The 144,179-nt window shown below is 40.9% G+C and overlaps 3 protein-coding genes across 4 annotated transcripts; 2 read left to right on the plus strand and 1 right to left on the minus strand.

Moving 5' to 3' along the window:
- Window positions 1–4,003: 4,003 nt before the first annotated feature.
- On the minus strand, window positions 4,004–39,711 carry clpb (ClpB family mitochondrial disaggregase). The gene is made up of 16 exons (XM_073484842.1): window positions 39,035–39,711; window positions 38,773–38,824; window positions 35,441–35,527; window positions 27,119–27,222; window positions 25,440–25,568; window positions 19,555–19,652; window positions 17,139–17,253; window positions 11,538–11,615; window positions 9,151–9,206; window positions 8,900–8,944; window positions 8,334–8,495; window positions 8,091–8,247; window positions 7,865–7,938; window positions 7,604–7,723; window positions 5,742–5,846; window positions 4,004–4,356 (listed from the first exon to the last, which is right to left on the minus strand). The coding sequence occupies exons 1-16, from the start codon at window positions 39,489–39,491 to the stop codon at window positions 4,159–4,161; spliced, it is 2,037 nt and encodes a 678-aa protein (XP_073340943.1). The 5' UTR covers window positions 39,492–39,711; the 3' UTR covers window positions 4,004–4,158.
- A 5,091-nt stretch (window positions 39,712–44,802) lies between these two features.
- stard10 (StAR related lipid transfer domain containing 10) lies at window positions 44,803–60,933 on the plus strand. Its single transcript, XM_073482506.1, has 6 exons — window positions 44,803–45,626; window positions 54,367–54,514; window positions 54,629–54,732; window positions 58,442–58,559; window positions 59,028–59,080; window positions 59,914–60,933. Exons 1-6 carry the CDS (start codon window positions 45,468–45,470, stop codon window positions 60,121–60,123), a joined length of 792 nt encoding a protein of 263 aa, XP_073338607.1. The 5' UTR covers window positions 44,803–45,467; the 3' UTR covers window positions 60,124–60,933.
- A 3,400-nt stretch (window positions 60,934–64,333) lies between these two features.
- Window positions 64,334–119,101, plus strand: LOC141009718 (arf-GAP with Rho-GAP domain, ANK repeat and PH domain-containing protein 1). 2 transcript variants are annotated; one of them, XM_073482412.1, is made up of 34 exons: window positions 64,334–64,424; window positions 75,331–76,485; window positions 82,065–82,225; window positions 84,826–84,914; window positions 84,993–85,075; window positions 86,681–86,833; window positions 87,235–87,304; window positions 87,666–87,786; window positions 87,916–88,100; window positions 88,487–88,593; window positions 89,382–89,581; window positions 89,827–89,912; window positions 90,195–90,377; window positions 98,302–98,476; window positions 98,894–99,028; window positions 99,105–99,240; window positions 99,344–99,446; window positions 100,198–100,390; window positions 100,592–100,637; window positions 100,866–101,029; window positions 102,498–102,710; window positions 103,999–104,104; window positions 104,198–104,345; window positions 104,976–105,059; window positions 106,066–106,143; window positions 106,281–106,398; window positions 107,301–107,414; window positions 107,516–107,661; window positions 107,750–107,832; window positions 108,702–108,761; window positions 111,779–111,842; window positions 112,086–112,244; window positions 113,846–113,883; window positions 116,242–119,101. In XM_073482412.1, exons 2-33 carry the CDS (start codon window positions 75,419–75,421, stop codon window positions 113,864–113,866), a joined length of 4,851 nt encoding a protein of 1,616 aa, XP_073338513.1. In that variant the 5' UTR covers window positions 64,334–64,424; window positions 75,331–75,418; the 3' UTR covers window positions 113,867–113,883; window positions 116,242–119,101. The 2 variants fall into 2 exon arrangements, with proteins under 2 accessions (XP_073338513.1, XP_073338522.1); XM_073482421.1 differs by lacking the exons at window positions 64,334–64,424; window positions 75,331–76,485 and adding an exon at window positions 78,595–78,674.
- Window positions 119,102–144,179: the final 25,078 nt, after the last annotated feature.

Genomic DNA, 144,179 nt, shown 5'->3' on the forward strand with positions numbered 1-144,179 from the left:
ACAGAAAATCTTGGGGCAAGATGGCATCACCCCAATTACTGAGTTCTGGTTGGTGTCTGGGTCTGTGGATCAGTATAATGAAGCTGCTGTGTGCAGTCTGCTGTAAGAACTGTACTTTAATGGCAGAACCCAGCGTGGGAACGTATTAACACTGAAATTAGGAAACGATATTTGTCATCCAAATGCATCTCCCACTTTTCTCGTTTCCCATCTCCGTCCTCCTCCTTCCATGTTTCCTTTAACCCTCGTGCTCACTTCTCAGTTTCGCTTCTCTCCTGCGCCTCGACCCTCGCCTCCATTTGCAGCAGAAGGTGGAGGAGACAAACCAGGACAGGGAGGGACAGACAGACAGACAGACAGATGGACAGCAGAGGAAGAGGCGGAGGGGAGTGAGTGAGCGAAATCTAGCGAGATAGAGTGAGAGGGAGGTTAGGACGATGGAGGGCCAGGTTTCTGTTTCTCCATAATCTAATCAGAGAAATGGCAGCAGTCAGAAATAGCCTGACGGACAGACTAAGAGCCTCTTCTCTTTTCTCCTCCTCCTCTTATTCTTGTCTTCCTCCTCTGGGAGGGTAAATGGATACACACATGTGCGCACACACACACACACACGCGCCAGCTCGACTTCCTAAAACCATAAAGTGTAGATGCGTTTGAGGCTTAGAAGAGATGGGAAAAGCCTTGAGGTATCACAGCAAAACCTGATCCAGTGTCCAAATGCAGCAGACACTTTTTAAAAAGCTCTGCTGGTCTGGGGCTCCTTTCTCTGTGTTTACAACATGCAGATGACATTTCAAGTGAGCAATTTGTTAATAATACAACCACAGAACAAGTTAAGATTCACGAGTAGTTAGCAGACAAATATTCCCCTCTCTAGACCGATGATTAAAAGGGAAGTGGGTGGTAAACAAAAGAGGACGAGTTGAAAAAATCTCTGCTTTTTAGTTCCTTGAAGCCCAACTCATGACCAGACAACCTTTTGTGGATGTACTGAATATAAAAAAAACAGACAGTGGTCGAATACACAAATGACTTCCATAATTATAGGTGCGATATGTAAGAATTTTAGTGTAGAAAATTCAAAAGTTAATTAAAAATATCAACAGAATGTGAAGAAACATCAGTTTCTACTTACTTTACTAACCCTACCACGCCACAGTCTGGACCGCTTACTGCATGGCTAACTGAGCTAACCAGCTAACGGCAGCTACAGTTAGAAGCAGTCAGTGGTTACTCTGTTGATATGCTGCCCTTATTTTTAAAGATTTTTTACTGAGACTGAAAAGTGTTAGTGGAAGAAAATTGGGGACATAACTAAGAATTATTTTCATCTTATCTTTAAGTTTAATCTAAACGATCATTTTGGGCTCTGGTTACTTGGCAATTATTTCAATTTTCTCACAGTTTAGGTGACAAAACACGTGGAAAAAATTTAATAGTCCAAAATGACGTCTACTTTGACTGACTTTTCTTTATGCTTAAACAAACCAAATAAACAAACTCTCTCAATTTTAATGACTGAATGAACTGAATAAACAAACTGACCTTGAAGGACAACACAGTTTCATACTGTTTAACTTTGTTTATATGTGGCGGACCCTGCCACCTTTGTAGCTTCAAACAGTGTTCTGACCTTATTTTCCTCTGAGAACAGCTTGTTTATTCAGTTATGGAAAAAAATAATTATTTCTGAGTTTGTATTATTACCTCAATAATATTGTAAATATTAAAATTCTGAGTTTGAGTTTCTTCTCCCAAACTACATAGTGCCCCTATGCGTCATATAAAACAGAATAAAGCATCAAATCATCGCATTAAAGCTGGAAGCAGAAATCTTTAGCTATTTTGCTTGAGAAATTACTTTTTAATCTACTAATCAACTGACTTATCATTTCAGGCCTGCAAAAAAATGTCTGCGGTGTTTTACTGTAAATCTGCTGTGACAAAACAGTGCAGTGACAGCTGCGACTACGTAGATGTGAGTGAAACAGGCTGCATGTGTGTGTGGTTGTTGGGGGGTCCAGGCGGAGCACAGTAAGAGTGAATGCGTCTTTTTTCCTGCATGCTAATTCCTCCCTATAGGGAAGACATTCCTGCAGGGTGTGTGTATGACGTCCTCTACATTCCCTCCCAGCGTCTGACACAGACCCCCACACAGAGCAGAATTCCAAGGAAATTCCTCTGTCATGTTGTCTCACAAGGTGGACAAGCGTTATTGTTGCAGAATTCCCACCCAGGCACTGGTCTCACACACACACACACACACACACACACACACACACACACACACACACACACACACACACACACACACACACACACACACACACACACACACACACACACACACACACACACACACACATCCATCCATCCATCCATCCATCCATCCATCAGGAGTGTCGGTGCAACACAAACAGAACAAAACACAGAGGAATTCCCCTTTTTGTCGTGATGACTTTATTTACACGGTGGAGGTTGGGATACAAGAATGAAAAATGTGGCTGGAGCACATTTGCCGCCTTTCTGAAACATTTATGAAACAACACTTTGAATATTATTTCTTTATGACTCTAAATTCCTCTTAATGTCACACAGAAACACACTGTGCAGCAGCAGAGCACTGCGCCGTGACAGACGAGACTTCTCCACATTAACATGCATCAACAGACACAATTCACAAGGCAGTTATATTACCCATCATTCAAATGGGCTGCAAGACATTTCTGCTCCACTAAAACATTCTTTACTAAAATGAAATGAAGAAGCAGGTTGTGTTTATTTATCAGTGAAGCTCTGCTGGTGAGGATTTCTCCTGAAGTGGAGTTAAAGTGAACACAAGCAAACTCTCTTTGGTCATTAACACTTCCTCTTCCTTCAGTGGCTGTCATTCATCCAAGTTTGGCAAAACAATTGTCATTTTTAAAAGGTGCAATACGTAAGAATTGGCCACGTCTAATTCATACTCCGAACAGACAGGGGGCAGCACATCACCGGAGTAACTGCTGACTGTAGCTGTTGTTAGCTAGTTAGCTCAATTATGCACATTGCCGCCTTTTAGCTGACTCGGGGGAGTCTTGCTTACTATCCGACTACCACTTCTTGAGGTACAAAGTAGCTTGGGCTAGCTGGTTAGCATGCTAACCTCAATAGATATCTCTGCAACACAAAACATTGTCTTTGACATTTGGTCAGAACTGTTCATCACATTCTGCTAATAATTTATTCTTTGAAAGCTTAAAATTAAAATTCTTACATATCACACCTTTAAATCAGATTACCTGGTATATAAGAGATGAGTTTTGATGCTAGTTGCTATGCTATGTTAAAATTGTAGGTATAATAAGCTAAAGCTTAAGGCTAAACCTTTTCGTTCAATATTTTAATTTATTTTTAGTTTCCTTTTAATCTATTGCCTTATTGTTATTTATTTCAATGTTCATTGATTTTGGATAATTATTAATAAACCAATAAAACAAATGACTTCTACTAGTTGACATTTTCCAATTGTCCATTTAGATTTTTTTCCATTTGACATCCCCCATGACTACAAAATCGTTCAATATACCACTATTAACTACTATTAACTTAACGTACATATATCTTTAATACATATTAAATATTTTGGCTGTTTTCAGTGTTCTACAACATAAATTGGACGTTAATGTATCACTACATCACAGCTAAGTTGCTTCTACTACAAAATAATGCAGCAAAGCTTTTCATCAGCTAATAAGATGGCTTCAATTGACTGATGATGAGATGTTTGATGATGATGATGATGATGAAGCTGTTCAGGCACGCTGAAGCCTCTATGCTACTCATACAACCACTATCTGACGCTTTTAGTCCTTTCCCTTCTGATATGAAAGTCTGTTGTAAGATTCATTTTATGGTCTAGTAGTTCTAATTTTACAGCACGCTGTTGGCAGATTGTGTACTGCATGTTGTGTAAAAGTTGGCATGTTTTTACTGCATGTGTGTACTGAAACAGAGACAGTGATGTGTTAGACAGAGGTATTTTTATTGGTAACATCCATCTAGAAACCATCCATCTTCCTGACGCTGATGATGATGATGATGACGAAGATGATGATATTGTGAGTTTAAAGTGTACATGTGTGCATAAATATCTGATATATCCTCTGTGTTTCTGTGTCAGTGTTCAGGGCTAAGCGGTGGACGGATGTCCAGTGTTCTCGATGAGCTGTCCTCTCCGACCACCTCCAGGCGCAGACTGGGCGCACTCCGCTCCTCCTGGTCCTCTGATTGGACAGACAGGCGCAGGGTGCAGCCTTTGGGCAGAAGCTCCTGCTCGTACGCTGCGGCTAACTGGTTGACGACCCGCCGCTCAACCTGAGGGATCAGTGACGAGGTTGGTTAGTTAGGCAGAGTGTAGACACTGGTTTTTAATGCAGTATGATGGTTTTCATACGGTGATGTAGAAGTTGTTTGGCCCATTGTCTCAGATTATTCACTGTAGTTTTCCTATTTTGCACTTTGAATATTTCAGTCATGAATTAATTGACTATTATTGCTTTCTACAGCTTTGCTGCTAGCTTCCTTTAACATGTGCGCTGATATTGAAGATTTTCTAATTTCTCATTACTGGTCATTGTTCTCTGCTGATAGGACTGAAATATTTATGACAGAAAGGAGGCGCGATACTGGACTTTTGGCAGGTATCCAATATTTTCAAACTATTTTTTTCCACATAATTGCTGAGAACATTACATTTCTCTGGTAGTGGAATTAAGGTGGTATCATTTACACCTATAACTGGCAGATGCAGACATACAGTGCTTTTTTTTAAAAAATGTGCACATTTACTGGGCAAAATAAGAAAACCACGTGGTTGGTTGGTTTGCGCTGTGTGTGCATAAGGGCAGCGTAAACATATCGACAAAAATGTTGATATTTTTAAGCCTTTATCGGTCCATACTGACGATGTGCCGATATTAATCTGCAAACCCTCATGATTGATCAAATATCTACAGACTGAAAGGCTATTTTTTGAACAAACATCAGACTAAAATTAAAATTCCCCCAAAACATGACAGGGCAGCACATCTCGAAGTTCCAAGTCAGGGAGGACGAAATACTAACATTTCACTAGATTATTTGGCTTATATCACAATTATTATCACTGTGATGTGAGTATTTTGTCCTCCCCAACTTGGGAATTTGAGATGCGTGGCCCTTTCTTGATTTTTGGGAATTTGCTCACTGGACTTTTTGCGTCCAGCACTTCACAAAGAATCTCATTGTTGAAGCTCAACCTCCTTTTTCTATTCAGTTACACTATAAAATGTGAGAAATAGGTGAATAATCCCCAAAAACCCAACGTGATGTCTTAGCCAATACATTTTAGCCAACACTGCTGTCAGTTTTACATTTTACTCACCAACACCATTGTGAAATCAATGGTTGTGTTGACATGGCTTTTTCAACATTAATTTAATTACGCAAACTATAAGTCTGTAAATGTAGACATGAGAACATTCAGAGGCACTTCCTGGTTGCTGGTTCCTGGTCTGCAGCAAAGCTCATCTAGCAGACTTGTTGTGTCTCCAGATGTCAGTACTGAAACTGGTCAGTAAAATCTTATAATAACTGATCAAAAAGATGTTTGACACGACTAAAGCAAGACTTCCAGACTTCTAGAAAAAAAAGACTGTATTATAGTATAGTTAATATAATTAAAGCCTTGTGACACCCTGGTGTGGCAGTCTGGGTGTTACCTCATGTTTGATGGAGCGTGCTCCGTAATGCATGTTATACCCGCCCGCCAACAGGTCCAGAACTGGGCGGTCCCACTGAAGAGTGATGTCATGGCGTTGCTTGGCCTAATGAGAAAGAGGGGAAAAAAGGGAAAATAGTGAGAAAGAAAAGAAGAGGTTAACTGGGTGTGTCGGTGACAAGAGCATCATCAACAGTCCAATCAGAAAGAGAGGATGGTGGCGGAGACGTATCGAGGAGAATAATGAGTAACGAGATTGCAAGGAGGAGACAAATGCCAAAGCAGAGAGGAGATACTGTCACGCAGCATGTCTGCCAGCGCTAATCAACAGGCCCTTAATGCGCTTTAATCAAACTCCAGTCAATAGAGCTGCTCATTTAGCTCCTGATGTAAACACTCCCTTCAATAAATACAATGCCATGTTTTACTCCAGAGACATAAACTCTAATATTACAACACTACTAATACTGATAATGATAGCTAAACATTTAATTGATTTAATATAAGTGAGTGACAAACAAATGGCTCATGAGGGTTCTGTAATAATGAGATTTCAAATACAGACATGCACACTGAAACACAACAGAGACACTAACAAACAGATAAACACACAAATACACACTACACACAGCAACGTACACAAGACAAAAGACGGATGCACTGAGTGAGAGTCATGAGTCAGGACCCTATCAGTTGCCTGCAGGGCCGATGTCGGCCATCAGGACAGCAGCTGTAATATTAATAATTAAATATTGATGAAGGCTCCACATGTTAAACACTGTAATCACATTATAGTGAGTAGTAGTGGCACATAATATTGATCTGTGTGTGTGTTCCTGCACAGCTCAGCGGCTGCAGGACGAAGTGGGGCCTTCTAGTCCCAGCGGAGGACACCCGTGATATAAATGCAGGGTGCTGAGAAGAATCCTTCCCGCAGATACACACAGAGAGGCTTTGTTTAGCATGCTGTTGTGCTCGTCTCTTATCTGAAACAGCACAGAATTAAACAATAATGTGACTCGTTTGTTTGGATTGTAACTCTAAAAACAATAGGGCTGGGTTTTTAAATATGATTCCTGATTTATACAATCCTGAGATCAATCTTTTAACAATTACCAGTAGATGCTGGTCTGAAATCAACACCAGCCAATTGCAAATGTGGTGGATATTCTGTTTGGTGAATAAATCTCTGAATGCTATCCGCCACACTGGTGGGTACAATCATGTAAATAAAATATTTACGAAACATGAGTTTCACAAAGCACAGAGACAAGGGCTTCATGATGCATTCAGATGCACCTATAATCTCAGAAACCTATACTCTAATGGCCATGAAGATTGTTTAAAACAGGAATGTTTTTTTTTGTTTTTTTACATTATTTTCATGCAGCATGTTCAATAATTACATGCAAAAATTACCCTAACCCAGAGTCAGATTATAACCAAGACCAGTTAATTCATTACTTAATTTAAATATTGCTATTTTCTATAATGCATCAGATTAATGGGTTCCTTGTAATGGTTTTACAGCATTAGTTTTCTCAGAATCTCTTTTATATCCAAGCATAATTGGTATTATGACCGAAATATCTCTAAATCGAAGCAGGAAATCAGTGGCGATACCAGCTCCATCAAACACTACAAATACTATAAAACATGGTCAGGGGTTTGTTTCATTAATGAACAGCACAGAGGCTGGTAGAGTGAATAGTGCAGATTTTGTATAAATTCACAAACAGCAGTTAACAAAAAAAATATTGTTCATATCGGCCATAATCCACTAGGCATTCTGGATCGCCAGTTAACAGTTTTTTAAAGGATAACATAATGTGTACATTGTGATATACACACAGTGCTGCGTACCTTCTTGGCCCAGAAGTTGAGCTCTTTGCTGACCAGCTGTAGCAGCTCTGAGTGACAGAACGGCAGGAAGTATACAATTTCATTGATCCGGCCTAGAAACTCGTCCCTCCGGAAATGAGCCTGCGCAGGAACCAAAGAATTAACAAACAAAGCCACTCAGGCCAGTTACAGTGAAACAGTGCAGAACAGCAAACAGTTAAACTACAAGATTCAAGGTTTGTTTGTTTTTTTTTATAATCGGTGTGTATTTTTTTTTTTTACCTTCAGGATCGGTCGAATAACAGATTCTTTAAACTGTCGGGAGATTTTGATGTCGTCACTTTTCTGTACATCCTCTGGAGAAAAGCACATCATTGATATTAATGTCACTTTTGATTTTATTTACTTGACCTTTGGCTACGTGATGGCTGGCAAAGTTATTTCCATGTGCATCATCTAGTTTGTGTTTACATGTATTAGTATGTACGTGTTGGTGTGTTTCTCTCACTGAGGTTGTCGGCCAGCTTTCTGCGGCTGACCTCTTCTGCTTCCTGTCGAAGCTGCAGCGCGTGCTGAGCGATGTCATCACTTGCTACATTAGACGTCATGATGAAGATGGCGTCTTTACATTCGATAGTCTTCCCCTTACCGTCTGTGAGGCGACCCTGAGAGAGAGATCAATTCATTAAAGTTACAACACCAGAAGAATAGAACTTCAAGAAGTTGTTTGTGTTTGTGTCTGTATACACACCTCGTCAAAGAGCTGCAGCATGATCGTTAGAACATCAGGATGGGCCTTGTCTACTTCATCAAACAGGACAACAGCGTTGGGACACGCCTTCAGCAGCTTGGTCAGCTGACCTCCTTCCTCATGTCCCACGTATCCCGGCGGGGAGCCGATGAATTTGGCCACCTGAGAGACAAGAGAGGGGGCGAACAATCAAAAAAGTTAACACTTAATTAAAATACTGAGGTGGGGAGACTTGATGTGGTTCTCGAATGTAACATAACACAACTCTGATTCACTGATTAAATCTATTCATCACCAAAGTTTGACAAAGAAGAGCAGAAAAGGGTAAAAAAACAACATTAATTTTGGTTTATGCTTCCATTATGACTTCCATTAGTACATAAACAGAATGAATCCAATGCGTCATTGCAGCAGAGTGATGCAACTATAACAGACACTCTCACTTGAAATGAATGAATCTCTGTTAGAGCGACACATTCAACACAGTGTGTGTGACTCTATCAAAACACTCTGGCTGCTTCCTGACTTCACACTCCCGTATTTGGAACAGGTGAAAGGCGTCTTACCTCGTGTTTTTCCTGGAACTCGGACATGTCCATACGGATGAAACCCTGCAATCACAAGACAGGTTAACCTCCCCAAGGGTCACGACACACTACTGTCTCAGTGTGTATTATTGAGTTGAAAGTGTGGTACTGATAGTTACCATGGAAACCGACACAAATTGAATTCTCTGTCATTTCTTCACTAAATTAAATGTCTGTTTTATATCTGTGAGAAGACCCTTTTTCCACGTGTGTGTGTGTGTGTGTCATACCTTTTTGATGTCCTTGTGCATGTAGCGAGCCACCTGTTTTGCCAACTCTGTCTTTCCTGCGACAGACACATCATTTAATTATTCAATTTCAAACAGGAGCTTCCTCCATTTAATTATTTGCCTTTTTAAAAATACATGGGAATGCAAAGATTTTAGTAACTCTGGAAAACAAACAGACTCATTTCAGACAGAAACACACTCTGTCCTTCTTTACGCGCTGGTCTAAACCCCCGGTGCCTCGCCCTCTGCAAAGCCTTCAATCATCTCCTGCTCTCCAGAAGCAGCTCACATTATGTTTGTCAGTAAAATATTCTGCATATAAATGCTCATATATGATATTGATGTCTTGTGTTTGGTATGCATATGATGTGTGTGTGTGAGAGCGAGAGAGAGTCTGTGTGTGCGCCTGTGTCTTGTTGCTGTGTTTAATATTGATGTCTCATGGCCACTGCTTGTCGCTAAAGGCAACAGAGAATATGAACACCGTCTCTCCTTCATCTATCTCTCTGGCCTGTCATTTCACCATCTTCCTCTTTTTTAGCCGTCTATCTGGCCCTCAATATCCCTCCACTCTAACACACAGACACGCACACTCACACTTCTTCATCTTGCTGCTGTTTGAGAACATTTGAGCTTTTCTCTTAACTCAAGATGCCCTTTAATATTGAACATCTGCTGATAGAGTTGATCTAAAACGCTGTGGTACACAGTCGCTCTAAAGAACAATTCACATTCAATGTTTTACTAAAAAAAACACCCTGTATTTTATTCGGACATGTTGTACAGTGTCCTACAGTGTATGAAACGCATGTGTAGAGGCGTGTCTGTGTGGCTCTGTCGTAGCACAAAGGTCCAGACTGAGTTTCGACAGTCTCAATTCATCCCCAGTGGATATCATTAATTGAAACTGCTGGCTGTTGTTGTATTGTTAGTGTTGCTGTGAGATCTGTTCACTCTCTGCTGTGTCGGGTCACAAAGAGTTTGTGTGCAATCAGCTGTTTTTGACAGCTGGTGTACCTGGAGCTGACATGGATGGAGCTTTACAGAGCAAATACTGATCAATATAAAAATGTTTTGATTGATCCTAAAATCAAGTTTCCCACTTTTACTTCTGAACCATTAACTGCTTTTATAAATGTGCTTTTGCTTTTTTTGGACTTTGTATTGACTTCAGTTGACTTGACATGCTGTACACTCACTCACTACCTTTCCATGCACACTTAAGTCGAGTTTAGTCGGTCATAGCTCGATTAGGCCATTTAATTGGACTACTGCCATTGTCCCACCAAACAAGCACCAGGGGAGAATCGATTTATTGACGGAAGTATGTCCGACTCCACCACGGTAGGTGGCGATATGTACCGTTTTAGCTAGGTGCTACTGGACCTTCATCTGGTTGACCTATTACGTAACATACCAAACAAGTTAAGAAGCGGCAAACGGGCTGCACAACAAAACGTAAAAACACGGATGACTTTTCACCGCTGTACATTTTGTACGTACTCTACGCTTTACTTTTAGTACAAAGTTCCCGGCTTCCTGCTATGGATTTATGCAATGGCCGTCTTCTGGGTCAATGCCCGGTGCGGGGACTGTAGTGTATGCGCAGAACGCCAAGACCAGTTCAGGTCCGACTAAGGCTTATACATGAAAGAGAAAATCAACTTCCAACCGCATAAACACTAACATGTTTACACAGACTTTAAAAGTCCGGTTTAAGTCGGACTAACACAATAGTCCAACTTTTTCTATCATCATGTAAACGTAGTGACTGTTTATGTCTGTGAACATCTTTGTAGATTACTAGTTGATTGAGAAACCAATGAGCCAATCAGAGTCGTTGTGGGTGGGGCAAAATTTGGGGTGCGATTTCCGGGGTGTTCTGTCATTTAACCGGAACCTGCGTTTTCCATGGTTACATGACGCTAATATGTACGTTCACTGATTCATGAAGATCTAGCAAAAACTAATTTCTTACAATGTATCAATTCAATTGATACAATTTGGAATCACATCGCAAGCTTAATATCCAATCCAATATCCAAAAATAATCGCAATATAATATTCTTAGCCTTACTACACAGTAAATTAAGATACCTTGGAGACAAACTCATTAACAGAATACTATCTGGAGTTTCTCTAATTTGTGATTTACAATGTAACACGTGCTTTTGTAGTCTTGTGTATTCGGTTTCTTTTGAAATCAGCAGACTGGCAGGTGGAAAAGACGCCCCATTCAACAAATTTCAGGAACTTCACTTACTCAAGTGTTCTGTTTATTTTGGCAGCTACTTTTAAAGGAAACTGAAGAGGTTTGTTTTGCCATCACTTGATGAGATCAAACTAGTGGGGAGGTGCTGGGTGTGAAAGATTTGAGAGTAATTTACCAATTCCTGATGAGCCGAGGAAGAGGAACACGAGAGGATGCTCTTCATCGTACCAACCGTTCTCCTTCCTCCTGATGGCTACAGAGGGACAGAGAAAAGGAGGACTATTATTTCACTCATTTGCATTTGTTGACTTTTCTTTGCTCGCTAAGTTTCACCCAACTGAACCGAGTTGACCTGAGGGTGACGGGTATCCCAGAAACTATGATAAAAGAGTGAGAGAGCAGGGATGAGAAAAGGGTCAGAGACATTTGGTGGAAAAAAAAGCAGAAAGAAGAGAGAAAACAGAGCAAGAGAGCAAGATGAGAGACCTCCAGAAAAGCTACCCACGATGCCTCTCTTCCCCCCTCAGTCAGTGGGGCCATTAGCCAGCAGTAATTGTGTTAGCCTCCCTGGCGCGGCCATGGCGAAATCAGTTTAGCATGGATCGCAGCCTCACACACACACACAGACACACACGCTTGCTTAAAGAGGAGTGCCTACCCAACCCTGCCATCACCCCAGCAACCACACTCACACACATACACAAAGACAAGATGATGAGGTGGGTCGGAGGGGAGGAAAGAGTGTATTTGGCCGTGGTTTCAGCCACTCGACGAAGAAGCAGACACCAGCACAAACTCTGTTGAGAGGCCAAAAACCAGAGCGATAGGTGAGCAGGGGTTTGCCAACAGAATCAAAACGAGCACAGTGGCTCAGTAGATTATTGGTTAGCATGGCTGCCTTGAGCAGAAAGGCCCTGGGTTTGACTCCAATCCACTTCTATGTGTTGTCTTCATGTTCTTTCTGGCTGTTTTCCATTTTTCTGGTCTCAGTGTTGGCCTCGAGATTGACTGGAAACCTGTTCACACTGTTCTGTATCTCGAGGAGCTGCTGGCTCCAGCCCTCACATTGATAAGTGGGTATAAAAAACAGATGGATGTATTCTGATTGGATCATTAATGAAAGTTAGCATTTAAATCTTGATGACAGTTCCCTTTACGAGCTGTGCATCCACCACCATACCTTGCAGTACAACGGATAGTGGCCTTAGGGCTCAGCAACATAGCAATATTATATCATTATTGCCATATGAGACTATATAATGTCTTAGATTTTGGATATCGTGTTGTCTTTTCCTGGTTTTAAAGGCTGCATTACAGTAAAGTGATGTATTTTCTGAACCTACCAGACTGCTCTACTTTTTTTATTACTTGCCTTTACCCACTTAGTCATTATATCCACATTACTGCTGCAGAGCTTTTATAACATTTCTTTACAACCTTTACATGGTATCATTTTCTTACAGTACTGTACATCCAGCACAATAATACATGTAACATTTTGTTGGGTCATTTTTAGGTAATAAATGACAAATGTTCGCTCTCACCATTTCTATTTGTCCATCTGAGGGACTTGTATCATCTCCACTGTAAACACAACATACTGTAATTCTGTGTTTTTGTTTCAGAGATTTGAATATTTTAAACACAAAATATTCAATCCCTCCAAAGTTCATGACACTACTCAACAAAAAAACAGGTTAACTTTAATATAGTTTATAGGCTAGGATGGTCTTACAGTTTTTATGATTACTACCTCATTTAAAAAAAAAAAAAACGTTCTCACCTCACAGGGCTTGTGCAATAGTTTACATCTGTTTATTTTAGTGTATATAACTTATTGTGTTTTGGGTACCACTGTCTACGCTGTATTGTCAATCACATATTGTTGTAGCTGTATGAAGCAATAAAAATGTCCTCATGGGGACAATAAAGCGTGTCTTATATCTTATAAAGAATTGTTTGTGTTTTTGTTAGGAGCTATGACAAGAACATCCAAACGATTAGTAAAATTATGAGTATAATATGGTCGTTTTATCGACATAAAAGTGTCCAATTTTTAATTACAATTTTCATCGTTGGCCATGTTGATACTGCCACTACAGGCCAATTTTTCTTAGCCTGACAGAGCCACAACACATAAACCTTGCCCTCCTCTCTCTCACACTAGGCCTGTCTTTCGCTTTTTTTTTGGACAACTTAACCTCTGGATTGTAAATTAAAAAACTTAAAACATGGGTCCTAAAAGTCTTTGACATCTTGAAATCCTGTTCATTCAGTCTTTGGCTTTACAACTTCTGGCCAATTGTTCCTCAGGATACACAAGTTCTCAGCATAAATGTCGTACAGTTAGCAACACTGTTTGATATAATGAGCTTAAAAAATGCCTCTCAGGGGTGTCAATTTCTTGGCACAACATCGAGTCCAGCTGGAACAAGAAAACAGGCAGGAGAACAGCAGGATTCAACTTTCTGCAACAGCAAAAGTGTGTCCAACAACAAAGCATCTTTTACCAACCTGCTGCAGCTTTGAGGCTCCGTGTGTGATGCAGTGAAGCTAAAAGACTTCACGACAGACATGAGATCTGAGTGCTAAACTAGCTACTAATAGCTGATAATCATAAAGAACAGATGCTTGGCAAGAGAAGCAGAACGAGGAAGGCAGAGAGATGGTGAGATGGTGCAGCAGAGAGGGAAGCAGCAGGAGGAGCAGAGATAAGGAGAGGAAAGAGGAGTAAGGATGTAGAGGGAGATAAAGAGGGGAAAGAGAGAGGAGTGATGGAGATAAGGAGACGGAGGACGAGGTAGAGAAACAAACGAGCGTGTCAGAGATGGACACGGAGATGAATAGTGACAAGAGGGGCTCCAAAGCTCCGTCTGCTTTATCAACGGCTGTGTGAATGACAGCGTAACCTTCTGTGTGTTTGTGTGTGTTTTAGCTGATTGAGAGCGACTTTGACAGAAGGGCACATTGACATTTCTCAGAGGACCCTGACAACAACGAGGAAAGGAAGGAGGAACAAAACAAATGAAAGCTTACTCTCACTCTCTCCCACATGCATACACACACACACACACACACACACACACACACACACACACACACACACACACACACACAGAGTCATAGCATTGTGTATTGGGCAGGTCTGGTTGGCTCTAACATGATTACAGAGGGATGATTCTCTTCAATAACTCTTAGCCCTGAGAGCTAAACCTGGATCAATCTAACCTCCTTCCTGTGTGTGTGTGTGTGTGTGTGTGTGTGTGTGTGTGTGTGTGTGTGTGTGTGTGTGTGTGTGTGTGTGTGTGTGGTTGTGTATCTTGCTGCTGGCCCACTGTTCATCATGAGGAGTTCAGGTGGAAACAGCCTTTTTGGAGACATGACAGCACACCAAATGTAACAAATAACAACAAACAAACAAACAAACGAATAAACAAACAAATGAAGAAATAAGTAGGTAAGTAAATAAATAAATAAATAAATAAATAACAACAATCAGAACATCCAGCATGACATATTGAATTATAAACTAGAATAGCACTCGATAGAGAGCATAACTCTGCCATAACCTAGAAGAAAAAAAGGCGAAATATTTGCCACTACCTGCTTCTCAAATGTGAAGATTTACTTTCTTTTGTCTCATTTTTAAAAAATGTATATCACTGTTATTGGTGAATATCTAATTTTGGACAGCTAGTCAACAAAAAAAAGCAATTTCAAGGCATCCATCATCTTGGGTTTTGGGAAATATTTGCTTTAAAAAAAACAAACAAGGATAACAGTAAAGCCAGACAGGAAACAGGGAGAAAGAATGACATGTGACAAAGGTCTCTGACTACAATTGAGGGGACGCCCCTGTCACTATTTTCTGACATTTTACAGACAAAATGATTAATAGAAATAAGGAACAAATTAATGGAAATGGAAACATTTTCACTCACAGACTTTTTTTTACTACTGTATGACTGTGTGTTGCTTCTGCGATGACATAACCTGGTCATGTTCAGCTCTTTATCTCTACATCCCTTTCTCATTTGTTGCCTCCTTATCTGCAGCGTATCCCTTCCTCTCTTCCCATCTCCTCATCTCTAAATCTCGACTTCCCCTCTCTGGCTCTTTGGCTGATTCCTGCTCGGCTCACCTTTGATAAAAATAGCAAACAACATAAGTATGAATATACAGTAGACAATGTGTGTTTTTGTAAATATCTTTGCAGATGTCTGCCTCCATGTGTTCTCCTGCTTGCTTTCAGAGTGTGTGTGTGTATGTGTGAGAGAGAGAGAGAGAGAGAGAGAGAGTGATATATTCACTGTAATACTTCTCAAAGATCAATAAGCTGCTCCTTTATCACTGTGCCAATGTCTTCTATGGCTTTCAGGACAATTTGCCATGATAACAACAATCATTCATCACCTTGCCAAAGACTACAAGTCCCACGATTCTCTCCTCCTTCATTGACTCCCAACAAAGCTACACTGACACTTGTAAACGCAGCTCAATCTATAGTTTGTCTTTATGGAAATGTTATTATCTCAAGTTTTTTTGATGAAGTCTTGAACCAAAAATCCAAGTTGTTCTCCTGTTGGTTATAAACTCTGCAGTCTTTGCTCTCATGAAAACAGCTTACAATATCTGCTTCTAGCTTTGGGAGTGAGTTGATTATTTTCACAAATCTGTCCAAGATCATAAAAATAATACACAACAGCCTCTTTCTTCACTGCAAAACCCTTTCTGAACACACACACACACACACACACACACACACACACACACACACACACACACACACACACACACACACACACACACACACACACACACACACACACACACATCTGCGGATCAATACATGGCCTCCATGGATGCCTGGTGTAATATCAGCTCTTTACTGTCTGCTGTGTTATTGTGCTCTAACTCATCCTCCCTCCTCTTCTCCATGCATTACACTCGCTCTCTTCGTCTTTCTGTCAATGCTCAGAGCTTTCTGCTTCTCAGCTACTTCTCTGCTATCTTCTCCCATCAGTGTTCCTGTCTCTTTTTTGTCTCCCATTGCCCCCATCTGTTTTACCCTTGTCTCATCCATTTTTCTCTTCCTGTCCCCGTCACTTTGCCTTTTGCCTGCCCATTCCCGTCTCTGTGCATGTCGAGGAGCGGAGCACGGAGGAACGATGATGGAAAGATGCAGAAAGTGGAGGCCGACGAAGTGAAAGTAGGAACGGACAGAAGGGCGAAGGAGAAAGAGTGGGTGTGATGAGCATCGAGGGGGTAAAGGGAGAGAGAGAGAGAGAGAGAGAGAGAGAGAGAGAGAGAGAGAGAGAGAGAGAGAGAGAGAGAGAGAGAGAGAGATGGAGAAGAGAGAGAAGAGAGACCGAGAGGGGGAAAGCAGAAAGAGGAGGTGGGGGGTCTGTAGTATGTCTCCTCTCTCTGTAATCGTGTTAACTGGCGGCTCCAAGCCTGGCCTCTTCAGCTGTCACACACAAACACACACTCACATGCACACAGCACCTGTGTATGCCTGACTGACAGCTCATTCATCACAATTAACCAATTACAGCCTCCGCCGGTCTGTCTGAACCCGCCTACTGCAGGAGGGAAGGGAGGAGAGCAGGAGAGAGGAAAACAGAAACACACTGAAAAGAAAGAAAAACAGAAGAAGAGGAGGACGAGGCTGTGGCTTCAATCATTTCATTACGTGCACTTGTTTGTTGGGGTGTGAGCATCCCTTTCGCTAAATGTGTGTCTACCTTTTCACCTGAGTGTGTGTGTGTGTGTTTACCTGAGGCCACAGTATTGATGGCCCCCTCCTGTCCAATGATATGCTCCTTCAGCCTCCTCTCCAGGGGGAACCTCCTCCTCTCCTCCGCCTCACGCCGAGCCTGCGCCTCCTGGAACTAGATGGGAGGAAGAAAAAAAAAAAAAGACAAACATACAAAGAAAACAGATAAGACAGCGAATGAATCAGGAAGAGAAGCGAGATATTTCAGGGGGGAAAGCAGCAGAGTAAGAAAAATACTCTCAAGGAAAAAAAACATGGAGGACATATTGAAGAGTTACTCCTCTATCTTTTTATTGTCACCTTTTCCACTTCATCCCCACCACACATGCACTAAAACCAGGAAGGAGTGAGTGGCCAAACACACTCTTGAACTGTTGTGCATAGATGTGTCTGAAAGCGTCTAACTCAGAATCCCTTCTTGACGTAATTATACAGCTGTTCCTCGTTTTTTTTTTTTTTTAACCTTAACCGAATCAGCGTTCTGAGGATAGACAGTGTGGCATGTTATACAGATTGTAAAACCCTTTGAGGGATATTTGTGATTTGTGGCTATATCAACAAAATTGACCTGACTGGACCCTTAAGATCCAGGAAATTGTCGTTCAAAGCAGTTGGAACCATTCATCTTAATATCTTAATTTGTCCAAACAGGAAATGCTTTAGCTATGTCATAAAAAAACCCATGATGTTTGCACGCGCCTCGTAGACAAACAAACAAAAATATCCTGTACCCTGTAAAACATTTCAGTTATGTGACTTTCTTCTAGCATTTTGCTTAAAAGAAACATGTCTGTTCAATAATTTTACAGCAACCTCTGTTGGGCTTTAAACAAATGTGAATATTGTTAAAAATGTAGTCTATCAATACATTATTCGTTTTAAGTTTTGATGCAGTGATTTTGCAGATGATTTTTATTACTTGAAATGATTTCATTTTCCATAATCAATCAACAATCGTTTTGTTAAATTAGGTATCACATTTTTTAAACCCTTGGAGTGAAACTTTTAAAATGATCTAACATATTTTCTATTCTCTACTTCTCCCTACACTCTCTTCCTCCAACTTCATCCAAAAATTTCCCTCCCATTTCCCAGCAGTTATCCACTTTACACCTTCTTCTACCTCCATCAGCCTTCTCTCCTCTAACCCCATCTCCTCTTTTCTGCTGACTTGATCTCTCTTCTCCGAAATCTTTTCGCCCCCCTCATTTTTACACTCACTCCCCCTCTATTTCTTTCTTTAGCCACCCCATGACTCATTCATCCTCTTCTCTTTGTCTCCTCAGACTCCAGCTTTTCACCCTGCAGTGGAGGCAGGCTGTTTATTCTCTCTCTCCATCTTGCTTAGCTCTGGCCTGCTGTCAAGCTGGTGGATAACTACGGATAACTCAAGTTTTATTTAAGAAAACAGCAGACCCCTCTTCTAGTACTTAACCCCTGTGAAATACCAAAAGCTCAGCAGAGAGGAGTCCCTTTGCTCAGCTGATTGTGTAACATTTATAAACCTGACTAAGCCTCAATCAGACTTCCCAATTTAAATCATATTTAAACAACCAGAAAAACAAAAACTATAAAAAAAGAAATAGTATTTTGCAGTTTACCTACAGCATTCTTAGTGTATTTTTTGGTGTTTGTGGTGATGTACATGCCCTTATTTGTGCAGAATGTGCATGCCGATTCATCTGACCAACCTGACATGAATTTTAGGGGATGTCAATAGGAAATACATTATTTTATCACTGCATTTTAGACCAAATACCTTGATATTAATAATGTGACAATATTTTGGAGACAACTGGAAACATTAATTGAGAAAGTGAATGATGACTATTGCATCAATGTATGTTGAGTAAAGGTCTCTTCTTGAAAAAACCTGTGTATTAATAAATATTACAACTTCAGCACCGTCTGTCTTGGCTGCGTGCACTGACTATTGTAATTTCAATGTAAAATGATGATAAAATCAAGGTAAAAAAATAAACATTTAAACTTAATCACAAAATTACAAAGACAAGTCCGGATTATATCTCGTCCCATAAGACAAAAATCTATATAAAGTTGATAGATAATCCAACTTCAGCACGTGTTTTTAACCCCAGTTAACCTCTACCATCTTTCACATCTCTCATCCTCAATAGCACCTGTCACTCAGTCACCAGACACACACAGACCTCCTGAGGAGTGTGTGTTTGTGTGCATGAAGGCAACTAAATGACACAGATGTCTGCAGAGTGAATTGTGCCGAGTCATTCAGACCAGGCTGCAGGAAACAGCTACAGTATCAAAACATTGTGTGTGTGTGTGTGTGTGCATGGAAACTGATGCTGTTTTAATTGCAAAACATTCTGCACAGCTTGTATGGAAGAACAATGAAATTAGTGTTTGTGTCTGTATGAGTGTGATGAGTGTGTCGTACCTTGCCCTCCCACTCCTGCAGCACTGTGCTCACGTCTCCCTCCTTAGCGTAGGCCCGTGCTGTGTGTCCCAAACCATTGGTCTGCAGGGGGTTGGCACCTGTATGATAAACACAAACGAATCAACAGTTTTAACATTAGAAAAATAGTGTTTGTAGACACTTGTAAAATCATCTTAAATAATCTTCATCTTTTACAATAAGAATGTGCACACAGCACCTCAGCAGGAGGGTCAACGCGTCGATCCAGAGAGTAGGGGTTCGGGGTGAGAGGTCACATGGTTCAGGGGTCACTGAGACTAACTGCAGTGAAGCAGGAGGGCCCCGCAATGACCCTGTAGGGGGTTCCATATCTGCAACGCGTGCCAATAACACACTCTTTGACCCCTACACCCTCACAGCAACATCCGGGACTATTATACAATCTATACACACTGCAGGTTGTTTCAGGTTGGGGGCCTTTTTGAGACATAAGAACACACACTTCCACACAGCAGGAGGGGTCAAATGGAGGAAATCTTTGTTAAACGGATCATCTTTAAAAAAACATAATGTCACAGCACGGGTGAAGTGTGCCAGGACTGGACAGTGGCCGGCTTGTCAGTGGAGCAGTTAGCAGTGCCTTCTGCCCTGACCTGTGCCATCGCTCTCAGGCCAGAGTCACCAACACACACGTGCCTCCACATGAACAATTGAAGATTTCCATCATTTAGCCTACAACGAAAATGCAGTACATATACTTGAAAGGATTTTTTTTTTTAGGATGGAAAGCACTCCTTCTGTAAGGACACAACATGACAGCCATCACACCACATACAAATACAAATATGCAGCTTAGGTCTACAGTAGATTCAGCCAACACATGCCCACCTCCAGGTCCAGAACACCAAGTAACAAACACTCCCTTGTCCTGAAACTCGGTCCAAAGGACAGAACTGGAGTCTTTTTTTAAAATGTCACACTCCATGAGTATGGAGTCTAGCAGCTTAACGAATGTCAACAAGAAGGGAAAATCCGTGGCACTCTGATTCCAGTATAGTAAAAATAATACATATAATATTTAATAATATCCTTTACTATTTTATTGACAAGACATTTGGCACCAACTTGGCACCAACTTAGCACCAGTATAGAGAAATGTTGAACTCCCATACTAACCAATAAAGGCCACAAACACTCAAGCTTTTTGCTCTGAATTCATAAAAAGTGATTGTTTCAGTTGGGGCCGTCACAATATCAGATTTTCACTACACGATTATCGCAGAAAAACAAATTCACCATAACTATATAATCACAATCTCTATGGAAAATTAGAAATAAAATGCTATCAGTCACATTCATCTTTAACTTTGTTTACTGTGTGTTTTGTGTCTTGGTGGAGAGAGAGTCTGAAACCGTAAGTGTAAAAAAATAACCAAAAAAACAAACAATTACACTGAATGAATAGTGAAAACGCAAATGGATGAACTGATAAACGAAAGATCCACAAAGCCTAAAATCTGTGCTGGATCATTCACACGATAATATGATATGAGCATTAGTGACACGATATCAGTATTTCACTTTTCAATATCGATATATTGCGACACCCCTAGTTTCAGTAGAATCAGCGCTTTGTCACAGTGATAAACACAATGCAACACTTCTGTTCTTCATGGATTTACTGAAGCCTTATTTCAAGTGGGTTTTGTGACTAGACTCACTGTGCAACAAGCTTTAGCGAGCCAGTCTGAGGACGTAATGCAATTCAAGAAACGAGTGACACTCCTGAGAGGAAGCGTTAAATCATAGAGCAAACTCATTGGAGACATAAAATGTGTAATTCTAATGATGCGTCAGCAGTGAATACATGGAAATCTCTGTTAAATGATTAAAATGAATCACTAGCAAAACTCCTAACTCCTAAGAATATATTCAAACCAGGTCTATCGATGGAGGTTTCCCCTGTACCCTTTCAGCTGACGAGGGCAGATATTTGCACCAAAAATGAACATGACGTGGACAACCATATTAGTGACCACCGCGCTGTACGACAGGATGTTGAAAGGTACATTAAGAACCAGAGGACCCATCTGAAGTTTTTCTGAGTGAGCTTCACTCAGAATACTGTAACAGTGTATGTAATCAATACAGGTGCTAGTCGTTCCTATTGCTCCGAGCACTGACCACAGAGACTAATAATCACTGTGATGATTATCGATAAACCCTTAAATTTTGTGACCTGCTCACGAAGCTATCGATCCTGACAACAAAACACCGCTAACCCCCTCCATCCACCCACCAAAAACATGAGGGAGGAAAGCAATAAAACACACACACACACACACACACACACACACACACACACACACACACAGAGGACATAATAAATAGCATCATTTAGGGCTTTAATATCAGGCCAACCCTCTGGGCCATAGCACTTTATAACAGGATCAACTCTAACGACACTCACACAGACACACACACACACACACCACAGCTGAACATTCACACACACACACACACACACACACACACACACACACACACACACACACACACACACACACACACACACACACACACACACACACACACACAGGATCCCTTCATTAGGAGTGCTTTAGTTATGCCTATTAGGAGTCCCCTCCTCTTTCCTATTTCCTCCTCCCTCTCTTTCACTGCAGCTGGTGGGAGAGAGCCCCTGCTGCTCTTTGTGCGTGTGTGAGTGTGTCCTTGTATCTGTATTGTGTGCGTCTGTGAGCATGTGTGTCTCCTCTGGCCTCCTACCACCTACGGAGCCGTCCATTACCGAGTGCCCCTGGCCACGGGCCTGATGTGGAGCCTGGGGAGGAGCTAGAGAGCTTCGGCAGGTAGTGCGAGGGACTGTGGGCCAAGGAGAGGCCCGAGGGTGGGCCTGGAGACTGTGATGGATGGAGATGTGAGACGAGGGCCGGCGAAGGCCAAAAGAGCAAATCCACGGCTAGTAGAGTAACACGGACGCACACAAACACAGGGGAAATAACAAGGTAGAGGAGACGATGCACACATACATGAGGGGAAGATGCACAATCACACCCAAATCCTCATAGATGTCCTGAAGCTGTCGCAGTTTATAAGATATTTTTGTGATGATGTTAAAAAAAAGGTGGATAGGAGGCTACAAAAAGGAAATGAAATAAGATTTGTCAAGAATAATCAAACCTATATTAAAAATGTGCATAAAAGTCTGTAATTAAGCAACCATTCACACAGAATCACACATGCACATGGACAGTAATGTGTTTGTGATTCAAAGCCTATGATGCCATGATTGCTATTGGCCGTGATGGTGGCGCCAACCCCGACGTGGAACAACCCCACCCAGTCTTTAATGCAATTGTCTTAAAACAAATGTCTCTGCTTTGTGAATTTTCTTACCTTTTTAATTCAAAAATGCGTCTGCAGAACATTTGATCGAGTTAGACGAAGTGATTTGTTTAAGCGTACACAGACGCAGGGGTGAGACGGGCAGACAGAGCTTTGAATGCACCATCCATCATAAACATAAACAAGACATTAATACTAGCTTGTGTGTGTGTGTATTGTGATGGTGGTCAGGGTGTTTGATCCAAAAAATTGAGTGTTTTTAGATCAAAAAGGTATCAGCATAAAAGCTACAAATGTCCACCAAGTTAAAACTCAAACAGATGTGAACAAATTTAAACAAAAGGATAAAAGCACACATGAATATATGAATATTTTAATTCATGAAATGGAGGCTTGAGTGCACAAACACACATGCTCTCACACACACACACACACACATACATACTGACAAAGACACACACATCCTGTGATGGTGGAGTTACCCCAAGGGCATGTTCTGTGCGGAGGTCACAGTTCAACTAGGCCGAGCTTGTTTAAGAGCTGCTCGCCTGGAAACTGAGGGGGATACTCTGCCCCGAGGGTCTGAGAGTGTGTGTGTGTGTGTGTCGGTGGAGCTGAGTCAACGACAGGTGCGAGTGTAATGGGGGTGAATGGAGAGGGGGTATGAACAAGTGATCAATTTCAAATGAGCTTTGTAATACTGTTTATATTACTCGGGGGTGGAAGCGTTAAGATGATGATACATGGAGAGCTTTTTAAAGCTGATGGAGACGATTATGCCTGCAGCTCCGAAGGCTGAATGAGACCATTTAGTTTGGATAGCAGAGATTAAGGTAAGGAGGTCGGCATGTGCCGTGATAAAACTGGTAGCCTTGAGTTAGTCATTTGTTTCCTCAAATTAATAAATCGAACAATAGAATTAGTAATTCTCTCACATGAATTAACAATACAGAAACAATCTTAGTCCATAAATGAACACAAATTTGTGTTTATCCATGTAACTCTATATGCAAAATCAAACCATATGAAATCAAGTGGCTCATTTAGTTTCAAATAAAATGTGTTAAAAAAGGAGCAAAAAAGTCTTGTGAAAAGTGCCAGAAATCAAAAATGGCAAAAATCTGTTTAGGAGGATATGAGCAGAACTGAAACTTATTTTGGACAGCAGTCTTATTTCTAGTCAGGAAGTCGAAATAGTTTATATTATACAGTCACCTAGAAATAACATTTGAACAAAATAAATGGGAGTTTTAATGTGTTTTACAGGCAGTTTTTTTTATTATTTACTTAGACTGGAGGCTTTTTAAAAAAAGTCACACTCCATGAGTGAGGAGTCTAGCAGCTTATAAAATGTCGGCAAAAAGGGAAAATCCATGGCACTCTGATTCCAGTATAGTAAAAATAAAACATGTAATATTTAATAATATCCTTTACTATTTTATTGACAAGACAAAACATTGTGGCTTAAAGTCTTTGTCTATTAAAAGCAAGACACGCCTAATTTATTTTTGAATTTTTTTCCAGTGTAATTTTACTCCTCCTACATTATTTTTCCTCTTCAGATATGATTATCAATATGTTGGCGCCAAATATTGATATTTGTATTTAAAACATGCTGTACACTGGAATGGTGGCACATGTCAACATGGACATGTTGACGTCAGTGTGTGATAAGGAGGTACTAAGCTATGACACTGTGCACTTTCTGTACACTTTCATCTCAGTTTGTGTCAAATTCTGTGAAACTGACAGCACAATGCAGTGAATAAATACATAATTCCGGCCTTTAGTATTCTTCAGTCAGACAGATATAGTAATCAATCATTAGATGATTGTCTTGCAATGTATCTATTATCTCAAAATCTCTGTATCATGATACTATTATTATCGGCAGCAGCGTATCGTGAATCATATCACATCGAATCATGTGACTGTTATTCCCACTTCGACACCAAATATCACTGAAAACTGACCACTAACAAACACATAAACACACAGGAATATAATGAGCAAAGCAGCTGTCAAATATAGACTGACCATTACACGGCCTAACAACAGATAAAGACATTGTGTTAAACCAGGGAGACTTTTCCCTTTTGGTGGACGATATAATTGAGTTCTGTCTGTTTGTTTTAGCTGAGACTGACTGAGTTCAAGTGACAGCTGCATCTTTTTTTTTTTGCAGTTATTCGTCATGGACTTCTAAGCAAGGGGGGGTGAAAAATCCTCCGAACTCTTCCTTGCTTTCTCTGTATTATAAGTGATCAGGATGGAGCATGTCAATCAAATCAAATCAAATCAAATCAAATGAGGAATAAAAACATGAGCCACAGCGAAGGCAAGACTACTACTACTCACAATTTAGGTGCATGTTAGAGAATCAGCTCACACCACCATGATGTAGAACTGCAGAGTTGTTACGCAAACTGCTCACAGAAACATCTTATTCTCTGTGTGTGGATATCTAGACCTCCAGAGGTCTGTTGTGGATTCTACAGTGAGATTAGGGATGAGGTTGGGCTGGGTGGGGTATTACATACCAGCTTCTAGCAGCATGCTAACAGTGCGGGGGTCATCAGCGAGCGTAGCGTAGTGAAGTGCTGTGCAGCCACGGAAGCCGGCCCTGCTGCTGAGCCTGCTGCTGAATTCATCCTCTCTGGACACGAGTACTGCAGGATTAGGGTTAGGGGACAGAGAGCAAAACATAGAGAGAGAAGAAAGATTAGAACTAAAGACAAACAGAAATCAAACACACAAAAAAGCCTGATGGGAACATGATTCATTTAAGATTTTTTACTGAATTTCATGTTAATTTTTGATACAACATAAACTAAAAAAGGGCATGTTCTTTTAATGACTTTCTACTCAAAATTGATTTGTCAAAAGGAGTGCAGACACGGCTCCAATTTGAGAAGCAACCAGTGTAACTCTGATGATGAATTAACACACAACTTTAACTGGAATGTTTGAGTTTCTAAATCTGGAAGAACTTTCTTTAATCTATTTACAGTCAATGTTAAAGATCCACAAAGTGTGACAACGATAACACTGCAGACTACAAAATTGTCTTTCCTGTTTCCAGTTTTACTCGAGTTGTTCATTTTCACAGATTTAAGCTCAACTGTCCGACATGATAGAAATAATGTGCGTTGCGTTTTAAGGGTCTCCTTTGCTGCGCTCCTTACTAATAATAGAGACAGTCTATCATTCTCTCCTTACTTCTCTTTTTCATAAGAGCACTCATCTAGTGCCACTCCTCCATCATCCATTTTTATTTTTTCCGCCTCCTTCCTCTCCTCCTCGGTATCCATCAATTCCTTTCATCACTCGCACCCTCTTCCTCCCTCCCTCCCTACTCCCTCTATCCCAATAACTTTGTCTCATCCATTTCCTGACTTCCTCTCCCTCCCTCATCAGCCGACCCATTTCCTCCAATCCCTCCCTCCCTCCCTCCCCTCATCACCCCTCCAAACATCCACATCTTCTTCCTTCTCCTCCATCTTTAACCTCACCCTCACTCCACCCACCGCTGCTCCCTGCCTTCTTCCCTTCCCCTCACTCGTTCTTTCACTGCCTTCCTCCTTTCATTTTTCCTTCCTTCATCAGTCTTTCCCTTCCTCCATCCATCCCACTCTTTTTCTCTATCTCTCTGGCAGTCTCTCTCAGTTGTGTGTGTGTGTATGTGTGTGTGTGAGAGAGAGACAGGGCGGGATAATCATAGCTAACCCAATAAAGCGTCGCACAGGCCCCCCTAGCCCATCCATCAGTGTGCGTCTGGGAAACGCTTCCCCACGCTACGCCGGCCCCACGTGGACCCAAACCTGACAGCCATATAAATGTCTGCAATATACATATCCCATATAAATATGTCTGCAGAAACCCAACACAGACTAGGGGGGGTAAAGTGTGTGTGTGTGTGTGTATATATGTGTGTGTGTGTGCGCGCGCGCTTGTGCCATCTTGTCTGCGTATGTGTGTGAGCTCGGAAGAAAAACAAATAAAACACACACTACTTGTCACAGAACATATAAAACAAATAATACAGAAGAAATGAAACATGTACATATATGCAAATCTTTATGCAAATCATAATGTCTTATAATATCTGGTTCAACACTTAGGATTCATATGTGTAATAAAGCAACCACACACACAAACACGTGTGATGAATGTGCACACACAGGCACAAAGTGTTTTTTTCTTTTTTTGTTTCTTTTACCTTCCAGTGAGTGGATGCCTTTCTCCCGCGAGGTGTCGTAAACATTGTTGAAGTGATCTCCGGCGCTTGGGTCGGCACCGGCTTCCAGCAGAACCTTCACCACACTGGAAAAAAAGAAAAGACACACACATTTAAATGCGTGTAATAATGTGCACACAAACGCTTTCCACGGTTATAATTCAGTATTTACAGCCACCAATGCTGAAAGATACAACCAAGTCTATGGGTCGGCGATATGACTAAAATCTTTGGTAATATTAATAATGTGTAGTTAACAGGTAATAAGGCCCACACACGTCCAACGCCTATAAACAGTATTATGCATTAGTGAGACTAATAGCATCATCAACACCTTAATAGTTCGATTATAAGACATTTTTATTCCCCTATAAAGAAACTTTTTGACAGTCTAGACCAGCCATCCCCGAACTTCAGAATGACGTGACCCAATTTGAAATCAGAAAATCTTCTGTGGTCCACACAAACTCAGATCCTGTTATTGACGCAATACAAGATACGTGCTGATGCCACGTACTGACCTCAACCTGCACCACTGCTTGCATATTAACAGGAAAAAGACTTTAACACAACACTGGATAAAAACAGGTTGGATGAATTATGAATAATTTGTAATTTAACTACCTCGTTTCACCAGTTCAGAATTATTGTTTCAAGTGATTATTTAATCATAAATATTTGAATGTAATTTGAAACTAAATCGCAAAATTGAGCATTTAAAACGTGGCCCAACCTTTGGGAATCACTGACCTTGTCTGCTGAAGAATGTTTATAAAAGCCTTATGAGTTTCTTACACTTGTTTATAATGGCATGACACACATTTGAGTTTAATCCTTTTAGTCTAAAAAAAAAATTAGTTTAGATAAAAGTTTAATCCTCAATCTCACCCATGTCATTGTTAAACCGTAATCAAGCATTTTTAAGTTTTTTAAGATCAATAAGTGTATATCAAAGGACTTATGAACCTTGTAATGAAGTACATATTAATCTCATTAAAGCAACAACAAAGCTGAGTAAAAGGTCTAACAAAGGCGTAATAGGTAAGTTAGTTAAACTGAATAAATGTGTTTGTAATGCTATTACAGTCATATAAAAGGCTTTAATTAACGTTCTTAAGCAATCTTTCACAAGTGCTTATAAGTGTCTTATTATCTAACAATAAATGTGTTTATGAAGCTATTATTTACACTTATATCGTCTGGCCTGACATATTAAAAGGATAGTTACCTCGGTATAAATGGAATAGGGAACTCTTTTCTAAAAACACAGGCAACATTATCGGCCACAGCACCGCAATGTGTTGGCAGGTTACAGGAAGTAGGATGTAGGACTGTACGAGACTTCTTTTATGTCTTCAAACATAAAGATGACCCTTAAACAGAGCATCTCCAACCTCATAGTTTGAAAACAAACAAGCTGTACACAGATGCAGATGCATTTATCCACACAAAGACTCTTTCACCTGATTTACTTCCATTTCTAGTCTGTCCCTATGTGATGGATACACTCCAATAGCTGCTTCCCTCCCTCCCTCCCTTCAGTACACACTTGTCTGCTTCGTAACATGTACATGTGTGCACATTGAAGGGGCAAGGGTCGGGCCTGTTTCCGGCGCCGTTGGGGGGGTTTGTGTGTCGTAGTGGGTGTTTGTGTGTATCCCTTCATTGGAGCGTACACCCTTATAGAACAAACACGAGTACCTCGGCAACACCACTCACTGTGACCCAACGGACATTCCAGGTACTGTCTCTCCGTCTACAGAACACACCAGCACACGCTTTTTACCACCATGAACATGAGCTGTGGCTTTGACATTGAGACACAGACATGCACGTGAATACACACAGAAGCTAGCCAGCTAGTCTGTGCCGAATGAGAGCGAGAGCAGGGGCAATGGCCGAAACATGAACCCTGCCAGTACGCTGCCGGCTGTCATTAAACCTGTGACTATGTAATGCAGCCTGGAAGGGAGTGATGGATCATTTTCACCTAAATGGTTATGGCATGGGGCCTGAAAGGGCTTAAATGAAGCAAAATGATTGTTCATAGGAGGATGAGGTGGACGTTTTAGAGCGACTACACCACGTAACAGGCTTCTCTCTGGGATAACCTGTGCTCTTTAGAATGAGTACTGACGTCAAGGAGGTATGAGGTTAAGAATGATGGGGCAACTGCGTGAGTCAACTCTCAAATCTGAGGATATTTTAACAGGACAAAATGCAACAAAAATATAAAACACTGGGTTTGACGAGAGACTGAAGCAGTAAAATATTTGAAGCATGTGTCAACATATGGAATTAGGAATGAAAGATAAATCAGAATATTTGTTATTATGATTATTATTATTATTATTATCATTGGACTTTTTCATGGCTTTGTTGGATCGGACAGCTGGAAGGTTGACAGGAAATGGGAATGAGAGAGAGAACATAGCCTCTGTACATGGACTGCAAACTCTACTGAGCTACTGGGGCGCCACGACCCTGCATTTTTTTCAAATTAATTACTGTATAAAATGTTTTTAACAAAATAGAGAGAGAGCTTACATATTCAAATTGCTTGATTCATCCATCTAAACACAAAAATACTTAGTCTACTATTACATGGGATAAAGGAACTAGAAAGTATCTGTTATTTTTACTTTAAGAACACAATAGAAACCTCAAAGATTTATCAAATAGTCTGTGACTGATTTATATATTTTTATAATAGTTTCAGCTGCAAATGAAATCTGGTATCGATGTGTGTTGGTGATATCAGTACAGTAGGGCTGGGCGGTATGGCCTTAAAATAATATTACAATATTTTTAGACCATATTGCGCGATACCATATATACCTCGTTATCATGAAAACCTTCTTGTTTTGTTTTTTACTGTGGTATCACATTGCATATCGAGAATCATGGAATTTCTCTGGTATTGGTATTGACCACTCAATTTCTAGTATTGTGAATTACCTATTCGAATAAGCCAAATTTCCCTTCATCACATAATCAAAATGTGAGCAGACTTTGGTAGTTTGTTTCATGACTACAGAACATGTGTGTTCCTGTGGGAGAGCGAGTCTGAGAACAGCCTGGCCAGGTCTTTGTGTCTGACCTTGCTGAGGCGGTATAAAGGACTATCGGGGGGTCCTCTTTTGTTACTGTATCACTGTGGCTGGGGGCGGCAGGGGGGCCGTGACCCACAGAGGGCTCTCCTCTCACCCTCGCAAGCACTTCTACAAACACATGGATGCATCCTCCGAGACACATACAGACGCACACAAACTCAAACTACGGTTGGTCACACGAGGTTGGTCAGGACTGTGTGAAGAAATGAGATAGTGTGAAAAGGGTTAATGGCATCAGAAAGGTAAACACAGAGGGATAAAGAGAGGAAAACGGCAGAGAGGAGGAGGAGAAGGAGGAGGAGTGGATGAAAGGAGGGAAGTGCAGCTAAAAAGATGAAAGAGAGGGAGATTTAATTACACAGGATAGTGCTAAAACTAATGAGCTTTTGAAAACAGTTTATAGTTTTACTAATCAACTGATGATCAAGTGGCTAACTTTATTTGGGACATTTAGGAGGAGAGTTGCAGCACTAATTTGAGGCCAAACTGAAGGCATGCAGAGGTTAATTAGGTTAAACTCCCATTTTAAAGGACTGGGCCAAAAGTTAAAATTACAGGCTTCCTAATACGATGTTATAAAGACCGAAACAACATTATCTGTAAATTACAAGATTATTTTATTTTCATTAAAGAAAATTCAAAAGAACAAATGCTTGAAAGTTAAAGAATGTTCTCTCTGCTGTACCACCATCTACCTCTTGTATCGAGATCTTGAAATAATGATCACTCTTAACTTATCAGGCTGGTTGGTAGATTCCGAGCCCGTGCCGAGGTTTACCAGCAGGTGACTGGTGTTTCTGCTCGGAGCTGGTGTTAGTTTCCCATCGTTGCCCCGGAGGGAAGACAGGAAACAGACGCTTCCGTCTCTCCTGGGCTATAATAGACACCCGAGCTGAACTGACCATCCATGTCTCTGACCACCTGGCCCAGACGCTGGACCTCACTTGACCTCATCTCATCTGGTGCACACCTGGGGTCACATAGATGCCAGGAAGAGTGTTTCACTGCACTTTGTTACTTTTTCATGTAAGCCAAATAGCCTGATTCTTCAACATGTAATTTTATTTAGCAGCATGTGCTTCGCAGTGTTCTTTTTTTTTTAGTATAACATGTACTGTACATTTAGAAAACCTAAATGAGATGGCAAATATCCTCAGCTTATAAAAAAAATACACTCCAATGTTTTACTTTTTGTACAAAGAACTTGCAAATTAACCAAACCAGCACCTATCCATCCACACATCCAGGTAAACAGCCCCTTTTATCTTACTGGGCAGTCCTGTGGAAAACCATTTACCCCATGGCATCATGACTCAAATCGCTGCTGTTGGGCACAACTTAGCTCGTTGTGTTTCATCCCCATCCTTATCAAAAAAAGTCATAACATGCCATTCATAAGGTGCCCATCAGGGGTGGATGGCCAACAGGTAGTCCATACAACATTGTGAGGGTATTTCTGTATCTACAGCTCATACTGTGAAATGTAGTCAACAAAACAATAACAGCAGGGACAATATAAGTATAATGTTTCAAAGACCAACCTCCTTTATAGCATTTTAAAAGACAAGTTCACCATAACTGAAGTAGATGGGTACTTGTTTTAAAAAGGTGCAATACGTAAGAATTGGCAACCCGTTGAATTCATACTCCGGGGGGCAGCGTATCACCAGAGGAACCGCTAACTGCTACTAACTGTAGCTGCCCATAGCTAGTTCAACCAGTAAGTTGTGCAGCTAGTGATCCGGACTGGGACTTCAGAGCACCAGGGGAGTGTTTAGATGAGGAATGCTAGCAAGCAGTAGTGGACGACTCAACCAACCCTCTATTGCTCTTGTGGTAAAGAGTGGTATTACAAGTCAGGAAGGGTCAGGTCGAGCTGGTTAGCACGCTAACTTCAGGGTATAAGGTAAATTTATATGTCATTTTTTGAACAAGGGTTGAAAAACAAAAAAACAAATAAGAAATGATTGTCCAATGTAATTCAAATCTGTGGAAGCCCCGAGAGCCCAAACTGAAAAGCTGTTATTTACTTCCATTTTTACCCCGAAATCTTCACTGTAGCTGCTTAACTAAAAGCGTTAGTGCACCCCATCTGAAATGGGTGCATGAACTTGACTCTGCCCAATGTATGTCTTGAAACAAGTCCAAATCTACTTCAGTTGTTCAGGAAGATGCTGCAACAGTATTTTGCCGTGAAACTTCAGAAATGTTTAGTGGACTACAAAACTTGGGGCGAGAAGCTAAAGACGGAATTTTCATTTTTGGGATAATTAATGGCTCCTGATTATCCATCTACCCACTTCAACCCTTTTCTCTGTTAAACTGGCTGTGCAGTGTTAAAATGTTGAAGTTCATGTCCAGCTTTCCACAGCTACTGAAATCAAGGTGATAGGGATCTCTCATTTGTATCCTTAGGATAATTACAATTTTGCTGAAAATGTTGGCAGTGTACACATTAAAAATTGTTACAATTTTAAAACCCATCAATGTGGCTTTAATGTGGCACAGGATAGAAGGCCCTCCAGTCTTTTATCACATTATCAGTAAGGGAATATTGTTTGAGTGTACCGGGAAGAAAGAAAGATATCCAATTAATGATAACTTACTTCTTACCATCACAATGGTGTTGTATCGTGACCAAGTGATGATAATATTTCAGTGGGAACTCTCTGGTGAATTCAATCACTATTCAAATCCAGCTAATCCCAGTCCCAAACCCATAATCCCACTCCACATCACTCTCTCTCCACATCTAAACCATTCTCTCCTCTCTTTCCCAACGAGCCACTCATCCTCTCATACCATCATCCCTCCTGGTTTCGTACCCCTCCCTCCTGTCGAGTCGCTCGGCCGACAGGTCGGAACGGTCAACAGGCGTTACACTCGGCTGAGCGCTCATTGTGCACGTGAATGCAGCGAGGGAGGGATGGAGGGAGAGAAAGAGAGATGGAGATGGGTATTGTACGTTAAAGAGTGCAAACAGTGGGCCAGGCCCTGCGCCTCCCTGATTTAGCCCCACATCAAAGCTAAGCAAACACACGCCCCCCTGAAGTCTCACCCTTAATTCTTACACACACCCCTCTACTCCACCCCTGATTCCCTCACACAGCCGCACCTCGACCCCCGAACACAAGAGAGGCTGCCTGGTGAACACCACAAACAGTCAGCTCGGTGAAATCCTCTGCCTCTGACACACGGTTATCACTTCTGGTCCAGGAAAATATAAATACAGTGTGAGAGAGGGGTGAAGTAATTCAACAATAAGATCCATACTGACACTCTAGCTACAGGCTAAACCTTGTTCATGAGTAATGTTCCCTGTGTTTTCACTTAACGGCTGCAAATAAAGTTGTGTGTGACTGAGTAATAGGCAGTTGGCCTGTAAGATATTTGCTATAAACTCCCCTCGTCTGTGTGTTTGTGTGCACATGCATCCTTACTTGTTGTGCGTGCAGATATAATCTTGTGTGTGTGTGTGTGTGTGTGTGTGTGTGTGTGTGTGTGTGTGTGTGTGTGTGTGTATCGAGAGACGTGCGTGACTGATGTGTGTGAACCGATATTCTGTCTTCCCTGCAGCAGCGACGGCTCACTGGGGGGTTGGAGGACGGGATTAAACACAGAGGAGTGTCACTGCCTCGCTGAGTTATAGCACTCATAACACACACACACACACACATACACACGTACACACAAGACAAGGCAGTGGCACACACACACACATACACACGCACACACGCACACACACACACACACAGTGAGTACAGACACAAACACACATACAGCCAAATTTGTATCCAAAAACACATTACATGCATCAAAATGTCAAAGACAGACAATCGCTCAGCACATGTCATCTAAATATTTAACACTTAGTGAAGCTCAAACATCAACACAAAGTGAAATAATCAAACCATGTGATCGTATTACAGACTAGATAGTGAGTGCAGGAGAGTATAATGATTAATCTTACAATTAACTTTATGACTGATTATCATTTTGGTTGAATATTGTGAACTATGCCCATCAGAATCTCTTTCACAATCAACGTAAAAGTGGCAAATTCTCACATTTGAGGAGCCTGAACCAGCGGATGTTTGCTGTTTTTCATCATATAGGACTTAAACTATTGACAAATTATCAAAAATTGTCAATTGACTGCGCTTCAACACTTCATTAACTTTATATAACATTTAAATCTACTACAAGGAGTTTTTAACTGGTTATGAAACAGTCTCAATTTAATCCTGATGCCTCTATATGATCTACATAAGCTAAAAAGACCATCAGCAAGAACAATAATTATTCCTGTTTAGTTTTTCTTAAAGCCTGCCATGGGGTCTGCGTGCAGACTGGAAGAGCCTGTTCACATTTTCCCAGGCAAAGCTACAGTGAGTAGGACGTTGGCCAGTTAAAAAGAAGCAGGAGGAGATTTTTCTTTAGATCATTTTATTTTTGACATTATATTTTGTGGTTTTTACGCTGGAAACACTACAATGGTTGTCCACAGAGGCCTCCAAAATCAACAAAACATCAAAGTTCCTTGTAGTAGCTTCAAGTATTAGAACACTTTAATATAAAACGCAGATCATGCGCTCCAAAACCTGCAAACATTGATTCATCTCACATTTCCTCCTGGTAGCAATCACACTCACAGTTGCAGATGTTTCAGTTGCAGCAGCATTAATTAGGAACGAGGAAGGAGCAACTACCACCCTGAGATTTAAAGTATAAGCTCATTTGAACCCATTTTCATATACAAATTTCACATTATGCTTCTCACAGGCACATGAGGCCCTTAAACAAAAAAAGTGACCACACAGTCCTGATTGTTGCAAAAAAAAAAAAAGAAAAGAAGAAAAAGATCTCTAAATTGGATTTGGCCCAGCCTTAACCTCGGCCCCTCTCTGTGTTGTGTGTGTTCTGGGGGCCAGGAGGCTAATTTAATTTGTTGGACAGAGAGATGGGGGACCGGGTATAGACCGTCTGTCAGTCTGAGAGTCGCACTTTGCACTTCTGAAGACCTACTGTAACAACTAGAGCAGGGACATGGATGACATATGCTCACACGCTAACTCAAGCAGACAGCTGCGTGGTACCCAGACACTATATTACTGTTACATATGCTCACCAGAGAGGGTGTCTCAGAGTTGTAATACACATGATATGTTCAGTGGATGAAACACACACAGACCTGTGCTGTCGGTTCATAGCAGCAACCATGAGTGCGGTCCATCCGAGGCGGTGGCGGTGATTTGGGTCGACCCCCTCTTTTAACAGTCTGATGGGAAAAAGAAACAAGTGGTTTTAATTTAACATCGCTATTAACTTCAACATATCGTAGAGAACATCTTAAATAAGTGTGGTATCAAAATAATAATAACAGACAAATATCAAGATATAATGATACTAAAATAAAGATCTGTTTATGCTTAAGAGAGAAAAGATGCACAAAGGATGGAGATATGGCTTTCCATCTGCTCTGTGACTGTATCAAAGACATGCCTTGTTAGACACACCAGCATGAAACCAGCTCATGATGTCACACACTTGCTCCTTGACCAGTTAATGTGTCTGTTTCTATAAGCCAGGTGTGTGTCGAGTCTTCTGCCCGAGGGTATGACATCAGGTACTGGAGTGGCACAACCTTATAAGTGTGTGTGAGTGTGAGTGTGTGTAAGTGATCCGTCTGTCGTCTCTTGTGCTGAGAAGGCAGACAGTGTGTGTGTTTACAGTCAACACAGTGGCCTCTGTCTGGTCTGCACTCAGCTCTGAAGCTCTCTGGCTCCGCTTTAACTGCCTGGTCTGAATGCAAGTATCAGGAAAATGGCTCACCAATACAGCTCCATGTGAGCTTTTCAGGGGGCAGAACCTGTTTATTGGCATTGGTGTTGTTCGTGTCCAATTGCTGAGATTATTCAATAAATTTAAAAATGCACTACTTTGGCTCTGTTGCAGCATTCTTTCTCTGTACTCACCTCTATGATCTTACTCAAAGTCCTGCCCTCAACACTATCTAACTAGATACACATCACATATAATTACCTACTAAGACTGAATAAGCTGAATATGCAAAGTAACTAGAAACTAAAGTTATCAAATAAATGTAGTGGAGTGAAAGTAAAAGGCAGGAGAAAATGGAAATACTCAAGTAAAGTACCTCCCAATTGTACCTAAGTAGAGTACTTTGTAGTTACATTCCATCACTGCTTATAATTAACTTCACCACTAAGATTTTTATTTTTATTTATTTATTTTGTATTTTATCAGTTACCAAATATCAGTTATCGGTCTCCATGATTACAAATAATCAGTGTCGGTATCGGCCCTGAAAAAGGCCATATCGGTCGATCCCTCCTTCATACACTTATTGATGTTAAAATGCTACCTCAACATTATAATATGCTTCACCACAGTTGTAGTACAACTGCTTTTACGCAGCCTGTGTGAAAACGAGACCTCTCTCTACTCCGCTGCCTGTCAGCAGACACACCCTGACACTCTACCACTTGTATAAACTAAACCAAAGCACTTAACACATCTGTGATGTACTGTCTGGCTGACTGTCTCACTACACTCTCACCTTCACCATCTGCCACATGGATATAGGTAACCCAAGCCACCAAATGGAGACACACATGGATAGACACATGTACAGTGTGCTCATGTGCACTGATATGAATACCCAACGACATGCTGTACACACACAAGCACAGATTTAACACACATTTAAATGATTACTGCTACTACTTACTACTCCATGTAACCATATGTGCTAATATATATCACTTGTTTTTTTTATATTTTTGTGTCACAGAGTTTCAAAAACAAATTGTAGGATCATGACCCTGTGCTTGTGTTTCTGACTACTCTGTGAAGACTTCTGTCTGTTTTCATAGTTATTCACAATTTGTAATGCCATATTATGGAAAGAACAGATGTGACCGAGAAGTACTATCAGCTTTTGGGAGGCTTTTGTTGACGCTCTCTGCCCGTGTAGAGAAATAGGGGGCTATTTTATTTCAAATTAAGATCAGCCTCAGAGCAAGGCCACATTTTAATTTGTGTTTGAAAATAAATAAATAAATAAAAATCGAGGCACATGGTTGAAACGGAGCTCCGAGTCACTGAGTGTCACATCCATCCTCTTCAGACACACATTTACCCACACACACACAGATGGGCCTCTTCTGCCACCTGGTGGTTACTGGTGGGAGTACAACAACAGGTGATCGAACTGTGTGCTTTCAGTGCTGCAGATGATCCTGGCTGTTCTAGAAACTGGCCTCAGCTTATAAAAGCCTATATAATATCAACAAGACTAAAGAGCATAAGATGATGGCTAATTTACAAGAGCTGTGTGGCAAAATAAGATGAAAGATTTCACAGTGAAAATTCAGAAATCTTTTCTACTTACTAGAGCCCATTACAGGTTAATAGATAATTGACATATCATAATGCAAAAATCACTGGATGGAGCTACTAAGGATTTCTTTATTCAAGTAAATGGAGTTAAATGTCGTTCAGGTTGACAATGACAAAATAAAGTGTAGCACTATTTCTGCCTTAATATTTTGATATTTAGACAATAGTGAAATTGCATTGAACTTGCAGGGGATATGGTCTCCGACAAAAAAAAAAAAAAAATCACTAATAAAATAGGTAAGACCTTAAAAACTAGTCATTTAATTTCACATAGTAGGGCTCTGACGATACTTAAATTTATGACTCCTGTACATTACTTTGAAAAATATCAATATTTGATGCCATGTTCAATGCCACAAGGAAAAACTGATAGAGATTTTTAGTCAAAGATAAATATAGCAAGACTTGTGTACTGTGTGATAAGCACAACAGCTTTTAAGGTATTTGGATGTGAGTAGGCGGTGTGTCAATATTTTTGACAACTCTATAGCATAGTCAAAGAAATTTGTACCATTTCATATTTACACATTGTTTTACACATACCAACTTCTCAGTCATTTTACGTTTGTGATTTTATCACAATATCACACAGTCCTGCTTATATTGTCAACTGATTTTAACTACAGACTAAAGATAGACTTTATAAATTTGTGCTGCTAAGAACAATCCACCAAGGTAGTTCCTCCTGTCCTCATCTGCAAAAACAGTGTGAATACGATGGCTAAGGCTCCACTTCAGCCATCAAATTTAGAAAATTTAAATCAACTAATTTTCATCATGGTTACAGGAGGTTTTGTTCAAAACACCCCAAATTACAGGTTCAGTTCATATTGTTTGAAAGTATTCAGATACTTACTTACTAATTAAGTCTACTGTCATCATGACAAATAAAGGTAGAATTTGCTGTTCCCTGGCATTAAGACTAAACTATGAAAAAATGTACCAGCCATACAAAACGTAACCGTAGCCGCCTTAAATCGGGTGGTTGACAATGGAGTGAGCCAAGGATACATATCCATACCATGGTACTATGATGTGCATGTGTGATAAAATGTTGGGTTTGTTTGTGTGTGCGTGTGTGTGAGGGGGTTGTGAGGGTACCTGGCAACATCTTGAGAGTTATTGGTCCTTGCTGCCTCCAGGAGAGCATCACCTTGTCATCGCAAAGACAGAAACAGATACAGAAACATTACACAAGGACAATACAGATAAATACACATTACCAAATTATCGATCTGCCAATTTGACTTTTTGAAGCCAAAATGGGTTGTAATTAGTTATCAATTTATAATATTTTGTATACAAAACTCATCTATCATTAACAGCAAACCAGTTATACCATGACAACACAATGACAGTCTACCTTTGTTGTCAGAGTCTTTCTTCAGGCAGAAAGCCACAGCTGCAGCAGACAGCACACCGACAGATGCCGCTCCTGCCCGGCTCGATCCTCCACCTGTCCCCCGGCCCTCACCTCCGCCGCTCTGCCCGCTCTCCTCCCAGTACTGGTTGTTGTTGCGCCCTCTGCTGGCCAGAGCCGCCCAGGAGCTGCGGCGGTTCTCCAGGTTGGACAGCCATCTAGGGGCGAGGTGGTGGTACTGCACCGCTGGGTTCACACTGGTACCAGCGGTGTCCTCAGCCAGAATGCCCCTCCTGGAGACACGGGAGGTGGACACGATGGGGTTGCGGTTGGACTCCGCCGGTGTCTCGCGGATGCTCTGGCACGCGGCGCCGCCTGCGCTGGTCTGGAGCACGCGACTGCACGGTGACAGGCTGCGCGACCTTCGCGCTATTAGCCTGGTGGGAACAGATGATAACATGGCGATAAACTCACCGAAAACGAAGCGGGGGATGAAACCCTCAGTCTGGCAGTAACTCCAGAGGGGAAGGGATGTCCTACGGCCCAAATACACCGCGTTTATCCCGATGTAACCGCCGCTATACTTCAATTTACAGGCAGCTAATCTAGAAACACCGAGACGAAAACAACCGCTTCACCTCATCGTAGCGTGGATGTCACTAGAACGCGCGGTGCATCCTGGGAAATGATGTTTTACTGTGGAACTTCTGCGTCAGGCGCAATGGCGAGATGTGGATCTGCAACATACTTCCGTGTTTGCTTAAACCGGGTTAGACTGCAGTGGGGTGGGCCTACACAGGACAGGAAGCAGCGAGTCTCTCACATTTCTGTTGCCTGTCGTCCAATAGACACATATACGTATATATGTATATGTGTCGTTGGAGATTTCAGCAAAGACGTAAAGCAATACTGATGAAAGGGCCTCGCGACGAGGTTTGCTGAGTTTGCGGTCGGTCTTCTTATGCGCATGCGCAATGATGACCACTTGTCACTTTTAAAATAACCCATGTATTTTACATGAGAGCTGTCTTGTATTTGCAGTGCAACATGAAACAATGCTCCCCGCACAGCCATTCATTTATTGTATCCGGGCAGAACAGAGTTGTTTTGGCTTTCTGGTCTATTCGTGTACACCTAAATTTGATGACACAAGCGGTTATTTTGTCAATGTACCTGTCCTTTGATAGTTCATCATGGCCGCCAGATGGCATCAAAGCGCAGTGTAAGTTGGCCATTGCAGGTAAATGTCATCATCTTCATTAAATGCCATCTTAGGTTTCGGACATGATATTGAAAATGGTTGGATGAATTAGTTATCTTCATTGAAAACAACTTCTAGGCAGAGAAAATGCTGCACCTTTATTACAATATTCTACCATTCTTCTTTTTGTGACTCAGTCATCTCATCTCATTTCTCTGTCATTTGTAAATTTTTAGTGTTGAGAGGAGAAAAGATTATTTTTTACATGCCTGTGATTTATTATAGCCTACGAGATATTGTTGATATACCTTGGGCCTTCCTCCTCAATGTGAAAACACTTAGATGTTTATTGTTTTTACTTGATCAGCTTCACTGGGATTGCCAAAGAGAGGATAAAACGATTAGTAAAAGTTTTTAAAATATTTAAATAGTTCTTGTATTAGGGAAAACACACACACATACACACACACACACACACACACACACACACATAAATGCAGGGATATCTACAAATGCAGGGCTGTTGCTCAGGTTGAGAGTTGAGGGGAAACGTTGCATTAATTTATTACTTCCTGCACGAGAAACCCTAGCTTTATATTTCTGATAATAATACATTTCTTGTCTTTAAAGTCGCACTGAAACTAATGGAGTAAAGCTGCAGTGTATTAAGTGGGCATGTTGTGTGCTGCTAGCAGTTCTGTGCCTCACCACACATGAATCATGAGAGGACATCATAAATCCAATGGCACCTTTACCAGCCAATTCATTTCGAATGCTATGGCTTTGCACTACAAACACTGAAAAGGTTACCTCTCTTTGATATGTTCAGGGTCATATCTGTGTCTAAAGCATTTTTAAAACTCAATATAGTAACATTATGTGATGTGTGTGTCCTTGACCTGTTTCATTGCAGACATATTGAAGTGTCATAGCAGGAAAAAAAAACACCTATCGCAAAGAGAGTGTTAGCAACATGGCTACTGCTAACTGCCCGGCTACTATACAAAGCAAAAAACAACAGTAAGAATCCCCGGTTCACCTAAAAATCCTGATCCCCAGTGCCATGAAAAGGAAGAGTAAAACCCCAAGTTGTATTAATAAGTAGGCAGGTTTTGTTACTTACATTTTAAACTGTCTTAAGTCCCGGATGTAAGACGATACACATACCAGCGAGGGAACGCACTTTGACACAACACCTGCACTCTCAATTGAGTGAATGCCCGTCCGTTCACTCTTGTTTTACCTCCTCGGTCTCTATCACTCTCCCTCTTCTTTCTTTGCCTCCTCCATCTGTGCAGTTCTTTCTCTTTTGCAGTGTAGCGTTTCCACACTTGTTCCAGTTGTTCCACTGTTACCTGGGGATGACGACCGGGGAAAACAGTGCATCTTCCTGTTTTGGTTGCGCAATTGCAGACGAACTTCCATTGCGACGTAATTTGTTCTTCATATTTTGCTGGAAAAAACGAGCCTGGTGGCAGACTGGATAGCATAATGAAAGCGAAGACTTATGGGGAACCAATCTATATACATACAGTGTAATTTTTGTACAGCCTTTACATTGTGCAATCGGTAATTACTTCAAAATTCAAAAAAGTTGTCCATTGCCAATTTAAGCAAGGCTGTCACATGGTAAATGGACTGTGACCACTTGTCACATTCAGCTGTTCATACAAACACAATCCAAGAAAAACTGCTCCAGCATATATGGAGTGGGTAGCACATGGCAGCACAATGGCTTGAGTGTGGGTTTTAAAGACAGTTTCAATAACCAAGAAGCTGTATTGCTCCTGTTCTCAGCAATGACTCAAGTCCATGTTTGTGGGAGGGGAGCACACCTAAATGACTGTTTTTCTGTGATGGGTGTACATGCAGTGTTTAAAGATGACCAGATCAGACTGCTAGCCTGTGTAGGTGTGCCTATGATGTAGATCAGGGTGGTAGGTTAAAGGGTGGTAGGTTAAAGCTATTTGGCTGCAATACAATCTCTTTTATATATATATATATATATATCTATGTATATATATATATATATATATATATATATATATATATATATGTATATAGACACAAATATAGTTATATGATTCTAAGAACAAAATATATGATGCACTTCAGATTTTTTGGGCCTCAAGATGTCGTGAGAACACCCACAGATCAAATGGAGTGAAGGAGACCGATAATGGGCTTACACACACCAAGATGAAAGGATGGAGAGGGATGAAATAGAAAATGACAGGATGGACTGAGTGAAAAATGGACTGAGACAGGAGAGCAGAGTGAGTATTACACATACATGGTGACACTTACATTCGTGTTGCATTATAGCAAATGTGTAGGACGTTTATTGTTCTCAATAGTAGTGAGATTATTGTTGTAATGAACAGTTCAGGAGGACCGATGACAGACAGACAGAAAGACAGACATGTGAAAGACAAACTTTCCACGTCAGCCAACAGGAGCCAGGCGCGCGCCTGCTGCTCCGTGAGCAAATTAGTTTACAAAAAGGTGCGCGTGAACGGTGTGATAGCGCGTGTTGCGTTCAAATACTGTCGGTGGTATGAAAACTAGATCAATAAACAGGAGTTCCCTGCATGATTTGCCGTAGAAAACAAAAACAGTGGCACCATTATGCAGCTTCTTACTTAAAGGTCCTATTTGTAAGCAAAGTTGAGTTGAGAATGAGACTAAAAATCACCTTTCTTACAACTAGGACCTTTAAAGGGTAACTCCACCAATTTGACACATTAAAGTGTGTTTACACATCTTTGGGAGTACTACTGCATATGTGAAAAAAGTAGTATAAAGCCTTTTGTTTCTCCAGAATACGCTGCATGTCACTCAGTGGCTAGGTTGCATTATTGGTAGAATAAGAAGAAGAAGAATGCTTGGAATAAAAAAGGTAAGTTGAGGAGAACAAAAAAATGTAATTCCACTGGTAAGACGAGACGTGAAAGGTCATCGATTTGGTTGCTCCAGAAAACTAACGTGGGAATTCCACTGGTTGCATGTACGTTGCGGAACGGCTCTGCTACGTTTTTGCTCTGTGCTCCATCGTCTGTCAACCTCCACCGGCTCCGTTTTGAGTGCAGCACGGTGCAGCACAGCCGGACAGCTGGAGTTGCGAGATCGAGGAGTTCCCGCGATAAATACAGAATCAAGTGCGATCGCAGTTATACGTATGTGTTATTAACACAACAACAAACAGACAAAAGGTTAGTGTTCCCAACTGAAGGATTAGAAGAAGTGCTTGGATTTGTCTCTTTTTTGAGATTTTTGTGCTGGCGTCAACACGGTTTGTTTTATTATGTAAATTAACCAGATGTTATGTTGTTGTTTCAGTGTGTGCAGTGCAGGTGGTGGGAGAGAGCAGGATGATGCATAAGCTGTCATCGCTGCTGGTGAAGGAGTCCCACCCCCTGCAGGTCACTATCACCGCACTGGGCAGCTCCTTCAGCGATAGGCTGATACACTCCAAGTGTGTGAAGGAGAGGTATCGCAGGTCTTTCCTTCTTTCCTTGTTTATTGTAATATTCCTGACCTTTGGCTGCTATAACAAAGAAATTTCCCCATTTGTGGGACAAATAAAGGAATTCTGATTCTGACTTCCTGTCTGCGCCGTGCTGAATTCTGCTGAATTGATGCTCCATGATCCGGCATCCGGCAGAAATAGAAGCCTTGCGTATCTGCTAGGGGAGGGTCCGGATTGCCGGAGCTGCAACGGAGTAGATATGCAATGCAGCAGAGCCAGTGGAAGTACTCACATAGACTAGAGTGAAACCTATCAGCTTGACTGCCGTGGCAGATCGGAGACGGACCGAACACGGATCTGGTGGAATTTAGGGGTAAAGTTATTGACACTCCCTAGTAATGTTATGTTTTTCACAAGAACCCGTCCCAGTGACAGGCATTAAAGGTCCCATATTGCTAAAAGTGAGATGTCCACGTGGTTTTTTTTAGGGTTAGGTACTATACAAATACTGCATAAGTTTCAAAATGCTCAATCACAGTCTGTGTTCAGCAACTGTGCCTTCAAACGAGCTGTCAGGACTTCCATAAGTTTCACAACTGTCACTGCCCTCAATGCACCCAGCCATTGTTGCGGAGACACAGAGGGTGGTCCTTGATCAGGCCTGTAAGAGCTGACCAATCAGAGCAGACTGTGCTTTTGGGGAGGGAAGCCTTAAAGAGACAGCCCCAAAACAGAGTGTTTAGACAGAGGGTGAATAGAGGTGCTGCAGCTATGGGCAGTAAGAAAAATGGTGTATTTTTTAACATTAAAACATGTAAACCTGAAAGTGAGCATAATAAGGGATCTTTAGGAATAATTATGTAAAAATAGCCAATTTTCTTGCTGATGATGCAGGTGATGCATACCACTGTATTTAATGCAAGTTTTCATTAAAGCTGCTGCTACGAGGAAATAAGTTACACGAACAAAATGTCCTCAGATGGGTTTTACGAGGAGCCCCTGAAGGCAGCACAGGGAGGCGTTTCCACTGTAGCCGTGGCTGCGTCACCTGCCTGCTCTGCCGCGTCTCTCCTCCTCCTCCTCCTCCTCCTCCTCCTTTTCCTCTTATTTCTCACCGCATCTCCCCTCCACCACCTGCCACAGCAGCGACGCAGCGATGGAGAGCTGCTGCACATTAATGTAAGCCCACCAAAGAAGACCACAACTGAGAGAGAGGGAGACGCAGAGAGAGACAGAGACGGGTAAAGAAGAGGGAGATTGAGAAAGAGACAGAAAAAAGGGAGAGTGACAAGCGGAAGCACAGAAACATATGGTTTGTGTGGAGAGCGGCTGCTGACCGGGGCTGAAACTTACTCAACCAACTAATATGCACATTTGATTCGTCCATCTCATTTTTAGACACTTCTCTGCTCCATTTTTCTCTCGTGCTCTCACCTGTTTCCGTCCGTGGCTTTTTAACACCTGTGTGTGATTAGTTTGTGCCGGCTGGATTGCGGCTGTTGGACCTCCCTGGGCGCGCACGCTCACACGCACACGGATCATCACAAGACGCGGTGCAGCCCCACAAAAGCTTCTTGCAAGGAGGAAATTGAATTAGACAAGTTATCTCCACAGGAGGAGGCGGACAAGAGTAGCTGTGCTCTCGGCTTACCTTCCTCCCTACCCCCGGCTGGCTCATCGCGTCTCCTCCCGGGCCCACCAGGAGTCTCTATCAGAAGACCCCCCTCCCCTCCCTTTTTTTTTTCTCTCCTCCCCGGTAACGAGCCATGTCTGGACAGACTGTGACCATCCCGGACGACCGGGCATTTGCCAGCTTCAAGGCGGAGTGTCTGTGCGAGGAGGGCTGGAGTGTGAGGTACAGCAAGTTGGGGACCACTGTGTGGAGCCAGGATCTCGAGGAGGGGAAGTCCGTCCACAAAATTAAGGTGAGTTATGTTACAAAACAACAAAGTAGGCATTTGATCTGTTCGCCTACTCTCTACAGAGTGCTAGAAATATAGCAAACCCCCCACAGAAATATTAGAAAGTACCACAGAGGAAGAAAGAAACCCTGCTGTACTGTATACTCCAGCTGGCAGGGAAGTGCTTCATCTTAATTCCCTTATGATTCAAACTGCTGACGTGTTTTATCCACTGCTTTTTACCGCAGAGGCTTCCCTAACCCACCAACAGCTTATTCATATAAAGGAGAATGTAATTAGATGACACAGCACGCTGCATGTAACCAAACTGGTTTAAAGGTGCGCTGTGTAGTTTTTGAGGAAGAAATGTGAATCACTAAATAAATAAAGTCTGTTTGTTTTCATCACTGAATCAACAAACTGACCTTAAAGGACAACACAGTTTCATACTGTTTCACCTTGTTTATATGTGGCGGACCCTGCCACGTTTCTAGCTTTAAACAGTGTTCTGGGGACCTTATTTTCCTCTGAGAACAGCTTGTTTATTCAGTTATGGAAATTATAAATATTTCTTAGTTTGTATTATAACCTAATTCATATCATAAATATTAAAATTCTGAGTTTAAATAGTCCAAATATGATGTTAACAGTGGACCTGCAGTAGATAACTGTTTAGTGGATACATCCTGTGTTATATTCGCTCCTCTATTTATAAATGTGAATAGTGGTGGTAAACAACTAAAGAGAAGTGAGAGCGGGAGTCATTATCAGGAGGCAGGTTTAATGCTCCGGAGAGGCCACATTCCTTTGCCAGTGAAACTGTTTTTAAGCCTCTACCTGAGAGACATTAGACGGTGTCGCGTGTAACATGTCAGCCTACTTTGGTGGCTTCTGTGGAGTTTCATTCGTTTAACTCACTGGAAGGGAAGTGAACAAAAGCATGCACTGAAATACTGACATGTACAATAGACAATAGAAGTGACTAGGCCCAAAAGGGAATCGTCAATTAGCTGATACAAAATGAGAAGTCTTTTATTCTGTGGTTTCATCTTTTGAAATCCAAGGATTTGCTGCTTTCCTCAGTTTCATATTAGTCTAACTTGATTATCTTTAGTTTAAGGGACCAAATATAGAGGTTAAAGAGAGTATGTTGGGCTCTGATAACCTGTGATGGCATACAGTTTGAAATTAAGAACAGAAGGCGCAGTGGGTCGAAGAAAATGTGGTATTACCTGATCGTTGTATATGTAAGGTAATAATGTGACAGGCATGTGAAAGTACTTGATCAGTAAACTTGGTTATCTAGTCAAATAGCAGTTGTGGCAGTTTGTCTCTAACGTTAATGTTTGTCTTGGGAGTTGGTGTGGAGCCATCATGAGGACAGCAATCTCACCCCAGGCCATGGAAAAACTGCCAGCTAACACTTGTTGTTTGACCAAAGTCCTAAATAATGCTTTGTTAGTGTTCTGGGACAAAGACCCATAGGAAAAAAACTAAGTCAGACTCTGCCTTCATAGCACGTTTGCTGCAAAAAATAGAGGAGTTTTCTCTGAGAATATGAATAAATTATTATAGTAGTAGCTTTATCGCTGAGTTGAGACACAAAATTATTTTTGTTTTAAATTATAAAGTTAAGAACTGACCTGATGAGCCAGATTGTTTGTTACACAGAACCATCTGGGAACTCACCCTTACAAACCGTTTGTAAAAGGGCAAGCTCTTTCAAAAAGTACTTGGCAGGTAATTGGACGAACCATCTGTCTATCATCATCTCTCATGGGCATTGTTCAACAATTAAGATGAATGAACCATGTTATTTAAAGCAACAATATGTCACTTTCAGTATTGTCAGTATTTGACAACGTGGAAATGAGACTCAACAATAAACTGTCTTTCTCCAAAAAGGTACATATTGTTGCTTTAATAGGAGAGTGGCGGCGAATACATGTTTTGGACATCTGTAGCTGCCAGTAGTTCCTCGTAGGACACTAATTGGTGGAAGCACTGTGGTTCGGACACATCCAAACAATGTGGACAGTGTCACTTGTTCCAGTGAAATCTAGCTGCAATTATGGCCTGGAACATGTATTATATTCCTGTTATACGTGCAGTTGACTTTGCTAGTGGACACTGAAGCCTCCACTTAGCCTCAAACCTGCCTGACTGGCAATTCAGTGCTTATACCCGACTCATAAATCTCGGCAGTGTCGTCACTTCCACTTTCAGACAGATCTGGCTTCACAGCTGACAGTTTTGGAAAGGTTGCTTCCACATTTCCAACCTTTACAGAACCTACTCATCTGACCGCACATCTGATTACTGTCACTGTCTTTGGGATACATTCAGGGATAGAAATGGGACACCTTCTCTTCTGTGTAAATGTGTGTGTGTGTGTGCGCTTCCCTGCTGGTGCATCCGGGTCTGAGGAGCGTGAGCGAGCCACCAGGTGTTTACTTTGTTGAATAAAGTGGTGTGTGTGTGTGTGTGTGTGTGTGTGTGTGTGTGTGTGTGTGTGTGTGTGTGTGTGTGTGTGTGTGTGTGTGTGTGTGTGTGTGTGTGTGTGTGTGCGCGCGCATGGGTGTGGGTTTGTGTGCATAGGGATGTGCGGAGAGCCAGAGCAGCAGAGGGTTTTTCCCAGCCCCCTTTATCTTTGTACCTGTGAGGCAGATTCTTTGTGTGTGTGTGTGTGTGTGTGTGTGTGTGTGTGTGTGTGTGTGTGTGTGTGTGTGTGTGTGTGTGTGTGGTGAACGGGCAATTTAGGATTGGCTATGTGATTCCTCAGGGTATATCCTGTGTGTCCTGAAGGAGAGGGGTATCATGTGTGCATCGGCAGCGAATGAAGTGTATGTGTTAGTGTGTGCAGAGGATAAGGGTTGTGCTTATTTATGCTTTTTCATACAGGACAGCTGTGTTTCCTCAGGACAGCTCTGCAAACAGAGAGAAAGTGCACACAGACGCACACATTTGGAGTTAGGGTGGGGTTTCTACGTACAACTGAAACTTTATCTTTATGTAAATATGACAGTTACATGAGCCTAATTTTGCATGGTACATCAGTGATTATCTGTGGTTTCCTTTCAGTGTCATTTTATCCAAACACAAGTTTCTTTATTCCTCTGTAAATCTATAGAAAATGATTACATTAGTTGTAGTTGTGTGTGCTCATAGGTGTGTGCTTGTGTGTGTGTGAGGGTAGGGGCATACAGAGATGCCACAGATACAGCTTGTCTATTTATAGCCGAAATAAAAGCATGCATCTTTGCTGATGCATGTCGAATGATTAATGTGAGTGTTGAGACTTAACGCTCTCTTCCTGTTTCAGTTTCTACTCTCGGGCTGTAGCATCAACAGCAGTAAAGAAAGAGTGATATGTGTCCAAATCAGAAAGTGAGAGAGAACAGGCTGGCAATCATCATTATCATTAGTGCTATAATTATCATCAGCTTCATTTTCATTGTAATCATTGCCATATTCATCAATAATGACTTTTGAGTCACGGTGTGATCACAGCTGTAATCACTCACGCCAGCCAGCATCATCATCATCTCATTTGTCAGCACATGACTCCACACATGGTGCACAGTGTGTGGGTGTGTGTCAGTGTGAAGGTGGTTTTGTGTACTTTTAATAGTTTGACAGTCTTTCAGACAGCTGCTCCACTCATCCACACATACACACACATATTGGACACTCCTGGGTTTGCCTTCTCCCCCGCTGTCACACAGGGAAGCCCGGCTCTGAATCACACACACACTCACCCCTTTTATTTTATATTTTTTTGTAATTGTCTTCCGCAGTCATGTATCAGCACTCAGAGGAGTAAGTAATGAGAGTTGACAGGTTGGCAGGGTGAGGGAGAGAATAGAGTGGCTGAGACAGGGAATAAGGGAGAGAATGAGCAGTGGGTGGACGTGCGGGGATCAGAGGTTGTGTTCTGAGTGGGCCGTGGGCACAATGTGGACTCGGACCAGGCATGAAGAAAAGTCTCACGAAACCACACACCCAATGTTTGTGTACCTACTCGTCCGCCTTTTGGTCTCCTTCCGTCTCTGTTTTATCTTGCTGAACTCTCTCTCACCCGCTTCTCTCTTTCTCTGTCTCCGTCTCCTTGCTTCATCTGTTGTCTTCACCGAATTAGAGCGTAATAGAATAACGCACACATGTACTTAGCTGGCTGTATGTCTTCATTCTGTACTGGACGTCTTTTTTTCTCCCTACAGTTCTCCTCTTTCACCTTTAACCTTTCACTTCTTCCTCCTACTCCTGTTTGTTTGCCTGTGAATGCAACACATCTCATTATTACTATGAATGCTGGAAGGATTCACAACATATGTTCTTTTACATGCAAAAAGCTTTTATTATTATTCTTCTGTTTCGTTTGCAACTGAACTCCATTCACATTTTTTAATGTAAGGACATTATTCAAACCCCCAAATTAGGCTCAAATGGGAATGGTGTACTATCACTTTTTCTCATTTCCCATTTTAACCAAGAGCACAAATTTGAGGAGGGAAGCAGAAACAGCTATTTTTTGAACTGCTCCAGGTCTCACATTTTCGACAATACACACACAAATTTCATGCGGTGTACTCAGCAGTGTCTCCTGTTTCTTCAGATGTCGCCATTCAGGTGATGGGAGTTAGTGCTTTTGAGGTAGAAGCAGGAATATGAGAGGTGTGCCTCAGCTAAAATCCCTGTGAACCGAACTCTCTGAGCCAGGAGTCAAACCATCACTTTGGCGAGCTTTAATTACTGCAGGGGAAACGAGGCTTATGTCTATAGACTTTCTAATTAGTGCAGTCTATAGACTTTCTAATTAGTGCAGTTTGAAACATGTGCATCAGACGCTCAATTCAAACTTGATAATGTTTGACATCTTTCATATATCATGAGATATATGCAACTTTTCAGTCAAATAAAGATAACTTTTGGAAAATAGATATAAAATAAAACAAGGGGAACACGTTGCTCTTTGGAGAAGGCTCAAGGATTTGGGTGTGCTATGAAAATTGAGCATTAAAATGTGTGTGGTCCATGTAGAATATTTTTAACTGTTTGATTTAACACTAGAAACCCCCAGCCATAAATGGAGCAAAACAGTTTACCTCTCAGATTATTTGCAATGCAGTTTAGCTACTAGTCATTATTCAAGCAATGCAGTTTAGCTCTCTGAATATTTAGCAATGCAGTGTAGCTCCCATTTCATCTCCAAGCTTACACTATGTTTTGCATCCTCCATCTCTTTCCCAACTTTTCATATTCTTTTCAACTTGTATCTGCTCATTCATACTTTCAGATAGAAACTCTATTCAAACCTTATAATGCTCCCATCATTCATACATTATGAGTTTTATCCAACCTTCTGAATCCTATTCAAAATTACTTTTCTTTTCACACTTTTCCTACTCTTGTAGTTTAACATGTGGAGTTTATAATGAAGAGGCAATTTACTAGAAATATTATAATGTATACTAGTACAATGCCACAACTGCCTATGACCTCTGTGCTAAATATATTATTGCATAACACGTTTATGAGAGTGTCACGAAAAGCTGAACATTTTGGTGTCATTAAAGAAGACCTACTGACATTTAATGGACTGTATTGGATCCTTGCAATAGCACATCTTTCCTTATGTATTATATCTTCCATATATCAGTAAGTGCCCTTTCCCCCAAATACAAATGTTATACTTTTGTTGCTAAAATTGTTACAAACACCTTTTTAAAAATGATGTGACCACACATGTAGTTGTGTTTGGCCTATGTGCTCTGCACCACATTCACCCATTCACATGTTTTTATTCTGTCTGATCTATTTTATTTTGTTGACAGCTTTCGGTGCGTATTAACCTGCTGTCTGCACCCATTTCTACACTGTCTTGTTCTCAGTGAGGATTCTGTGTTCGAGGGATGTCATTTCCATTTAGCATTTTCAGTTTTCCTTGTTTCAGTGTGGCTGGTTGTGAAGCCCTATGAGACTGTAGATTGTCTAAGGGCTATATGAATAAAATTGATTTAAACAGCAGTGGCGCAGCTCTTGCATACGGTCTGCACAGGGACATTGTTGTACATGTCCACTCTGGATTCAGGGGCAGTAAAATAACATTTCTTGAACAAGTGGGTTGAAAGCCAAAATGGGACATTGAGCATTATAATGATTTTTGGTCCCAAGACAGTTAACTTCAATTTATTTTTGGTCTTGGTGTGAAAAAAGCTTTGGGAAATGGTGACTTTTTGTGTGTCATCCATCCTCACTATTATCTTATCTCACTTTACTTATCCTCCTTTTTTCCAGCCTTTATTTGTGGAACACTGATGATGACAAATTCTTAATTATTTGGTCCTTCTTGTAAATTCAGCATATGTTATACATTTAGTTCTGTATTTCATTTAGTAAGAATCGTTGTGTCTGTTTGTCCCAGCGAGGTACGTGTTTATTTGCATATAGTGTGGGGAAGTGAGATTCGATCACAAGTGGTCACTCAAAATGCATATCGAAACACCTATTGAAAATGTAAATTCTTAAAGTTGGCCAACCAGTGACACTTTGTTCCTAGTTTATGTGAATGTCTATCTGATTAATAGATGACTGTTGTAGGCTCTGGAAATCGAAATATCGGTCCGTCTGTCAAGTTGGTCAAATGTTGGCATGCCAACATGCTAATGCAAAGAAGTGTTGGGCAAGTTACTTTCAAAATGCAATATATTACATATTACTAGATACCTTAATTTTAAAGTAATATATAATGTTACAATATTACTGTCTGCGTAGAGTAATATATTACTTATTACACTTACTTATTGGTTTCATTCAACAAAATGCCAAAATAACTTATCTAGAACAATTAAATAGCCTAGATCTTTTTAAATAAACGAATGGCCTTCTATAATGTAGCCAATCATGAAATGACCTTTTTATTTTAGTCCACAGAACAAGGAATGCATTGACATATGTGATTCAAGAATGTAAATTAAAGTGCGCTCGGAGGTGCGCTTTACTTTTGCAACACGTTACAGTAATATATTTCTCACTGATGTTAGCTGATGATGATGTTCGCACTGCTCTCCCTAAATACAACCTCACTAAGCTGCTAGCACAGCTGTCAACCCTTAGTCATGTTATTTTACTCTTTCAATGGCAGAAGTATTAGTCATTGAATGTTATTAAAAGATTTTGCAGATCAATATCTGAATGAGCACTTCAGATAACGAGCTTGTCAACAGCAAGTGCATATTTTGTGCTATTACACCAAAGGTGAGCCTGTAATATTTCATTAGCTGTGTTATTATAGGCTGAGGGGAGATCTCCCTTTTTGAACAGCTGTATAGCCAAATGTAGAGTAAGGTTGGTGATCATTTTCTTAAATTAAGCCCTAAGGGAACAAGAGAAAGGAGGATGGTGTAGATTGAGCTTTAAACCCTCTGGACTGATTTGTAATGGGAGTTAAAACCATCTGGGACAGACAACCACCCTCTGTCAATTTCTGTGTCATTTACTCTTTGTCTCTTGCTCTGTTTTTATGTCGGTCTGTCTTAGCCTCTCACTTGGTCTTAAAGTCTCTTTGTGTCACTCATCCTCCATTGTTCTGTCTGTCTTTGTTGTTGTTATTATAAAGACTAATTCCCCCTGACAGTGGTAACTGTAGTTACAGCTGTACTCTTGGGTTGTCTTACGTACAGTGCCATCTACTCCAAACCTGACACAGGCAGCATGGAGTCCCGGTGGTTTCATTAATATGCTGTGACACACCCACACCAACCTTCCTCGTCAACAAGTGCGGATGTGTAAATGATTCATTCCATCTAGATTTTATTTTAAAAATGTATCACTATGATATCCATATATATGTATTAATCTGTATTTTGGCCTACATCACTTTTCGAGTAATGTCGTATTGAATCTAGATTGTAGCATGAAAGGCGTCAATCTAATTTCTGGTTTTAAAATTTGCTTTTGTGCAGACAACTGGGGAACTGGATGTTTATTTTCCACTCACAGCCCCTTCTACCCTGTCACATTCACAGATCATTTGACAGACTGTCTGTCTGTGTCCTGTACTGATAAGTGTTTTTTATTTTTCCATTCAACAGCTCAGATATTAGACCTGAGCTGTTGAATGACTCATCTGTGGTCAGTGGCCTGTCTCTTGATTCTCTTCTAATTTTTCTTTCTCACTGTCTCACACACACACACACACACACACACACACACACACACACACACACACACACACACACACACACACACACACACACACACACAGTCTCTGCTCTCTGACCATCTGATGTCTAATCTTTTACACATCAGTTGCCATTTTTGTATGTGTTTGTGTATTTCTGTTTAACTGAGAATGTTCAGGATCCCTCAGCACTTACATTCACGCGTCCTCTTTATTTAATTTTTCAGTTTGCATATTAGATTAAGTATGGGTGCTGGATTTTGTGCTTTGATGTGTTCATCAGGGTTTGTTTTCATTTCGCACCCACCTCTGTCAGAATGAACAGCCTCAACTGTGTAGCTCACCAACAATGGCCCAGTACTTACTGGGAATTTATGGGATGCAACATAATTAAAATCTAATGGACTTTCCTGCTTTATAGCTTGCATTGGATAGAGCTCTGAAATGTTTTTTGCATGATCAGTGCAACAGCATTAGTTATGTATTTAAATCTGGTTCAGTCAATGATTTTTTTCTTCTCTTTTTACTTTTATTGCCTAAAAATAAACTCTGTCTCTCTTTCTGTCCGTCTCTCATTCTCAGTGTCAGATGGTATGTAAGGACGTTTCAGCTGAGACCATGTACGACGTCCTCCACGACATCGAATACAGAAAGAAATGGGACACAAACGTCATTGAGACCTTCGATATCGGGAAGCTTACGGTCAATGCTGATGTTGGTTACTACTCATGTAGGTTGCACACTCGCATGTAAAGATGTGTTGTTTATAACTAGTAGAGACACACATGACGTGCACATTGATCTGTAATGTCTTGTTTGCTGGAATCTTCTTGTTTGTTAATAGGGAAGTGTCCGAGTCCTCTTAAGAACCGCGATGTCATCACGCTTCGCTCCTGGCTGCCAATAGCAAAAGATTACATCATCATGAACTACAGTGTCAAACATGCCGTAAGTATAGACAAACACACACACACACACACACACATAGGGCTTATACATGCTCAGCTGAGGCCCTGCTCATTCACCCCTTTATAACTCTTTGCATGTGTGTTCAAAGGTGCATTGTGAAATGGCCCATTTCGAAATGAGTGCACATTGGGTGAGCACACATGAACGTTGATCCAGTTTAGGAAGCTTAAGGGCGTCGTGCTGTATGAAAAGAAATCCTTAAATATTTGTGGGAAGTCGGCAATACAGAGCTGTGTGTGTGTGCCAGTCAGTTTTTCTTCCTGTCTAACAGCTAATGTACTTTCTCAAACAGAGAATGGTGGTGTGGGTAATTGTCATATGTTGTTGTTACCGTCACAACCAGACGGCTGTTCTAGCAAGATAAATATCACTAGCATTGATTAGCGACAGCATTGATATTAGCATGGACCAGCAGCATGATATTAGCAGGGATAATAATGGCTGTCACTCAGCCATAAGTTCTTCTTGGGTATTGAGGAGCTGCAGAGTTTATTCATGGTCAAACTGTAACCTGTATTGTTCATTAACTGCCATTAGACAACTTCTCTGCTAAACTTTCCCTCTGCTCCAACAGCAGAAAACAGCTTGTGAGTATTTGCCGATCAGTGTGGCTCATCAACATTGTCAGGAAAGGGCTCAAAAAACTATGAAGTATCATTAAAAATACCAAAACACACTGGAAGGGAGCTTTAAACATCCTCTGCATGCAGGAAGTAAAGAGAGTTTGGCACCTTTCCAAAGAGAGAGCATTCCCTTTCCTCGTGCCCCTGATGCCTTTACCTGGGGGAATGATAGATCTACCGTGTGCTGGCACTGCTTCGTTGTAGGTGTAGGAAAGTTCATCGATTCAGTTGAATACATTGTGTTTTTAGTTCGGCTTTAGTTGTGCTTTTTAGGGGAATGCCAAAAGGCCAGTCAAATAGGCTGATTAGAGACCGTATGAGTGACTTTCAGTTTGGAATCGGGCCCAAATCCTCAGACTTTAGTTTGGCTGCATTTCTGCGTTTCTCGTCCAACTGGAAGAAGAGGACTATCTTGTGTGAAAGCTGTTACTCATCACCTCTTTTGAGGGCTGCAACAACTGGTTATGTCCATTGTAGTTTAATATGGTGATTATTATCGCAATGAATTGATTATCTGGTTTATAAACTGCCAGAAGATAGTGAGGAAAAAGCCTTTCACAGTGTCGGGATTATCACATTACTATAACATAAGACAAAGAAAATCCTCATGAAGCTGGAACCGGATAATGTTTGGCTTTTTTGCGATGAAAATTAGTTATTTGTTCAATGATCAGCTAATCAATCAACCAAGTCACTGTTTCAGCTGTATCTCTCTCGATACAGGCTCTCGTCTTCTTTTCCTTCATTGTTTCTTGCTTCTGTCTTTTTCCCTCTTTGTGTCTCGCTCTCAGTTTCGCTCACTAATATAATGTTTACAGAAGGATAAGACCTCTCATGTGACTGTTAGCTGTTGACTTCCGCCTCCCCTTCCGCATTCCTGCATTAACAAGTGGTTTGGAAAATAATAGACAGAATGTGTGTGTGTGTGTGGGTTTGTCCTGTGTGTGTGTGTGTGTGTGTGTGTGTGTGTGTGTGTGTGGATAACCAAGGTCATTCTTGATAGTCAGTTGAATTTGAGAGCTTGAATTGTGGAGTGCAGCTTAAGAGGATACTTTATAGACTGCTGAGTTCATGCTTCCACCGCGAGGAGTCATTCATTTGTTCACATGATTAATAAAAACTGTTTGTCCAGTCAAACCTCGGAAAAGTTTCATCAATCAGTCGTTGGGGGTAACTTTGGTCTGCTCCACGGCTGAACTTACTTTTGGGAGGAAGAGAGGTCTATATATTTATATTAGGGCCACAGCTAATTACTGCTAATGACCACTAATGACTTTATTTCATTTAATCTATTGAGTCCTTTTTCAGCCACAATGAGACATGGCTCCAGGATCTCCCGGCCTGTCGGTCGCTCCATCACTTTGGTCTCAACTAAAATCAGCTGTTGGATTAATGAAATGTTGTACAGACATTCATGCTCCCCAGAGGATGAAGATTTCTGAATTGTCTTTAAACATACAACAAGGAGTTTTGCCTGAACCGAAGAAGCTGCTCTATAGTCTGGTGGTATGGCGGCTGATACTTTGGTATTGCCAGGCAGCAGCAGAATATCTAATTTGTCTCGCTACCTGATAACTTTAGCTTTAGCCCGACAAACTTTGTTTCATAACATATTATTATGGTTATTAATCTTACATAGCCACTAATAGATACATGCATCCGGCAACAGCTGTGTTTCAATGAGAAAAATAGTATTTAAAATAGTTTGTGGCTTTCTTTTACTCACATCTATAACAAATGTATGCACTAGCCAGATCAAGATCTTTACAACAGGAGTCGGTGGTTCCCTTTTTTTTTTTTTTGCCCTCAGGGGCCGCCAGAATCAACAAATAATGAAAGTTCCTTGTAGCTGCTTTAAGAGCTACCATCAGGGCAACATTTTAATTTGTCCTGCACTTTTTTAGGACCAAAATACCTGCAAAACTAATGGCATTTCCCTCAACCTCAGCTCTACCTAGTGTTTAGGGCTAAATGAGCAAATGTTTGCATGCTACCTGATTAAACTGAGATGGTGAACATGGTAAACATTATGACTGATAACCACCAGCATGTAAGCATTGTCATTCTGAGCATGTTAGCATGCTGACATAAGCATTTAGCTCAAAGCACTGCAGTGCCAAGGTAAAGCCTCACAGAGCTGCTAGCATGGCTGTAGTCTCCAGCTCTTGTTCAATAATCGCTAAGTTCATTATATGTCAAAAATAACAAAAGCATTGCAAGTTACCAAAGTTCAGAGTGATACCTTATGATGACTTGTTTTGGCAGACCAACAGATCAACTAACTGATTGACTATCAATCACCCAAGTCATAAGAGATGAAGTTTCTTGGTAAGGCCAATGTGTCAAGACTGTAGAGGGACACCTCATTGGTGACTAATGCTTCAGATTTCCTGCAGTCTCTCCGACAAAAAAACCCCTCTCCATTAGCTCAGAGCAATATAATGTTGTCTCTGATTACCCAGAAACCTGCAGATTGAATGATTCCCAAAAGCTGTCTTTGGTCTTCACAAAATTCCTACTACTAGAGAGGTGCAGGCACCAAAACTGTAAGTCAAATAGTGTAGAAAAGATAAAGCAGTTATCTGAAGTTCTTCCCTGATAAAGGTTCTTTTGCTGACTGCTGCTCTGTGTGCCTCTCAAGTTCTCCACACGGTGCCCGTCCCAGTTAGCTCAGGCTAACCGCTACTGAATTCATCATGAATAATGATCTTTAGATATATTATGAGGAGGCAGCAGTTGAATAGTGGGCTTGAGCTGGCCTTTACTGCTGTGTTATTCACGGACTGGATTTGCATCAAAAAGATGAGGGTGAAGTAGAGAATCCGATGGACTGGCAGCAGAAAAACACAGTGGTGCCCACTCTGCACAACTTATATCAACCATTTGATAGATATTCACGAAGAGCTGAAGACAACATGTTTTAATTTTTAGCAGTGATTTCTGAATATCTGCTTGTATTCATGCATTTATTGAGTGGTTATTTTAGTTGTACAGTTTAGTTTCCATGCACTGAAAAAGGATGATGTCCGCTCTAATAATAATCTGTTAAACTCTGGTCTCTACAGAAATACCCTCCTAAAAAGGAAATGGTGCGAGCTGTGTCTCTTCAGACTGGCTACATGGTCCAGTGGCAGGGACCCAGCCGCTGTATCCTCACTTACTTGGCCCAGGTGGACCCACGAGGTAACCACACACACGCACGCAGACATGCACACACTCACTCAGGTGCTCATGCTCCAAGTTGTAATAAATGATTCATTTCCATGCCTTTTATGTCAGAACAAGTCGCCATAGTTACCATATGAAGGACAGAGTCTATTTCTCTCTTCTGCTGCCTTCTCTTTCTTTTGCTCTCTTCTTCTATTCATTAGTCTTTTCCTCTTATTCTCCCTTTAATTCACTTCTTTACCGTTACTCTCTTGCTTGCAAGTGCCGATTGTGTAAAGCTCTTTAATCCGGCTGTAGTGAGTAGCAAGTCGCACAGCTTCACTTTGATCCTGGATGACATGACATGTAATTAAGCAGACGTTAAATTCCTTTTTGTACCTTCCCACATCCTCCTCTTCCTCTTTACTCTCGTTCTCTCTCACTTACAATCTCATCCTCACACTTTTCCCCGTCTTCCTCCGTTCACTCTGTCTCTCTTTGCAGGTTCATTACCAAAGTGGGTCGTCAACAGGTCTTCCCACTACCTTGCTCCTCGTGTAAGTCATTTGCAGATTAACACAGATTCTGTGATTGTGTTGGGAGTTTGTTGATGTGTTAATCCACATGACTTCATTGTTCATTGAGGTTATGCTTATTTCTCCTTCACATTTCAGAAACATACTGTCACTGTATTTGTTTGTCTGTCTGAGTTTGTGTGCATGTTTGATAAATGGGGCAAAGATTCTCTGGAGAGCACCCAGGGATGGAGAAATCCCTTGATGAGTCAGAAAATAGCAGCTCAGCGAGACGCACAAATCCCACTGACAATAACCATGCTGATGACTTCAACACAATAAATACAAGAAGGCATTTTCTGTCTGGGCTTTACAGATTTTTTTTTTTATCAGGACTCATTTATTATTCAAAATATTGTACAGAGAAAGAAATATTACCATTTGATTTGACATTTTAAACCAAAATTCATATTGAATGAGAGTCTTTTGAATTGTAACCACATCTACTAATGGCTCTTGTAAATTGTACTTGCTCATAGATACTAGCCACCTAAATACACCAGCTTTTTTTTTCATCAAGAAATAAGTGCATTACTTTGCAAATTAACGCGAATGTCAAAAAACTAACTCTCAATGTTTAAGTGATCCGTCCCTTTATCTGGATCTGCACCAAACGTTAACAGGGTCTGTTCTGGGCTGAGACCCATCCTTATCAAAGTTTTGTGGAAATCCATTCAGTAGTTTTTGTGTTATCCTGCTGACAAACCAACCAACTGACACACATACATACAAATGAACATAGACAAAAACATAACCTCCTTGGCTGACGGGTGTGTTATTTTTGTTGTGTTGTTAATCTATTTTGCTCTTTTTAGGCAATGAAAAAGATCAACAAAGCCTGTTTGAAGTATCCAGAGTGGAAGCAGAGACACAACCCTGGCTTCAAGCCCTGGCTCTACCCCGAACAGACTACATTACCCAACATCCCGCTCTCTGAGCTCAGCATCCAGCGTGCTGAGAGCCTGGAGAAAATTGATGAGAGCTCCCTGGCTGAGACCCAGGATAGAGAAGCAGACAGCGACTAACACACACACATAGTCATAAATTCGTACATACACAAACAGAATGCAGGGTTACATGCATGCCTGATCCATAGTGACACATACTTGCATACATACTGTACATGCAGTTGCGTATGCAGGCATGCTAACAGGCACATGTATGGAAGCATTCATGCACACAGACAAACTCATACTTGACCAACTTCATATCATACTTGCATACATAATGTATGAACACATTCTATACAAACATGAAACATAGATGCACTCACAGATACACACCCACCCACTCCATCATAGGGGGAGTGAACCTACATATTTTTGCAAGTCAGTAAACTTATCATTGTAAACAGAAAAGAGGCTGTACATGTGATTTTTCATGCCTATTCAAAGGATATCAGTTTTCTAATCAGGACCTATGCAGATCATCATAGCAAAAATATATTTTCAGTAAGAACTACTGTTAAAATGTTTACAGACTTAACCTGACAGTGGAGAAAACACCTCAGTACCACCCCTAATGGGCACACACATACACCATTCACACATGCATTTACACACAGTTTGTGTCTTTCTACCCAGGTCGTCTGTCTTTTACTTATTATGTCTCCATCACATTCTGTAAGCACATGATGAAATACGCAGGTGTGCAGAAGGCAGCTGGAACCCCCAACCCAACCTGCAACCCTCTCTCACACACACACTTAAACTCACACACAAATACAGATTTAACACTCACATGTACTGTCTTGCTCCTCTATTTGAGAGATGTATGAATGTATGTAGAGTTTAAAAAGATTAAATACAGATTCCTACAAAGGTTTTCAAATTTCACTGGTGAGCTGAGTCATTTTTTTCTGTGTGAGTGTCAGTGTCTCTGCTCGGGTTGATGTCTGATGCTCCCTGCAGGTTTGCATAGTTGTGCTGATGCTAAGAAAAAGTATAAAGAATCATTGACCTGATTAACTGTTTAGTCTGGTGTCATACACACATTCTCTCAGTGACACACACGCATAACCATTGATTTTTAAATCCTGATCAGAACATGGAAAAACACATGACACACAACCTATTGATAAACTTCTGTGTGTGCATGTGTGTTTGTTTGATAAGTGCATGTGTGTGGCGTGTGTGTGTGCGTGCAGTGGCCTAGATAAGAATTAGGAATCCCCCAATCTGTTGGCATGGCAACTCTGAGATCAGCTCAGCACCGGAGAGAGACACAGAGAGACGAGAGCTGGCATGTCACAGAGGAAGTGACTTATTGCAGGGTGTACGCCCCTTCTTCCCTATGTAGAATTAGATTGAAGAGCATGTTTACTGTAAACGCACCATGTGCACGACGGCTGCACTTTCTGCCTGCCTGCGATGGGTTAATTGGATGACCTGACACTTTCACTTTCATAGCATAAACTCACACACACAGTAACATGGTTTAAAGTATGGCTGAAGACTGTGTTAAACATATTGGATGCATGTAAAATAATTTGAAAGTCCATAAAGAGGAACATCACATTGAACTATACATCACGCTCTTTTTTTTGCATGTCATCCACTCTGACAGTTCCCTTTTTACAACATCCGCCTCTGCATATGCGCCTAATGAAATATGAATGATGAAGGAAATAGTATGCGAGAGATGCAAAAAGGCACGAGGTGCATACTCTGTCCTTTTTTCTTTCCTACAGCTGTATATCCTCCATCCATCCTCAGAGTCTTAATGAGGCCTCTCGCTCAGCCATCATCATTATCTGCATGTGTGTGTGTCAGAAGAAAGGGCTGCTAGCACTGCTGAGTGTGTGTGAACTGTGCATCCCAGTGGCATCCCTGCATTGTCTTCCACCCGCCTCCACAGCAGGAGGAGACATATAAGCAGCATGACGGCCGGCATCCCTCTGTGTGTGTGTTTCTGCATATGTGTCACACTGGCTGCCACCCCCACAGCAACCCGGCCCACCAGGGCTGAGATCCTGGTGATGACTCATCGTAACCCCACCTCCTCCTCCTCTTCTCTCCCACACCCTCTCGCTCCATCTCTTGTATTTTCCCCCTACTGTCCTTCTGCCCCCTCATCCTTTCCTCAATTTCTCTTCTCCTCTGGCCCCGTTTCTTTTCTTCTCTCATCCTCTCATCCATCCTTTCATCTGCCCCTCATCCAAGCCTCTCATTTCCTTTGATCCTCTTCTTCCCCTCTTCCTCTCTGCCCTTTTCCTCTCCTCATTTCCCCTTTTCTTACTCAAAACCATTTGTTCTCCTCCATTTATTCCCACTTTGTCTCCTCCACAGTCGCCAGCCTTATTTGTTTTTCCTTTTCTGCTTTTTTCACCTCTGCTTCTCATACATTTGCAACTTTCACTTCTCCTTCTCTCTCTGCCACTGCTCACCTTTGACCTCCGTCCATCCCCTTCTGTCTCCTTTTCCCAAGCTAATCTTTATGACAGTCCCCTGATCCTTATCCCAGGTCAGAAGTCAATGACTTGTCACAAGGTGTGTTGTTCATCCAGGCTCCTGAAGGCAACATATTCCCTTTTTACTCATTAAATGACAAAACATAAGTGACAAAGACAGAAACACAAAGTCCAAAATGATGTGTGAATGTTTTCTCTCTGAAACACATGATGTTTAGCAAAGGTTTGACAAAGCATTGTGACAAAGTGGGATATATTTAGCACATGAATGTTTTATGTTTGGATGTAGGGTGTGACCGTGAAGTTATGGCTTCCAATTTGGTCCAGCATTTGCCTTTTATTACATGCCAGCGTCCCTTTCTCTCAGTTGCTTTCATCTCGCTGACTCTCGTCACTGTGGCTGAAATGCAATCAAAGGGCCCTTATCTAATAATGTCAGGTCTATTTAGATGCAACAACCTCCTTCTACTTTCCCTTTATTACTTGCTTTTTAAACTTGATGCTTCTTGAAATTTTCCCCCGGTCTACGAGGCTCAAGAATATCTTCATGGTGAGTGGTTGCCCTCTTCTGGTTCCTATGGGAGCTTACAAGTAACAAATCAGCCGCCTTGTGAATGCCACATCACTGCCACCTCTATAAAAAATATCTGTTCAGAGTTATTTCTACTGGTGGTCACAGCGCTGACTACATATTTCCAAGATTATACCTGTTCGTACATCCAGGTGGGCTCACAGATTGGACTGGAACCTATTCAATTAGTTAGCTACTTCTCATTTGTCTGATATATTACAGCAACTGTTTTTCAAGTGTTGTAATGAAATGTATGTTAATCAGTGACTGGTGAATCCACCCGATTTCCACCTATTATTTTTCTTTTTATTTAATTTTATAGCCTTATATTAATTAAAGGGGCACTATGTAGTTTTGGAGAGGAAATTCAAAGTCAGCATTTTAATATTTACAATATTAATGAGGTATTAATACAAACTCAGAAATATTTATCTTTTCCATAACTGAATAAACAAGCTGTTCTCAGAGGAAAATAAGGTCCCCAAACACTGTTTGAAGCTAGAAAGGTGACAGGGTCCGCCACATATACACAAAGTAAAACAGTATGAAGTTGTGTTGTCCTTTAAGGTCAGTTTGTTTATTCTGTTTGTTCAGTCATGAAACGGAAGATAGTTTGTTTATTTAGTTTGTTAAGGCATTAAATTAAGTCAATACATTTCTTCCCCAAAACTACATAGTGCACCTTTAATACAGTTGCTCTCTAAGGGAAATGAGGAAGCCTGTAGCCTATAAAGTGTGTCTTTTATGGGATTCTTGTCAGTAGTGAGTTCTCATTTTCAGTAGCCTATAATTTTATTGGATGATAGCCCTTTTTCATATTTTATAATAGGCCAAAATTGACTTTTTTTGAAAATATATTATAATAGAGGGACTTAAAAGACATATGGAGGGCCTATATATTCTTAACAGATAAAGCCTTGTCTGTGCTGTAATTGTTGCTAGTCAAAGTAAGTGGGATAAAATGTAGTTTAAGTGGATTTGCATGAAAACAGCCTGGGCTGTCCAGCTTCTTTCAGTGGTCACATGACGGCCGTACGGAAGTTTTTGCAATTTTCTTGCGTCACGTAACAAGGAAAACACCGGAAACACTCACTTCCTACCCTACAAAATAAAACGCCACATAAGCAGAAGACGGTATTTATTTTTTATTTTGAAACGTACATCCGGAAGTTGAATGTTCATTTAATTCTCTCTTGACACTGGCCGTGTGAGTTGCTGCTGCTTTTTCACCCGTGAGAAAAATGCTCTCCGCTATTTGGCGTCGCAGTTGTGACCACCGTTTCACCTCGAAAACACACAAGGCCGGTTTGTTTCAGTCAGCTGGACGCTTGGACGGACTTGACAAGGTAAGAAAAGCACAAGAATGGAAAACTTTCATGTCCAGACAAACTTTCCCAGAACAGCTGATGAGAATAGACACCGACACAACCACCATACACCCGTTAGCTTGAATGTTGCGGTGAAAATAACGTAGATATGTCGGAGAAACAACATTTGTGTGAAGACGCTGCCGGGCAAGTCCAGTTCTGCTTTAAACAACTCACTGCTAAATGGAGAGGAGGAAATAATGGAAGACTTTTAATTGGTTGATGTGAAGTTGTTGGACTAGTTTGGTTGTTTCTCCTCAGCTGCCCCAGGCTGCTCCAGTCTCTCTCCGATAAAACCGGAGAGGAAACGGACTGCCTGCCACACAGGGTTGTTTATCCCCACTGGAATTCATTATCTTTAAGCTGGCTTCATGGATGAACTTGACTATTAAATCGCTGTTTTAACTAAAATTATAGGTAAACTAATTTATCCATGCCTGTCTGAAGAAATGTCATCATGTGCCTGATTTCCCCACATCAGTCTGTTAGCAGGTGGACATGCGACAGGTGTACATCCATACACCATCCAGACATGGTGCAGGGGTTGTACACTCTTTCCACCTCTTCAGTCTGCACCTACAGATTACACAAGTCCACCCAACTGCTGAAGCTTGTTTCTTCAGCTGCTTATTTCTGCTTTTTTAGCAGTCTAGGGCAGGGCTCCTATAGCCTATGTGGGATTTTAGAGTTGATAAGATGTGATCAATAATAAAACTGTTTGTAAATGGTAGCAGGTAATTTATTTATCAAAGTCCTTTTCAGTGCTAATGCACTCTGTAGACGTTTTGCATGTGGGCTTGAAGCCCTAAAATAGAGTACTCTTTGCATGACTGTTTCCCCAATTGAGCCTTAAAATATGTCAATCAGACTTTTGTTTAAATGTGAGTTCAGTGTTCCCACAAACAGAGCTCCTGAACCATGAAAAATAATCTGTTGTGATTAAACAGATGTCATTTTATGCAGCATTTACAGAACTTGGCAGTATATTTTGATAACCTAAGCAGAGGTCTTGTCAGGGTCATGTGAATGAGTTAAAAGAAGGATCAAACAGCCAATGTGCATTTAAATTATACGCACCAATTCATCACTTCAAAGGGCAACACAGAACATGACCCAGCTATTTCTGCCAGTTCGGGCATATGCAAAATAAGCTTTTAAACAGCATCACGGCCCTACTGACCTTGTTTTGTCTAATTTTGGACACTGGTAAAGAGTATGCTGGTAACTGTTTTTTGGCTTTCAGCTGCACACTGAGTGCCACATATTGCACTGTCACAGGATGTTGTTTATCTTGGCAGAGATATAAGTATCTCTCTGCCCCCTCAACCAATGATTTTTGTGTCAACCAGTGCAAAATGCACGCTAGGTTGAGCCAAATCAAATTCACGATCTTGATTTAGATTGATTGCACTGCTACAGAGGGAGAGAACTCTGAATTATTTATCGGTCATTGACATCAAGTTGCAGCTGAATGCCTTGTCTGTCTTTCCCTTCTCTCCGTCTTTCTTTATCCCTCTTGTGTCTGCCACTTTTCTGCCTTTTGTTTCCCTCTTCGTCTGCCTCATACACTCACATGATTACTCGCCACTGAATCACTCCATAATGAGGTGAGAGGAGGATCTCGCTGGTTCAGAGGGCTCATCGAGGCTAAATGAAGTGGCCAGTTGTGCAAGAGGTGATAAGTGCAGGCCTTGACTAAATGGGCATTAAACTGAAGTTATTAATTCTGCTTCAAGACTGTAGATTTTCACAGGAGAAGAGAACACGTCGTTCAGTGAGGATTTTGTACATTATGTGAAAGTGAGATTAGCTTGACATAGAGGAACTCATTTTTATCTTTTGTCCCGAAAGGAGCTAAATTGTTGAAAGAGGAACATTAAAGATGATTAATTTGGTTTCTTCAACTTTTTTCATCTAATTGTAAGTGTAGTCTAATACAACAGCTCTGCAATAAAGCTAGTTTTCCTTGCAACTGTTTTAGGGAGGTGTTGATTCAGCTTTGTTGTCACTTTGGAGGATGTAGGTTGCGGTGCAGTTGGGGGTTGGAGATCTGAAGGCATCCACAATCTAATTTTCAGGCGAATCATAGAGATTGTGGTATTAAATGTCATCTTACTCCTGTTTCCAAACTTCACATAATGTCATTGACTAGCAGATCCACGCTACGTGAACATACTAATAGAGTGATGTCGCTAACTAGATGGCTATAAAGACTGGACAGGTTACTTCATGCGTCTCTCTTGGGTGATACATTTTAAACACTGCAATGTGAGTCATAGCTAAGCGCATGACAGATGAGGAGCTTGTGCCAAAAAAGAGCTATCTTTGATGCAATGCTGTGTTTAATGGCACTAGTAAAGAAATCACAGACTATTTTAAAACTGGCTATAGTCTACAGAGATAAAAGATCAACATTTTGATCATGGGTTGGGATTTTGATCAAATGGATTGTGACATTTGGAAGCCAGATTGCCCGGTGTTTCTAATATTTTATCCAACTAATTTGAGATAATTGAAGATAGAGTAAATATTTGAACGACCTCCCAGTATATCTCAGTGTAATTCCTCAACATTTTGTAGGATTTTCTTGGTGCAGTTATTTATTCATAGTGATGTTATCATGAGATGCAGTTCGGCACTGTTTTTTCTTTAAAGACATGAATGAGTAATTTCCAACATCTGGGATTTAAGAGGTGTCTCCAGTCTATGCTGTCAGAAAGTCAAACCTTTAGCTCAAGCAATACGTAAAAGTGGACTTCATGAAAAGGATTTAGTGAATTTTAGGTCAGTGGACTAAAACATTCAAAACATCCATTACTGTCCTTTACATTCTGCTAAAGGGGAGGGCGAGGTGGGAGAGGACAGAAGAGATAAAAACATAGCATGGATAGTCCAGTTCTGTTGAAAGTTTGTGGTATGCACAGTTTGTACTTATAATAATATAAATAATATCTATAGTAATATCAACTGACATCCACCATGCGAGGACACATCATGACCCCCAGAACTTTATACCTAAAGTCAACAAACTGTTGACTTTGTTCCCGTTAATGGGCTTCTTAAATGTGGTCGGTAGTTTGCGGTGGGTTACCATGGGAAATGTCCTCCTGTGAAATGCACCCTGAAGACTTTGAGGCGAGTGTGTGCACATTCACACACAGGCTTGTTCACTCGAGGACATTGTTCAGATGCGTTTCTTTACTGGCAGGACTGAGTCACTATTCAGTTCTAATTGAAAGTGGGCTGACGGCAGCACCGTGTCTGGTGGTGGGTTTATGAGTCATGTCCCGTGTGTGTGTGTGTGTTTTAGTAATCCTTATCAGGATATCACCTTGATAGAAATCTGAGGAGGAAAAAAGTTCTATAGTGCTACCCAGCGACTTGTAGTTAGTGAAGTTACATTTACATTTAGGGCATTTAGCAGACGCAAAGTTACGAGGATGCAGATATAAAAAATCTGGCCTATTGAGCAGCAACAGAGCAGCAAGAAACGGTGTGCTACCTGCACAGCAAAGTTATATTTTGGCTGGTGAACATTATGAAAATTATGGACTTACATTCATCAAGTCACTTGTAACATGACTTCAAATGATTGCTTATTTGCTAACAATAGAGCCTGATTGATACTGGACTTGTGGGGTCATAACAGTTGTGTTTGAGAGTTTATGATTTCCATCCATCTGTCGATATAATTTTGTTTTCATTAACTTAGAACATGAACAAACAATGTTTTCTTTGCATCTTGGCTTTTATTGAGACAGTAGAGCTTGACAGGAAACATAGGAAGAGGCAGGGAGATGATAAGCATCTAAGAACCCTTAATGTTGTGGTAGTTGTATACAGTATGTGTCTCAACCACCAAGCTGCTATAAATTGGTGATTGTGACCAAGATTACTGTACTGCACACAACATTTTATAGTTAAAATTAAATTAACTTGTTTGTTCTCTGTGGTAGATGCATATGTGTGATGTGTGGAGACACATTTCTAAACATATCATACCAAAATATACGCAGATACAGTACCAGCATAACTATATATAATATGTGAACATTCGCAGATTCAGCAGCCAAGCCAATTTCACGGTCTAGCTCTACTAAATAGAGTTGCAATGATTAGTCAATTAATCGACTAGTTGATTTAATGGGAAATTAGTTGCCAGATTCTTCAAGCAAAAATGTCATACATTTGCTGTTTCCAGCTTCTTTGATGTAAGGATTTGCTGCTTTTCTTTGTCATTTGATATTAAATGACGAGTATTTGGGTTTTGGAGTGTTGGTTGGACAAAAGAAGCAATTTAAAGACCTCACTTTAGGCTTTTTGAGCATTTTTCTCAATTTTTCTTGACAGTTTTGACAGATTAAACAATTAATCAATTAATTGTGAAAATGATTGTAATGAAAATAGTCATTAGTTGCAGTATTACATAAGTAATTGTTTGCTAACACAGTAGCTATAACAACTTACTACTAACTACAGTTCAATGTTCTGAAGTAGAATCACCTGTACTGCTTTAATGTTTTATCAATTAACCATCAACAGACAGATGCCACTGTGGCAATGGAGGCAATGGAAACCTACGCTTACCGCACTACAGAGCAGACATTGTATCTTTTTTGTTATAGGAAATGATGCTGTTTCCTCCACATTTTCAAAATAGCTGCTGTACAACTTGAGTTTTGATGCTGATATGTGACGATTAAACATTACAACTTTTTACTGTGTTCGTGGATGAATGGCTCCCCTAAATCCACATCATTTCCACTCTAGCAACTTTCACACAAAGATAACTGAGAGGAAGCTTTTTGTAACTAAGTGCACAAAGTGAGCTGTTTTGTAACGCACAAACAGCAACGTAAAGGTTTGCAAACATTGAAATGATAAATAGAATACATAGAATATACATCCACCGGCAAAACACTTGTACATAGTAGACTAGTTCCTGATTTGAATGTCCGTACTCAAAGAATGATACTCCTGTGCCTTAGCAACACATAGTGATATTCCTGCCAGTTTATTAATCACAAAGTATTGCTATTTTAAAAATTTATCCTGCCACTACTTGGTTTTGGCACATATGAAAAGATGCAAAGGGATCCAGCCTTAAACAGCCTTCTATGCATTAATATTTATGAAATATATATTGTGTTGTTTGAATTAATATAAAGCAATTTTATACCACAAATCTGTAAGGGAAGAAGGACTTTCTCTGTCCTTTTTGTTGAAGTCACTGATGGCGGTCTTGAATTCTCCACATTCTTAGTCTGTTGTTCTACATCGTGATGGCAGTCAATAAAAAAAGCATTTCCTTTCACTTGACCCTTGTGAGAAATGGGTGAAAGGAAACTGTAACAGCAACACAGTAGAGGGTGGTGTAGAAGAGTGATGATCTCAAACACAGCTGAACATCAGTGGATTGTTATAAATATACTGATGCTGAAACATTGGCCATCAAAGGTCACATATCACCTTATCATCACCATCATCATCATCATTCAGCACCCTTTGTAAACTTAAACACTGTTATTAATTGACTAAATTATCCAGAATCGGCATGAAGTGTGAATTTGTTCAGTAGATGTGTTAGTGTAGCACATTGTCTTTTATCCATATCTGACATTAAACCTCCACAGCTGATACTTCTGCAGTAACCTCAGAAATTAGACCAATCAACCACAACATGAAAATCACCTGCCTAATATTATACGAGGTCTCCTTGTGCCGCCAAAACCACTCTGATTGTTGAGGTATGGACCCAAAAAACTTCTGGGAGAGTGTCTGGCACTAGGACGTTGGCAGTGGATCATTTAGGTCTTGTGGGTTCTGGGTGGGGTCTCCATGGATCGCGCTTGTTCTGGCATGTCCAACAGATGTTCGATTGGATTGGGTTCTGGGGAATTTGCGAGGCAGGCAGTGCCATTGCTATAATGATGTGCCGAACATTGCATTTTCACCAGATGATCTAAGTCATTCACTTCATCTGTCAGTGGTTTTGATATTGCGGCTGGTTTGTGTAAATATTATTCAGCATTTGCAAGTTAACTGGAGGCGGTCAGAGCGAGGGGGCCCCAAGTGCTACTGAAATCTTGTTTGTCTGCAGTTGTTAAGGCTAAGACACAAAAACACATCCTCTAAATTGATTTTTGATTAAAAGATGTTTTGAATAATAATCATATAGTTTAATCTTTAAAATGTTGAAAAGGAAATTGTAGCAGTGGCTATTGTGGCTGGTTAAATCGCACAGGAAGGGAAGTCGTGCTTTTGGTGTCAATAATGTGTCAATAATGTGTCAAGTTGTTGCTATGGGAGATCAAGGTTGTTTGACGTTTACAGTTTGTTGTTTTGTCTTAGAAATCAACTCTGTGGAAGAGGTAAATAATGTGCTTCAAAACTGAGGACACTGACAGTCAGCAGAGTGAAACCTGATGTCAGCCAGCACTGATCAGTGCACACACAGAGAAAATGGAACCTTGATGATCTGTGTGAATTAAGTTGAAAGGGGATATGAGGCCTGAAACACAGTTTCAGAGCTCACCCCCCCCCCATCAACTTTACACACACACACACACACACACACACACACACACACACACACACACACACACACACACACACACACACACACACACACACACACACAATATTATTAGGTGAGCGCTTGTTTTGCAGAGTGTGACCAGACTTGAACACCATGTGTTTTCCTCCTTCTTGTTACTTGCCTGGGCAACAGAATGCCCCATTGTGAAGGCAGCACAGAGACCCTGTTATTGGCAACTCTCTGAGTGGGAGGGAGGTAGGGAGTGCAGAGAAGGAGGGAGGGAGGGATAAATGAATTGAAATGTCCAGAGAGCAAAATGCTTGTTGTAATCTGCAGAAAGTGAAAGAAAAAAAGCCCAGGGAAAAAGAAGTCAGCAGCAATGAACATTAACTGACTGTGCAGAATTTACAAAGCACCTATAGTTTTATGTAATATCGTGCGAGTTAAGGTGAAAACTCTTGATTTCAGCAGATTCAGACATTTTTGAAAATATGCTTGCTTGCCATCTTACAGACAGTCAGATGAAAAAATCTGTATCAATTTATCCTTCTGCATTTCTACAGAAAAGGGTCCACGTCATGTTTAGCCTAGGGAAGCACAACCACAGGAAGCAGGAAGCCCCTTGTTAAAGTGAAGTGAAAAAATATTCCTTGCAACAACTGTAAAAATATTGTATCTACATGATACAACTGAGGAAGCAAAGCAATCATCAGTACATTTAAGAGTCAGCTGGGGATTTGTTCAAGGGAAGGACAGCTGCCAATGTAAAGCTGGTCCAACTGAGATGCAAAACTATGAACCCAGTTGCTGGTGTGTTTATTGTTGTTTTTGGTCATAAAAATTAATAAAACTATTTAACAGACTGTAAATAATTTCCTAGTGGTATATCATATCATGATTCTCGCGTGTACAGTACATGTTATGATGCCTTACATTTTTATTCACATGATGAATGACTGGCAAACAGTTCAGAGTTAAAGGTAAATATACAGTTCAGTATATTCACATTACTCTTGTTTCTCTGTAATGCCTCATGGTGCCTTCCATCTAGTTTTTAAGAGAACAAAACAAAAAATGTACCCCCAGAATAATTTAAAAGGTGCTTTTATCACAAAATAATTCAGTACAAACGCGCTTAAAATACACAAGAATTAGTGTGTAGACAAGCCAGAAGTTTGTTGTGTACTATGCTGCTGCAACTCTGGGAAAAAAAACAACCAATGAGTAGGCAATAAACTATCTAAGGTTCCTCCTGATTCCAGTATTAAAGCTACGTAAGGCAAAATGTGTCTTGGATATGTCAAGGTCCTTCGTATCTTTGTACTGGATGCCCAGAGATAGAATAGGCATCTTCTGACTTTAGGTGTGATGGCAGACAAGCATAGTGTTTTCCCAAGTGAGCATTCCTGTCAATTTAACATAAACTCCAGAGCAGGCATAGATGAACAAGAAAATATTTACTACACTATTAAAAGATTGTATTTCTGCCCACCAATTTAACCCCAGATTTTTTAAGACTGATGGTCAGGTCGTAGCTCTTATTTCCAGAGTATGTGGAGTCAATAGGTCTTTTACCCACAATGCCACATTCTATTTTGTTCATCACCCACACTGGGCTACTGTTGGAGAAAAATGTCCCATAAACCTGCCTGAACTCATGTGCTTTAAATTGGTTTTCCTTATATCAGCCACATAGGAAGTTGTGTGTCTGTATTTACAGCTGTGTCACCTGGGTCACATCATCCATCATGGTTTCTATAATGCAGTTAAACCCACTGAGCTTATAGTTTGCTGGGTTCTCCTCAGGATTGCTTGGTAGATTTTAAAAACAAAAAAATGGATTATACCTGCTTTAAATTTAAAAAAACAAAGATTATGTGATGTGCTTTTATCTCGTTACCTCTTGACTATTGCAAAAACCTCCTGACTTTTGTCAATCAAAAAACTGTTAAGCGACTACCAACTACGACTGTATCTTTCAAACTGAACTGTCTCACCTACTTTAACACTTGTGCCTCTTAATGTTGTTCCTCAAAGACACCCACACATCACACAGACGGAACACACAAGGCTGATTAAGCGCTATGATTAAAAAATTGTGTCTCATGTGTGTTCAAAAGTAAGTGAACGCAGTGTTTGTGTGTTTGGACGATGACTAACATTCCAATGATGGCTGAAGACCGATGAAACTGTAATTCATCGCATTAAGTGTTACTGAGTTCCTCAACTTAAAAATAGGAACTGCCTTAGATCAAAGGGCGAGACTCACACTGTCCCTGTGCCTTTTTGGTGTCTGCCCTGTTAAGGAAACATTTGACAGGAAATGAAATGCACTCATTTCAACACACTCGCACACTAGCGAATAGTATTTCTCAGACTGGATAGTGCGGGTGACTGTGTGCTCACTCAGCCTCCTCAACCCTCACTTCCAGTCTCTAATCAGATCCAGGTCATATTTTTTATATTTGCTGTTTTGCATTATGTGTTGCTAGTCAGGAAACTAATGTGTTTGTGTAGCACAGATAAAAATCACACAATATTTATGTGAAGTGAAACAGTATGCTCTTCTGCTTCTGTTAAATTGATTTTTTTTAGAGTTAAAGGTTTACCATTAAAGTCCTCAAAGATGTCATGTCAATTAAGAGTTTTATCAGCCTTTCTTCATTCTATTTTAGGTAGTGTTGGTTTTAAATGTGAGCAGCTGTAACACAAACAATTTCCCCTAGGGATAATAAAGTATTTCTGATTCTGGATAATAACTAAAAAATAAGTAGATGTGAGAAGAAGTGTAAACTAAATAATAAGTGAAAATTTCTAGTAAATTCTAGCAATTGTCCCACAGGTTAATACTATAGACCTGCTACTTATCCTTGATAAGAATTATTAACAAAATTATTACATAATTCAAGAGTCTCTCAAAAATGTTAATATAATATTAATACAATATAATATAATCATGATTGTTCACATAGACACATTTCAGGTGCCTTGGTATATTATGCGTGAAATGTTGTATGTGTTTGGATGTGTGTTGAGGAAAGACTGTTTGTGGCTCTGCCTGAGAAACCAGCAGCTTCCCTTGTGGGTACAACAAAACAACAAATGGCTTTTCTTAAGTATGGTCCAAAGTTACCACACAGAATTCAGAATTCACATTTGCTGATGTTTTTTGTGATAGCGCTGGTTACAACAGTCCTTACTTAGCTGTTGCATACAATCCGTCAGGTTTGCATCATACGAATGCAACGAGCTGGCACTGACATTGAGACTGATCTGCATGTGAAAACTTCAAAAAGTAATCCTCATGCTTGTACAGTTTGAACACTGTCGTGATATAAATGCAGTAAGTACTGCTTTAGAAAACCAGAACCTGGGGAGGATGGAGATGTTTTGTGGGAAGCTGATCATGAACCCACTTCTGCAGCTTTCAAGTGTGTGTTAGAGAGAATTGAGTGAGTCAGTGTGTACGTGCTGTGAGTGTCAATACTTGTTGTGTCAATTGCACTTCCTCCCATAGTGGTCTCCTGTGTGATAGTGCTACAGTACTGCCTGTGTGTTGGCTGCTCAAAAGAAATAATATTTAAGTTAAGCAATTTTAAAAGGTTTTTTCTGTTCTTATGTTTATGTAGTACAGATCAGATATGTTTGTCTTGTATGTGTAACATATTAGGAATAATAATCTAATGGTAGTTTTCTTCTAAGTCATACTGAAATCATCTGAGCTGAGCAGTGACCTGAGCAGTTTCTGGACGCACAATCATTGTTTGTTTTGAGTGAGTTGAAGCTGTGTATTGACACAGCAGTGAACAGAAGTGCTGTTGAAAATGATAGTGCTTATCAGAGTGACTAAACTGCTTGGGGATCTCACCATAGAGGCACTAACACAACTTCCTCTTTTACCGAGGTGATGATAGTCATCCCTCCTGACAAAAGTTTGTCACACACAACTCTGAGGCAGCTGTTAACAATCTATAAAATGTACCCTCATGGATATATACAGTTGTCATCTGGATTATGAATCATATTTATTTATGTCTTTCAGGAAGAAAAAAAAATATTAATACACTTATTGCACCATAACACATTTCCCAATGCACATTGTCTCAAAATGGTGTGTATGTAACAAGTGTTTTTCATCATATAGTCTATAATCAGACTAATGTGAGGCACAGTGATCAATTTTTAGGAACTAAAACAAAGTTTTATGTCTAAAACAGGAAAAAAATCTTCATTTTGAGCTGATGCATGCTTTTTTAATTGTTCCTTTAGAAACCCCTGTATTGTGTAAGTTATTTCCTCCAGTGGATTTTAGTATTATACATGTTCATGTTTTTCTGTATTCCACAGATTGTGTAAGCCATGATCTGAGGAAGTCTGCGTCGTCTCTGTGGATGTAGACTTGCCATCACACTGGCCGCACTCACACTCATCAGTCATGTCTGAATCCCGTGTGACTGTGTTGGACTGGTTATGCGTGCTTCGTCTGGAGCAGTATTCTGAGGTGTTTCAGAGCGCCGGGCTGGCAACGTTGCGACAATGTCGCGACCTCACGCCAGATCAGCTGGAGCGAATGGGCATCACTCTGCCGGGTCACCAGAGACGCATCTTGGCTAGCCTGACCAAAACGCATGGTAAGGGTGACACATACTCTCAGCTTGGACAGTCTGAGAGAGATCAGAGATTGGAGGAAACGGGAAATGCCCAAGTGTTGCAGAGTAAGAGACCTGTGCCCATCCCAGTGGAAGAAAAACCTATCCTTAAGGAAAGGGAGAAAAGGGATGGAGAGACATTGAGACCTACACCCAGGGAAAGAGAGAAACCAGTCCCCAGGGAGAGACAAGTGCCCAGCATGAAAGAGGACAGTGAGGACGGGGGAGAGAAGAAGCCAGTTCCTGGACAAAGACATACAACACCTAGAGGAGGAATAGATGGAGAGAAAGATGGAGGAATAGATGGAGGGATGGAGAGGGAGAAGCCTGTGCCTAAAGAAAGGACCAGATTTCGCTCTAGTGCCCCAGCAGACTGCCACCCCAGCTCCAGCCTGTCTCCAACTTCGGACCCCTCTTTGCCCCCTGTCCCCCCTCGAAGCACCCCCAACTGCCCTCCACAGCGCTTCACCTCTCCCCTGAGCCCCTCACCTCCTGCCCGAAAGGCGGTCTCCCCCAAACTGGACACACATGCGGTTAAAGCCCCAGCTGTATCGAGCAGAACTGTGTCCCAGAATTCAACCCCCACCGGCACCCCTACCCACACCCCCACACATGCACCTCTCCACCCTCCCAACTTCCCCTCGGCCCAGGCTCGGCCACAGACGTTAGCCATTCAGCCACCGGCCCAACATTTGGGTGGTGATGGAAGAATAAAAAGTTTACCCGTCTGCCCTGTTGCTTCCCCCACCAACGATAGAAATGCTCCACCTCTCCCTCCAAAAGCAGGGACAACACCAAAAGGCCCTCCACCAGTGCCACAGCGGTGTCCTGCACTGTCTCCCAGAACTCACAGGTAAGGCTGCTTTTTTAAAAATGTGTTTGCATTTGCTGTAATGGGCGACCTGACAATCGCGATAGATCTTGAAGACGTCCACCATCTTCTTTTCAGGTGAATCATAGAGATTGCAGTGTTTTATGACCTCTTACTTCTCTTTCCAAACTCCACGTAACCTCATTGACTAGCAGAAAGCTATATTTAGTGCAAGGATGGATCTTGTTTTAAGGATTGTAAAACTAACCTTCTTTTCCTCTCATGTTGTCTGTATTTATGATATGTCACAAATCAGTCCGTCTCTTGGCCTCTCGCTTCCTTCTGGGACGAAGATTATTATAAGACAGTTTTGTTTTTCACTCCCCTTAAAGTACTTGCACTGTACTTCCCACTGTGCAGTAGTGAAAGAAATGTTCAGATCCTTCACTTAAACTAGCAAAAGACAACATTTTTGCTTTTACTTATTGTTATGAAGTAAGTGTTCGCCACCGGTCACGAAATCTCCCAGAAAAAATGAAGGCTGACTGGTGAGCAGCCTTCTATCTGCTTTCACGTCTCCAATATAGACTAAATTGATGAATAAACACCAGTTTTTGTTCTGTGTTGTTGGTAGTTGCTAGTCTGCTCCCACTTTAAGTAAAAGTACTAATACATTTACTTTAGGTATTAAAAGTAAAAGTAATCATTCTGCAGAAAAATGGGTCCCGCCAGCTAATATATTATACATTCTACTGCTGTAGATGTTTAAGGTTGAGGTAATTTTAACGGTTTATATACTGTCCGGTAGTTTAATCTAGAGCAATGCATTATATTCTATAATATCATCATATATTGTAGTGTTGCTTACCTGTGAGAGCCACGTATCTCTAAAGTTTCAAATTTTTACGTGTGTTCATCTTTGTGATGATGAATTTTCCAGCTAATCCAATAGACTTTTTAAATAGTTTATTATGCTTAAAAACTAGGAGTCTCAACCCACAAAGGCGCACTTCATCAGAAAAAAATCCAAATCACACGTTAGACAAGTTGAGTAAAAATGTACATTGTACTGGAGTAGAGGTATAAAGTTATATTAAACGACGATGCAGTTCAACAAGATTCAAAACAGAGTATGAAACTGATGTACTCTTTGAGGATTGTGCTGCCATCTGTTGGACAAGTTGGAAAATGCATCTCTTGTCAACTTCAGTAGCACTTGTGACACCAAGAATGTTAGTGGGGACACTTCCTTAAATGTAAAATTAGACACTTCCTGAAACTGAGAAGCCGAAACACATTGGCTGACTGACTATGACAGAGTTGACCTAAGGCTTAGTGGCCTGTTACGGAAATAATATGAACAAGACATGTTTAGTGTGGTCAATAAACGAAACAAGCTTGATCTGTGAGACTGCTGTTTGTGGGTGTCCATACGAGACCACTGGAGTGCATACATGTGTGTGTTTTTCAAAGGCTTCGCGGTGACCTTTTATTCACTAATATATCCCTACATTGTATACAATTTCCTGTTCTTTTGCAGTTCAAATGTTTTGCATTTGTTTTTTGTCCACATGCAAAATTGTGGCTCTTTAAGAATCACTTTTCATGCGGCTTCCCCTTTTTTCCTCTCTCAGCAGACTTTTATCCCCACAATAGTTTCACTGAGAAAACTGTAGCAGCCCTTTATCATATGTTTATGTAGTTCCTGGTGATGGCATACAAGATTAGGAGCTCTTTCTTTCTTCTGTGTGTTTCGTCACCGGTAAGGGAAAGGAAACTTCAGCCTTGCCTCACGCTTTAGACTGGTTCTTTTATGAGAAACATGTTCTCTGTCTGTGTTTTAAAGGGAAGCTAGACTCAAAGAGAGGGAGGAAGTTACAATGGAGAACAACACAGAGCGGTTGAAAACTCTCCTCCTCATTAGCTTCTGTGAGCTGAGAGAAGGAGAGAGTGAGGAAATAAACATATAAGGGAAAACAAAAGTGATTTGTTACCAGGAACTACCTTCATACTTTATGTAGCCTTGACCAGCACACATTCACAGGCTCTCTTGTTTCCTTGTCAGTATGCTTTTTTGCCTCCTCCCATTTTTAAGTTAGTTGGTAATTTCCTCCTCCCTTTTTTTTTTTTTTTTTTTTTTTTTTGTCATCTCCTCCGATGTGTGGGCGTGTGTGTCTTTAAGCTTTTTGTATCATCATGGAAGAGGACTCCCTTTGAACATGTCGAGACAGGTAATAATGATCCTAAACATATCTTTACATGTCTTTTCTCAGCCTGTACTCGTCTTCAGCATGTGCTCTCTTCTTCTCATCCCCCTCCTCATTCTGTTTGAGGTAGGGGTTCAAACAAGGAAGACTTTTCTTTCTTTCTGCTCATGTTTTCTGCTGTGCTATATGCGTAGCTGTGTTACACTTATTACCAGTTGCTAGAAAACAGGTTTGACCATGTTAAATGAGTTTGTTTTACCTTGACATGAGTAATGTTCCTGGCTGAGACCAGATATCCAGCTCTGTCCTGAGACTTTAGATGTTTAGGAAACTGATATTGGTATTTGTGTATGGCCTGAATGTGTCTGTGACAAAACCACTCGGATGACATTTTCCAAAGGTGTCCCTGGTGTGTTTAGCTGTCACTGAAATCAAGTGTGCTGTCTTATCTTTAATGTCAGCACTCCCCATCATCAATGACATGTAGAGCATTATTCAGAAATGTAAAAGTATGTACATTGGCTTTGTGTAACAGCATAGATTAGCTTTCTGCTATATTTTGCTTAGCTTACTTCAGACCAAAACAGGCTGGGAACACCATAACAAAGGGGTCAATTAGCTATTGTCAGTTGTTCTCAGTATAGAGTGTAACATTTTCCCAGAAAAGGTCACATACACATAATGTGGGAGGACAAAGTAGCGTTAATTATTTCTTCAGCCTACTGTCACCCGTTAGCTAGCGGAGAGCAGGTTAAATATAGCATCTAGCTAGCCCCCCTCTCAGCACTCTTCCTCTGAGAAAAAAAGGAGGAACTGTGTCAACAGGTCAGTTTCCCGTCATTGTGGGTCTATGTATCATTTTCTGGATGATTATTAAACAGAGCTAATGAATAGGATATATATATTTAGATTTGTTATAATCTCTAGTTCAGTTAAGTATGGTTAGTTAGGCCACTTTCTAAATGTGTTTGTTTGTGCAGGAACAAGTGCTTGACAAAGCAATATAATTTGTCCACAGGAGTCCATTAATGTGGTATATATTGATTAAATGTAGGTATTTTTCATCTTGACAAGTACAGACACAACCTTTAAGGGCCACTTAAAATGAAACTAACAGAGCACTTTATTTCTTTAAATTGAGTATGTTGTCCCTGAAGTCGCACAATTGTTTGAACTTCTCTCCAATTGTTCAATGTGACAAAGCTTTCCTGATTTGACCTGAAAGACATCAGTAACTCTTTTCTTCTAGTATTTAACTCAGGCATGGTGCACATCATTCTTTGTGAAACTAAACATTTGTCTTGGATGTAGAAATGTACAAATCTGTTCTCAAGCGGTTTCCTGTAATGTGTGACTCATATCTTGTATGTGCTTGCAAGTGTAAAAGCAGATTTTTGTGACTGTAATGAAGGAAAATCACAAAAGACGGAAATTAAAGAGGAACTTTCACAATACTGGATGGATTGAAACCAGGCCTATGTGCTCACTCTTGACTTTCCTGTCAGCATGGCTATGGTCTATGACTGTTTTTAACATCGTGTGAATGACTTAATTTCACTATGATTGAGTTTATTTGTCTAGACTAACTAAATGAATCATAAAGTGGTAACAATATGAAAAGTAAGCAAGAAAATCAGTTTTAAAAACATAATGTGTTTTGTGGTTCTTTATACAATAAACTATAGCCTGTATTTGTAAACATACGTTGATAGTAAAACATTACACTGTGCTTTATATGAAGGAATAAATTGAATGTGCCATTATGCATAGCCAAAAAATTTCGCAATGCAAGTAATATTTACCAAATATGTGTACATATGTGCGTATATGTGACGAGCAAATGGTCATCAGTCAATGTGAAACAAATCATCCTTGAGCTGTGGTAATGTTTGATGAGTGTACATGAGTGTGTTGATCAATGTGTAATTTCCTTTTTGCGTCAGGCCTAATGACCCTTTGTGTTTTTGTTTCAGTGTGAAACACAAAAAAACTTTATTATTTCAGCTAATATTACAATTAAGCTATACATGTAGTGTGAACAAGCAGCGGAGGTGTTGTTCACAGGCAAGATGAGAGATCAACCCGGAATTCCCTGCATGGATAATAGATCCTCTCTGGCTCAGGAAAAGCTAGAGGAAGTAGCTAAGGAGAGTTACATGTGTAATACTTGGCCTGCTACCAGTGCATGGGATTGTGTATTGTAAGTTTAACAATGTGCAATTAATGTGTGCATGCCTGTGTGCTGGCCAAACAAGACTAAAAATATCATGATTAATTCATCAGACCTTCCTGAAATACTTCTCTCAGTCCTAAAACATTGTAAAATTGCAGTGGATTTAATCAAACCTTGCAGCTTTCTAACAACACTGTAAACAAAAGCAGGTTGGTTGTTTATGACGTTTCAAAACTCGGACCTTCATAAGGTAAAATTCCTGAACTCAGTGGGTTTTTGATCTGACCCACCTGTCCATAAGACCTTCTAGGAGAACTTAGTACTGTGTATAGTGTTATAGTGTGTGGTGCTGGGTGTCAATAGTTAAAAGGCAGATCATCAGGTCTTGCATTATGACGATGCTGAAGCTGACCCATGAGGAAGAACATACATGTAGTGTGTGCGTATCTCACTGAACGTTATGACTCAGCAACCGCAAACTAGCTTCAGTTAATCCACTAGGTAAGGTTGCCTAATAAAAAGGTGCTCCCTTGCGGTGTATCAAAATAAACCTGCTAGTAAAGTGTTCATGGTGCCCTCTGAACCCAGCCATAATTATGTTAATGTATAATACAATACAACATGTTGGCGGTATTGTTACGATTGGAATCCTCCACAACAGTATATTGTACAACTGATATACCGGCACATCTCTAGAGCAAACACACTGTGTGTGTGTTTGCAGGGGATCCAGGTATGCTGTGTTTACATCTTGCAGGGTGAGGCAGGTTCAGACTTGCTGCTTCAAGCAGAAACAGAGAGGGAAAACAGAGGGGAGGGGAGCAGAGGGTTACCCTTTTGTCACAGCTCTGGGAAAAATTCTCGTACACCGAAGAAGACTCAGCGGAGACTCAGACTCTAGAGTCAATAATGTGGACTGAATCAGGTTACCAGAGTTGTCTTCATACTGTTCTTAGAGGGCTCTGTGAAACTTTGTCGCTTGCAACCAGACTTTTTTTCCCTTTGGATTAGGAGCCTGGAGTAAATGCTGTTGTTTTTAAGTTTTTTATGATGAAATGAGAAAAGACAAGACTGGAGGGGAGACAGGAGGAGGGTGAAGGCATTTCTTCCCACCAGAAGATGGATAGAATCAGTCGTCTGTTTGGGATTTTCACAAGATCTCAGATTACTGGAGTGTCCGAGGACTCATCTCCTGCTCTTCAAACCTCTGCTGACCTCTCCTGTACCCCTTTAACCCACAGCCCCACCAAGACGGTTGCTGATGAGATGCAGAAAGAGCAAACTCCACAGGTCCCACCTCGCATCAGGACGCCCCAAACTGTAGAAAACACACAGTCGACTCAACCTGATACTCATCCCGCTGTACCTACGAGGATTGTCTCCCAACCTCTCTGTGACTCCCGTAAGTAGTAAAATCAGCATATAATACTGCACATATAATGCAGCATGCGATTTATTTTATTTTTTGCTGCGTACATTTCTGTTTATATAGTAGAAACAGGCTTTAAAGTGTAAAAAGAAGAATCCTGTCAATTTCTGCTGAAATGTAATGAAAATGTATGTGACTGCTGCTGAATAGCACTTGTGCATTGACTCCCTTGTGGTAGAAGAGCATGAATGAGGATTAAACCAGATGTAGTTTTTGTTGTACAGATTTGATCCAGTCTTTCTGAGGAAACAAATGTGTCCATGAAGCCTGTCAAACCTTCTAAATGTCCTCTTTATCTTTGACAGATTACAACAACTTTGAAACCTTCTCTTTCCAGTTAATGCTGGTTTGTTTAAGTAAATCAGGCTTCATTTCACAATTTTACAGTCAGATTAGCCTACTTCCATTCAGGGTAGTTTTTAAGCTTAGCTCCACTTTAGACATAACCAATGACACGGTCTGCCAACCAGATTGAAACTCAGTGTTATCTCACAAGTTCCTCCTCTGCAGTCGTTCTTTACTGCTGTGAACCAACAGTACTGTCAGTTCAATGTCAAACTGAAGCACATGTCAGATTTATAATGTATCATTTGGGCTGCAGTTATTGTTTAACTAAAATCTAGAATGTGTCTGTGTGTGCTCATGAATATACAGTGGGGTTTAAAAGTCTGAGACCACTAATGAGGATACTTCTATTTTGCCTTTGTTTTGAATGTTATGATATGATATTTTTGAGTGAAAAGTTAAGTCTATGGAAAATGTGCATGAAATTCAGAATATCTTAGTCTAGCTGTGATTTAATACTGAAAAAGATCCTATTTGCTCAGAATAACAATTTGACTTCTGACACTCGTCCAACATTATGATTCTTTCCAGGTTTATGTGACAATATTCGAGATTGTCAAAGTGGTGTCAGGCTTTTGGACCATACTCTATATTGTTGTTCCAGTTTTTAATACAACAATAGGTGAGAAAAAACCCAGTTCCACAGAGCCTTGCCTTATGAAAGATTTATTCCGATTCCCAGAATCAGCCATATGCACATGGCCTCATCTTGAGGAGAAGGAGCCTGGAACCTAGTTTGGAAAGGAGCACATTGTATGCCTTACATCAGAGGTTGCAAAAGTCAAAATATAATAAATCATGAGTAAAATAATAATTTCTCATCTAAAATCGTAACCACAATATCTTCTTGCTTTAGGCTACTTTTACTTGAGCACTGGGCTTTGTAATTAAAACAGTGAATAGATCATTTTGACACAACTCATTGTGAAAGTAGCATTTTCACTCATGTCACAAATGTCCTGTTTGAAAATTAAAGAAATGAAACAGATCGTGCCTGTAAGAACAAAGTAGTTTAATACAACTAAAAGAGAACCATGAAAATGTTGATTGTCTTGCACAAATCAACAGTGCAGGTTTTTTTTTTTTATATCACTGCCCTCTTCATGTCTCAGATCTCTGTTTGAAGGTCATGACTGTGCATTCAGTAAAACTAGGTTAAAGATAGTCTGATCAAGTTGGCTCTGAGTTGGCATTATGGAACAGGCGTTACGAGTTTGAAGCTTAGTTGAGCCGAAAGTAGAGTCTCTGTATAGTTCAGCTAAAGTAGTATCACCGGGACATTTTCACGTGTGCTACTGATGTTGTCCATGCTGTCACAGACAAATACGTTTGTTCAGCTGTTTGCAAGAGTGCAAAGACGTTGGGCTCCAGTGCTTAATAGTAACAGCCTCTGTAAACTTGCTGTCTGTTCAGAGTATTGTTCTCATCTAAAAAAAAAGCTTACCTTACCTTGACCGTACCTGATGTGTGGGAGGGAATATGAGTCAAATATTTATTTTGTTATGTGTCGCTCCGCTCAACCTGAAGAACTAGTTTAGAGAGCTAGAGAGTCCTACCACACTGACAAACTGATATCTTGTGTTCGCACAGCGACACTTTCCGCTGTCTTTGTCAGGCCATTTAATTTCTGTGATCACATAGATCAACAAAGCTGACACTAATAACTTGAGTAACCGGTGTAATCAGTGCTGTTCATTACTTTTGATTGTGTCCAATATCCCTGTTCTTGTTCTCGTCCAACAGGTATCATACTGCATTTGCCAGAATGGCTTTTAGTAACCCTCAGAGAAAGACTGAAAATGTGTTGAGTTTGAGTCTGGTAGCATGTGTCTTGAGTAAATGGATGTTCAACATTCATTCTGTGGATTTATTTTCTCTGTTCATGGCCTTCAAGATGTATTCTTGTGGTTTTGGAAAAATCACATTCCAAAATGCATACTTTGTGTATTACCTATACAGGATACAAAAGGCAGTATGTCTTGTATAGTATTGCTATGTTGCAGAATGGTTAATGGAGGCTTGTCCAAAATTAGAGTGTGAGTACAGTGTGAAGCTTGTCAGTCCTTGTTGATCAATTCTGGGAAACCAGAATGTTATTTTAATAAGTAGTTCAATATGTTTCCTCTTGTGTTGATAGGACAACTATGTCAGTGTTGTAAAGTTCCCCTGCAAACCAGACTTACAGCTGCACGATTCCATTTCTGCTAATCCTCTCCTCCCTCCCTCAGGGTTGGTTTCACTCGATGATGATTCTGATGACTACGAGGATCCAGACTTGTTTTACCCTGCTGTTCATCGTTTGAACACACCAGACAGGGTAAGTGTTTCCTCTTTTTACACCCTTCCTTCTCTTCTCCCCCTGCACTGTGTGACTGACAGCTCTCTCCTTCTATAGGAAATGACCCTGCAAGTGCCCGGAGAGCGAAAGGGACGGTACAGTTCTTTGTGCAGCGATGATGAGATGTTGGATGATGATGAGTGAGTCATGCATCAACATACAAACCATAAACACAAGGCCAGAAACTCATGCTGTACATTAGAAAGAAGCCAACAGGCAACCACAGAGACAGATATGACTTTTGTAGTCAGTACATCGCTGATCAGTAATCTGCATATAGCTTCATTGTGAGGCTGAGTGTTTACCCACCAGGGCTTTGAATATACAAGTATTTATTTTCAGATAGATGTTTCATCTCTATGCATCCCGCAAGCAAAAAAAACAGCATTAAAAATATGTTGAGTTGGACACGAGGCGAGGGGTGCTCATACTGCTTTTGTCCAAAGGGGCTGCCAAAATCGATCAAAAATGAAAGTAGTACAAGTAGCCTTGTAGCTGCTTTAAGTACGTTTAAAATACTCTACTTACGCTTGAGTTGTTTGTGTCTAAAAGTTATCTGTAAATGTAATTCCTTGCCTTATGAGCGTAGTTGCGTGTAGAGGCCTGACTCAGGATGAGGAATGTTGTCACTGTTCAGCGTAGAATGTAATTATGAAAGTATTAGAGAGCTTGATGTGACAAAAGGTGAACCGAGACAAGCTTTATTACATGATGTAATGCTGGAGTTAAAACCATCCTCCTGTCTCAGCTGAAGTTCTTTTTCTTGAACATCTATTTCATCCACAAATGATTAAATCTTTATGCACACGAGCAGGTTAGATCCCTTTCAACATTTGCATCTACATCTATACAGTAAGTTCAGAGCGTTAAAGCGCACACTGATGTTGCCTGTGCAAACTAAGTGTGAATGTACTCAGGGAGTTTCAGCCTCCAGCCTTGCTTGCTCATCAGAAATGGCGCAGACCTCAGCAAAAATGTTTAACCAGTGTATTTTTTTAATGTTAACTATCAAAATTCCTGTGATTTTTTTTTTTTTTTTTTTTACCTTTTAGCTTGCTTGGTTAAAACCTGCTTTTGTGTAACTGTAAATACTGTGAATATGCAGTCCCCCGGTCGAGTATACCTCGTTACTCATTGTTTATCTTGCTTCATGCCAATCATTAGTTAAACAAGACCACTGTTATTATTATATAGAGGCAAGTGTGCAAGATTTTTAGAAAGCTGATTTTAAAGTAATGTAGGTAAAATGAGGTGAAAGTGCACTAAATGGTTGAAATCATGCATACTACGGTGATAGGCTCAAGGGGATTTCCATTTCTTTTTCTGTTTTGTGAGCTGCTGCTGATTCGGCCTGGTGTGTAGGGGTCCTTAGGAAAGTTTGGGTCATTTTTAATAATCAGTCTTCACTCATGTTGTTATAAATAGTTAGTGCAAGCTCAGCTGTTGAGCTAAAACAAATCTTACAAGTTCTGTATAATTGTAAATCTAGTCAACAACTTCCTTCTTGTTTCATGTGAACTGTCATCACAGTCACCAATCAGATGAAAACTATGTCAACCAGAAACAATGGTTTGCGTGGTGACACAGAATAGATGCTTGTTGGTTTTCCGGCTGATTAAGTTTAATAAAGGTCATTGCACCATATTGAATAACTGGGAGAAGTTATTCATTCAGAAAAAGTAGACAAGCTCATTATACAAACATTAATTTCAGGTTTCTTTCTGTTCATATTGTTTACTCTAAAGGTCTACCCAATGGCAAGATGGGGGCATCAGCAACCAACAAGGCAGCGTCTACCTGCCCAGCTCTGGCAAACTGCCTGCACCCACTAAAGAAGACAGCTCTCAGCTCACTGCTGTCATCAAGATGGGCTGGCTGGACAAGAATCCACCTCAGGGGTATGAATGACAACACACACACACACACACACACACACACACACACACACAGAAGCTGAGGTTAAAAAAGGGCATTAACTGGTGCTCCACACCAATATCTGCTGTATACAATATCACACACAGAATATTATAGTACAAAGGTATAAAGGTATGGCTTCATTGTGGGCTTCTACAACAGAGCTTTTTCATGCCTTTGATTCTATTCTATGGTATCTGAATTATACAGTTGAATTTTAGGCCTACTATTAATAATTAAAATGTAATATTCCTACAACATTTTATGCTGAAACATCACTACCCAGTTTAATAATGCAAAACCTCTATCCTTCCTGTATTACTGTAAAAGAAGAACATGCTTCACACTTGGCCTTATATACGTGTGTGTTTTTTCTCTTTCACAGTGCCCTTTATTATCAGAGACGATGGGTGAAGCTGGATGTTGACTACCTGAGATACTTTGACAATGACAAGGTAACAACAAACATGTACAGTAACTCTAACACGTCATCACTTTAGTCTCTCATACTGGAATTCTAGATCTTAAGTGAACCATGGGCAGCATACCAGCAGAACTGAAGCATCCAATCTGTTTAGTCCACACCGAATCCAGTCAAACTGTCAACATGCTGACTGACAGCAGAAATCTATGGACAAATGGAGTTTTTATAAGTGTTATTTTTATTATCCGATTTCTGTGTGGGTAGCCAATTAGATACAGTGATTAAGACTGACTCAACAAACACGAACATACGCACACACTACCTGTATGTTATATGTAAGATATGAATCTGTAACAGCGTAGTTGTTGCTCTGTGTGTGTGGTGTGTTGTAGGATGTGTATTCTAAGGGGATCATTTCAACTGCCTTCATCACTAATGTGACCAGTGTCGGAGAGGTGAAGTTTGAGGTCGTCACAAACAACAGAACATTTATCTTCAGAGCTGAAAGTGAAGGTCTGTCCGATTTGTCTGGTCATCTTTGTCTCTAAAAAAATGAAGCATCTTACTGTTTGCAATATGTCATGTGCATATGTTTAACAAATATGCATGTGCGTTGTTCCATGTGTTTGCACATCCATCCAGTTGAGAGAAACGACTGGGTGACTGTACTGCAGGACTGCACCAGGGGGCGCCAGCCGCGCAGCACCATGAGCCCTTCTTCACCTTTGACCCCAGACTATCAGGGCTATCTGGAGCTCAGAGGGTTACGTTCCAAACTTTATACTGTTGTCGCCTCAGATAAAGTCTTCCTCTACAAAAACATAGAGGTAAGGACCCTGTGTGTGTGTGACTGCAGAGGTGAGATGTAGCAAGCACATATTTGAATTGAATCTGCATTAGATTGTTGTGTATTTTGTAGTCTTTATTTTGCTACATATTATATAGAAGAAGTCTGAGTAATAAATAATGAAAATGCACTTTTCTGTTTAGCTTTTTCTTTACAGAGAACATCTTATTTTTACAGTGCAAAAAAGTTTTTCAAACTAAAAAATTAAAGTTAAATTTATAGATGGACTTGTGAGGATTCTTTCAGTCTTCTTCACTTAAAAAGAAACCGTAAGGTTAAAATAATCTAGAAATTTCAAATGATACTTAAGCACAAATATATCATATATCATAATATCTCACCCACAGCAAAATCTTTTTCTTCCAGGACTATCGTATAGGAGTGGGCATCACGACCATTGAGATGAATGTTGGAAATGTTAAGGAGACAGATCGTCGTTGCTTTGATCTCACCACACCTTACAGGATATTCAGGTAGTTTGACTGATTATAAATATTTTCATCTCAGCAATAGGTTTATGTTTTCCCACAAGGATTTAAGTGAAAATGTTATCATTCCTCATTGTAAGTCAAAGTCAGGCTGAGTTGGTTGTGGTGCTGGGATACTTACTGGAAATCAGATCATGTTGTTTTACTGAGAAGTCCCACCGTCCAACTATCCTCACAGTCCTCAGCTGGACATCTTAGAGATTGTGAAAAGCCCTTTGTATGAGTGTCATTTGTATGTGTGAAGAAGAGTGAGGGAAATGTGCGTGCACAAGTGTATGTGTTGGTGTGGTGTGTGTGGTCTTTTGGCTGAGAGTGTAGAGCCTGCAGTGTAAGAGCTCAGCTTGACAGGATGGAGAAATCTAAAAGGGCTTGTGTATTTGTATAAGAGTTGGGACTGTGTGTCAGTGTGTGTCTCGGTGTAAGTGTGCATTTTCATAAAAGTGTGTGTGTGCATGTGTGCGTGTGTATTTTAAGGTCAGAGTGACCAACATGTTGTTGAATAGATGAGAAGAGGAAGCATTCAGACATGCGAGTCTGCGTCAAACCACAAACCTGTCTGTGTGTGTGTTTGTGTGTATAGTTTCCAGTCTTTGGCTCAAGTATATTTAGTAAAACGAGAGCAAAGTAAGAGTCAGTGCTCAGTGGGCTCGTGAGCATAAGGAAACACACAGACAGGGCAAACACAGGCTTTCTCATATCTGTCATTTGGTAGTTGTTATAGACACAGTCATGTCGGCTTTAACACTCGGTCGTGCGTTTGTCTCCCTCCGCAGTTTCATCGCAGAGTCGGAGCAGCTGCGAGAGCAGTGGGTGGACGCCATGCGGGATGCTATAGGTGAGGCCTTGTCGAATCGCGAGGTGGCAGAGCGGATCTGGGCGGAGCCTAGCAACAGCCTCTGTGCCGACTGCGGGGCTCTCAAGCCGGAATGGGCTGCCATCAACTTGTGTGTGGTGGTCTGCAAACGATGTGCAGGTTTGTGCATGGGAGGGGGGGTGTTTAAATGTGTGTGGTTTTTTTTGTTTGCACATTTTGTTTTGTGCAGCTTTGTTAGTACTTTTACCCATGGGAATATTTCTGTTATCTAAGTATACTACACTTAGATTTCTGTTATCTAAGTAAAGTATATGTTATCTAGAGTGTTTGCAGCCAGCCCGTTGTAGAATTTAACAGTACTGTTACATGGTCAGGATGTAATTTTTCGTGTGTGTGTGTTTCAGGAGAGCACAGAGGACTGGGTCCTAGCATCTCAAAGGTTCGTAGTCTGAAGATGGACAGGAAAGTCTGGACAGAGGAGCTTATACAGGTATTTCTAAGACAGAAGTTAATGATTGTGTAGTAATGGGCTGCTTGATTTAGAAAATAGAAAATGTAGACTATATTTGCAACTTTGTCTAATGTTATAAAATGAAAATAATTAAAAAACAACAACGTATAAGTACTGTAAAAAGAATAAACAAAATAAATGAAAATAATAACACTAGAATTATACACACATACCTAATAAACCACACACTGTATAAAGTATTGTTGAATCTCATGCTCCTTAATGTGGAAATACTTCTGCTGTATCCTACCTGTGGTGCAGGTGTTCCTGTTGCTAGGCAACGAGCGGGTAAACAGTTTCTGGGCAGCTAACGTCCCACCAAGTGAAGCCTTGACACCGTCTAGCTGCAGCGAAGAGAGACGGCGCTTCATCGGCAACAAATACCGCCAGGGCAAATACAGGAAGTACCACCCTCTGTACGGAAACCAGGGAGAGCTCAACAATGTAAGCTGAAATCACTGATTTTATTGTGTTCTTTTATCAGTGTTACCCTCATGTTCGGATTTGAATCTACACTCTATTTTCTATGGTTAGAGTTGGTCAACACAGCTTGAGTAAGAAAGGCTTTGAACATAGGGAGGGTGTAGAGGCAGTTGAGATGGTTGGTTTAGCAATCCACTATGACTTAACCGCACTCCACCCTTTTTAAAGCATCACAGCCTTGGTTGTGACTGGATTTTGCATGTGCCCAGTCATATACTGTACACACACCATACACTGCACATCTGCATTTTTACTACTCAGACCATGACTAAGATTCCAAGAATAAAGAATCGACTATATTTTGTATGTTTTAGTCCTCTCAGGGTTTGTTCTTGTACTGACCAGTTTGATAGAGAAAGAGAGAGGAAGACAACAAAACAGACTTTTCAAATGAAACCACTTAAAAAGAACAGAAAAAATTTGTCCTTTGATATTAATGCACTTTTTAGAGCCCAATATCTCACTAAGAAGAGCATGTAATCTTATTTTAGGCAAATGTGAAAGCATTCAGCACACTCTATAAAAGTATGTAACTTGTCACATCTTTCAGATCAGTGACTTTTAAAATAGTCAGTCTCGTCTAGTCAGCAGTTGGTATTTTTCTCCCTTCCTACTGAGTTGATTCAAACAAGCTATATCTGTCACAGGAACCTAAATTGGGACATTCAAGGAACTGATTTGAACTCTCTGCAGTTGGAGTGGAACGCAGGTCCCTATATTACAAAAGCTGGCCGAATCCCTGATTAAGTCCAATGTGTAAAGAACAGACTGCAATAATCTCTGACGTTCAGAGTTTAACTAAATGAAACACAGACAGAATGACATTAATGCAGGTTTCAAACTAGTTAATTCCTGGCTCGCCCCTGAGTCTCTAGTGTTTGCAAAACATTTAAGCGCATACAAGAGTCTAAGAACATAAGCAGTGGTCTCTGTGTAGGAGTGATGTTATACGGGATTCCCAAGGGTCCTTTAAATCCTTGAACGTTTCTAAATCTGTTCATTTATCATTGAATGCGCTTGAATTTAGATATTTTATGCAAGAACAAAAATTCAAGTTCTCAATAAACATAAAATTAGCTACGTTCCACTGTCTGCATGTGTCTCCTGCAGGTTTCTGCCATCACTGTAACACACAGCACAGTTCTCTCTGCTAGTTCTCATTATGAAAAAAGTATCAGTGTTGTAGAAGTAATTAACCTTGATCTGTGTTTCAAACTATGCCGTGTTTGTTCCTTAAATTTGAGGTAATTGGGCCTTGGAAGTTTCCGAAAAGGTGTGGGAACTGTGATTACATTGTAGTCCAGGAATTACTGCACAGCCCTCTCAGGATGGACAAACTGGGTATCTGTCCTTGTCTTCAGGAGCTCAGATATAATGTATAACTGACTGTGCCCTCTCATGATAAAGCTGGTCAGGAAAAAAACAGAAGTAGGACGTTTGGGAACTGTTTGGGAATGTCTGGAGTGCGGGCTTTTATATTGTGCCATCGCTGTGCTCCACTGTGTGCGGTAAATGCCTTGGTGTTTCCGACCCAGCCTGGTCACTCATTAGCTGCTTAACCCACTTAACCGCAAACAATGTGGACTGCTCACAGACGCACTGAGTGTGTGAGTGAGTCACATTTAGCACCTGACTGCCACTTCTATTTTTCCTCCCTCAAGCGTTCAACCTTGTCTGTGTGTGACTGTGTGTGTGTCTAACTGTTGTGAATCACTGCGTTTGGGATGTGCAGAAGGAGATAAAGGAAGTTTTCTTATTGTTATATATACACACACACACACTGCTTGTTTGATTTAAAGCTGTTTTTGTCCAGCTGCTGGTCCTCCCCTTTTCATCTAGGCCTCCTCCATGATGACTATCTCTTTTTCCTGTAACTATTTTCTGTCTCAGACTGTCTCTTGAGAACATTATCTCTCTCTGTCTTACTGAATGAGGAACTTACCCTCATTTCTAGCAGATATTGACTCTGATGACTACTGATCTACCTGCGCTTCTCTGTCCCGGATCAAATACTTGAAATTCTTCAGCTCTGCGTTGCTCTCTCCCCTTGGGTGTGTCTTAAGAAATAAAAGCTTTTGCAATGTGTTTGTTTTAACCATGCGGTTAAGTTGTGTGTGTGTGTGTGTGTGTGTGTGTGTGTGTGTGTGTGTGTGTGTGTGTGTGTGTGTGTGTGTGTGTGTGTGTGTGTGTGTGTGTGTGTGTGTGTGTGTGTGTGTGTGTGTCTGTGTGTGTGTGTGTGTGTGTGTGTGTGTGTGAAAGTGAATGGGCGATAGAAGTTAGTGCGCCATCTCAGACCAGATTTCTGATTCAGATTTCTTTATCTAGTCCTGGATTTTACCGACTCTTCTCTGTTTCCCTTTCTTCTTTGTTTTTCCTTTTTTTTGTCCTGACTGTGACATCATTACTCACTGCTTAAGCTGGAATGTGCTGTAACTCCACCTCCCCCCTCTTGACTCCACCTCTCCTCCTCATTGTTTGGTTGGGTCTGCTGAGGAAAGTTGATCTCCTCTCTCCTCTCTCCTGGCTCTTTTCTTATTTGTAAGTAGCAAGTATTCCCTTAACTTTCTCCCACACTGAAACACCACAAAGTACGTGTTTTCTGTTGCATTTGCAACTTTGTGTGTGCACTTCTTCTGTATATCGACTCACATTCTGACAGAAAGGAACTGAAAACTTACAGGTAAGGTTGTGTGTGCTGGTGAGCTGTAGGAGAGGGTAGTGAAAGTGTGTTGAATATTTTGTATGTGTGTGATCTTGTACTTTTATATCTGTAAAAAATGTTAGTGTTCATATGTTTTTCAATGATTATAAGTTAGAGGAGGGAAACATGGACTTTGGATCTGTGACAGTATGTGATCTCAGTGCAGCTGAATGTGTTTGTGGGGCATAGTTTTGTCTGGAGACTGTAAGGACTGCTGTACTGTAGCTCTATGTTAGTGAGCACATTAGAGTTATTGTGTGTATGTGTTTCACTAGAGTGGGCTGAAATACGTTAACATGCATATTAATGTGTGTGTAGGCATGTTTGTGTGCCTTTTTGCATTTTTGGTTTGTGTTGCTCCCTCTGTGTGTGTGTCCATGTGCTCACTGTGTAGTCAAAGTTAGATGATCGAGGCTCACCTCAGTCAATGGACATCATTGTCCCTCTCACTTTGCTTCCCCTCTCTCTTTGCCTCTTGCTCTCTTTCTTCACTCTTTTACACTAGGTAGTCAACTATATATGTTTTCAACAGTCTTTCATTCATTAATTTTGTTGCAAGAACATAGTGTTTTCATTCAAAATGTGTTTGAGCATGCAAATATCCCAGGGGAACTCATTCTCGTTTGGTTTTCTGTGTGAATACTTCCTCCATGGTTTTCAACATTATACTGATATTTGAACCTTCTTTTTAAATCCTTTTGATTGATCTATCAGAAATGCTTTGTTGTTTGGTGGTTTCCTTGATATATTTGAAAGAAGAAGCCTAAGAGCACAGGGTGGAGCTTGACAAGACAGAGAAATGTAGACAGAGAGAAGTGTTGACAGTTTGAGAGTATGTGTGCCAAGGTTTGAGAAGAATTATTATTTCTTCAGGCTCATATTATCATGCAGCTTTGCTGCATTTCTTTAAACAAAGCTGTTGTTTACCATCTTGTTTATGATCCCTAATTAGATTACACATCCCAGTTTTGTTCAAGTCAGCAGCAGATGAGTTAACATCTTCCCACCTGGACCACCACGACTGATCCAAGTCTTTTTGAGCTTGTGTTTGTTGTGCCTATGTTGACATTTATATTGGTACTTATTATAGCAAACTGACGTAGCTGAGAGGCAATAGTAAAAACCTCTTTATAGGCTTGTTTTTGTGCTTTTATAGTTTTGGAAAGTGGCTTCCACAGAAGAAAAGCTCCATCTCCCTCACACTTTCTTTCTGCTGGAGCTCCTTCTTTTTTTCCCTTCTCCAGCTCTCATCTCCTCCTTCACACTGGAGGATTTAAAGTCATAAATCCTTGTCGATTGTACAGGGAGATGTGATCTGGTTTCTTGTTTATTTCTAAGTGCTTTTCATTCCCTCCCTCATTGTCTGTCTTTTTCTGTGTGCGTCTGCCTTTCTGTTTTTCCTTCATGTCATATTCATTCTTCTCTTCTCCTCCCCTTCTACATCCGTCTGGATTTTCACCTCCATCTCCCTGGTGAGGTAATGATGGAACATATGTGGATAACTGCTCTACCTCATCTGGGTTTAATATATGGACATGCGTACACACACACACATATATAAGTGTGGGTGTATCTTTGCTTGGATGTCCAGTTTACACTTAAATGGACAAAGCAGAGTCAGCTGCGTATGTTCGTGTCCGTACTTTAGGGGCTCTGAGTGTATTGTGTTGAGTTGTTGCCAAGTACAATCAGCCTCTGATTAATGTGCCCTCACTTTCATCTTCCTTTCACAATATTTTTCTTTCTTCTGTGCCTCTCATCTCTCCCTTTTCCTCCATTTCTGTCCCATATAACTGCAGAAGCCAGATGGAGGCCTGTGATTTCAGACACACCCAGATACAATCTCTTTTTCTCTCTCTCACTCTCTCTCTCTCTGGGGAAATTGGGAAAGATTCTTGAATTCCCTTCTCTCTTTCTCTCTTTCTCTCTCTCTCTCTCCCTCTCTCGCTCTCTCTGTGTATGTGTCCCTATATGTGTTATTACATTACTCCCTCTTTCATAGGCAGCAGATGTTGGAGGGCGTGAGGTCCTCAAACACTCAAAGCCATTTCCTCACTGTACTTTGTGCCTATTGGTTCACTTCTCTCTATTGATACTTTATAGGACACTGACCTATTTACACAACATAGTTTTCATATGCTCGTCCACATGGGACAGAGGGCTACTTTTGTTCATTTTTACTGTGACACACACACAGTCTTGGGTGAGGAATATGTCAACACAAAACGTCACATTGCATTGATCTGTACCTGCAGCAACGTACTGTTTCTGACCTGCATTGTGCCTGTGGTCAAAGGACATTATATAATGATATGGCCTGGCCTGCAGGGATTGATCTGAAGTATTGACTTTTTAGGCTTGTAACATCAGCCATTACAGATAAACATGATGGTCAGGTCACGGTGATGATTTAAGTGGATAAAATGGGAGTCAGCAAATGGGCAGCCATTTGGGCTTAGTGACGCAGAGCAAGCTAAAGCCATGTTTTTATTTCTGGTGTGCAGTTTTCCCAAATATGAGGCCTTAGTTCAGTTCAGTTCATTCTTGTGGGGAAAAAGGAGTTTGCAGAATTAAAAGACAAGAAGACAGTGAATGCTTGCTGGAGACAGTGAGAAAGGAGGAAATGTCCACATCCAAGCAGAAAAAGGTGAAAATACAAAATGTCCATCAAATCTACTCCAGGGATCAACACTCTGTCTAGCACCTTGTTCCCCATTGATTCAGTTTTCTAAGATAGTGCTGCACTTTTCCTTCTGTTCTTTCATGTTGTCGGCATTCAGACTCTGAAGTAAATCTTTTGAACTCCCTCACCTCTGTCCTCTTACCCTCTACTTTAGTTCAACCCTGATCAAATATGACATTAACTCGATCCGCCCCTATTCCAAAGTTTTAAAATAAAATACTGTATGTTTTTCCCTTTCCTCTTGATTTCTGCTACAACATGATGTGATTAGCTGTATTGAAAGACACAACAAGCATTTACAGTTTACAGTCGGTCAAAGCAAACAGGCAGCCAGACTTTTTTGAGTACCTGCCAAGAAGATAAGGCAGATTTTTATCAGCTGTGTTTGTAAATATGGTATATCGGTTTCAATCAATGTTTATTCTAAGGGATTTATTTTATGATTTAGTCAAAATTAAGATTAATTGCACAGAGACAATTGTAAAATATATACATTTTAATGACATTTGACTCAGCATTCACAACTCTAGTAAGTTGATTTTGTTCTCCATCTTAACAGTTTTTGTTTTTATACCTCTTCTTATGCATTTTTAGCCTTAAAATGTACAGTCAAGTCTACAGGTGAATGTTACCTCTGTCAGCTGCAACATATATAAATAGAAAAAGACGCTGAAAACATTGGCAGACTGTTGCAGCCACTAAAGTACCTAGAATGTAGCTTGAAATAACATTACCAAGCCCTATATACCAGCTCTATCATGGCACTCATGTGATCCATATGATGAGATTATTGGAGTGGACGTGTTCCTCCCCAGATGGCTGACTGTAGCCTTTTAGTTCAGAATGTCTTCACTGGTGCGTGAGACAGAAATGCACTTGGTCTCGATGTCTTTTATCTGTGTGTATGTGTGTGTGTGTGTAGGGGGCTCTTGTGTAATTTTAATCTGTGTTAATTGGTTTGTTTGTCTGTATGTGTTTGTGTAGAGGCTCAACGGTGCTTAAATAGAGGAGGGGTTCTGTCTGTATATGTGACAGAGTTCTGTGGAATTTCTCAATCAGATCCAAGAGAGCTTATTGGTTTTAACAGAAGACAGACTTTGTGTGTGTGTGTGTTTGTGTGTGTGTGTGTGTGTGTGTGTGTGTGTGTGCGCGTGTGTGTGTGTCTGTGTCAGTGTGTGTGGGAGAGATTGCACGAGTCTGAGTTCCTCAGCTGTAAAAACACTGCATCTTCCTTTTCTCAGTCTAAAATCTTTCCTATTCTGCCTCCCCCTCCTTCCGCTTTCTTTACATCTGGGTTTACAGTATTTATACAAAATGTGTTACTTTATTGCTTTAAGATAAAACAAAGCTGTAGTTTTATCCTTACAACTGTTGTCACATACAGAAATCTGTATTTGTTTGTCACCATGAAGTTTATAACCAAATTATCTCCAAATGACGATAGTGATCCACAACACAAGTAAAACAATGGTTTTGTCTTCTGCATTCAGTCTGTATTTGTTTTCAACTTTCAACAAATGATTGTTTTTCTGTTTTGCCAAAGATATACGTAAGATTTTATTTACAACCAAACATATATGCATTTACATCTTAACTTTGTTTTTAGTCATATGGCTTCATGCTGCACATTCAGAGGTTGTAATTGGTCCATTTGTATGTAAAGTAAATCTTGGAAATGCCTCAATAGTTCCTAAAAAAAATTAAAAATAATAATAATAAATGTAGCAAATGTTTTACTTCAGTACCACTGAAATACATGACAGTTAGCAAATCTATCTATAAATACCTGTAGCCCCACACAAAGAGGAGCTAAAGTTTCTCAGACTAGTTGGCTTGACCTTTCCTATTAGATTCATTTCAGCAGTGCTCCTATGAAATGAAGAAAGAGCTTCACTGGGACTTACAGACTAATCACTATAAAATGGCTCCAGGTTGCTTTGTTATTAAATGTGCATACAGTGGATTTAGAGCGCACTCAAAAACTGGCGCAATACTTAAAACATTTGAGATATGATGGTGGTTAAATCATAATAATAACCTCCACAGGTCGAAATCCCCAAATAATGACTTCAGTTTTTTATTGACATCACAGTATATTTGTTTTTCAACAACAACAACAAGTTGGAGGCTGTAGATGAGTAGAGGGCCTGCTGCAGGTTTTAAATCCTGCCTACACCGACACACTGAGTTTGACCTCAGCTGTTTCCCTCGAAACAAAGCTGACAGGGGAACACATGACTACATTAAAAGCCAGGTCAGCAGCTGCAGGGCTGTAGTACAAGTCATCAGTTTATTATCAGTTCAGTATCATCCTTTCTCTTTTTTTTTTTAATCTCTTTCTGTCTTTGTCTCACTGACGCTGCATTCTTCCTTGCACACTCTCTCTATTCCTTCTGTGATGTTTCAGCATCAGACTGGAGTTTAATAGTATTACAAATACTATAAGAAAATTAATCATGTGTCTTTCGGTTGTGTTTCTCCTCCTCTCTCCTTCTCTCTAGGCTCTATGTATAAATGTGCAGTGCAGTGATGTGTTGGAGACGTTAAGCCTGATATTCTGCGGTGCAGATGTAAATTGTTCAACTGGTATGGCAAGTTGGCCCTCCCCTCTCTCCCTGGCCAACGCTCACTCACAACCCTTACAGGCGGAGTTAATTAGCCGCAATCTCAACACAGGTACAGTATTACTGTATATGCATCATTTTTAATGATGATTACATAATGGTTGAGCAGGGTCTTCACATGTTTTCACACGATATTTGCTTTACATGTGCTTCTTTTTTTGTGTGTGTATATTGTCCGGCTGGTGTGACAATAATACTGTCAAACTGATTGTGTGTAGAATATATATTCCTTATAATTTCTTCAAAGTGCCAATTTTGTACCAGTGACATTTGTTTTCCAGCAATAATGACATTTTTCAAATGTAACACAACCAATCATACATTCCTGTCATACCCACGAGGGTTTTGGGTGTTTACCATTTTCCACTTAACTTTACCAGATGCGCTTCTCTGTATTTTCCCAGTAGATGACAGCCTGTATAATAGGTTTTGCATTATTTAAATTTCTTGTTTGTTTGTTCTCCTGCAGAGCTACCACGGTCAGAGGTGGTCGGGGACATGGACCCGATACATTACTCAGCACCAACTTGTGTGTCTCACAATGGCTTCCTGTTCAAGACAGCATCCATGGCTCGGGCTATCACCGAGCGCAAGGGCAAAGAAGGTAACCTACTAACACTTACATACAATAAAGATGCCATATTATGTTTGGTTAATCTTTATCTGTCCCCTCCATGTAGAGTTCAGTCGTCGTTGGTGCACGCTGAATGACGGCACCTTCAGCTACTATGAGAGTGACAAGAACTCGAACCCCAACGGAGCTCTGAAAGCTTCAGAGATCGTCTGCTTGGCTGTCGAACCGCCTGAGAAACATGGGTAAACACTCACAAACACAAACTGGCAAAATGACTCTCTGTCTTTGCCTCCTTTTTTTTCCTCCTCCGACTCTCTTCCTCATAACGTTCTTTCTAACCCTCAGGTATGACCATACCTTTGAACTCTACTCAGAGTCTGAGCGTCTCTATCTGTTTGGCACTGACGACCCAGACAGCCACAAGGAATGGGTCAAGTCTATTGCCAAGGTAACCACTAGATACACATTACGGTCTGGAATCACAAGCACAAATCTCCTCCGTTCTCCTCAGATACAGAAGGAAGATTTGACATGGTAATGTTCATTTTTTTGTAGTGAGAGTGGAGAGCTCTGATAAGTGGAAGCTTTACAGTTGCTGCTGTAGTGAGGCGGGAAAGGCTGCCTAGTGGTCAGGACAGGGCTAGCTAATGCTGACTTGTTTCCTGTGACAGTTATTTTCCTTCAGAACAGCTGAGATCATTTCAGCTGATGGTGGTGGTGTGAAATGAACTGAAAATAAACAAAATGTCTGTGTTAAAAATTCAGTAATAAAAACAATTGCATGTGTCAGAGTTCTGCAGCAGTATAACGATATGCATGATGCTGGATTGGCTGAATGAAGATAAATTGCAGCTATTGTCCACTTCCGCCTAACTGAGCATCGCAAGACATAAATGCCAAGATGGTAGATTTACAGTACAGCCATGGCTCCTGCATGTCTAGCCACAAAGACAGTATGACCCGACCCTAAGGTGAATTTGTTGCACAGTTACTGACCACATGCCTCGCTCCATGTGTCTAGCAATCCCCCTTCTATTGAAGCACAGGACTTCTTCTAGCAATTTAATTAGTATTTGTTTTCTCAGAGGGTTTCAGTAATGCACAGACTGAAGTGGTTAAATCATCATCAAAAGAAAAGGGAAACGATGATTAATGTGTATTGTGTCACAAAAGCAACAATGTTCTCCTTTTATTTGCAGAGCTTTATTCCGGCCACCGCAGAGCCTTTACTGAGGTTGGGCTTTGAGCGGATAGGGCGTCTGAAGTGTAAGGACGGCCTGAACCTACAAACATCCAAGGTTGGTTGGTTTGCTCTGGTGGGCTCCACACTTCACGCCTACCTGGCCGACAGCCAGGGAGAGGAAATCCACCTCCGGAAGCTGAACGAACTCTGTGAGTGAGACACATGATCATAAATACACATAGATAGGCACGCACACACACAGTGGCAGGGTGGAAGTTCTCAGAGTGATGATTGACAGAGCAGAAATAAACATATCTGTATGAAATCCAGTAGTGTGAAGCATAAACATAAGTGTTTAAAAGGCATGACTGTCTGGAATGATATGATTTCTGTGTGTTTTTGTTTTACAGCGATTCAACAAGACAACGAGGTGCTGGTTCTGGTGGAGAGAGGAAGGTGAGAGGAGGGATTTAAATACAGGTTGTTTGTTACAATGGTGAAGCTTAAGTTGAGCCACTTTTAGAAGTGTACAGTCAATAGTATGATAATTTGTTTCTTTTAGAAAATGTTATCTTCATTAAATCATTTTTGGTCTTTTCTCCATTTTTCCTCCTCACTCTCATGCTGTTTTCCATCTCTGATTCCACTTGTTGGATTTTAACGTCTGCCTCTCTCTTTATTTAGAACTCTGTACATAGAGGGAGAGAGGAAGTTGGACTTTGCCGACTGGTGCACGGCCATCCAGGCGGCAGCAGGGAGTGGAGGAGACACGCTGAGCCAGCAGCAGCTGACGGAGACAGACATACCTGTCATAGTGCACAGCTGCATCGGCTACATCACACAGTGCGGTGAGAGACCTGCAGAGATTCACACAGATGGTTTAAGAGTCACAGCGCTCACTTCATCACACACTGTGTTGACATGTGTGCAGTTGTGGTCTTTCTTGCAGTTTCTGTGTGTCCACACTTGGCACTTTGTGTCCTCATGTGACTATAATTGCAGGAGTTCTGGCTCTGCCAGAGACCAACGGACTGCAAGACAACAAAACAACTCTGTTCCACCTCCATTTCTCCTCTTGCTCCCTCCTTACTGCTTTGCCTCTCTTTTGTTTTCTATTCTTTATCTGGCTTTTCATTCTTTGTCTTCCTCCCACCTGCACCAGCTGACCTGCTTTTTTGTCACTTTCTGTCAACGCCTGTTATCTCCCTTTGATCATTCCGTCAGTTTTCCTCCTCTCACTCCGACATTTCCCTCCATTGAATGTACACACTTGTGTTTCCTTCTTTACCACAAGTGTGTACAGGCTTCATTATGCTGATATTTCCTATTTTGTCAATGTTAATCCCTCTAGTCAGATGAATCTGGGAAACCAGGGTGGAAATGTCCTGTTGTTTTCACCTGCATGTAGCAACTACCAGTAGTTGTCATTTTTCATGACATACTGTAACATCTGAAAATCAAATCATCCTTTGTGTTGTGTTCCAGTGCAGGTTTTTTTTTGTTTTCGTTTTTCATTCTTTTCTGACATTTTCACAATATACATGACTTCTTCTGAACTTCTGATGTTTGTAGCCATATAAGAATCTACAGTCCAAGTGGACAGGCATACTTGTTTGAAACAGAATGTTATCATGAATCATTGCCACTGTGAGCAGCTAACAGAAGAACAGGACAAAGGAAAAGCAAGCAATGATGAGCAGAAGCCCTCTGCTGGACATAACTTGCACTGAGTCATTTGTGAAGTGTTTCACACCCAGGACAGTGTATTTATTTTATAATTTAACACAAAATTCAGTGTAAGAATTTTGCTGTTCTGTCTCCATCCCCCACCATAAACGATGTCACGGCAGATATCCTGCTGATTTGTTATTATTTGCCTTCAGAAGTCGGTCCGACTGACTGATGATGGATTATACATTGATGAATATTTTTAGGTTTAGTGCCTCACAGTGTTGCCATGTTTCATTAAGCAATCTAAGACTGAATAGCCTCATTTTGTGTCCTTCTAACTAATCTCTAGTGTTGCATTAATATGGATTATGGATCCTCTTAAAACCTCATCTTCATAATTTCCCCTCAAGGGACTTTTTCTAGAAAATAAATCTAGTTTTTAGTCGGAGTACCCTGTATTTTTCTTGTTTTTAAGGTCTTATAAGTTCAGTTGACAAAATCTTTACTGGACCACATATATCATGTTAGAGAAACGATGCTTTTTATTTTTAACCCTACAGTGGTTTAACATTAAGTCCTTTCTTTATGTGTATTGCCTGTGTTTGTAACATCATGTTGTCTGTGTACGCCTGTTTTTGTTTCCAGGCTTGACGTCTGAGGGCATCTATCGCAAGAGTGGTGTGAACTCCCGCGTGGCAGCGCTATGCGAGAGATTCCGTCGTGACGCTCGCAGTCTTCGACTGAGAGAGGGAGAGCACCAGGTGGACGACGTCTCCAACACACTCAAACGCTTCTTCAGGGAGTTAGAAGAGGGACTGTTCACATCAAAGGATGCTAGCACCTGGCTCAGTGCTGCTGGTGAGTTTTATAGGGATGTTTTTGTGCTCAAGCTGTAATGTGAGGATGGGTCAGTTCACCCAAATCGCAAAAAACACATTTCTCCACTTACACCTTGTGGTATCCAGCCATGCAAATAGTTTAATATTTATTTTATGAGGTTTGGAGACACTGCATTTGTCTCAGAGGCTTCTGCTATCACCCCAGTACAATGGAAGTGACGAGTTTTGACAGTTTAGGGACCTTTTTGACTAAAGAAGCAGTCTCAACAGACTTGCATTGTATTGATGTGGCAGGAGACGTCTCAGTGGCTGACATCCCAAACCTCTAAAGGCAGTTGCATCGTACAGGCGCAGATAACTGTGGAAATGGTGTTTTCACATCAAGAAAGTCTGAAGACGTTTGGAGTTGTTCACTAATGAAACAGAACATGCATCAGGTGTCATCTTGTTTTGATACAGTACTCCTTACATTTTCCATCCATACACCTGAACTTGTTTGCATGTCACTTCACCAGAAAATATGGCCTTTGATTCAGAACACAATGGTAACTCTTTATCAGGAGCTTGTCACTTTAGTTTGAATTTAAATTAGGGATGTACATGATTAGTTTGATTGATCGTTGCTACCCTCGTTAGTTGGCACCTGAACTATTAGGTCGGTTAAATGTATTATTTTGATAATGTACACATTTAAATTGCATATTTACATAGTTTGCACTGAAATGTCATTGCTTTCTAAAAAATGTTCTTTTCCAAAATCATCATTTTCTTTTGTAAACAACACTGGTTAAATGTCACTTCTCAAATGTTATGCAGCCATGATGGTACCGGTTGCATTTAAAAAATAAAATAAAATTGAAAAATAAATTTAGGAATGCAATGATCGGATTCAAATTATTCTTATATTATACAGAATATTTTTTAAGACAATTTTCAACCTTAAATACAGTATTAAATTGTGTTCAATTTAGACTGTTTTCTGACTAGTTGCTTCGTCTAAGTATAAACATAACATCAGGAAAATTACTCCCTTACATCCCTGCTTTGAATCTCACCTATGTTGATGTCTGTCTGTTCTTTTTTTCTGTCTCTCTCTCTTCTGTATTTGTCTACATTTTTATTCTCCATCACTCCTTTTACTGATAATTTCTTCTCTCATCTCTCTCTCTCCCTTTTGCTCACTTACACTCTCATCCTGTGTTTCTGTCTTTCCCTCTCACACTTCCTGACACTCTCTTTGATCCCGATTATTCCTTCTGTTTTCACAATTTCTCTTTTCCTTCCCCTCTCTCGGTCTTGTACTCCAGCCATTCAGGATGAAAGTATGAAAATCTCCCAGTACCAGCTGCTGTTGAACAGACTGCCTCATGTCAACAAGGCCACACTACAAGCCCTTATCAACCACCTCTATTGGTGAGTAACACACACTCACACATGCAGAAATCCTCTTGTATCTGTGTATAGGTCTGTTTATGTTCATATGTGTTCTCCCTTCATGTCTTTCAGCGTGCAGCGTTTTTCTGAGATGAACCAGATGAACCTCCATAACCTGGCCATAGTGTTTGGCCCCACACTGTTTCAGACCGACGGGAAGGACTTTACTGCTGGCCGCGCCATTGAGGACCTCATTCAGCACTACACTTCCATCTTTGAGGTCAGACTCACAGCTCAGTGGCAGACAGGGTGATGACAAGGCATAACATTTTGTTCTCTAAGCTGATTCAATTATCTTAAGTGGTGACAAGAGAAAATGGCACACAACACAGCGGAGAGTGCACAGCTCTGAAAGGTTGAAATGCCAAAGAACATGTAAGCCTCATAAATGATAATCTTTGAATAGAAATCGATCTTAACACGTGTAATTTTTAATTGGATGGTGATAAGATTATGTTCCTGGAGATTCTTTGAAGAAGGATGTTAGGGAAAGAGTAAGAGTAGGAACCTAGTGAATCCCTGCAGTCACTATCAAAATGTACGTCTCTTGAAAGACAAACAGCGAACTACAGAAGGCATCATTATATTATTATATCATTATTAGCTGCATTATTTTGTTTTGATGAGATTGAAATAAAGTGTCATGCAGCGACATTAGCTCCAACATCAGCAACAATTAATCTCTAGTTTCCAGCTGATTTAGCAGCAACTTTGAGTAAATAAAGAGGCTTGAAATGCCGGCGGGGATTTCTGCTAGCGATCTAAAGATCGGCATGAGGCTGTAATTAAAGTATTATGTCAGTTGATGATTGTTTGTGTGAGTGAGTGATATGTGCATATTTGTTTGCAGGTGGATGAGCAGCAGCTAAAGAGACAGCTAGAAGAGATCACCGCTATCATCCGAATGCGAGAGAAACTCAGCACAAAGTTTCCCGTGAGTCACACACACTCATGCAAACCACTTTAACATTTTAATTTACTTCAAACAAGGAAAAGTTGGTTCTCTGTAGATACTTGTTTAATTTAATTTGTATGTGTTATTTTTGTTTCTTGTGATCTGTTTCATTTTTCTTTAGTGTTCCAGTTTATGTTAAAGTGTGTGACATGATGTGTGAAATGTAAGCTCTAAGATTTCAGTCCTGGTTGATTTGGAGACACGTGTAGTTACTGGTGTAACAGCAAATGTGGATTAATACAACAGGCCACAGGATTGTAGGGACAGCAAAACAAACTATCATCATTTTAATAAAGAAGTCAGGCAGTAATCTGCCTTTTTTCATCTTTCTGTGAGCGACCGTGATCTGATTTTATGCAGCGCACAGCATGAGTCTGCAAGCAGCAGGGCACAGTGAAGAAAGTTGAAGGTGTGCAGCCTGTTGCCTGCAGCTCTTCATCTAACAGTTCACTGTGGCTGCTACTTCTTATTGCATTACTCCCTGTAATATTTCAAAGTGAGCCGCTATTAACAAATGCCAACAATGATCAATGTCTTATTTTGAAGAGGCACCTTTGATTAAGCAATATTAACTATTTACTTCCCAATTCATCCCCCACACTCCACCCTATAAAATAGTTTGTTTTGTTTTCTGTGATGTAGCATAAAGGGACTCAAACTCAGTTTTGTTTTGCAACCCCTGTGTTGTTAAAACGAATAACCTGAATTACCATTGTGTTACCTCATTCAAAGATATAAAGTGACTTCAGACATTCAGTTATTTAAATATTAGGCCTTGAGATTGCCACTTTAAAATCATTATGCATTAAGTCAAATTTACATTCAAAGAATTTTGTTTGCAAATATGTTTGCAATATGAAACATTTTGTCATTATCTATAAGCCGATATTGTGTCCATGCAAATGTATTCTGCAACTGGGCATCTAAGCATGCTGTTATTTGTCTGACCATTTCTCTGTGTGTTTGTGTGTACCGGACACCTCAGAGTACTGAACCAGGTGGGCACTTCATCTGCACAGTTTACCTGGAGGAAAAGAAGGACACAGCAGAGCAACATGTGAAGGTGAGCTAGACTTCACTAAATGACAAAATATAATTTATAACTTATAACTGACACATTTTTGGCGCCCAGTTCCTCTTCTGTGTGGTGTACAGTAAGAGTCATCCTTGAAAAACTCCTCTCTTCTCTTCCTTTCTCAGATCCCTGGTTCTATGACAGCAGCAGAGCTGATCTGTGAGGTTCTGGACCGGCGTAACATCACGGTTAGAGACAAAGAGTACTGGAGCTGCTGGGAGATCAGCGACAAGGAGGAAATGGGTGAGATGAATTGAAGACAGTCCTTCTACTATCTTCCACATCTACTTTTGTTTTTCTCAGAGCACAGAGCTATATTTATAACTCTTTTTGTTTGGAAAGCAACAAGGGTTCACATGTAAAATTAACATGAAACATGACAAGGCCCACAGTGAAACAAAAACAATGACTCAAAGCTTGTGAAAAGCTCTCCACTCAACCTGCAGCCTGACCTACTCGAAGTGACACAAACTCCAGAGGAAAAAGGATCGTTCTCAGCAATGTGACTGAGTGTCGTGGTTTGTTTTGAGCCTGGTATGTGGGCCATCTGGTTCCCCACCGGGAATCCCATAGATGGCTTATCAAATGCCAGCAACATTCAACTAATTTGGCAGATTACCTATCACTACCCAGAAAACCAACCTGCTGATTACAGGAGGTTGATACTGAGGAAAGGAAAGACATTAGAAAGAGGATGAGTGACAGGAAGAGCTGGAGGGGATTCTGTCAGTCACTTGTTAACTATAGACGTCACTTTTAGTTTATGATAACAAAAGCTATTTTTAGGTATGTAGGCGGAAAGCACCAACTGTTTGCAGGAAGTTAAGTGACATCAGTCAAAACCAAATCTACATTTCATTGTTCGCTAAAATAGAAACACAAAAACAACAAAAACAAAATATTGTCTGTCATTGCATCAGGAGCTGTCAGCCTGTCTGACTGAATGACTGACTGAAAAGAAAGTCAAAATTCTTGACTCCAGCTTCTTAAATTGATTTAGAAACTAATTGGCACAATAATCGACAATGAAAATAATCATTAATTGCAGCCCAACTTCCCTCAACACCGATAAAAGTCTTCATGATCATGTAAACAAATGATTCGAGGCTAATTCAGTTTGTTGTGTTTCACTGTGCTTACCTCAGAGCGTCCGCTGCACTATCAGGAGCGAGTCCTCCCCATCCTTCACTCCTTTGGCACTGACTCTCATCTGCTCATCAAGAAACATGTGGCGATGGATGCCATGATCGGCTACCTGGGTGAGCACACAAACCAAATCGCCAACAAAACAATTCTCTCTAAATAAATATATTGTTAGTCCCTCAGTTGATGCTTGTTAATATCTCATTCTGCCCTCCAGCCGGGAAAGGGGATGCATCCAAACACGGGATGATGAAATTCAGAGAGGAGCGAAGCATTTTAGGATTGGGACTCTCCTCTGGAAGTTTCCACGACCGATATTTCATCCTCAATTCCAACTCTCTCAGAATGTACAAGGAAGTCAGAGTAAGATGATTTACTATGTAAATTGTTTAACTTTTTCTATCATCACACTCATTCACTCTCATTCACTGTGTGTCTCTCTTTCTGTCAGAGTAACCGTCCAGAACGTGATTGGCCAGTGAAAAACCTAAAGGTCTACCTGGGTGTTAAGAAGAAGCTCCGTCCACCCACATGGTGAGTCACCAAGCCATCCTCCTCACGACTACTGAGTGCCAGAGCAACAAGTAGCTGTTCTGAATGTCGAGAGCTGTGATTCTGTAACGGGAGGATTCACAACATTTTTTAAAAAAATTTTTCATCTTTTCCCCTGTATTGTTTAAAATGTGCTTATCTGATGCTTAAAATGTGCTTATCTGACTATTAAGAATATTCACTTCTACTGAGAAAAGTCTGATTACCTTCTGATGCACACCACTTCTATAGCTTTACTATGCAAAGTGTAACACCTCTGCACCATTACACCACTGCTAGACGCGAGTATTAATACACTACTAAGCAAAATGCTACTTTTTTAATCTAAATTCAAATCGAAAGTACCTCTTAAGCCTTCAGCTGTGTGAGCAGATTTTTATGACTGTACTTTATGAAACCGCCAGTGATGGTGATGAGCAAATATGCTTTAATCAAACACAGGTTGATTAATGCAAATAAATGCCAGAAACACTCCAAAGTACATTTATCAAGACGTCAGGATGTTAATGTAATTTTAATGGACATTTTCAAAGTTGTCATTAAAATGCCCCTGAGCTTACGTCAGAATTAATCTCTTTAAAGCTGTACACAGGTTAAGAGCTAATTCTGTAACCCCACATGCTCTTCAGCATAGTAATTTAAAGGAATAATAATGAACGGCTAAACTTAAAATAACTCATTTTCCAATTTTAGATACATTTAATTATCTGCCTTATCTTAAAGAGCTCATGGGTACTTATATACAGAGTGACCACTAGGGGGTAGACTGAGCCCAAGAATCATAAGCTGCTTCTGGGACGTTTATAATCATGCTGCTGATGAACTAATTTCATGTTTCTGTCTGTTGGCAGTTGGGGGCTGACCGTGGTGTATGAGAGTAAGAAGCAAGAGAAGCCAGAGAGACAGCAGTGGTGAGTAGCTGTCCAGTGCTCCGTGTACAGCATGTAGACCTTTTTATATATAGTATTCAGAGCTGTCAGCCCAGAGCACTCACAGCTCAGGCCCGTCCTGCTCACGTTCTCAGCTTCAACAAGCACACATGCTGTATTTCGTCAGTATTACAACCCAACCCAACCCAAGACAGATTTGGTGCAGGGGTCTGGACTCTCTCTCTAGACTTAGTAAAACTGTCCCCGAGAGACAGTTTGTGGTACAGCACAGAACATATAGACACATTAAAAACACGCAGACAATAACAATAGCCTGAGATCATCTGTAGCAGCCACCATGAGTTTCATCACAGTCCAGGGAGACATTTGTCATAAAAGTTAATATTAAGTATACTACACATCCCCTATGTATCCTGTGACTCCTATAGCTCACATGTCTTGTTTAATTAAGTTATTGCCATTAAAATAAATTAGTTCTTTGCTTGGTTGGTTCTGATCGTGGGGTATATGTACCTCTGACTAGAAGGGAGTGGCTGGAACTTCACTGAAAGTGGATGAGATGTATCCATGCAGACCTTATCTGCCTTCTCAGTCAGCCTGGTCCGACACAAGTGGTACAGGTCAGCCTTTTGTTTCCCCATGATTTTCCCACAGTTTGTTCCTGTGGGTGATTTTTAGAATGTCCATATCAAACAATACAATAGACACACAGGATACTCTCTGTCGCACTGTCGGTGCCAACAGCTGGCTACATTTACAGTGTACAATGTCTCAACCTGTTAAAACTAAGATAAAGTTAATAACTTGTTTTATCTGCCAGTGACTGCATGGACAACGCCCCATAATGTATTTCAGTTATGTACTCATTTGTTAGTGACCGCCTTTTTTAAGACACGTAAAAGCTTCAAAATTCCCCAGTGTGGTATTTACTGATGTATTTTATGTTGTAGAACAAAAGGTGAAAATCTCTTAAGTTTGTGTTAACCGGCAGACCTTATTACAGACATCTAACTGATAACCCATTCAGAAAACCTGCTGACTTCAAGGCAAGGGAACCCAGACTGCAATAAAGCTAATTTACTTCTGGGTTTAAGGACTATTTAAGTCTATTTCAGTATGATGAGAAGAACTCGACAATATTATTGTTTTCCTTTTTTTAATTCCCATCCTACTCCTACAGTTACAGCATACAACATAACTCCAGCTTTTCATCTCTCTGCAGTAGTACGCAGCCTTCAGTACAAACTTATTCAGACATTCTGGCATGCCTGCTGTTGATGTTGACTGATTATTCCCTTAGTGGCACTATGTATTTTTGACATGCATGTAAACATGTCCGCTATTGGAAAAAGCTAGCGGTTTCTCTGTAGGCGGAGAAAACGGGTCAGTTCCCTGCGTGACAGTTTGGTGAAGGAGGCATACAAAAGGTCGGCTCCACCCAGGAGGGAAACACACATGAGTACACCTGTAACCATGCCTCTATTCTAATCCGGGTTTGTTCACATGTCCATCCCTGCGTGTGTGCGTGCATCAGTGGAATATGTTGTGTACATCCACGTGCATGCTCCGTGTGTGTCCGTGTGTTCATGTTGCAGTGGGCTCCACACTGTCAACAGTAGTAGACATCAGCGCTGTTGTACCGGGAGTGCTGTTCTCGTCACGCTGTAGGCAGTATCATCTCTCGGCTATGCTTCATCGCCATGTCGCTTACAGCAACAAAAACACACCTGAGAGGAAGAAACGGAGTGAGGGAGGGAATGTGTAAGACAGATAAAAAAGAGAGGTGGGGGGCTAAGTGTCGCACTAAAGGGGAGAAACTTACACTTCATTGCAGGTAAAATAAAACTTAATGAGTAGAAGAGTGTATAGAGATGAGGAAGAAGTGAAAATATGGAACAATTAATGGATGAGGAGATTCCTATATGGCTGACTGAACCGCTGTCTCACAATCCTTCCCTTAAAGTCGCTTAGTTTTACCCTGTTTTTGCTTCTATCCACTTAAAACACTCAATTTAAGTGTTAATTTACATTAATTTCCCCTTTTTGTTGCACTATTCCATCAGCATATTCTTACAGTCACCTACTTAAGCTCAAAGGGGACATTGATAAATTCTCAGAATTTTATGTAAATTGTATTCTGCGTCTTTACGGAAAGCCACAGTGATTAACGAGCAGCATTTATTCCTCTGCAGCTGATAATGTTCTAGATTAGCAGCGCAGCTAATTGTACAGAGTAGATGTATTGTAAAACATTACTGCACTGTACGTATGCATGCTACAACAGAGTGACTGTCCTCTTTTGAATCCCAACAAGCTCTAATGAGGACCGCTGGCCCTAATGATGCAAAATAGGGAGAGGGAGGAGCTGTGTGTGTGTATGTGTGTGTGAGGTGTTTTAGCATGTGAGCCAAGTCTCTTGACTGCAGCTAAATTTATGTCAGTACATAAATTTAGTATACCGCATACTGTTTAGCTCTTAAGTCTGCATCGATGTTTGTTGTGTCTCAGTGGAGGGCACTTGAATAATTGTTGTAGTCTAAATCTGTTCTCATAACAATAATAATTGTATAAATAAAGTGTATTTATTCTGCACCACAGCATGGCTGATGACTCAGAGGGCTATGTAACGGCAACCTGAGTGGCATAAAATATGCACATACACACACACACATGCACACACACAGACATTACAAAGACGCAATTACACTTTTCACGGACACAGACGCACACAAGCGCCGAAAGCTGAAGGTCCCAATCAGTGTTTCTCTTTGTCGGAAGTTTAAATTAGGAATCACACTCAGTGTTTACGCCTGTGGCGCTACCGCCGGGCGCCATAAGAGAGGATGTGTCAATTTCAGTTAATATCTTTGAAAAACTCTCGGTCTTTCTTCTGGTTCTCATTCCAATTTTCCCTTAGTCTCCAAAAGCCTCCCTGCCTCTCAGACTTCTACTCTTCCAAGACCACAAACACACACAAACACCACCTCCTGATTTTTATGACAGTCTCCCTAACTTCATCATCCTCTGTTTATTTACAGGTATCTCTGCTGTGACACCCAGTCAGAAATGAGGGAGTGGTATGCTACTTTTCTCAGTATCCAGGTGAGATCTCACACACATGCACGGACACATAACTTCTGCTATTTGCAATAATTTTTTTTAAAAAAAGTTCACGAATCACGACATTTTGCAGGCTCATATCTCCAATGGATAATTGGCAAAAGAGGGAAAATACTGGCAAAAAACAAGCACAGTAACATGCTTTAAAATCGTTTTCCTAAACTTGTTGATTGTATTTTAATATTGTAAAATCTCCTCTTGCTCCCTCCCCTCTCCTCACTAAAGTACGACGGCGACTTGTGGCCTCAGGACGGACTCCAGCAGACGCGGGTGAGCCGTGTGCTGCCAGACGCGCGTCACGGTAACGTGTCACTGATCCCGCTGCGTGGCAGTGAGAATGAGATGCGGAACAGCGTTGCGGCTTTCAGCCAAGACCCGCTTGCTGTGAGTTAACCCAACCAATCACAGGGACTAATCTTGAACAAACCAGGAAGCTCAATCTAAGAGCTGCTGGCTAGTCAGAGACATTCATTCTGCACAGGTGGTCCAGACCGTTAACCTTAATCCTCAGCGAAGAGGAGAATGAATATGCACTGTATATGTGCTTGTTGTGTAATAAGTTTTTTGCATTGTAAAGGACAGCGCTCCTTTGAGAATTCTACTTATTTTAGCTTTTTTTTAGATATATGACAACTGCATATTATTTGTCTTTTCTTTTTATTATATACTCCCACCAAAAAGAGGACAGGAGTTGGGAATTGCACCTGTGCAGAATCAATAATCTCTGCTCCATGATTCTTTTTGATTTATTTCATCAAGTGAGATCTGGGTTCTTAAACTGTGTGTTTGACCAAATATAGACTACAAGGCTCTTCCTTGTGAAACACGAGTGTGTGCTTTCATGAGCCTGGACTCCAAGAGAAGAGAATAAATAACTAATTTGTGTCTGGGTCTCAAAGATATTTAAGAATCCAGATGATGTAAAGTGGAATAGACAACAGCATCTTCATATTGTAGGAGGTTTGGACTGAGAAACCAAATTTCAACAAGAGTTATTCTGGCCAGGCTCTGCCAAAGCTTCAAAACACCAAAGGAACAACAGAAACAAAACACTAACACATTTGAAGTAAACTCGTGCCTGCAGGGAAACTGTGGTTAACACTGTGTTTCACAGCACTGCTGCCATATCAGCTCACAGAGTTGTGTACTTGGCAAGAGTTTGACAAACATCACCGCTGGTTTGTTCGAGCACTTTAAGCCAGACCTGTTCAACAACATCAAAATCACCCTCTCCATCTGTTCTCTTGTTTTCATAGAAGATTTGATCGCAGCCATCCAGAATAACTCACTCTATACTCAGTCTTGGGGCTGAATGTCCACAATCTGATGATGCGGTTGTCTCCTCCTGCTGTTTCTAGCCATCACATGCCTCTCATGAGTCTGCTGCCGGCTGCAGCAGCAGCAACACATAAAGAATTCGACTCAGTCTTTGGCAATAACACGATTCCAGGGTTGTTGTGTTGTTGCCTTCCAGATATTTTCTATTGATCTCCACCAGTTCAGTGTATTGAGTGGATACAATTTTTGTTGGGTGTGTGAGAGGAGGTGTGATTGCATTGGTGATGGGGCAGCAGCAGAAGCCAGGGTTTTTGCAGGATGTTTGTGGGTGGAGGCGAGAGATTCACTGCATGTTGATATGCCCAATTTTCAACGTGAAGTGAAAGAGTAAGTGTGGAAAACTGTTTGTGTGCTGTTTATGAGACTCAAGGTGAGTCCAATGATGTTTGGTGTGATTTTTGAATCTTAATATCACCACATCCCTCTTTCTCTTTTCTCTCACAGGTCTTCTTCACACTTCTCTTGTTGTTTACATATAGCCTACTATTAGCACCTGCCTGTCTCTTCATCCATCCTTCACCCTACATTTCCCTCCCATCTGCAGTCCATCACTGTCCTCACCTCCCTCTTTTTCTTCACCTCCCGGTATCTTCCATCTGTCTGTCTCCCTCCCTGTCATAATAACCCTTGTGTTGTTTATCTTTCAGCTCTTTAGAGATGTTCGATAATGGTTGCTGCAAGACAGGTAAGGCCATTTCACACACAAAATAAATACATAATGATTCCTACCACTCAAAGCCTTTCACTTCAAAAATGTTTTTTTTTTTTTTTTTTATACTACTCCCTTCAGAGAAGAGCGCAAACTGGCTCTAACCAGAATAAAAAGAGAAGTGAGGGGCCCTGGTTAACTAGAATGCCAAAGGGCTGCAAGGCTGTAATTGCTGCAAATGTCTTTGACAAAAGTAAAGATTGAAGGACAAATTTTAAGTAAAATTAATTATTTCATACCGTGTCAATGTCTTGAATATGTTTTCTACTTTTTGGAAACTTATTTAAAGGTACAGTGTGTAATATGTAGTGGCATCTAGCAGAACAGACTTGGCAGAAATGGAATATAATATTCATAAGTAAGAGTTAAATAAGAGTCGTTGTGTTTTTATTACCTTAGAATGAGCTCTTTATATCTAAACAGGGAGCGGGTCCCCGTCAACGGAGGTCGCAATGTTGCACAGCCATGTCCAGAACGGACAAACCTGGCACGAGTGAGGGCCTTTTCTGATTTTAAATTAAGTGGGCGGCCACCGAAAATGCTCCGGTTGGAAGATGAAGAAGAAGAAGAGCGAGTGGCTACTGTTTCCTGCCAATTATTATTGTGAGAAGTTTGAAACCACAAGCTCCCAGATGCTAACAAGATCGGGACAAGTGACGGCATAAAACAAACATTTACATTGGAGTTGCCTTTCCCAGATGAAAAACTCAGATGAAAGAGAAATGTTTGCAGATTGACGCCGAAGTGTCCCGCTTTCTGCTGGACAGGTAAAAATAAAGTTAAAGATTACAACCGACCGTAATACATATTTCCTCCTACTGCTAATGGTACAAAACCTAGAAAATGTACAATGTTTATTAGCAGTACATTTGTTTCACTGAAAAGAAAAGATTTATTTAGATGTATTCCTTGTCTGTTGCAGTAAGACAACACATGGAGCGATAACTAACAAAGATATTTAGGGTGGGGAGTGTGCCAAAGACTGTCAAAGTAATGACTTAATGTGACAGATAAACAGAGGAGAAGTCTGCTCATCACCCAGTTAATAAAATCTGAGAATATTTTTTACCATGCTCCATAATTTCTTTGTATGATCCTTATTATTATTATTATTATTATTATTATTATTATTTTGGTATAACCTATAGTTTTATACACTAAATAACTAAATACCTCTTCACCTGATCACTTGAATTAGTTGAAATACCCAACGCTGTTGTGGACCAGTCCATATTTTGAAAATTAGTTTCTTGTCCATGAGGGCCACCGTAGCTTCTGGAGCTTCTCCGACGTCTTCGGAAAGGGAGGTGTGAGCGAGGGAGAGTTGGAATCTAGAACCTCACTGCTAGATGCCGCTGAATGCTCGATATATTACACACTGTACCTTTAATGAATTTAAGTTTTGTTTTCATGGAAAACATAACATTTTTTGGGTGACCCCAAACCTTTGAGTGGTAGTATACATCAGAAGTGTATTCTTTTGTGTGTGTGTGTGTGTGTGTGTTTGTGAGCTGTATCAATCTCAACCGGTGTTTAAACATGTGAATCTTACATAATTAAAGCAGTGTTTGAGAATGTGAGTAAGTATTTGTATGTCTCACTATTACACCCATAATTTAGTCAAGTAAATAAATGACGATTGAGTATAGAAAACAATTAAAAGGGAACTTATTTCTTCATAAATCAGAAGCTTTCATGTTAAAAGTCATGTGCATCATCATTATGCTGAAACAATCAGTGAATTATACGTGTAATTTTTGATCATTCACCAATCATTTGAGTTAGCATTCAAGCAAAAAAAATCCCCAAATTTTCTGGTTCCAGCTTCTGAAATGACTGTTGCTTGTGTCTGTTTCATATCTTTTTTAAGATGAATATTTTTTAAGATTAATATTTTTTAAGATTAATATTTTTTAAGATTAATATCTTTGCGGATGCACTTTGGATCTGACCAAACAAGTAATTTAAAGATGTCAACTTGGACTTGGCATTTTTCACAAGTTTCTGTAGTTTGAGTAGAAGACAAAGCATTTTCTTTGAGTTTAAGCTGATGTGTTTATCTGTCAGGATGTGTATCTGCTCTCTTGACCGCTGCTTATTGAGTCCACATCTTGTCAGCAGCCTCCTATCTGGTTGCCATGACTCCGAGACATTGGTAGTCTGGATGAAAATTTTAAGCTTGACCTCTCAGGTTACTTGAAAATGCTGTGAAACTGATTTCAGGTTGAGGGATAAAAGTTTACACCGAACGGATTAAAACATACAAATGAATAATGGTAACATTTATACATGAAAAGTTAAAGGTCTGACACACCTCTCTGGTTTTCTTTAAAGGGCGGACGGTCGACCTCAGGTGACCTCAGAACATTCCAGTGACATCATCATTCTGTAACTGTGAGGACCACAGTGATGGGTGCTCATACTCTACGTGGATTACGGTCTTACACTGCCATCTGCTCCTTCTGAAAATGTCTGTCACGGAAACTAACGGGGATCCGAATAAACAAGAAACTGGAATAAACAATTTAAAGGACGACAGGATCACATGTAGAATCAAACCTCCGCTGGTTCCTCAGCACAAATGAAATACACTTGACTTGATGTACATTAGAAGCAGCTGGGAGTTGCTGTGGCATTAGAAATTGAAGAGACACTTCGATGAACCACAATCACCCTGAAGATTTCCTGCTTCCAGCTTGATGTGTGACAAGTCTGAACCCAGCTGCATTGCATTGTGGGACAGAGGCATAAAAGCTACTAAAGAAACTGTAATTTTTTGTTTCAAGGAGGACTGAGTCGGGTTATTCTAGGCACTAGCATTGAGTGCTTAGCAATTTTTTAAATAGAAGATTATTGACTTTGTTTTTAGCTCTCTTTCTGTACAAATGCTTAAAGAATTGTTGGGATCATCCTGCAGTTCAAAATGCTCTTGTAAGCAAAGCTGATGTCATAGGAGACGGTGACCTGATTTTGTCCAGAGTGTGCTCCATGGGGACCAAGAGCTCGACTGAGAGAGAGGCTGTAAAAGGACAGGTGATGGATCCGTGTCTGTTACTCTGCAGGACATTTGCCAGCACCGTGCAAAACCTTGGCTAGAGTTGCATATTTGTGTTCGTGTCGACAGTATGTTTGAATACGTGTAGGTGTGTTCGAGAGTGGATATGTTTTACGTACCTGTATGTCGATATTGTGTCTTTTGGGGAGGGAAGGAAGGAGAGGAATGTGCTGAAAAAACTTCTCTTCAGGTTGAAAGAAGAAAATTCTGGGGCTAAATGTCTTTTGCCAGACATTTTTGTGATTAAATATGAGAAGTACTTGATTTACTATTTCCCCTGATTCTGAATCAGATAACTAGGTCAAACCATATTGAAATATTTAAAACAATGTTTTACCCCGGCCTTATTAGTAGTCTTGTCCGTCTTCTTCCTGTCCTCACACAGTCCTCAGCACTGCCTCTTCTCTGTAGGTCCATATCTAAAGCCTGTGATGCTCAGAGGTAATATACTGTACATTGACAGTTTTATCATTAACCAGCAGTATTTATGAAGTTTTAGATTATGAATTAGTCATATTGGAATAAACATGTCTATTTTTTGTCCAGTAAATATCATATTGTTATAGTTTGTTCATCAAAACAGGGCACAGAAGCTCTTACCTGTAAGCACAAGAAGCAAATTAAAGTGCATTATAATCTTCTATCGTTCATTCTACTTGGGTCCAAGCTTGTATAAATTCAGTCAAAAGGAGAGCCATGAAACAATCTGTATTAACTGTATTAACCTGTCAACAGTTGACTTACCAGCTGCATCAAGCTTTTCACTGCCTTGTAGGTTTTCCCTGTTGTAAAGAGTTTGTTATTTATTTGGACAGCAGAGGACGCTGGCTGCTGTGCCTCTGCAGGTGAGACATGACGCTCAGCTAAATGTTAGTTTGTGTTAAAAATGTGTTTATGCAGTATGTGTGTATGAGCGTGTGTGTTATTAGCTGCCCTCCAGCTCGGACCTCAGCAGGAGTCGAGAGAAGACTCTGTAGCTATGTGATTACACTGCCTGTAGAAAGTGTTTATTCCCTTCATGTACTTTTTTCTCCTTTTGTTTTCAATGTTGAATCACCTTTGATGTACTGTAAGTATTTTTAGACACTGGTCATCAGAAAAAGTGAAAGCAGATATTTACAAATTGATTAAAATTATGTCAAGACAAAGTAGTTAAGCTTTGTCAGGTCGCAGTAAACTGTGATCAAAGTGTCGGCTTCACAAACTTTGTATGAATGAAAGTTTGGACTGGGCAATTTTCCTGCACTCTGTTTCACAGTCTCCTCCTGGCAAACATGTCGAAGTCATGAGTTCTATCAAAAACCATAAAGCAGCGAAGTGAAGCACCAGATTTATTCTTTGTTCCTCCCATCATGCAGTGTCCACAGGCCTCCCGGAGGCCTTCTTAGAAGTGCCCTTTTTACACAGTCAGATGTTCTGGGCAGTTTTCCAAATGTGGTATTTTAGTCTTTCCCATTTTTTTGTCATGAATCTTACTGCACTTTTGAGAGAATTTAATTCTCTGGAACTTAGTTTTCTTGCATCTTTTCCTCACAGATTTGTTAAGAATGATCCTTTTTCTTTATAGTTTTATAGAAAACCGTAGAGCTGCAGCGACTAACGGATTAGATGTCAACCATTAAATTTAATCTCCAACTATTTTGATAATCAATTAATTTATTTGAGTAAAAGAAAGTCAAAATTCTACTTTCATAAATGAGAAAATGTTCTGGTCAAAAACCACAACATATAATGTCAAAAAAGTTAAATAGTTATCTTCTTGCTGATGGTCATCATAATCAGGATTCAACTGAGACAGTTTCATAATCAGTTAAAACTCCTTGTAGCCGCTTTAATCAAGTTGCTTTTTACACCAGTCATCCTCACAAATGATCCCTTTAGGACTTTTGAAAACACTGGCTGCAGCCATGATGGGTAAAAGCAATTATTTTGTATACATTTTCTTTTTTACTTTAAACTATCAAAACATCCTAAGTACATGACAGTGATTCAGTGTTGTAAAACAATAAAGTCTTAAGTCCAATAGTGAATACTTCTTATAAGTAGTGTATCTTCTCTCTCTCTGGCTCTCCTTGTTCTGTTACTCTGCATTTTACTGATTTTGCATATCTGAAACTTTAATAAACACATTCAGCTAGGTATGTGTGCATGCTGTGTCTTTATGAACATGCATACTGTATAATTGCAGTGCAAAGTCACATAGTTCCTTTTTTTTTTCAAAAGGTTGATACCCTCCAGCTCTGCTTTGCCCTCATGGTGATGCACTTGCTTTTCCTTCAGCGCTTTTATGAAATTAATGTTTAAACACACACACATTGAAGTCAAACTCTAACCCCCCCCCACAAACATATACACACAACATAATGCATGTAAAGTAAACAAATATATAGGGACGGACACTTTTGCGAGGCCTGCGGGTTTCATGACAATGTCATGCTACTGCCATGAATTGAGAGCCTATAGATGAGCTTCGAGGAAAAATGTCAGGAGTGTGTGGGTGGGGTGCAGTGATCATAGGGAGAGCCCCGAGGAGGTTTCTTCTATGTGTGTGTGTGTGAGTCACGGTGGTCCACCAGCTCTCCGTTCATTCTTCTAAGCAGACCTGACACATCAGGGTCACTCTGTACCTCGAGACACACACCGGAGAGCCCCGTGAGGGACTCACACACAGGAGGCCTTCACTATACCGTTCACACACACATGCACAGGAGGCCCACTGGGGGAAGCACATACACACATACAGGAGGATGCTTAAACACGCACACACACACACCAAAATGGCCGTTACTACATAGGTCATAGCAGGAGCTGCATAAAGCTGAACGAATGTAAGACAGAGATAAAGTCACAACTGAGGAGATGAGCTTCAGGGGCAGACCTACGGGGTGGCAGGACGTGCCAACTGCCAAAAATAAAATGTAGATTTTCATTGAGCACAGTCTGAAACATCCCCTGAAATAGACAAACAATGGGAGGGACAATAGCAGCAGACAATCTGGATATCCACCTGTGTGAGCCAGTTTCCTTCATTTCCACTCAGAGCACACAGCCACACAAGCAGCGTGAGGGAGTAAATTGGCTTTCGCTTCATGCTGCGCTGCATCAGCAGACATGGACGCTTCTTTAATGCCAAGTTCAGCCTGAACCAGGACGGCAGTGAGAAGCAGGTGTGGGTCTGGGGGCAAAATGACAGGCTGCTGTCATTGTGTGTTCCAAGATCAGTGGTGGGATGTAACTGAGTACATTTATTCGAGTACTGTACTAGGTACTACAGATGCACTTACTAGTTTCATTTCATATGTCAGTTCTGTCAACATTGTCCAATGAACACCATTTTATCCAGTTGTTCTGATAAACCGTGTCGAGCAAATTGTCCGACTTCTTAAGCTGAATAAACTACTGGTCACACTTTATAAGAGCCATCATAAATAGTAAATGTAGAGTTATTCACTTTTAACAATCAATGAAATGCTTTAAAAAAAGAGATTTTTTAAGCAGTTGTAAAAGTTTATAAGCATCAGTTAAGACCGTACAAATAAGGTTTATAGTCGAACACAGTGTTCATTAACCATTTACAAGGTATTATAAACAGAGGGCTGTCATCATGGGCATGTATTTGGTTTTAAGTCAATCCAACTGCACAAATGTGGGTATACAGTAAGTGCAGGCTAAACGGCATGAGTCATTTTTCCACACACACACACAAAAAAAATGATGTGGTCGTACAACAACAGCATGCTTCTGTATCATCCAAAGGGGAAAAGCATATGTGATGAGCTAAGGGGCTGAATAGAAATGTTTATTTTTTTTCAGTGGACTGGTTATTTTATCAAAATGTTGGACCACCTCTCAGCACTGGTAATGTGTCCCACAATGTCCCACACAAGCACACAATTTGTCCTACATTTGGTTTTGCTGGGATCTGGTCACCCTAGAAATATTTAATTCAAGTAGTTTTTCTTCCTTCATTTCACGCTCACATCATTGTAAACTGTCATTTATTTTGCCAGCTGCCTTTTGTTGTCTTCTGTCAGTTATCTGTCTGATAAAGTGGACTGTGAACTTGTCACTAAACTTGCTGCTTTGAATTTGGGTTAATTTATCTCAGCACGTTTGTAAAAAGCCTGTGCAGTTCAACAAGTACTGATTTGAATTGCAAAAATGTAAAAGTTTTAGAAGGCGACCACAAACAGCCTGAAAAGGGAACGAGCTGTGAGAGATGACTCTGCTGGTTATTGTCTGTTTTTGTCTGATGAACACGTTCACCTACAGTATTTCATCAACACAGTCAATCGCATCAAATTAAACACATTTATGTTATTTTTCTCTGTTAAGTATTGTCTTGTGTCCTTCATTGCACCCGCTCTATTCACCTGCAGTGTTCAGCTGCATGAGGCATCAGTCCAGATTTGGATAATTACTCTGCACCCTGCCAGAACCTTCTGCCACCACCCTGTGAAACTTTCAAATCCACCACTGATGAGCGTTACACCAGTTTTGCAGAAACAATCGATTGGACCCGTTTGTTCAGTTCATATTCATTACACGTTTTCTCCTGTTTGGTCTCAGATGAAAAATCATTTCAGCCTCAAAAAATCTTCTGCTTTGCTGTCAAGGAAACCAGCCAAGCAAGCACAGATCACATCAAAGGTGTTGATCCTTGCAGCATTTGGACTATAAAAAGCATTACTGTCAGAGGCCACGCTTTATTTTCTTTAATGCTATGCTTCAGATCCGTAGGCTGCGCTCGTGGTATCGAGCTGCATCATCAGGAGGTTCACATAAAGCAGCAGCAGAGTGTCTTTTCTCTCTGTTGTCTGAGTGCTGAAGTTCAGTAACCAAAGCAGCTGTCAGGGAGATTGAAGAAGTGTGATGAGATGTGTTCATCAACCTTCTGTCAAGTTTTTTGTTCTTTTTCATTCACTGGATCCTTGAGTAACTTGTCAGTTAGTGAAGATAATGAGACATGAGAGATCAAAAAGTGAGAGCGACTCTGTCATTGACTCTGCCCCCAAAACAGTTCAATCAAAAGTAGAATCTCCTCTAAAGGCATTTATATAGCAAAATAGGATAAAACAGCAAGTTTGTTTCCTATTTATACTTACTGACTAGCTGTATAAAACATGTTTAAGTCTTATCTGTGCCTATTATTCTTTGCCTTTTATTGCCTGAACTGTGGCTTACATTAATAGGATTGAGGCAAACATCATTTTCACATCATTTAAAGGGTTTTTTCGAGATTTTACACCACAAAACCTCAACATTTTATTGAGTATGTTTGTTTAATCTCTAGTCAAAATATCTTATTTTACTTAATAACTACACAAGCACCTTATAAGAAACATTTCAGTGATTTTATTTTAGAAATTACATCTTATTTCAAGAAATCCAACAAGCAAATTTTCAAATTTTTTTTTACAATTTTTGAAGTGCATTTTTTCCAGTGTGAACAAACATCAGCAGCCACTTTCTCATCACCATCAAGAATGTCTTAACAAGATGGCGAGGAGAAAACAGCAGCTGGAGAGATGAGAGAGGAGGGAGTTCGTCCCAAGAGAGCAAAACAACATTGATGCAGAATTATGTTTACATAAGACCCTTAATTAATGAATGCAGTAGATCATTCATCAGCTCTCTAAGGTCAGGAGCCAGACGCAGAATATTGATTTGAAGTTAACATGTTTACCTAGCAAACATACAGCAGGCCTGCAGTAAATCCAAACCGTACAGACTCATATTTAATGTCAACAAAAAGAAATTGAACTGGCAGAGGACATATTGGTTTTAATGACACTGTGGCAAATTAGGACACAAGTGCACCAACAGATCATATAAGCATTCACACCAAACCTACACATGAAAACACCTACAGCTTAGTCACATTCGCTCCTACTGGCTGAAACAACAACAGGTGAGCTGTAGGAACAGTGGAAATGTGAGCAAAATGTCAAGCACAAAAATACCACAAAAATATTTTAAAAACAGAGACTTCGGAGCCTCGGAGGCTTCCCACTACCCTCCTGGGATGCTACGACACCATCACAGCTTGAGTTGACTTCAAAAGAAATTGGCATTTTGGATAGTTCACAGTAGAGATACAGACAGGAAAACATGCAACAAAATGTCCCTGTTCGGAGCTGAGTCAGAGATACTGCAGTGTTTGCATCTTAAAACACATGACATCGTTTTTCAATCCAAAAATAAAGCAAGTAATCTCTGTCTGTCTGTATGTCTGTCTGTTATTCACGTATCTCAAGAACCGTTCTTCCAATCTACTTCACACGCGGCAGTTTTGTTGCAGACGACTGGAGAAAGTGCAGTATCGGACTTTGTGCAATTTGGACTTGCAACACGTTTCATTTTCATACATTTTGGATAAACAGCAAACACGAATCTGCACAGCGTGGCTGGGCTCACACCTGATCCCTCTTACAGGATCTCATGGGGAAGCAGACAAACAAAATGGAGATTAGCGTGGTGCAACAACCTACTGTAATGACGTGTTGCAGTGAGAAAAAAAAACAAAAGCAGGAGGTTAAATGAGTCTTGATGAGTGAAGAGATGCAGTCGTCACAGGTTTTCTATTTTTCTAAGTTTCTGTCAACAGCGGTAATGCTAGCTAACGTGCTAGCTAGCCTCAAGGGCTAGAATGTTTACCGTCGCTTGGAAGCACCATCAGCTGCTCCGGGATACCTCTCTCATTGGTTGTTGTGGTCCAGCTCGGAAAGTACATATGTAATCAACAGATTTGAATGGTCACTGCGCTTGTATGGCAGTATCTGATGTGGGTGTCTTGCAGGAAAATCTCAAAAAAGTACAGTGGCCCTGAGCTTCAAAACACTGCAACATTTCAAAAAACACGAGCATTTCTCATGGTTTGTGAAATTTCCTGTTTCCTGACATGTCATGTTTTGTAAAGTGTGATTCTTGTAATGTTGATGTGTTTTCTATTTTTTACCTTTAACACAGAACCCCTGCATACAATAAACACACACACTGGCTGGTTTAGCCTGTACTCTGAAAGGTGAAATGTAGAGTACAAACAGCTTCTCTGAGAGCTACGAAATCTGAAAGAAACATGAAAAAGCACGCAGCCATAAGGCCTGTAGTCATATCTATTATGTATAGCTGTGTTATTTCCTACTTCTGACAACAAAATAAATATATGCTGTTCTCCTCATCCCACTCTATACTCTGAGCTGTTGTTACTAGCTCCTGTGTGCAAGTCGTTCATACCCCTGCAGCCCGTCCTGCAGGCTGCGGCTGCAGATGAAAAAGGAGTTGGAATGAACTTGTGTGATCCTGAGACGGTTCGATGGTCTGCACGTGCCGCGTGGAGCATCTCGCAGCTGGATGCAGCTCATCTGAACAGGTTCCTTTCATACATTTCATTAACACCTCTTCTTCAGTCACCTCCAGCTGACTGGAAAACACACGCACACGCACACACACACACACACACACACACACACACACACACACACACACAATCTTCTTTCCCATTCTGCCTTCATCACAAAGACACACACACACACACACACACACTTCCTGAGTCCTGCAGCACTTCTTCGGTTCTGTGAAAGCCGTCGTGCTTCGCTGCGTCTGATTGCCACCCTCCAGCCCCTCCCTTCAAGTTTATCACCAATTACTGGTCCTCGAAAAAAAAAAAAAAAAAAATGGAGAAAAGGCCCCTCCCGCCTCGTGCCCATGGCAACCACTCTCCTCTTTTCCTGTTCTGCACAATCAATCAGAAAACGACTGTCTAGCTGTCCTGCCCTGGCCTGGCTAAAGAGGAGAGGTGCAGGAGCCAAATATCACTTTCAGAGGTTTTGGTGTTCAGGCTATTTTGGGTCATTTTCACCCACAGCATGCTCCTCCATCTTTTCCTGTGCTTGATTTGTATTTGCATGTTCCTTTGTCATCTCTATAAATAGAGAACATATTTTAGACAGCCAAAAACAATGACATTTAAAACATCCTCACCATTTTGGCAAAATGTTGATATCCTTGTTTTAAAAAAGAGAGTTCGACTTGTTGAACAATACTCTTAATTCAGTCAACTCTTAGCCCAGTCACCAGAGTAAAATGTTGGCATTGTACTTTTTTTGCAAACCACTGTTACGTTAAAGGTGGTATTTGTAAGAAAATTTGATCTTTGAGTCTCATTCCCAACTCATCAAAAACACACTTTGGGATTGTAGGATAGGTCGGCCTCCATCTACCATAAGCTAATAAGCTCATGGCTCAGTTAGCCATGGAGCCAGTGGCCTGAGGGTTTGTCTGAACCGGGACATTGGATCACAGGGGCAGTCACCACAGGCAACGGGGCCTGGCTCAACTGCAATTCGCAGCCTTAAAGTGAATAAGGAAAAGAGAAATAAGAATATTTCATTGCTTGATATTTTGTGAGTTTATTTTGTTCATTTATAACACTAATAGCTGGCATATATCTATCAATCAGACCATCGCGTCTTGCTTGTACAAAGTGTTATTCTGAGACGGGCTGGGGCCAGCTAGTTAGCATGCTAAATTCAGTAGACATCTCTGCAACACAGTACAAAGATGTCTTTTTTGTGTAAAAATGCAATTTGTGGTTGTATAGGGAGTTATGTGTAAGACTATCTCTTGGCCGGAGTTAGTTGACAGATTTTGTTATCTTTGGACAGAGCCAGGCTAACAATCTCCCCCTGTTTCCAGTTGTTGTGCTAAGCTAAGCTATCACACTGCTGGCTGTAGCTTCATTTTTACCTGCAAACATGAGAGTTGTATCAACACTCTTATCTAACTCTCTGCAAAAAGAGTGAATAAATGTATTTCCCGAAATGTCAAGCTCCTTCAGGCTGTACTCAATTACAAGCTGATCCGGATGAGTGATGACACGGGGCATACAATGTAAATGCCTTTCTGTCTTTTCCCCCCATGTGCTCATCTCATATCTGTCTTCCCCTCTACAGTGCCTGTCCAGTTCTTTTTGCCATTCTTGTCCTGCTCCCTCCCACCTGTCGTCTTTCTTCGACTGTATCTTTCAGTCTGCCCATTTCTCATCACCAGCAGCGGTGACAGAGAAATACTGTAGGAGAACATCTTGTGTGACACCCTGCTTATCGCACAGAAACAATCACCATGAAGGGACTCAGGAGGTGGTGGGGGTGGTGAAGGAGGAAGAGAAGAAATTGTAGAAAGGGAGAGAGAGAGAATGGTGAGGTGCAGAGGTGTAAAAAGGGATAAGAGATGGCACAGGAGGGAGAGGAGGAAGAGGAGGAGGAGGAGGAGGAAGATTAAAAATAAAACTAGTAGATGTGGAGGGCTGAGGTGAGGAAAAGTTCAAAGGCTAAAAGGTTGATGAGGCGATGAATGTAAAGAGAGGGGAAGGGAAGGAGGATTCTGAGAGAACACCTCAACAATTAATCGAGCTTTTGTCATTTCATGTGATCTCTGCCCTTTATTTTTCAAAAGATGCTGAACCCTAACGATCAGGAAACCCCTTGAGGTGAAAAACGATGGAGGAGGAGACGGAGCGGAGGAAGAGGAAGGGAGTGGTGAGAGGGATGAAGGGAGGAGGAGGAGGAGGAGGAGGAGGAAGGAGGGGGAAGGAAGGGTCTGTGAGACAAGTGCTAATAGTAGATTAGTCACTCTGAAGATGCTGTGGGCTAGTGTGTGTGTGTGTGTGTGTGTGTGTGTGTGTGTGTGTGTGTGTGCACAAGCAGACAGACTGACAGACTGAGGAATTTGCCCCAGTTTAATTAAACCTGACTGATTTGATGAACACACACACACACACACACACAGAGAGAGAGAGAGAGAGAGAGAGAGAGAGAGAGAGAGAGAGAGAGAGAGAGAGAGAGAGAGAGAGAGCACCACAGGGCAGTTGATATCACTGTATTGTATTCTAAAGGCAGCTGTAGCAGCGGGCACGTCATCTGACAGCATGCACATTTCTCTCCTGACATAGTAGCATAAATAAAAGCTCTGTGTTTAAACTTTTTGACAGTGACTCCACCTTTTTCCCTTGTGTTGTCTCCCCTTTATTTTTCCTCTCTCTCTACTCCCTCGGCCACACAGATGATGATATATTACAGTGTGTGCATTTGCGTATTTCACTGACGTCTTAGGGCCTTCTTGGTCCTTCCCACTTCAGGACAGCTACCGTCAATACAAGATCATGTTGTGTGGACAAACTGTTCTCAAGAAATTACAGCAAGCATGGCAGGCTGTATTTTTTGAGAAATGTGTATGTGGGGAAGCCTGACCTGAGAGACGAGCAAGGTAGTAGTAGACATGAGGAACTGTGTCCAGGTATAAGAAAAGGTGTAGTATTTACAAAAGCATGACACCATGCAACATGTTAATGTTGTCAAAAGTATCACTAGATATGTTCATACTTCTTCAAAACCTTGTGTTCAAGGTTTACATGCTTTACTTCTCAGAAAACACATCAATTTTCTCATACTGTCCAGTTCTGCAGCACTGTATTCCGCCTCTGTCTGAAATGCTCTGTTTTAGCTCCTGTCTCTTTAAGGCCCCTCCTCCTGAACACCCAGTCTGCTCTGATTGGTCAGCTCACACATGCCTGAGCAAGCAACCGCTAACAAAAACAGAGCAGCTGTACTAAATCAATTCTTTCATGCCAAACTAGCCGCTAGGCATAAATTATGCAAATGTTTTACATGGTGACATAGTGTGATGTCACAAAGTCACAGAATTAAAGGTGGGGCTACTGACGAGGCGTTTCAGGAGCAGTGTTTTCTGTGGGAGAGAGGAGCATCAAAATATGTACAAACAAAAACAAAAGCCCAAATAAACAGTTAACTTTGTGTAAACAAAAACTCGTAACGCAACTCAAACCACATGCCTACAGATACAAACTGACATCCAAGCCTGTAAGCAACTGCTTCAACAGACCCCTCCATCAGCAGCAGTCAATCTAGGCTGCAGCATCCCTGCAGGTAAATCCAATACCTCTCCTGACACAGGTAAGTGATAACGTCATTCATTTAACCTCCAAGTAGAAACACTTTCACATTGCATCGTTATAACACACATTACCAATAAACAATAACAAAATGTAACATTACCTCTATGTGTTTTACTTTAACCAGAAATGTTGAGGGTAAGTGTAACAAACATATTGTAAGTCATGGTATAGTGTGTGTCTACAAGTTACAGATTAATGATGGAACAAATCCAACCAGGAAGTTTTTATCACCTGTGGGTAAAAAAATGGAGTGAAAACTGAACACACAACAAAGGTCAGTATTTACAAATCCATGCCCTCAAAGCTTGTGGACCAAGTCGCAGCCTTATCTGGATTCATCTTTCATAATGTTTATGTGCATGCACACCTGTGAAGATTGTATTACTGTAACCAGTGATAACAGTGGTCGAGGCACAGTGCTGCGAAATAAGAAATAAAGATGGACAGAGCCCAGTCAAGTGAGGCCTTCATGCATCATATGTCTGCAGTTAGGATCAGCCCTCTGAGCACAAAGCAGCATGGGTGCTGTTCAGGGAACGAGACTGAAAATAGAGAGACTCTGCAGATGATGTAGCCACAGGGCCTTCTCCTGTGTGCGTGTGTGTGTGTGCGTACGTGCGTGTGTGTGTGCGCGTGCGTGTGTGTGTGTGTGTGTGTAGTCTGGGTTATGCTCTCTGAGTTATGTAAGCTGTTTGGGAAAAGGGATAAACTCTACACACAGTAACAGGGAGGGAGAATGGTATAAAAAATACAATTTACAGGGGCTGAAAATAACCCAGATTTTATCCCGAAATACAGACACACACACACACACACACACACACACACACACACACACACACACACACACATATAGACAAACTACAGTAATTCCGCAGTCTTGTTCCATTATGATTCTCCAAACTTCTCTGCCGGTTTTCTTAATGCGTTCACAACTTTTGACACTGTCGCCTAATCCTCTTTTCTCTCCTCATTTCTCTGTTTTCTACAAAATCACCACCCTCATCCCTCTCTCTTCCAGCTTCATTATTCGTTTCACTGTGCGTCTATCGGCTGTGAACATGCGCATACGCTACACCACTGTACGTTGCCGTGTGAGGCAACAGGCTGCCGCTAAGCTGGAGAAACATATCAGCTTTTTACCACAAATGCCACCATCTGTGTGAGATTCCAAAGCCTGAGTGTCTGTGTTGTGTGTTTACGCATGCTGCTTTGCACTTAAGGGATAATCCCCACTTTTATTATTTGATACAGATGATACATGGGATTAAGTGAAAAGTATAAAAAGCAGAAGACACTAAATTGCAGTGGTTGGTTTATGAGTATTTATGGAAATGTAAGCAAAGCAAGATTTAGTGGTCGACTTAGGCCTTGGTAGCAGGAATTGGTTCTTACAGTGTGGTCCTTGTTTTTTTAGAAAGCCTGGGCTGTGTGAGGTTACTTAGATGAAGTACTGTGCAGTCCCCGATTCCCCATGCTCTCAGACTCAATGCTAAGCTAAGCTAAACACAACAAGGTTCTACATAATATCTACGCAGTGTGGAAAGGTAAGGAATTAGAGTTTTGTAATTTCTAGGTCTGGATAAAGATGGAAAAAAGAAAAGAGAGGATAGAAAAGTATTGGTTTTCCAGACTGTTGCCTCTATTCTGAGTTTTTTCCACGGAGTAGGAAAGGTAGAGTAGCCAAAATGTGTGAGAGCGCAGGCCAGAGCGAGATGAATGTTGTCAAAAGTTAGGACAGAAAGTATGGCATGCAACACTGGTGGATTCATGGGGGGTGCAGGGGGGCATTGTAAATGTGCCCTCTTGGATGCCCCTATGATTGATAAAACATGATAAATTGCACTCTAGGGTGCCCTTCAAGTGGACAAAACACGGTCAAGTTCTCTCTCTTCACTATAAAGACCAGCATACCCCAGCATACACATGGAAACTGCGTTCATAGTCTTTTTCAGTCCACACAGTGAATAGACAAGGCTGCACAGATGTTATGCAAATATAGTTAACTTTTTTCAACTCAGTGTGTTTTTATTTATAAAATAGACTAAAAAGGGAACAATCAAATAATATTATTTACTCAATATGTATGTCCAACTTTCAGTGTGGACTGAACAGCCACAATGGCTGAATACAAGTTTTCTGAGGGCCAACCTGACGATCCCAAATATAAAGCCTGATTGGTGAAGGATTCAAAATGGGAAAAGAAAGCTAGATACCAACTGTACTAATGTTGAGCTGGGAAAATACAGCCCCAGCCCCAGTCTCAGCTTAATACTTTATGCTTAAGCACAAGAGTGGTATTGATCTTCTCATCTGACTCTTGAAAGAAAGCAAAAAAGCATATTTCTCAAAATTAAATCCTTTAAATCCTAAAATTTGCTTTCCCTGTCAGGATAAGGTTTGATGTGATTGCATGCTGCAAAGAGGAACACACAGAAAGCAGTAAGGTCTTCCAGTATGAAGTGCTGCTATTGTTGAATTTCTGTTTTAGTCATTGATTGAGTATAACAAGCTGGAAAACCAAGATCTCTCTTACATGTATATTTTACCAGAGCAGACTGAGCCAAACCCCAATGAATGACTTTGCTTCATCAGAAAAAGTCACACTGACTGTTCTGGACATGCAGGTGAAACAGGCTGACAGTGGATCATGTTTTTGGGGAGCTGCCCGACAGGCTCAGCAGGCTGAAAAGCATTTTGAGTTTGCTGTGAACACCTAGAGGACTCTGTCTAGAATGATTTCATCTTTCATCTCCCTGCAAACTTAATGACACGGAGTCTGGATGGAGCCCATTCAAAACCGCTACCATGCAGGCAGCTGCATCACTCTGTGGCCAGAGGGTAGTCTGCGCCTGTCATGGTGGTGGCCAAAGACCTAAAGGAGGTGCTGACTGAAGACGGAGACCTTCCAAGCCTGGTTGGCGTGGACTCAGCAGGGAGGAACCAGCAGGCCAGAAGGGCTGCAGATGGAGTAGCTGCAGAAAAGAAACCAGGGAAGCATGAACAAGAGATCACAGAGGTGACAGATGATGGCATCTGGAAAGTTACATACCAATGAGTTTAAGAGATATAGGCAAAGACTGCAGGATGAATTAGCTATTTGGTTATTTAATAACATTAACTGAAAAGTGTATCGTCACACATTCACAACAACAGTGAACTCTTCACACTGTGGGATGCAATCAAATTTGATGCACTCTTAGATTTTATTTTGGGTTACTACTATGAATATGTTTACATGCTTTATGCTCAAAAACACAACAGTTTCCACGTACTGCCCAGTGCTGCAGCACTGTATTCCCCCTCTGTATGAAACGTCCTGTCTCTTTAAGGCCCACACTCAGTCTGCTCTGATTGGTCAGCCCACACATGCCTGAGCCAGCACCACTAACAACAACAGAGCGGCTGCAGCATTTTGAATCAGCTGAAGTTTATTACAATTAAGCATTGATGCATTAATGTTCATAAGGAACATTAGTATTTACATGTTGATTAATGCAAAGATAAATCAAGCAGTCCATGCTTATTAAGCCTCATTTAAACAGTGGAAGGAACGCAGGTGTTTTTCTGGGACTGAATGGGTTCAACTGGAAACACACAAAATCAATCTGATGGGCGTTATGGCAACAGGGATAAGTATAATATGTTGTGTTACTTGTTCACATAGTCCTGAGAACCAAATCAAATTAATCTGCCTCCACAACAATCGTTGGCATTAAAAGTCAAGGTCGCCAAGTACTGTTGTCAAAGAACCATCAGAAACATTTAGAGGATCAAACTGGCAAAGCCCTGAAACACTGATGTACGCGCAGGCAATGTGTGTGTGCATGTGTTTGTGTGTGTATGAGTAGAAGAGGGTGGTGCGCGTATCAGGCACTCTTTTTGAAGTGTATTAATGGAAAGATAAGCACAACTGTCTCATATGATTTCCTTTAATTCGTGCCGCGAAGTCAGCCAGCAGCCATCTGGCTCCCCATGACACACACACACAAGCAGACCCACACACACATATACACACAAACTCAGGGGGAATGACAATCCGAGGGCATGCAGTCAGAGAGGATATTATGACAGGCGAGAGCCACCAAAACTCCCAGCTGATGGCACATTCAGACACTTCATACTCTCTCTCTTGCTCTCTGACACACAAACACACTTACAGATTGCTGACAAAGTGATGAAAAAACCTGTTCTCTTTATTTGTCCGCCTGAAGAACAAAGTAATTCATCAAGTCCTATTTCTCTGTCTGTCCTCGAGGCATTTTGACTGACCCTTTTGGGCCTGTAAGTCCACTAAACCCACTCAGTCCATCAAGGACAATGTAGAGACACAAATAAATAAAGACAAAATCAAGACCTAGTTCTCGTGGTGATAGCTGTTGTGTTAAAGGGGCATTATGTGGTTCTGGAGAGGAAATTAAACCTCAGAAGTTTAATATCTACAATATAAATGAGGTAATAATACAGACTCAAATATTTATTTTTCCATAACTGAATAAACAAGCTGTTCTCAGAGGAAAATAAGTTCCCCAGAACACTGTTTGAAGCTAGAAAGGTGACAGGGTCCGCCACATATAAACAAAGTAAAACAGTATGAAATTGTGTTGTCCTTTAGGTGCTATTTGTAAGGAAAGTTGATTTTTGAGTCTCATTCCTCCTTCCTTTAAGGTCAGTTTGTTTATTCAGGTTATTCAGTAATGTAAACAGAGACAGTTTGTTTATTTAGTTCGTTTAGGCATAAAATCTTTCTCTTCTGAATAAAATTTCCTCCCCAAAACTACATAATGCGCCTTTATAGCTCTGCACAATGTGTGTTGCTGTACTTGAAAATGGACGGATTCAGCACATGACTAACTGCATCAGCTGGCTTTGCGCTGACATTAAACTCAAACACTGCAGGTTTTGTTGAAATATGTTGGGAATTTTTCCACAACATCTCCTCAGAAAAGTTTCCATTTCTGGTGAAGTTCTGTATGACATTCATCGTTTTATGTTGCCTGAGGTCTACTAACAACACAAACCAGTCAGTCAACAGTTTACATTTCAGGGACTCTTTAATCCAGACTGACTAATGATGATGACCAGGTAGGAGCATCAGTGTCTGCAATCCCTCCATCCAAAGATATTACATGACGATGATATTAATCATGTAGCTGATTAGAAAACCTGTGTACTGTCCCAGTGACCTGGTTTGTGCTTTGAATTCGAGCACAGTTTACAAGTTCTGAGGCTTGATTTGGAACAAAACTTTTGAAGCCCTTGATAAGTTATGCATCTAAAGCGGACTGGCTGTTGAAATTATTAAAATATGCACAAAGAAAACAGTTCAAGTCGAGAAGTTGTATAATGTCACATCACTTTTCTCAGTGTATTTTTGCTGTTACCGCCTGATATGATTAACTCGAAGTTCTCCAGCGTAGTTAGAGGGGGCAGAGTAATGTCAGCACAGTTAAAGATCAGAGAGAAATATGCAGGGATAGCCTACTATCATGTGTAAGCACATGTAGCACACACAGTAAACATGTGCCCATACTTATAAACAGGAAATTGCATCTCTATTCATTATGGAGGCTGATGAAATCCACTTTAACCACAATGCAATGTAGAACCAGTGTCGCCCAGCCATCTGAACTATTTCAGAAAGGCATGTGGGCTAACTTTTAGCCCTGAGCTAGCTGGCCCTGCACAGTAGCAAGGTAATACAAATGCGGAGGATGAACACTGTGAGATGGGGTTTAATTAGTTTTGGGAAAACTCAGCCCTGGGCTGGGGATAACACTGGTCTGCAACTGGCTGTGATAAAAACCCGCAGAAGATCAAGTGAAGATGGCAGCGCCCATAGGGCTTTCTAGTTAATGCTGTGTTTGGATGGCTGTGAGAAGAGGCTTACATGTGCTGGGGATGGCAGGATGGAAGAATGGAGGAAGGAAGTAAAGGAGGAAAGAGGGGGGAAAGAAGAGGCAGGGATTGTAGACTACAGGAAGGTATTAAAGCAAGCACAGCAGGGATAGAGAGAGGGGGGAGAGGATGGAGGGGGAGAGGGGTGAGCATGGTGAAGATTAAGATAAGGAGAGATAGATAGGAGGGGTGAGAAATGTCTGAAAAGCATGGGAGCTCAACAGGAACTAATTTTCTTTGCTAGCAGTCGATTTATTTCCAACAATCCGTCACACCTAAACGTTACGTCAGGTGGCATGTCAGTGCCTTCCATCACGAAACAGACCACTGCTTCTAAAGGGACCCATATTAGAGCTACTGCAGGTCTAGAGGTTTAGGCAACTATATGGTCAAAGTGGCTGTTGTCAATATGTTCATATTAACATTGGATCACATAACAAATTGTCTATGGAAGAGGCTGTATATGGAAACCCATTTCTGCCAGTTAAAGAAAACATTTGATGAAAACTTCCTGTTTACAAAAATAGTCTAATTTATGAGAAAAAAAGTCTTTATGACTTTATTATGACTTTATTATTTAAAGTCAATTATGACTTTTCATCTAAATAAATTGAGTTTTATCTCACAATTTTGATTTTTAATCTCATAATTTCAATTTTTAATCTCATGTTTATGACTTATTATCTCATAATTATGCCTTACCATGGGAGTATTTTTTTCATAAAGCTTAGTTTTTGTCTTATTTTGCTTTCTTAACTAGCATAAAATTATCGGCATTTTAGATTTACGGCTTGTACCTTTACTGCATTGGTTCATTCTCACTGCTCTCATTAGCATTGTTTCTAGCAGGGGTGGGCGGATTGATCCCCAAAGTATCAATGCAACTGGTACACAGTCTTGTTTTGAGTATTGATCCTAGCGTTGTTAGGATCAGTGCAAAAATACAATAGATCCATCACATGTTACATCACATCCTGGACACTCTCCTCTGCTGCTGTTGCGACTGGCCTGCAGTGATTACATTTTCGTTTCATGCAATTCATATGATGAACATTTGTCATTTACCATCACCATTCACCATGCGGAAACAAACTGTAGTAGCAAGATGGAGGATTGCATTGATTACCAAGAAAGAACAACCAATATTTGCATGGCAGTGAGATGTTATTTGTTTGGAAAATGTAAACACTTCATCTTAAGGGAGTTTCCTGGGAAGGTCACTTGAAATGTCACTGGGGAGGTTATTGGGGAAGTGATATGTCTGCCTCTTGGCAGAACTTGTATAATTAATCAAGTATAATAATAACCAACGCACCAGCAGCACCTTCAATGTATCAAGGGGGCTCAGAAAAAAGATATTCCTCAACTTCTGTTCCTTACTCCGCATGCCCTTACAATCCGTGTCTTCCCCTCCACAAAGTGAAAGAGAAGGAGCGGGGCTGTGTTGTTTGGACAAGGTGATGCAGCTCACCCTGTTGGATAGTTTTCCTGCCAAAATCAAGCACTAACACTGTCAAGGAGATCAGGAGAGAGATGTCTGTGTGTGTTTGTTAAAAAGGGAAGTGGACTGAGTCGAGCCAGGCAGAGTGATATGAGCCATAAACACACACAGGAAAAAAAAACATCCACAGCTTTGCCAGCCTTGCCCAGTCCGACCCACAGTGTGATTTGAGTTCAGTCCAGCTGAGAGAGCAGATAAATCTTTCCATGTGAAGGGCAGGTAAGGACAGCAGCTACATTTCACCAGCAGCTTTCAAGACTCGTTACCTCTATCCTTTTGATATTTACAACAATATTGTCACTCCATATGTCTGCTGCAGGCACTACGGCTCATCACAGCCTGTTGGAAGATAACGTTATCGCTGATATTATGGCTCGACAGAGAGCTATTTACCAATCAGGCCACGGGCACAGAAAGGATCATAAATAATTAAGCGTCCGTTCAGTCGGCACTTTCAAATTCCAGGAAGTATTAACGATTGCTTTGCTCATAAATGTCAGTAAACACTCCAGGTTGAGGACAGAAGGTCTAATCAGGTTCTGATGTAATCAACTCAAGGAGCTGATACAGGAGGAACACTCCGGGGAACTCAATCAACTGAAGCGTGACACAGTTTCTTCTTCTCGCTGCGCGGCTTTGTCGGATCACAACGAGAGGATTTTAGCTTCACGGTCACTAAACTTTTCTATTGATGTCAGGGGAGTTGTCTTGTCTTGCTGTTCTTCTTATCTGATTCACAGACTTTCATTAGACCTTGCAAGGGGACACTCAAGACGGGCACTGAGTCTGGTAGTGATATTGATCCCACTGAGACATAAACTGCAGCACATCTCACACTCCGTCTGGCTTTTTATTGCCAGATTATAACATAATATATATGACCGTTGCTTTGCACTTTCAACACACTAGATTTGGGCTCAGGGGGGATGAAATGTCTCCAATTTTAGTCTTATATAACAAACAAATCAGTTTTTAATGAGGGGGAGACTCTTCGGGGTCACATTAATGGGTCGCATCAGTTCCAATCACGTATTTAAAGAGTTTAAAATGAACAGAGCCGTGGCTGGCTGCTCTGCTCATCAGTCTCATCTTATTTACAGCAGCAGCTCTGCTCAGTGTGTTTGAGTACATGCTGGAACAACGGGAACTTCCCCACTCATAAAAATAAGCTTCACTGCACTTTATTGCAGAGCACTGGTCAGACACTGCTGTCACCCTACAGCTGCTGCCTCTCAGTGCTGGAAAGCCTTTAATCCTTCTGATTTCTCTGTAAGTACTGACAGTATGTTGGTTTTCTTAGCATCATGTCCACAGGGGGATGTGTGAAGAGTAATGCGTGAAATTGTGATCTTACAATTTTGATCTGTTGTTGCAACCAGAAATGCTTACTGGCCTTGGTTTATTGGTCAGTATACTGATCGGTTAAACTGAAAAATATTTAAAAATTAATGAGATTTAACAGCAAATTAAAAGGCCCTCTGAAGAAGTGACAATGAAAAATACAATTTTTTTGGCTCTATGGATGTCAGTGCTGGTTTGTAGTTTAGTCCAGACTGAATCTCAGCAACCATTAGAAGGATTGCCACAAAAGTTTTCAACAGGCAGTCGTGGCCAGAGGATGAATCCTAATATGATGACCTAGTCTGACTCACTGGATGTAGACTGTGGGTATAAGCCTGCCATTGTCCGACTATTTCAGACAGCATCAGCGTTGCCAGATGGGAAATGTTAAACTATCGTACCAGAGGCTTTAAATTATAGTATTTGAGGAAAAAATATCGTACGAACAGGCATACATGTGTAATTTCACAGAACTAGTATTTAAAAAGAATAACTGGTCCATTCAAAACAACTCGACTTGACCACAGCAAACCTCAGTGAGAAAGTCAAAGCACCACCTCAAAACCAAGCAGCAGGGGAGAGAAGGGACAGTTCATTTTCCAAGCCAACATCAAGCATGACTGGCTGAAAAGAGGTCACGCGAGACCTCAGATCTATATTTTGCTGTCATGATCGTGTCAGGAAATAAATTAAAACAGGCAGCATAGACTAAAACCAGCTTCACAGGTAAAAATCACTAATTGGTCGACTGATCGTATACTATGGCATTTTTCGCTTTATTGGTCGAGCATCATACAGAGGGTAAAATTATCATACAAATAAGATAACTGTCGTATATCTGGCAACGCTAACCAGCATTCTCCTCCCTAATCGCTTGTGTTCCACCAAAACAAGTTCCTGCCGACAACATTTTGCAGGGGCACCATCGCTGCATCCTTGGCTTTGAGCAGCTCAAGACGATTGTGATAGGTTTATAGAAAAGCAAACAAGCCAGATAATTACAATGGGTGCAGCCAGACCATTCTCCAGCACTGGCTCAGCGCTGTTGAAAAAGGTTTGTGTGGCTAATGACCCCCCGACTAAACTAAAGATGGTGAGCGTGATAAACATTATACTTGCTCCATGTTAGCATCATGTTTGCATGCTAACAGAATGTAAGCATTTAGCCTAATGCTAATACTTTTTGATGAAAATATTAGATTTTTCAGTTTCTTACAATAAAGTTAATGTCATATCCCTTCCCCATTAAACTGCAGGGCGTCCCGATCGCTCACCTGGTGGAGCGTGGGCCCCATATGCTCGGGTTTGATTCCAACCTGCGACCCTAGGCTGCATGTCATCTCTCTCTCCCCCATTTCCTGTCACACTCTAATTTATCCTATCTGAATAAAGACTAAAAGCCCAAAAATAATCTTCAAAAAAATAAATAAAATTGCTGCTGTTGTTAACTTATTGATGCATGAGGAGTTTTTAAAAAACACTGGTATAAATACTTCCTCCAGCTGGTGTTGAGAGTCCAGACAGACATTTCTTTGACCCGAGTCCCAGCGGAGGATCTGTTAGTGCCCACACTGACTGATCTGAAACCAGGGTCTTCAGGCCTCAGGGAGTTCTGCTGGACAAACACACAGATACATGTTGAGACACAGCTGAGCACCACGGATCTGTATGCCAACACACCAGATGTGACATGCACTAACACACACACACACACACACACACACACACACACACACACACACACACACACACTTAAACACACACACACACACACTTAAACACACACACACATACACTGGCAAACTTGACATGTCAATCATAAGGTTCCCGGTCTCTCCTCTCCTGACCCTTTTCATCACTTCTGCATTATTCCTCCTCTCCCTCCTCCGTGTTATCCTGTCACGCTCTCTTGTTCTCTTGTCTTCTCTCCCTCCATGTTGCTTTCTCTCTCTCTGTCTTGTCCTCCTTTGTAATTGACAGCTCCTGCTAGGAGACCTGAGATGACTCTTATTAAAACTGCAGGGCTTCTCAGACACTTCGCATTGTCCCTTTTTATTTTCCAAATACACTCTTCACAAAATTAGGCACAGCATGCCTCCGGCTGGTGGTTCCCTACGTGACAGCAGAAGAAGAGAAACATCCTGGCTCCTAAATTGACTCCTTTTTAAAATGCTGTTTGACGCTGATGATTAAGTTTGATATTTGAGCACAATCCACATTTCCTCCTCTGCATTGATACAATAAGATGGATGGATATGGACAGAGACCCTGGGATATATTTACACAGGCACAACAGATCTGATTTTTGGACTCCTTCTGGCCTTCCTCTATTACAGTGAGATAGTCTGGCTTAAATCAGATTGTATCTGTTTAGACAGTGAAGTGGAGATAATCCACATGCCACAAATTATAAATACACACTTTCTGTTAGGATCTAAAGACAGCCCAAGCAGGCCCTGTAACTACCATAGAGGACAGTGAGGTAATGTCAATTCATATCACACAAAAGACACAATTCATCAAAGAACTTTTAATATAATCAATTATAATTCCTGTATAGAGATATACTACATCTGCACACAATTTAACCTTTCCAGCTGCATTTGTGATGACCAAAACTGGATATTTTTCACAGGAAGTCGGGCCATCTCCAGCAGTGTTTGTGGTGACAGAAACAAGTGTTTTGAAGGAGACCTTGGGATATTTCCAGCCAGGTATTTTAAGCCAAACCAAGATGTCTTCCTAATCATAACCAGGTGGTTTTTGTGTGTAAACCTAACCAGAGCATAAGCACAGTGTTGTGACAAGAGAGAAATAGACAATTGAATAAGGTACATTGCAATGTATTCGTCATGACACAACACAGGGACAGAACGTATATACAGTTATTAATGTAGAAATACACATTAAACACTCAGTGCATCTTTTGAATCTGTGTCAGGGTGAATGTAAGCAGCAGCAACAAGATGGTGATAATGATAATGTGGTCGGCATCTTCATATTAAAAGTTCAACATCTGGGAAACACTGTCCATCAACTTTGACTGTATATGAGCACCAAGCATTGATGTTAGTCCACCTCACCTTGGCCAGCTGTAGTCCTTCGCTCTGTCCGAACCAAACGTAAAGTCTCAACATAAAGAAACGTGCAGCTTGAACTTGTCTGTGATTTTACAGAAACAAACAGTTATTCTGGCGATTGGTTGGAAGCGCTGTGTCGCTCCTGACGAGCAGGTCAGCACCGTCCATGGCAATCTCTGCATCAGTGAATGAATGTACGTGTGAATGGATGAATGTGGCAAGTGTTGTAAAACGTTTTGAGTGGCCGGTAGTTCATTAAAGCTCTAGCCTTTATATGTGCAAGTCCATTTGCCAATTACATCCATTACTGTCAAACTTTCCACTCATAACAGCATAGTCTTGAAACTTAAGACATATAATAATGCAGATGATAATACTAGAGCGATCAATCTGTATTAGCCTCAGTTGTTACAGATAAGTAAACCATTGTCATACACTATAATCTGCTGTGCACTGCATGGTGTGTTCAGTGTTGTAGATAAACATTGTGCATGGCAGGCATTTTGACAGAGCCTGTGTAATTGATATTGCTAATAATAGTTCATTTGGGTGTGCCAGTTCAAGGATCCTGCCGGTGCAGCTGCATGTTGGTGCACCAGTACACTGAGACACTTAATGGATCAGACACATTGGTAATGTTAGCAGCTACACCTGTGTTTTTATTGCTACAGTATGACAAGTAGTAATGTTGGTCTTGAAATGTGGCTATTTTTTCTAATCAGGAGCAGACCAATCAGTCTCTTCTCGTCCATTTCAAAGCCATGTTTCCATCTTGGTCTCTTAAAAAAAAAACAGTGGCAGTTTAGAGAAAGACTTATTGCTTATGAAAGAAAATATGGAGGTGCAAAACCGTAAGTGTCGCTCCACGTTCACACAGGTGTTTGCAGTTATGGCTGATTAGTCCCCTGCTCGGGTTGGAGTTGGAACGATGGCAGACATTTCCTGAGGTCACCAAACTCATTAGCTAATAATAATGATAGAGACGATGATGATGAACAGATGCAACAAGTGTTGGGAGACTGTCAGAGATGTCAATCAATCACAGTGTGTGCATGCTCTCACAGTCCAATCAGGCAAAAATAATTGAAAACACCTGTGTAGGTGGACTCCAGGTGGTGATGTGTTTACCTAAAATACTGATTTTATTTTAGTCTTATGTGAATATATTGCCCATAAAAATCCTTAGAATGTAAAACAGCTGAGGCTTGAAGCCACTTGATGGATATTTTAAGGGCTTGAATGTCAACAAACATGTCACAGGCTCCTGTTTCACTATGCAGGAGTGTCTGCTGCTTCCTCCTGTGCACACTGGGCAGGCCTTATAAGGCAGAAGATCTGTGTTGGACCTTGAGACCTTTGTCCCGTGATAGACACACTGGAGTAGGGTGCAACATGTGGTTTATAATGAAAGCTGATAAGATCTCCGAGACATTTACAGCGCACCATATGAAAGCAGGAGAAAAGGAGCGTGCACGCGTGGTGGGAGTTGTGTGGAGGAGCGCAGCTTGTGGCGTGAAAGTTGAAATCTTTTTCGCAACAAGACGACTTTCATTTCCACGCGTGGAGTAGTGGTGGTGTTCACGGAGGAGCCAGCATGAACCGAGGAGGGAAGGAGGAGCGAAGTGCGCAGCTCTGCTCCGCCTGACGCGTCTCTGACTGTTTTGGTGTCCATGTGGCGGTGAGAACACCGGCTGAGCGCGCGCTCTCTGTCTCCCCCCCCCCCCCCCCCCCCCCCACACTCTCTCTCCCTCACTCTCTCTCCCAGCTCAGCCGTTATATCCTCGCGCACCCACAGCTCGAGTATCGCTTACCGGGTCCCGACCAATCCCCGCGCGCTGTCAGAGCTCGAGAGGAGAGCAGACCAGAGAGAGGCGGACAGAAGAGGAGAGGAGAGAGGAGCACACACACACACACACACACCCAGCCGTCTATCACCTATCTCTCCATCCATCGTCCATCCTCCGTCACCTCCTCCCAGCGCGCTGGCAGCCCTCCCCTCCAGGTCCTCCTGACTGCAGCTGTTTGGGTTAACCGGGGAGGCGCGAGGCAGGATGCGCGATGGGACAAGCGTGCGGACACGCGCTCCTCTGCCGTAGCCAGCCGCCGTCCTCCGAGATGTAAGTGTGTGTCTCTCATCATAACTACGCATGTTGTGTGTGTGTTGAGCGGCCGTGCGGACACATGGCGCCGAGCACTGAGCCAAAAAACCCCAAAACAGACTGTTGTAGTTGTAAGTGTGACCCCGCTGCTGGGTGTCCTCATCCACCCCCTGACAGGGGCAGCGTGTGAGCGGCGCAGGCAGCTGTCAGTATGAACTGGTGGGTTCAAACCCTGCAGCCCACCTCCGTCACACTGGAATCAACACTGAGATGTTCTCACGCTGCCACTACAGAGAGTTTAGTGACCTTATCGTGCCTTTGTTATCTTCCTGGGTGTCATAACAGCACTGTGATGGGCTACTATTCCTCGAATATCCCCATTGGGACACATACAGTTGCTGTGATGGCCTTTCTAATTCAGTTCTTTCCATGACAGTCGTTTGTAAATCTGTGGTAGGTTCACTGTCCAGCAAAACCTGAAATGGCAATACTTTCTAATATGGCAGGGTTTATAATTTGCAGCTAATAGCTTCATTAATGGTTAATACATCAATTTATAGTGCTTAATAGATCAGCTATAAACTGACTGAATCAGTAAGAACAACCTTCGGGTTGCCAGGTTGTGGCCAAATCTCTTTGATGGATTAGACTGACCTTATACAATAGAAGAGAGCTGCACAGAAACTGGACCATGATCTATGTATTACCAACTTGACTACCAATGTAGGCTTAGGCCGATAAAAGATATTATCGAATATCGCTATATTTGCTATTATATGCAATATTTTTCACAATACTGAACAGCTGTTATGGCATCTTCTGGCTTTTAAGTTGAAAAGAAAATGCCAGCCCACCAATGTGGCAATATTTTAGGTTTAAAGCGGGAGAAAATGGCGAGCCAAGGGATTTGAATGAGGCCACATGGCATCTTTGTCGTAAGCAATTGTTAGCGAAACAGGACAACACTACAAGTTAAACTAAATTTTCTTATTCGCTAATATTATCAAAAATAGAGTAGCTGTCGGGCTCTACTTATTAAGGGTTTAACTGACGTATAAGACATTAGTATGTGATTTATCACTTTTAAGTTTTTTCTTAGATAAACTTGAGGGTAAATGCTCCTTCAGTGCAATGTTTTGCTTTGAAACTTCCAAAATGCACCTTCATAGAGTTAAAACAAGGCTGTTTCTCAGCATGAAAGTTCATTCTTGACCCTGCGGCTGTTTTCCAAGTTCATGAAACTTGACATTTTGGAGGGTCCAAATATGTGCTGTGGATCAAGGGCGTCTGATGTCATCACTTTAACAGTTTAATGCAATAAAGCAGCGCAGTGTTGCATCCTGTCTTTATAAGGTGATTATCATATGTGAGGACCTCTCAGAGAGGTGTTCATTAATCTCTGTGGTAAATATTTGGACCATTACTTGTAGTGGTGCTGTTAACTCCATGTAAGTTTATCTTGACTTCTCTCAGCGACACCTGTCTGCTTAGATATTAACTTTTAAATGTCAGGGTCACACTCTGCGTTCAGCTAAATGTTAGTTAATAAAGTGGAGCTCTCCTGATATTGACCCAGGTTTCTTCTGTTTGAAAATAAAGTTTGCCATGTAAACACACACACACACACGCACATGCCCGCTCTAAAATTAAGTGATGCATCTGCTGCTGACGGAGGCAGGTGATTGTCATCAAAATGCATGGCTGATTGAACAGCCTGCACATACCGCACAGTATATATGATGTGAGCTTCCCTTAGGACATGTCTTGATGCCTACACTGTGTGTTGTTTTTTAATCCTTTTAGTTCCCTCCCCTCTTTGTGGATAATAACATTGTGATGCCATTACACACTGGTTGCACATATTATTAGAGAGATCTCCCTCATATCAAGTTTTAGCCCCTTTTTGTCTCAAAATTGAAGAAAATAATCATCTTACGTGTCTGATTCTCTTTATTTCGTCCTTCATTATTGGTTTAAATTCAATAAGGGAAATCACTGGAGGATAATGGCTTTTATTCACCTCACTAGTGCTTGTCAGAAAAAGATTTAAGCCGCTTACAGTGGGCATTTGTTGGCCAGTCTAGAATGGGAATAATGAATCTGCCAGGTTGACGTCAGTGATCTCTGACACGCGATTAGTTTCAGTCGCTGGTCTCACCTGCTTCCTTCAAGCTGGAGTTGGTTTGACTCAGAGATTCAGAATCGGTTAAGGTCATGAAGTGTGATGCCATCACAAAATAGACCAGAGGAGATGTCATGTCTGGATCCAGTAGGATATGTCTTGTTCTTGTGTTTGAGCAGTGTGATCAAGGCTGGACATCCA

The sequence above is a fragment of the Pagrus major genome, chromosome 2 (assembly GCF_040436345.1).
Source record: "Pagrus major chromosome 2, Pma_NU_1.0".
In the NCBI taxonomy this organism is placed as follows: domain Eukaryota; kingdom Metazoa; phylum Chordata; class Actinopteri; order Spariformes; family Sparidae; genus Pagrus; species Pagrus major.

Coding starts and splice junctions, on each gene's coding strand:
- clpb (XM_073484842.1), bottom strand. CDS start 39,491: ATGTTATCATCTGTTCCCACCAGGCTAATAGCGCGAAGGTCGCGCAGC. Junction 7,939..8,090: donor AAAGCTGGCCGACAACCTCA/GTGAGAGAAACA, acceptor GCTTTTCTCCAG/AGGATGTACAGAAAAGTGAC. Junction 7,724..7,864: donor TTATTCGACCGATCCTGAAG/GTAAAAAAAAAA, acceptor GTTCCTGCGCAG/GCTCATTTCCGGAGGGACGA.
- stard10 (XM_073482506.1), top strand. CDS start 45,468: ATGTCTGGACAGACTGTGACCATCCCGGACGACCGGGCATTTGCCAGC. Junction 45,627..54,366: donor AGTCCGTCCACAAAATTAAG/GTGAGTTATGTT, acceptor TCTCATTCTCAG/TGTCAGATGGTATGTAAGGA. Junction 59,081..59,913: donor CCCACTACCTTGCTCCTCGT/GTAAGTCATTTG, acceptor TGCTCTTTTTAG/GCAATGAAAAAGATCAACAA.
- LOC141009718 (XM_073482412.1), top strand. CDS start 75,419: ATGTCTGAATCCCGTGTGACTGTGTTGGACTGGTTATGCGTGCTTCGT. Junction 102,711..103,998: donor CACCTGGCTCAGTGCTGCTG/GTGAGTTTTATA, acceptor CTTGTACTCCAG/CCATTCAGGATGAAAGTATG. Junction 107,833..108,701: donor AAGCTCCGTCCACCCACATG/GTGAGTCACCAA, acceptor GTCTGTTGGCAG/TTGGGGGCTGACCGTGGTGT.